The following is a 142,258-nucleotide window of genomic DNA, read 5'->3' as shown; positions in this document are numbered from 1 at the left end:
TATATCCCCCGCCTCTTTCTCCAGGGCTTCCAGAGTGGTGGGCACATGATAGCACATGGATGAAGTTACCCCATTTTATCATCCTCACAAACAGGCCTGTGAAGCAGGCTAGGCTGAGAGGTCACCAGGGTTTGTGGGCCACCAGGATTGTGAACCCTCTCATGGCTTGCTGGGCACCCGGCAGGCAGTCCCTCCTGCTTTTGCAGCACCAGTTACACCAGGGGTTGTCAACCTGGTCCCTACCGCCCACTAGTAGGCGTTTCAGGATTCTAGGTGGGCGGTAGGGGTTTTACGGCACAAGCTGAATCCTCCTTCCATCAAGCGCTGGTGGGCGGTAAGGAAATTTTACTATCAAGAAAGATGCATTAGTGGGCAGTAGGTATAAAAAGGTTGACCACAGCTGAGTTACACAAACAAAAATAAATACAATTACAGTGGTATCTCGGGTTACATACGCTTCAAGTTACATATGCTTCAGGTTACAGACTCCGCTAACCCAGAAATAGTACCTCGGGTTAAGAACTTTGCTTCAGGATGAGAACAGAAATCGTGCTTCGGCAGCGTGGCGGCAGCAGGAGGCCCCATTAGCTAAAGTGGTCCTTCAGGTTAAGAACAGTTTCAGGTTAAGAACGGACCTCCGGAACGGATTACGTTCTTAACCCGAGGTACCACTGTACTATCTGGCCTATACAGAGGTAGGCTAGGCAGAAAGCAGATCAGGATTTATTGGTAATATTCTGGATGATTTTTAGTAGATGGCCAAAATGTGTCACTCCCCCACAGCAAACGGCACTGTTGAAATCAAGAAAAATTATGGGGGGGGGGGGGAGAATGCTAGCTGGGTTCAATTCTGGTCCTCACACACACACAAAAATCCTAGATTTCAGAACTATTTATTGACATTTGCATGCCGGTTGCTGGATCTCATTGGTGAGCACACGACGCATTTAAAGCACACCACAACAAAAAAAGGATCCCGGGAAATGTAGTTTAAGGGTGCTGGGAATTGTAGTTCTATGTAGAGCTAAGCTACAGTTCCCAGCATTCTTGGGGGTCTGGGTGGTTTAAATGCGCGGCTTGTGCGGCAGAGGCCTGAGTTAAGGCTCCCCCTGGTGGCCACACAATGAGCCCGCCGCTGCGTCAGAAGCATTCCCGCAAGGCGGGAAAGCGGGCGCGAGGTAAAAGAAAGCCACAAGCCGAACAGGGAGGGAGGGAGCGAGGAGCCTCGCGAAGAAACTACTGGAAGGAGGTCGCAGCACAGCCAACCGTCTCCCTACGCCACCCCATGCAGAGTACCTCAAGAAAAATAGTCCCCGCACAGCCTCGCCGTCGCACGCCAATCAAAGCCGGCGGCCGCGGCTCCGCCTCGGACCTCGGGGGAGCGCGACTGCGCATGCGTACACCGGGAGGGTTCTCGCAAAGCAAATCTGCACCCGGGAGCCGTGATTCCGTTCTGAAGCAGAGATTGTCTATAGTGCCCATTTGGCCCTTGCTCTCCGCGGGCGTTTATAGGCAAACCGGCCCATAGGAAGCACTCAGGTGCCTGAGTTGAGAACGGGAACGCACACAGCAATAGGCGAGAGCGCCTCTGGGCATGTACAGAGTGCTTTGTCCACAGACACAAGGTGGGAGGGGCGCGGGAAGCGGAGTCAGGGCTTTGGGGCGAAAAGAGTGCGGGGCCCCATTGCCCTGCCTTGGGCTTTCGAACGCAAAGGGCTCTCCTTTGATTACAGGAAATGTGTAGTAATCTGGCTATTAAAAGATCTGGGGGAGGCGGGAGAACTGAATCGGCCCCAGAGCCTCTGCGTTTCCTCCCACAGCTTTCTCTTTCACTTAAGAGGGAAAGATCTTGTGGGTCCCACAATGTCAGCTCCAGCCTGAGAGACGAAGCTGTAGCAGGGCAAGGACGTTCCTCCTCCAGTGTGTGAGGAGAGGAGCGCAACTCACAATCGAGCACATCTCTGTTTTCATTCGTGCATTCCAGCTATTAATTAGCTGCTTTTCAGGGCCAAGGCCCCACATGCAGAGAGAAAATGTAGACACATGGATAGTTATGTACACCTAAGTGCGTATGGTCATTTCACATGACTAGTTTTTAAAAGTTTTCCAGCAGATTTCTATTCTTCCAACTAATCTAATGACACTTGGGTCATTTAAAGCAGTAATCCTGGTAATGTTTCAGTTTGTGTCCTCCAGCATTCAGTTCATCAAGACCTGAAAAGCATTTGAAAGGCCAGTTGAACCTGGTGGATCCTGATCCAAATGGAAAGTACTGTCATAGGTGAAGCATTTACACAGGGCCTTAGCTACGGGGGGGGGGGGTGGGATAGCCAGATTTTTTTGCCCTGGGTTAAGCCTCCAGATAGGCACCATTGAGGCTCCCAGACTTTGTATGTCTGGACGCAATTGTGCACCCCGGGTGTGCCAAACCAGGTCTTTAACCGAGTGAAATAAAGCCTAGTTTCAGCCCTGTTTTGACACTTGATGCTTAAATTGGTTTTTAGCATTTTCTGTGTTTGTAATTGTAACATATTTACATGCATCTGATTTTGAACTGGCTCTCTTCAGCTCTTTGTCCTAGTTTGACAGCATTCCTTTCCACAATTATTATTATTATTATTATTATTATTGAGAGAAGCTCTTCTACAGGAGTCTGAGCACTGAAATAAAAGCTCTTCTACAACTCTCTGAAAGTAGGGTCTTTTATCCTGAAGCCTGTTGGTCACAACATGCTGCAAAGCCAATACCAATTTAATGAAATACTAATTTTGTGTTGTTTACCCTGCCTTTGTGGCAGGTTACAATAAATTAAATACTGTTTCTAAAAACCTGTGCATCCAACCACTAGGCCCGCCAGACTCTTGTGGCACCTTAAAAACTACAAAGATTTCATAGAATGAATGGAATTCACTTTGTCACATTGCCAAACTGAAACCCATTTTCCAGGGATGTGGAACCAGATGTTGTTGAACTACATCTCCCATCACTCCTGGCCATTAGTCATGGTGGCTGGTGCTACTGGGAATTGGAGTTCAACAACAGTTTGAAAGGCTACAGATTCTCCACCTCTTTGGTAGTCTGTGGAAGCTGATCCCACAATAAACGGTCCCTGAGCAACTACCGTTTGTGCTACAACAGATTTAGCTTTTTGAATTAGGGTTAACAAGGTTATAAATCTGGCAGAACTGCAACACTTTCAATGGATCGAGATTAACCAGTTACACACATTACCTTTTATTTTAGCCAAAAAGCCAAGATGGAATCATATAAAAGCTTTTTAGGCAAAAAAATTGCTGGGTATACAGTATTTGGCCTAGAGAAGAGATTAATAGATTAAGGGGAGGAATAATAGTCCTACAATATCTAAAGAGTTGTCACAGAAGGCAAGAGTAGGACCCATGGGCGGGAATTTCAGGGAAGCAATTTCCAGTTAAATACTGGGGTGAGAGCTATGTGACCTGCAAAAAGACTGCCTTGAGAGGCATTGGGCTCTCCTTTGCTGGAGACTGGGCTGCCATCTTTTAAGGCATACCATATTTGCATCCAGCATCGAAGATCCTGCATAGAGATCTACCTGGATAGATCTACCTCCAAGGTAACTTTCACCTCTAATATTCCAGGATTGCAGTGAAAATATAAGTATTTATTTTTATTTTTTAAAAACTGTAACTGGACTATCTTAAAAGAAGCGTTCTTCTTCCTCACATAAGGAATTCCTCTTCTGAAAATGTTGACTGAGGGTACACGCCTCCATCATCACAAAACGAAATATCTGTTTACAGTTTACTTGATTCTGAACTCTACACTTCCCATTCAAATTAATGCACATTTGATGGGTTAACCTGCGAGCTAATCGACGTCTTTAACAGACCGCACTTATCATCTGCACATCGTTCGTTATTCCTAGCCATTCCTTTCGAAACGGCACGGGGAGAAGAAGCGTGACCCGGGAGTCCCTGAGCTTCAGAAGGACCAAGCAAGAAGAAGAGCCGTCGAAGTGCGAAGGGGAGGGAGGAGGCTGTCGGAGCCCATCCGAGCACCAGCCCCTTTAAGGCGGAGGGAGCAAAGGGACGCGAGGCTCCGCACTCAGCCGCACTCAGCCGCTATATAGGTCTGCAAGAGGCGGTCCGCGCTCCTCTCCTGGCTGTGCCGCGATCTCTGTCGTCAAGACCAGGCCGTGCTCCAGGCTTATCTCCCGCCGTCGATCAAAGTAAGCGGGGTGGTGGTGGCCTGAATCCCCCCACCCACCCCATTCCCAAAAGAAGGGCGCCGCGTGAAGCGACGGCGGTGTCCCGAGGGATGCTGCGGGTAGAAGGGCAGAGGAGCGGCGCCGCACCTGCTTCCTCCGGGGGGCCATGTGCCCGCCGCCGCCGCCTCTTCCTCGGCTAGGTCGGGCCCCAGGCCCCGCGAAGGGTTTCCTCAGAGGCGCCGCTGACAGGATCGGCCGCGCAGACACGCGTGGGTGGGGGAGGGGGCCCAGCGCCGCCCGGCTGAGGAGAGGCGCGCGCGCTCGTGGGCCTAGCCAGGCCCGGTGCCCGAGCGCGTCATTCTCAGGGCCCGGAGCCCTGGCGCCTCCCGCAGCCCCTTCCGCCCTCCCTCGAGGCCTTGCGGCTTCTCTTCCCTGCGCTCGGCTCTTCTTCTTACCGGCCTTGGCTGAGCGCAGTTCCTCGCGGGGGAGAAGGTGTGAAAGAGAAGCAAAACCACCCGATCATGGTGGATGGTGGCGGTTGCTGCTGTTGCCGCCGCCCTAATGGCGCTCATCTTCTAACGGCTTAAGTGGCCGGTTCAACAATGGCTCGCCTGGTCTCGGGTATCGCCTTGTGCCGAAAGGGAATCGGTTTAGCCTCGGCTTCCTGAAGCAGCCGGCTTTTATCCCAGATGCAGCTAAGAAAGCAGGAGAAATTAGACGGGAGGGAACTTAGATCTAGGAATTCCCATTGTTTCAACTTAGGTTTAAATCTTGCTTATTGGGTTTTTACAAATGGCGGGCCAGTGAATGAAAACGTCGGGGAAGTTAAGCCTGCTGGCCCCCTGCACTACTGCAAAACATGTGATGCAAGAAGATGCCTGCCGGTGGCCTTGATCTAGTTCAGCCTTGCACTAATCCTGGCAGGAGATAAGTCCTTTTTGTTCGCAGGAGCCGAGGAAGAAAGATAGCGGTATCCCAGGAAATGTTCAGTGAATCTTTCTTTGATTCTAGCAAGCTGAAGTTCAGGACTCCATCATGCAGTGTCAGACTAACAGGGATGGGGAACCTATCAGCCTCCAGATGCTGTAAGGCTCCTGCTCCTGCGAACATGGCCACTAGTCAAGGATGATGGAAGTTGCAGTCCAACAGAAACTGGAAGACCATAGCTTCTCGTTCTTGCTGTGTAGACATAGCATGTGCAGCTGAACTACACATAGTGTCTCTGCGTCACATCTTTGCTCTTGCAAACTTGACTAGCTAGCTTTCAGGAGGTCACTATCGCTGCCCAATGTTTGTAGGAGGACAACAATGTGGGGATATGCCTTTCAAGGTGGTCGTAAGGCTTACTGAGTTAATTTATACTAACCTCACTGAACACAAAGGTTCCAGGGTGGATCACATCAATGTAAAATACAACACTAAAAACAGTTTAAAAAACAAATTAGAATACAACTAGAGTGGGTCCTAGAATATATTTAAGTGTCAACGGCTAGGATAAAGAGATGTGTCTTCAGCATAAGACAAAAACAGGATGGTGTCAGATGCACCACTAGAAAGGGAATTCCACAATTTAAGGCCCACCACACTTGAACTTCTGAGGGTGCCACAGCTACCAAGAGGACCCCCTCTGCTTATCTGAGCACCTAAGAGGATCTGTAGGGCAAGGAGGTGGTCTTTCAGGTAGTTGGGGCCTAGTTTGGGGCTTTTAACAGCAGTGTGAGCTCCATAAATTAAACCTGGAAACAAATTAGCAACTGATGAAGTTGTAAATGTTAGTACTGTATCCCTGTATGACAAAGATATTGACTTCTTGGTTTGTATTCCAGATGCCTGAAGAAATCCAAACCCAGCATGGCGAAGAGGAGGTGGAAACCTTTGCCTTCCAGGCAGAGATTGCCCAGCTTATGTCCCTGATAATCAACACCTTTTACTCCAACAAGGAAATCTTTATGCGGGAGATCATTTCCAACGCCTCTGATGTGAGTATGTTGACCTAGAGTTGGGAGGAAGGAGAAGAGCTGTGTGGAAGAAGGAATAATACTTAAATCTAGAATTTAAATAATTTATTTAGAGTTTCCCATTGGAACGTCATATATTTCCCAAACAGTGGTACACGCTCATTAGTTGAGCTATCCACAAACATTTAATTAAATAGAGCATTTATACTGTCTAGGAGGCTACACTACATGCCAGCCATTTCTTCTAGTTGCAGAACACACCTGTTCTGTCCTGATCCCAAAAACACAAAGTAGAAGACAATCCAAAAACTCCATTGCAGCATGCCTGTGCACTTTTTTTTTTGTTTATTTAGAGACTGTTAAGTGCCCATAGCTTTCTAGAAGCAAGGCTTGGGCAGAGCAAGCTGTTAGGACATCTACTTTTTCTGTTTTCGTATTCATAATGTCAGTTATGGAGTAGGTTGCAGAGTTCAAGAAGTTCAAGAATATGGCGGTCTTCAAAACTACTGATCTGTGGACAAAATGAAGCCTGCTGGGGTCCTGCTTTGCCTTGCAAGGCCCACCTGCCATAACACGGCATAAGGTGTGGGGCATAGAAAGCTACAGAGGAATAATTGGGTGCCTTATACTGTTTTCCTGGTTGTTTCTCTGCAAGTGGGGCTTGCCATGGGTGTCTTTAAAACTTTGCATCGATGGCAGGCCCTGGGCACAATAGTATGGGTCTCCCAGTGATCCACAGAATGGCATTTCCTGGACCAAGAGTCTAGATCCTGGTGCATTTCATCACTTGCTGGAGTCTAGCCCCCAGTATCAAACCTATAACAAGCAGCAGTATAATATGGAATCTATTGCACAGTCCCAAACCGATAGTAACAACATAGTACATAACCTTTTGTGCCATTTGGTAATGATTGATCTTGAAAAATGTATTTTTACAGTGGGTCTTTATTTTTGAAGAAATGCACCCTTTTCCCTCAGTGTATTTGAGTTTTCACATAATTTTATTCAGATTTAATTGTCCTATCTTTTTAGAAAGATAAACTTGGGATTTTTTCTTCTTCAAATCTGATTAAATGATTTCCCCTCATCTTGGCAATACTGAAAAAAAGGCTTGGCAGTAGGGACAAACAGATTTGATCAAGCCAACTGCTGGTATTAACTAGAAGTGAGCACTCACTTTGCATCTTTTTCTAGGTAAAGCTGGTTACCTTAGAAGTTCAGATTGGGACAACCTTCCCAACCTGTTGCCCTTTAGATGTTGTTGGACCCCAGCGCCCATCAGCCCCAGCCAGTGTGGCTAGCGGTCAGAGATGATGGGAGCTGTGGTCTAATAACATTGGAGGACCACAGGTTGGGGAAGCCTACACTATAGCATGCAATCTCTTGAGAGTGTTAGGAAGGTAGACAGTGTGGACAGATTCCTACATTTAAAAACCCTGCTGGAACAAACCAAAGATGCATTTAGTCTGGCATCTTGTTTTTGTCATTGGATAGCCAAATGCTCTGAAGATGCCCAAAAGAAGGGCATGAAGACATGTCGCCATTGTTTGCCGGTTGCTACAGAGCAGCTGTTTGTGGTTATAATGGCTGATTGTATTCCCCTTTTAAATCCTCTAAGCCAGTGGCGATTGCCACACCTTATGACGACAAATTCTATAATTCTGCATTGTGTGCTGAAATACTTACTTGGTCCTAAATCTGCTGCCCAAATTTTGTTGGGTCTAGTATTATATATGAGAGAGAGAGAGAGAGCTCACACACAATTTCCTCTTACCTTTTTTTTAGCATCATGAATAATTTTATAAAGCTCCCTCCTATTCTCCCTTCAGGAGTAGGTTGCCCAGCAGCAATGTTGATTGCCACTTCCTGGGAAGGACAAGGGTGGGTGCAGTGGTAGGAGTGCTGGATTGGTTCTGTTGTGTAGCCCCAACCTCCTCACTGCCTAGCCCCTCTCCTTTCCCATCAACGGCAACCACGGGGGGGCTCTTGCTGTTGGTGTGCCTCACCAGTTGAGCCGCTCCTACCTTCCTTAGTTTATGAATAAGAGAGGGAGGACTTCATACTCTTCCTTCCAGGAGAGCAACAACCCTGTGTCAGGTTTGCTTCTGGGACTTCGTTTAAGCAGAACCTTCTCATGCAGAAGCAGCGTTCTGACATGGATTGATCACATTGGCTCAATTTCTTCCTCTCACCCTCAGAAGCAGCTTTGCAGTAGGCATGTGCTAACAAGTGCTGGGGGAACTGGTTCACCTCTCCGTCATACTGCTCTGAGATTTTACTCATCCCTTTCTGAACGGGCTTTGTTCCTTCTTAAGCCTCCGGCAGAGTTTTGTTTTGACGGTATCGCTGGCTCTAGTGGGCCCCTTTAAAGTCCTACCTGGAAACAATGATTGGAATGGATTTCAGCATGGCTCCAGTTCTAGGGTGTGGGCAAGTGTTGGCATCACATTTCAAAATAGTCTAATAAACAGATGAGAATCCAAAACAAACAAAAAAATGCCTAAGTGAAATACTCATAGTAAAAAAAGGGGGGGTCCAATATGTTCCAGTAGCCTAACAAGTTTTAAAAAGTAGAAATAAGAAATAACTGTTGCAAGTTTGCTTTATGAGAGTGTTAACTTCTGTGTCATGATAAAGTCATATTTGAGCAGAATGAACTTCCTAGGATAAGCGTTATTCCTGAGGTCCAGTGGTTACCCTGTAGTCCTAGGTAATGTTTTTTTAAAAAAACAACAAGGAATGTACTATTTTTTACAGAAACAAAAACGCTCCATTGTTTTTTTAAAGCCGTATAACAACATTAAAATGGAATTGGTGATACAAGTAAAATGCTAACATTTTCTCTGCCCTATTTTGAGAAGTTGTCAAGAATTAAATGGATTTATGTTAGGTTTGGTCTTCAGAAGTTTCTCTTCCTCATTCATTTCAGTAACGACAAATTGGATCCCCAAGCTTTGTAAATTCCATGCAATTTAACAGCAAAGAAAGTGAAAGTTGGGCGGGGGGGGGGCTTAAACATCACAGGACAACTGATTGCCATCATCATTGGATATGTGGAATATAAAGTGACTGAGATTTGTATTTTTATATAACAAATTTCAAACAGCTACTTAGCATCACAACAATGCTGTTAACTTTGACAGTGGTTTGTAGATCTGTAAAATCTGAAAACTGATAGCATGAAACATTTTGTTTGCTTACATGCAGTTCTGTGGAAGTGATACAGATTCTGAAATTGAGATTGTCTGTTCGATCATCCCATCCTTACCTATTTTTTCTTGTCTCATAGGCACTGGACAAAATCCGCTATGAGAGTCTGACAGATCCCTCAAAGCTGGAAAGTGGCAAAGAGCTGAAGATAGATATCATTCCCAATCCCCATGATCGCACCCTCACCTTGGTGGACACCGGTATTGGCATGACAAAGGCAGATCTTATCAACAATCTGGGCACCATTGCGAAGTCTGGCACCAAAGCCTTCATGGAAGCCTTGCAGGTGGGTGGCTGGTGGATGAGATTTTTGGAAAGGATGGAGAGCAACAACTTTAGTTTGTTGACTTAAATAAGTAGAGAGACCATGGATCTGGCATATAGAGGCATGCTTGAATTTCACATTCAAAGAAACTGGGATTCTTTAGCAAGAAAACCTGAATCTCTTACTTAACATCTATATTAGAAATTAAAGTAATTACATGCAAAGTAGGCAAATTGGTGTTTATTTAACAACAGTCTACTGGAGAGGAACAGAGAACTGTACAGAGTATCTAATCCCCTTGATAAGTGGAAAATATTGTCTCATGAGCTCGTCTGAGAATTTCATCAGCCACTATCCATGCACTTTATGGTAGGGAACCTGTGCTCTTCCTGATGCCACCTGATTTAAATTCCTACCATCCCAGGCCATTGGCCGTGTTCTCTGGGGCTGATGAGAGTTGGTTTCCAGTAAATTAGGGCCACAGGTCCCGCTCCCTGATTTTAAGAGGAAGAAGGCTGCTTTTAATACAATCAAAACCGAGGCTTTCAGGATGTTGAATCCTTTGCCTATGAATTTTCATTTTTTTCACAAAATTCAGCACCTCGCTCATAAGCTGCTTCACTGTTTTGTACCATTCCTATTTTTAAAATAAACAAAAAAATCTAAATTCATTATAAAGGTGCATCTAACCTGGGTGTTGCCTTATTTCCTGCCAGCTCTTCATGTCTAGAACATAGCTTTCTGGTCATTTAGAAACTCTGTGTATGCATATGTATAAGTTAGCTTTCCTTTCCAGACATCTAGTCTCTCTTCTTCCATCTACAGGCTGGTGCAGACATCTCCATGATTGGACAGTTCGGTGTGGGCTTTTACTCTGCTTACCTTGTGGCTGAGAAGGTTGTGGTTATCACCAAGCACAACGATGATGAACAGTATGCCTGGGAGTCATCTGCAGGCGGCTCCTTCACTGTCAAAACTGACCATGGTATGTGATGGCAGATGCCCCCAAAAGCAAGTGATCAAGGGGTTCTCAAATGCTTTCTTGAATTAGAAGTAGAAGGGGGAATGTGGCAGTATCATACATGACCCAAAAGTAGGAATCATAGTACAGTGGTACTTGGGTTACAAACACTTTGGGTTACAGACTCCACTAACCCAGAAGTAGTTCCTTGGGTTAAGAACTTTACCTTAGGATGAGAACAGAAATCGCTGAAATTAGCTAAAGTGGTACATCAGGTTAAGAACAGTTCCAGGTTATGAACAGATCTCTGGAACAAATTAAGTACATAACCAGAGGTACCACTATAATTCTTCCTCTTCTTTTCTGCCCTCTGCTGGTGAGGTTGAGAAGTAACCAGCAAAAAAGACTTGTTACCCAGGAGACCTTTCAGTCATTTCCAAAAGAGCACGGAGGTTGGGACATCATTCATGGTGCAGCAGCACATGTTATGTGCTGGGACTTCCTGCATCATTTACAGTTCATTTGGGATCTCTCTTTCTGATTCTGTGAGGCAGATTGAGCGTGAAGTGACATTTTTTTCACTTTTAAATAATATTTTATTAAACAGAATGTATAAATAGCATCTCTTCTCCACCACAGAATTCTCAAAAGCATTCCATAAGGGAATAAAAAAGAAACCATAATTATCTGTTGATGCAAGAGATACGAAATAAATGTATTATCTGCGTCACCTCATGCTTTTCATATTTCTGAGGCAGCTATAAATAGGTGTCCTTGCATATTGTCATTAGGTGCATAGCTTGAGTTTGCAGGGGAGGAAATGGCAACGCTAGTTGTCAATCAAGATGTCGACCCAGTGTGCGACAGCTGTAAAAAAGACAAATTCCATACTAGGATCATTAGGAAATGAATTGAAAATAAAACTGTCAATATCACAAGTGCCAATATCACAAGTGTTGTTATAAAAATCTGGAATGCATCTGAAGCACGGAGGGAAAATTGTGGCATTTAGGACTTTTTAGTTTAGAGAAAAGGCAAGTAAGAGGTGACATAGAAGTTTGAAAAATTAAGCATGGCATGGAGAAAGTGGATAGAGAAATGTTTTTCTCCCTCATAACACTAGAACTCCTGGGCATCTAATGAAACTGAATGTTGGAGGTTTGGGGACAGGAAGAAAGGCATTCATTCAGTAGCACAAAGATAAACTTTGTTTATCTTGTTTATCTTTGCTCCCACCAAAACAGTGATAGCCACCAACTTGGATGGCTTTAAAAGAGGATTAGGGAAGTTTGTGGAGGATAAGGCTCTCAATGGCTGAGGGAGAGCACTCCTGTTTGTGAATTTGACACAGGCATCTGGTTAGCCCCTTATGAACAGGATGCTGGACTAGATAGGCCATTGGCCTGATCCAGCAGGCTCTTACCTTCTTTCTAGTAGCCTCATAAAAGGGACGCAGGTGGCGCTGTGGGTTAAACCACAGAGCCTAGGACTTGCCGATCAGAAGGTCAGCGGTTCGAATCCCCGTGACGGGGTGAGCTCCCATTGCTCAGTCCCTACTCCTGCCAACCTAGCAGTTGGAAAGCACGTCAAAGTGCAAGTAGATAAATAGGTAACGCTCCGGCGGGAAGGTAAATGGTATTACCATGTGCTGCTCTGGTTCGCCAGAAGCGGCTTAGTCGTGCTGGCCACATGACCCGGAAGCTGTACGCCGGCTCCCTTGGCCAATAAAGCGAAATGAGCGCCACAATCCCAGAGTCACAACTGGTCCTAATGGTCAGGGGCTACCTTTAGTAGCCTCGTAGGTTTCCTCTGAACAATCTTAGGCTGCATATGTACACTTAAGAAAGAGTTCTTACCAATTATAAGACCTACGACTTGCTCTTAGAAGAGAAAAACTAAGTTTTTTATATCAGCCTCTCCAAAACAAGGACTACCTCCCCCAGTAATGGCCAGTCTTCCACCTGCTGGAGATGTTGGCTCTGACCAGGAACACTTTCTAAGGAACCGCAGATCTGACATGGCCTTCCAGAGTCTCCCACCAGCCTTCGCCAACCTAGTGCTCCCCAGATGTTTTGGACTGCATCTCCGCAACCCAGGCTTAGTTCCTCTTGTTCTTTGTTTTAGGCGAACCCATTGGCCGTGGTACCAAAGTGATCTTGCACCTGAAGGAAGATCAGACTGAATACCTGGAGGAACGTCGCATCAAGGAAGTGGTGAAGAAGCACTCTCAGTTCATCGGCTACCCTATCACCCTCTATGTACGTATACAAGAGGAGCTGCTCCAGGGGGTCAAGGGAGTTTCATTTCCACAGCCACCTTTAGGGGTGTGGTGGAAACTGTTCCACATTGTGCTGCTGTTGGAGTGCTAAAGTCTCTCCATGAAGGAGAGCCCAGGCATGGTATGTGAAGGAGGGAGAGCTGGACTATTCATATGCTGCCTGTACTTTTAGAGAAATCCTGCAGCTTTTGAAACAGATTTTATAGGAGCATTGTACTGGCTTGTGGCTTAGACGGCTGTTGATGTTATTTATTGAATTTCGTTTCAGACTGGGACCCACCTTCAACACAAAAATAGATTTGGGAATCCGTTTCTTAATTTTTGTTATATATTTCTATTGCAGTTAGTGCTGCTGTTAATGAGCCTTAAATCAGACCATGACCCATGGGTGAAGTCTTGCATGCTTTAAAGTGTTTAGGGTGCTAAAGTGAAGTGGCTCTTGCAATTTCAAGTGCGGCTTCACTTGGGAAGCATTCTCTTGTGTAAAGCAGCTCCATCCTGTGGTGGGCTTTTTAAAAAGTTCTGCCACATCTTGGGTTGTGGCCTGGTCACAGGCCTGAGAAAGCAGTGGCCACACTTTAGATGGTAGTGGTGTTTTGAAACTGCTCCCTTGACTAGCATGAGAAGCAGAAGGGCTAAACTTTCTACCTGGTGGAAGTATAGGTGTGAAGTTGGCAAGACAAAGGGTGCCTCTCTGTGTCTGCATGCTTCATACACGGTACATTAATCCCCCATTCTCTGAATATGTCCCACGCCCAGGTTATCCCTCTTGATAAACCTGCAGTACAGTAACAAGGTTCTCTTCTTGCAGCTGGAGAAGGAGCGTGAGAAGGAAATCAGCGACGATGAGGCGGAGGAGGAAAAAGTGGAGAAGGAGGATGAAGAGGCAGCCCCCAAGGATGAGGAGGAGAAGCCCAAGATTGAAGATGTGGGCTCAGATGAGGAGGAGGAAGGTGGCAAGAGCAAGAAGAAGACCAAGAAGATCAAGGAAAAGTACATCGACCAGGAGGAACTGAACAAGACCAAACCCATCTGGACCCGAAACCCTGATGACATCACTCAGGAGGAGTATGGCGAGTTCTACAAGAGCTTGACTAATGATTGGGAAGACCATCTGGCTGTTAAGGTGAGAGTGGTAGATATCTCTGCTGATATCTACTGTACTTGGTTCTCTGTATTGAGCAAAGGCCCAGAGAAATTAGCAGACAAGATGGCAATACAGGGCAGCAGCGTCTGCTGACTAAAAAACTGAGCCCTTAAATAGGGTTGCCATACGTCTGGAATTTCCTGGGCATACCCAGAATACTGTGGTTGGCAGCAGTGCCCAGGCAGAAATTAGCAAAATGTCTGAAAAAATCCAGATGTATGGCAACCTTTTATGTCCAGATTTTTGAAATATGGCAACCCTAACTGTGAAGAATGTATGCATTATTATGTGAAGGGGATAGAAGAGACCGCTTCATGGAGGAAGAAGCTTGCAGTTCTCCACTGCAATATATTTTCTAAGTGTCGCTAGGTTTCATTAGAGTTGCCTGCACCCATTCATAGCTGCCCAGTGGATAGAAGTATAGCAGTATGTTTTAAAGTATTAACTGAGGTATCATTGAAAAGTTTAAAAAACAAACAACCCCCCCCCCTCAGGCTAGAGGAGAGAAGGATCTCTTGAATGAAATTATTGGAACTAGGTGTATGGCTGCCAGATTCCATGCTGGGGCAAGTTTTTGTCCATTTCCAGCTGTGTTCTGGGTTGCAAATGAACAGGTGCAGCTTCTCTTGTCCATATAGCACTAATGGAATAAGTGGCACCTGTTGAACTCTACTGGGGTGCAAGAAATTCTAGCACGGTGAAGCTTCCTCTGAAGCTTCTGAAGCTTCCTCTTGCCTAGCAAGTTTTGCCAGGAATATCTAACAAGTCCAGTCCACACAGATGTCTTCCTATGGTACTTTTGCTGCCAGTGTGTGTTTTCCCCAAAGGGCTGCTCACTAGCTCATCTGATGTTCCCAAACTTCACAGCACTTCTCTGTGGAGGGGCAGCTGGAATTCCGGGCGCTTCTCTTCATCCCACGCCGGGCCCCGTTTGACCTCTTTGAGAACAAGAAGAAAAAGAACAACATCAAGCTGTATGTGAGGCGCGTCTTCATTATGGACAGCTGTGATGAACTCATCCCAGAGTACCTGAGTAAGCTCCCTCTCTGTGTTCCTGCCTTACCTCACTTAGAATATTGGGCTGTTTTTATCGCCCTTGTTTGACCCATCTCTGCAATGCCAGTATTGAAGTATCATTTCATTCTGGTTTTTCAAACTCCCAGAACCAAGGTGGCATCGCTAGATGCTTATGGACTACAATTCCCATCATCCTTAATCATTGGTCATGCTAGATGGAGCTGATGGGAATTGGAGTGACACATGTTCCCCATCACTGATCTCTAGCAAAGCTGTATCTCCCACCCCAGCCAGCCTGGCTTAGTGTACTCATTTATCTTCCTCTGCTATTTGTAGAACTGTGGCGGGGCGGGCGGGAATTAGTGCAAGGGGTCATGACATAGGTTAGCTCCCTCTGTGCAAGTTCTCTTTGCGCTGTTCCTCCCAAACACCCGAGGCTTGCATTTCCAATTGGGCACTGTTTTGCTTATGAAATGCTTTCGTAGGTTGGGATGAAATACCACCTGGCCTAACCTGCCACCTACCCGTTCATACTAAATAATAGTAATACTGCACAACATTGGTCCAAGGAAGAGAATCAAACCATACAGCAATTCTATGGCAAACCAAACCATATGAAAATTCTCAGGGTGGAGACTCTGAAAATGAGCAAAGCTCTTCTGCTGAGTTCTGCAAAGGGCGCTTTTGGGGAAGGCTGAATTGCCATGTATGTACACACTTTCTTGTCCCTTCTCCCTGGATCACTTATGTAGAACAAAGAAATGGTACTCTCTTACTCAGATTACCTATCAGTTGTCATGGCTCGCTTAGTCTCTGATTTTATTTCTTCCTTTCTTTTGTTAAATCAGACTTCATCCGGGGTGTAGTGGACTCCGAGGATCTGCCCCTGAACATCTCCCGTGAGATGCTGCAACAAAGCAAGATTCTCAAAGTGATTCGCAAGAACATCGTCAAGAAATGCCTGGAGCTTTTTGCAGAGCTGGCGGAGGACAAAGAAAACTACAAGAAGTTCTACGAAGCCTTCTCCAAAAATCTCAAGGTGAGAGCTGACCAGCCCACTGTCTCAGGCTGGATTGAGCACAGTAATTTGGGCAGTAAAACAATCTGCTGCAGTAGAATTTCTTGCTCCTGACTTCTACTACCTTGTTTTGTTTTTAATTATGGGAAGTGTTCTTTAAAAAAAACAGTTCTAGTCCTCATGATTGTGAAAAGGCTGGGAAATCTTCAGGCCGTAAGCTCAGAAAAGGGGAGAGTGAAGCTAAGCAGTAATGTTACATTATCAGATTGACTCTAGCCTGAACACCTGTTGCCCTGCATGTCCATTTATTAGCCTGGCCAGTTGGGTACCTATTTATTTAGAGTCCAGTTCTTCTCTCCCCAACCACCCTGGGTTGGGCTGCCCATCTGTCAATAGTGACATTTTTTTGCCCACACTATTTGGAATCTATAAATACAAATAAATGCATCTAAAACATCTTTTGCCCATAGCTGGGGATCCATGAGGACTCTACCAACAGGAAACGCCTGTCAGAACTGTTGCGGTACCACACTTCCCACTCTGGCGACGAGATGAATTCCCTCTCCGAATATGTGTCCCGTATGAAGGAAAACCAGAAAAGCATCTATTACATCACAGGTAAATAATACCTGCTGTCAGGACAAAGCTGATTAAACCTTTTCTCCTCACAGTGGAATGATGAGTCCTTTGAGCAGAAATCTTTGGTTATAGTGGAACCTGGGAATTTTATTTCCACTGAACTCACCTTGGCTGCTCTGGCATCAATTTCTGAGTTATTTGTGCCTTTGGTCAATTCTCCTTAATAGATTACCTTCCTTGGATCTTCTGGGGGTGGTGGCTCTTTTCTTTAATTGAAGAGAGATTGAAAACCCAACTCTAATTTTCATGATTCCAGAGACATGAGCTAAAAACCTCCAAGTTTTAATTAAACGTTGTGAAACCAGTAAGAGTTAATTCAGAAGGACTTCCAAATATCTGTCAATTCTTTTACACATCTTTGCCCTTTAGAGTTCCAGTCTAATTTCTCAGTGCATGATAAAAAATGGGAAAACACACCTTTCAAGGTCCTAAATTGCACGATCCACATAATGTGTGCTTATTAAATTACGCAAAAGGGAGGCACATTTATAATAGGAACTGAAGCTTAGATTCAGCAAATGTAGACAGAAATACATCTTGATTTGCTGTGTACTAGAATATTGGTCTCTATTAGAAGATAACCTTGGTGCCCTCTGTTTTGAGTGTTGGGTGCAAAAATCTCCTGTTTTGATACCTTCCTAGTCTTGCCAGGTTTGGGGGCCCCATCCACAAGGCTTAGCAAAATGCAAGACCAGCTGAAACATGCTTGTTATGAGAGCATCATTACTCTCTTTAAAAATGGAGCTTTGTTGGAGCCCATGATGTGCAGCCTGATGTTAGCTCCTCTAATCTCTTGTGCTGCAGGTGAGAGCAAGGAGCAGGTGGCTAACTCTGCCTTTGTGGAGCGAGTGAGGAAACGTGGTTTTGAGGTGGTGTACATGACAGAGCCCATTGATGAGTATAGCGTCCAGCAGCTGAAGGAATTTGATGGCAAGACCTTGGTGTCCGTCACCAAAGAAGGGCTGGAGCTGCCAGAGGATGAGGACGAGAAGAAGAAGATGGAGGAGAGCAAAGCCAAGTTTGAGAACCTTTGCAAACTCATGAAGGAAATCCTGGAGAAGAAAGTTGAAAAGGTGAGTGTGCTTTGTCCCATTATCTGCCTGACCACACACATTTGCAAAGAAGGCAGAGGGCCTTCTTGGTAGTGGTGCCCTCCCTTCAGATCTCAAGGGGATAAAGAATTATACAACTTTTAGAAGACATCTGAAGGCAGCCCTGTATCAGGAGGTTTTTAAAGCTTGTTTTTATTATATTTTTAGATGTGCTGTAAGCCACCCAGAGTGGCTGGGGAAACCCAGCCAGATGGGTTAAGAATAATAAACATTTTTTGATGAAGGCTCATGATTTGGCATCTGGTGTCTTATCTAGGTGACGGTCTCAAACAGGCTGGTCTCCTCACCCTGCTGTATTGTCACCAGCACCTATGGCTGGACCGCCAACATGGAACGTATCATGAAGGCCCAGGCCTTGCGAGACAACTCCACCATGGGCTACATGATGGCCAAGAAGCACCTGGAGATCAATCCTGACCACCCCATTGTAGAGACACTGCGTCAGAAGGCGGAGGCAGACAAGAACGACAAGGCCGTCAAGGACCTTGTGGTGCTGCTCTTTGAGACAGCACTGCTTTCCTCTGGCTTCTCCTTGGAGGATCCACAGACTCACTCCAACCGTATCTATAGGATGATCAAGCTGGGGCTCGGTGAGTTGCTGGGAGATGGGGAGCAGCAAAGTCTATTTCTTCTGCTATTGAGGAAATGGAATATGGCAAGTTAAGAGAGGTTTATAGCCTTTTTGTGACCCTGATGCATTCAATCCAGGGCTTGTCAAACAACTTGGGGTTTTTGGCCTCAGGAAGGTCCAATTTACTTGGTTACTCTAGCCACAAATGCACACTCATTCTTCTCTAGCCTCAGGGGAAACTTTGTTGTGGCAGTGGTGGTGGGAACATTAATGTGGGTTAGTCACATAGAATTGTGACGTGAAAAGGCCAGGAGAGGTATAGCAGTGGGGGGAGTGTTTTTATAAGTGAGGCCTGGTGAGCAGAAGGATGTGAAATTGCCTGTAGCTGGTGTGGAAAGCAGACTTGGAACCTAAATGTCAATTAATTTTGGGAGTACCAAGAAAGGATTCCAGCCTGTAACACAAGGTGGTGGATGTGAAGGTATGAGAGCCCAAGCTAAGATTGGACCTTTTCCATGACTTTGCTACTGATGGAAGTGTCTGTTCTCTCAGTACCTCCCCCCAGCATCTACAACATGGAGATAACTTTGCCACACCTTTCCAGGCTGTTGTAAGCATTACTGAGATTGTGATGGATATTGGCAAATGTTCTTTAGTCTGCCAAATTTTTCTAAAAATTGTAGATATATAGGAGCTTCCATGAAGGGCATTCTATAGTACTGCAGTATAAGGCTGACAAGTCTTTGCTTTGTTACTGCTACATGTGTGGCCTTATTAAAGCCCTGTTAGAGCACTGAATCTCCTTGTATGTAAACAAACCTGCAGGGAAAAGCAGCAGGTCATGGCTCTGAGCCCTCCACACGCTTGAGGACAAAGGCCTAAAGTGAGGATCCTTCTCTCTTCATGGAGGCTCCTCACTTCAGGCCCTCATGCTTTTGGAGGGCTCCAAACTGAGTACAACCGATGTGCCACAGGGGGGCATGATGATTGCTTGCAAATGAGAAAGGAATACAAGTCTGGCTCTTAAAGAGACCCTTTCTAGCCTTGAATGGCCTAAAAATGATTTTCTATTGCACACTTACTATTTCAGGGATTGATGAAGATGAGGTTGCTGCTGAAGAGCCTAGTGCCGCTGTCTCTGAAGATATTCCCCCTCTGGAAGGAGACGAGGATGCCTCACGCATGGAGGAAGTGGATTAAAGAGAGGGCGCTGACCTCCCCCTCTGTCTTGCCCCCATCCATTCCCTGCACCATCGCCTTGCTCAGGAATACTGGCTCCGGCAGTGCTCTGGCATGCCTTCGTAAGCAGTCTCTCACTACCTTCCTGTATAATTGGTAGCCAGTGTGACAAGGGGTCTCCACACCTATCTGATCTGTCTTTCTGCTTGTTTAGAAAAAATGCTGCTTTAGGGGAAAGGGACCGGCCCACTGGTTTTAGGTTTTCCCTCCCCCCATGCGGGTTTTATCCTTTTTCTGCTGGGCCACCAAGCATCCATCCTACCATAGCTGAGGTGAACACAGTGAATGTCCTCCCCACTAATAGAGCAGTGAGTTGACTCCTTGCCTCCCTCCCTCACTGCTGCCCTTTGTCCTCAGAGAGCAGGGACTTGTACTCTTGTTGGCTGTTTGTATTTGGTTTTGTTTTACTGGAATTAAAATAACAAAGAATGTGGTTTACAATGAAGTGGTATTCTGATGGATTTCTTTTCTTGTGGAGCACATGGACCTTGTCACAAACTGGTGCAGAGAGCCATACCTGCCCCCCAATCAAGAGTGGAAACTGGTTCCTAGTTCAGGTGTCATGTGCCAGAACACCCTGACCTTCTTGAGTTTGTGTGTACATGTGGAATTCTGAGAAAGTGTTGTGGGCACTCCAGCCTCAAAATGGCTCCTCTTGCATTTGCATGATATTTACATGGAGTATTCCCCTAAACCAATATCAAACGACAGATCTGACATCTAAAAATCCTAGACCCAGCAATTGTCATTACAAACACTGGATTCTCAAAACAAATCCTTACGGTTTTCACAAGGATTCTTCCGCAAATTATAAATAAATTAAAGCCACGTGGCATTGGTTTTTTACACTGGGCAGAAACATGCCATGGAACAAAACTGTAGACCTCAAATGTGATGTTTTTAGGGGATTCCTTGTGGGCAAACCTTAAAAAAACCATGCATATACATGCCAGAGTAAAAATGTTCCTCATGGTGCCCCAAAACCTCCACCCTGGAACCCACATTGCTGCTTCCATTGCCGCATTCATGCTGGTTAGAGGGCATACGGAGATAACTGAGTGTGGAGGAATGGCTCTGGGCAAGAACAAACCTCCAGCAATTCAATCTGTTTCAATGGGTTCAGGTTCTCATGGGTTCCAGGTCTCTCTTGGCCTTGGTGGGTGCATGTGCTTTATGGGCACCATGTTGGGGAATCCCAACTGCAGGTTGTTAGGGGAAGCATCTTTAGGTGCCTCCATATGAAGTGCGTTGAGCAAAATGGTACGGTATCACAGTCGCTTTTGGAAACACACTTGGTCTGTTGGCCATAAGTTACCCATCCCTGCTCCCCGTTGTCATTGTGCAACAAGATGACTTATTTTCAAGTCAGTTCTCTTTTAGAAAAATCCACCTGCTTAGTTTCGTCTCCCGAAGGTGGTAGGACTATTTTGGCATGTTCAGAGACTGTCTCTTAAGTAGTCAAATTTCTTACATGCTTCTCTTTACTGACATCTGCTCTGCAGCAGGGGTTGTCAACTGCTTTGGGCTTGTGGGCAAGGCGTACCCTGCAGCCATGCATAGTTGCATATGCATATAATAAAATCCTGCTGTCAAGCCTGCTTCCAGCAGGGGGTGCTGATGGTTCAGTCTCATGGAGGGAGAGTCCAGAGCATCCCCTTCACTGGCTTTGCTCCAGGCCCTTTGGATGCTTTTTCCTAGCCAGAATATGTTCCTGAACTGTGACTCTTGCTTGCCTGGATGTACATGGGGGTTGTAGAAACATCTCGCAAATTCCTGTACTGCAAGGGGTTGGACTAGATGATCCTCAGGGTCCCTTCCAACTCTTATGATTCTACAAAATATACTTTGGCATAGCTGGAATAGAGCCAAGGGTACAAAACTTAAATTGCTTTGCCCACTTTTGCCTCCAGCCCTGCCCACCACTGGCAGACAGTCTCTGGAAGGTTGCCCATGGCCCTCTGTCCCAGTCCTGCTATAAAGGATAGACTACACAAGGCATCATCTCCTACAAGAGCAGGGATGTAGCAGCCATCTATATAAAGCTGTTATTCTAACATGTACAGTTCCTTGTAGGCTAGAGAAGATTGCTGAACCCATCTTCCTCCCCTGGCCAAACCCAGTACAGTGATACCTCGGGTTACAGATTCCACTAACCCAGAAATAGTACCTCTGGTTAAGAACGTTGTTTCAGGATGAGAACAGAAATCACGCGGCAGCAGCGGGAGGCCCCATTAGCTAAAGTGGTACCTCAGGTTAAGAACAGTTTCATGTTAAGAACTGACCTCCAGAACGAATTAAGTTCTTAACCCGAGGTACCACTGTACAATGATCAACTGATCCATGGGCAGAGTGCCTTCAAAGAGCTCTTCAAAACCAGCTTGCCTTCATTGTAACATCATGCAACACCCACCTAACTGCCCATGGGATAGTGTGTTCCCCACCCCTGCTAATAAACGCTTACAATAGAGCAAGCTTCATTGAACAAAGGGACATGTAAGTAAACATGCATAGGATTACTCAGATTTGAATTCCTGACAGCTAATTAAGGAAGTACCTTGTGCTTCTTGCTGTCAAGATTTTATGCTTTATTACAGGCACCTGCCTGTAAGTGATGTCCAGGACAAACTACAATTTGGAAAGTTACACTGAACCCTGTGATCGGAATCCAACAAGTTTAGGCAGTTCAGATAGGACTTAAATGGGTCGAATTGTGTATACCTTCCCTTTCTACAATTAACAATACAGATCTCTTTTCAGTCTCCATTTATGCAAGTTTATAAACAGTGGATTTCACAGGTTGATCAGCCAAGGGTGGTGATATTTTTAGACTGCAACAACATTGGCAGAACAAGGCTAAGACACCATACACTGAATTTCCTACCCATTGGAATTTTCTCTTAATGTGGAGCATGGCTGTCAAGTGTAACCTTTGACCTGGAACGTCTTCTGTGTCCTAAGCAGCCTTTTAATGCTTTAATCCTCTGCAGTCCACTGCCATAGCGGCAGAGATTTTTAAGTCTTTTGGGGGAGTTAAGTTTTGCTTTGAAGTCAAGTTAAGAATCTAGGCCTCATGGTGCACAAGAGCTACTAAAGCTGAACTTCTGTGTGAAGTTACTACTTCTGTCCACATCCCTTCTTGCCCATCATTACTTCCTCATACCATGCCACTCCTTGAAATAAAATCGGAAAGCCTGGAACATTTTGAATTGTAAATTTACACAACATACTTTGTAGCCAAAGATGAGGATTTTGGTGTCTCATTGGTACCTCTGGCCTTCAATTTACTTATTATGTGCTCATTTGAGGAAATTAACAAATGGGGCTTTTTCAGTCACAAGACATCTCTTCCCCCTTACTTGTATTTATATCAATTTTTTCACATACTTGTCTACCTGTTACCAGAGACTCAATCTGGCCGGTCCATTAAAGCAAATGCAGCACTGCTCCACAATAACTTGTCAGCCCTCACCTAGTATCCACATGCCTGCCTTCTGTCTTATAACCAGTCAGGCTCTGACTCTGCCTGTCATTGGTTCTGGCTGCACCTACTGTTGATCTCTTAGCCTTGAGCCCCAACGGACAACAGTCATCACTGCAGAGATTGAATGGCACTTCAGCTACCTCGTTTTGGCTCTATTTAAAATAACATGGTTTTTTTCCTGCTAGAAACCTCTATCCTCATGCAAAGAGTACTAAAACTAAGCTGACACAGGAATCAACTTTTGGCAGTATTTCTACTTGCGAGAGAAGACTTTTGTGGCAGCAGAGATAGAGAAGGAAAGATAACTAGCTTTGCACAAATAATTGATCTCAAGCCTCCAAAATTGTTCCCCATCTACAAGGTAAAGTATCCAGTTCACCTGGCTCAAAAGGCAAGAGATACAGCAACGTCTTTCTGCTTAATGTAATGGAACTCCCATTTTTGCCACTTAGGTCCATATTTGGCACATCAGATGTAAAGCGACCCACTTGCTAATGTGATTAAACCATACTGGATGAGATTTGAGATGTTTGTTTTCACCCCAACAGCACCTGGAGGGGGGGTGGCCCACAAGGGAGCAGCAACTCCTTTAGATTATCCCTCCTGGACATACTTTAAAGGCTATAAAACATGCCCTGGCCACTTATTTGCAGCATAGTTTAAATTTAATAAAATAAAACAGTTGTGTGTCGAGTACCAAAAATGTTTCCCCTGCCCAATGTCAGCTTGGCAACAAAAGGGTTAATGGGTAAAACTCGAGGCTTTTAGGGCAGAGCCAACAACTCCAGTCCCGCACCCAGTTTTGAGAGCATGTGGAGAAAAGGGTAAAAAGATCCAGCCTCTGGGCACCAAACTATCCTGCACCGTACATCTCAGAATTGTTATCTCCTGGCTCAAAAATGAAAATGGCACAGCGAGCTAGACAATACAGTGCAGTTCAGTGCCCCCCCCCACATCTTGCAGCTTCCAGAACGGCCTACGTGCCACGTAATAAAATGGGAACATGGCACAAAAGACTGCAAGGCCCAAGAGGGTCAGAGCCCAGAGCTCAGCCCTGCTGGAAGCAGCACACGAGCCCAGACTCAGGCTGCTTCCGTATGGCTGGCTCTCAGCTTGAACCATGTCTTTCCCACCAACCTTTGCAAAAATCACTGGGGAGTGGGGGGTGGGGTGGAGAAAAGGACTGGGGTGCACATTCTTTTACTATGAGGATACCCTCTCCCTCACCACCTTGCCTAGAGCAGCAAAGAAACTTGGTTCCAAAGAGAGGTGTTTCAAAAAGGCAATATTTGTGCTTTTCTAAGTTTGCAGCAACAGTACACCCAAAGAAAGCACCCCAAGAGTGGCCTCGAGGGGTTCTGGGACTGTAGTTCATGGCAGTGAGAGGAGAGGATGGTCAAAGAAAAACTAAGCAAAAAGCAAAAACCCAAACGACGCTGGCAAAGGGGGCACCGTCTGAAAGGTCCGACAGTGGGGCAGAAAGCAAAAGGGCTGTGATTTAAGAGAGGCCGTTGCCCAGCAGGGTAAGTTCAAAACCTCCACAGTCGGGACTGGTTTTCTGTCGAAGCTGCCAGCTTTCCATTCCAACCATGAAGTTTTGAGGGTGTGGTTCTCTTTTCTTTCTTTTTAATGGAAACTGTAAAAGTCTTGGCCTTGCTTTTCCCTTATACGCAGCTCCAGGGGTGGTGAGCAGAAGGCAAACCGTAGCAAAACAAAAACAAAAACAAGCTCCAATTTGACTTGATCATAAATTAGCCTTCTCTCCCCCACAAGCTGTCAGTCAGGACAGGCATTAGGGACACCTGTACTTGGAAAGGAGTCTCAAGAGCCCCTTGCAAGTCTCCTTCAGCAGAAAGCCTCAGCAGACTTAAAATACTCAGACATTAGGACAGGAGGAAGCCGCCCCTCGCTTCCTCCAAGCCAATCCCAGCAGTGTTTTAAGAATCAGCTGGGGTGGGAGGTGTAGAGGATGGGAATTGACGTTTCCCAAATTGACCAGCTCTTTGCTGGGTTTGTGAGACAAGAGAGAGATTCAGCAGGTGCTTGGGGGCGGGGAGGAGCTCAGGGTGTGTCGCTTGCCCGGCGGCCCCTAAACCTTCTGCACGGTGCCCTCGACGGGCACTTTCTTTGCCCGCTTCTTCATGCGGCTGCGGGCATAGACGCGGAGAAAGAGCGCCGTGAAGACCACCGCCACTCCCAGCCCGCCCACCACGGTGACCGCGTGGCCGTAGATGAGACACGACAGGAGGATGGCAAAGGCTTGCCGCAAAGTCATGATGATGGTGAAGACGGCAGCTCCAAACTGGTTGATGGTGTAGAAGATGAAGAGCTGCCCGAAGGCCGAGCAGACCGACAGCAGCACGGCGTGGGCGGCAAACTCCGAGTGGCGGGCCATGAAGCGCACCGACTCCAGCAGGGCGCCCTGCTCCAGCAGCGAGCCCACCGTGAAGAGGCACGAGAAGACGTTGACGCCAAACATCATCTGCACCGAGGACATCTTGTAGGTGAAGAGGGCGTCCTGCCAGTTGGACGTGAAGCTGTCAAAGACAATGTAGCCTGCCAGGAGGACCACGCCGGAGAAGGTGGTGACCGTGGAGAGGTGCTTGTCGTGGGAGCTGGAGAGCAGGAACATGCTGACTCCGACCGAGATGAGGGCTGCTGTCAGGTACTCCCAGTACTCGTAGCTCTTGCGGGACACCAGCTTGCCCATCAGCATGACCGGAATCACCTTGGAGGCTTTGGCCAGCACCTGGGTGGGGAAGCTGATGTACTTGAGGGCCTCATACTGGCACCAGCTGCTGAGGATGTTGGAGAGGGAGGCGAAGGAATACTTGTACATGGGAGCGCCGTGACGGGGCTGCTTGATCAGGGCGCAGTAGAGGCCGGCCACGGTGCACGCTAGGATCCGGTTCATGAAGACCAGGAACTGAGAATCCTTGAACTTCTCGCCAGGGTCGGACTCGGTTGCGCCGTACGTCCGGGTCATCACCCTCTCCTGGAGGACGCCCCATGTCAGGTAGGAGATCTGCAAAGGAAGAGGAAGAGAGGGGGGAATGGAGGGCAACTGCCGCAACAAACAGTAAGAGAATCGGGCAAGCAGGAAGCATGATGCTCTTTGGATGCCACTGACCCAAGGAGCTCATAAAGACGCCCACTTTTCCTATACTGTCAACCTACGCAACAGGAAGCTGAGGGCCGGATCTGACTGAGATTCTCTTTCCACTCCCAAGCAGGATCTAACCAGATTGGTATTGCACTTCATCCCTCAGAGACTATTTTCTATGCCGGGCTATGTTAAGACACCACCTACAAAAATTACAGCAATAAAATGCTAGCTGAGCCACAAGATGCAATGTTTGCCTTGGCATTTCCTATCAGCACAAACAATCTGAACACCATCTGGTTTATGTTTTATGAAATGACCATGATGCTATACAGGATTAAATATTTCAGGCACTGGAAAAAGTACATAGCTGGACAGCAGCTGCCACAGAGCACCTGCTTCTGCAGACAGCAGCTTTTAGTGTACCATGCAGAATCAACCGTTTTCCTTCTGTGTTTTCTCAGTTCTTTGTAAATGCAGAAGCAGTAATCCCAACACCCTCACCTCAGTAATACGAAAAGTATCATTACTTATGTCCTGTAAATTTGGAATGATCTGAATCAAAGAGATTTCATGACTTGCCTATGGCCATTCAGCAGGCTTGGTACATAACTAAATCCGCATTAGTTCAGTGCATTAAGAAAATTTCCTTCTCTCTCTCTTTCTTTCAATGTCATTCAAGGACATGCAGCATTTCCTATGTATTTCTTTTATAGGTAGCTATGGGCATAACGCAAGGATGCCAAATAAAGTTCTGCACTTGCTAAACTATGTCACTCTGGGGACTGTAGCTCATCGTTATTTTGGACTTACAGTTGCTCAAAGAGCCGAATTAACTACAAAACGCCTCTTATCTTATTTTATTCTTATCTTATTCCGCAGAATGAGTGAGATAAGACAAACAAAATTCTAATCCACCTGATACTGACTGAGCAGAAGTTTTTATCTTTCTAAAATAACAGAAATCCCCTAACTGAACCCAGTGTTCTTACTCCAGTTCCTGGGTGATATTCTGACCTCATTATTGCATGAAGGGTGCAAACCATGCAATTCTGAAAGCATCATTTAGGTTTTATTTATTATTTTATTAAATTTATATCACACCCTTCCTCCCAAATGAACCCAGGTTCCAATTTAATAACAACCTGCATGCAAGTCTCATGAGAACTGAGACTGTAGCATTGCTTAATGGAAGTTCTAGGTCAGGAAGGCTGCATATGTCCCAGTGCTCATAAAGCCAGTGCAATGGGTGGGATATTTTAACCTTGCTTGGAAACTTTGCTCAGCTGTGAACTAACCTTTGAGCCAATCCTACTCTCGGTGTAATGCTACCTCTAAACGAGAAGCTCCCAGTCACCACCCCAGACAAGCCAAATCAAAGTGGAGTACTCGCTCTCAGTTCTTTACCTGTAGGCCAGTTGCACAAAACAGCAGCTTAAAGAACTGCCGGGCTGTGGAGGACTCGACAGTCTCATTCCGAGCTGCTAGCAAGGTATCGTCCTGGTGTACAGATTTGGCCTCGTTGCCAAAGACACATGATTTGATAACTGGAAAGCAAATACCACGGCCTAAGAGGGAAAGGAGCAAAAACACATTAGCCACAACACTGAATCACACCAGTTGGGGGTATGGGGGAGGGAGGAAGGGAAGCCACACACATTACAGCTGCCAATGTTGTCCCCACAATCACCACCACATAAGAACTAAGAAAAGCCCTACTGGATTAGGCCAAAGGCCTGCCATAGTCCCACATCTTGTTCTCACAGTGGCCGACCAAGTGCCTATGGAAAGAATGGCTGTGAGCAGAACTTGAGAGTAGCAGCATTCTTTTCACTTGCAATTCCCATAAACTGGTTCTTGGAGACATACTGCCTCCAACAGGGCCACCATATGTGGTTTCTTGATGGTACTTCCAAACAGATTTACTTGCCTCTTCTCTAGGCCAGTCCTACTCTACTCTGCTGCCCAGCTAAGAGAAAACAGACTTACTGAGCTGCAGAAAATCAGAGAGATAGTGATGCAGATCTTATACCCACATTGCCATGGCTATTCCTTGCAAATCTCCCAATTTCCTCAACAGGTAATGGCTACAGATTCTGTGCTTACTAGCATGATAACACTGATGGAGTGGATGCAGTGTTTGAAATTCGCCAGGCGTCAGGCACATTTTGCACCTGGCTATTGGCCACTTGCGACCAAGTGAAGATGCCCGGGCACCAGGATGGCACCTGACGTCTCCGCCATCTGGAGGTGCCTGCCTGGGGATCCTTGTATCGTGACTGTTTTCCCACACTAGCAACATACCCCGTAGAATTCTATCCATTATATTTTATCTGCACAACCAGAATGAATTTCAGGAATCAGAAAGTTGCATTGAAGTGTAAATGTAAATAAAAAGAAGGCACCTTTTATCATATGTGGTGGACTTGTAAAGTGGTAAAAGAATTCTAGGAGATTATATATAATGAACTGAAAAAATTCTTTAAAATAACTTTTTATTTAAAAAAAACCCTAAAGCTTTTCTTCTAAGAATTCTAGGCACCGAAATATCAATGGATCAAAAAAGACTATTAATATACGCGACTACTGTTGCTCGGATGTTACTAGCCCAGAGAAGAATGGCAGATTAAGTTGAAGGACTATGCCAAAATGGCAAAAATGACCGGAAGAATCAGGAAGACCAAAACTTTAATAAGGAAAGGGGAAAATATATAATTTACCTTAAAAATCATTATAAACAAAATTATTAGTAGAATTGGAATAATACTTGTAGTTTAATGTTGAATTATGGTTCAAATGGAGATTTAATAGATTTGGATTAGTAGAGAAGATGCAGGAGAAAAAAAGTTAACTAAGGATCCACAAAAGGGAAAAGGGAAGTCCAGGGGAATCTATGGAATTCTCTTTTTATTTGGATTGTTTGACAATTGTTTGTAAATTTCAAAATTTGAAAAACTAAATAAATTTATAAATAAATACACCTTTTGAGCCATCAGGCCCCAAAATGGCAATGAGGCATTCCGTTTTGGCGACTGCAACCCTGCTTTAAGGAGCCATTTGACACCTAGCTTATATATCTGAGTTTCTAACACTGGGTGAACATACTGATTGCGCACTTAGAAGCTGACGGTGATTGCACTCTGGGGCAGTTTCAAGTCCAGGACAGCACAGCTGAGGGGCTGCAGAAGATACGATGGGCTCAGAAAGAGCTATCTCAGCTGCAACATCAGGAAACCACTCTGTGTGCATATTCCTACCACTTACCTGTTTCAAGGTAATTTTTCCTCTTAAAGTATTGTATAAGCAAGAAGCCTGGCACCACAATACTTGCATAGCCTGCGGCATTGACCAAAAAGCGAAACAGCCAGAAGTCTCCCCAGGAGTCCTGGTGGACAGCAGGTACCTCTTCATTCGCAGTCACTATGGGGAGAGCAGCCAGCGCAAGAGCCAGGCAGAACCTGCCAAGAAAAAGAGCAGGCCGTAAGCCAAAGGGAATCCCTGGATCCGGCAAAAAGTTCATACAGGCAACTCTCTCATCACACATGGGAAGCATTCAAGATTCCCCCCCGTCACGTCCTTCCTCTAGCAACAGGCGAAACCAAGAACCCCAGAAACAAAGCAGCTACATCTGTCTTGTACAGGATTCTCACAGCAAATGCTGCAGACGTGCTTGAAGCTTCAAAGCTGAGCGAAGAAATTCTACACATGCAATCCCTATGCCTGTCTGAGGAACTATTGCCTCTCACTTAATCTGGCACGACACCAAGGCAGAGGCCTGTGAGAGCTCCCATTTGTCAGACCTTTGGTCTTTCCAAACACCCTTCCTTGGAGTCAGGGAGAGAGATAAAAGAAATGAAATAAAACAGTAAGGCTGGGATGCAATAGACACAGGCAAACAGAGAACACTCTAAACACCCTCCTTTTGGGATCTCAGACAAGCTGTGCACATTAACATGCACAAAGACAGATCTTGGAACAGGCGGATCCTGGTGTCCCCTGAGCAGCAAAGTCAGAGTGACCTTCCTACAAAGCAAATAAGTGTAGCGACTGAGGGCTCCGTTGGTACTTACCATCCAGACATTCTACGGGGCAGGAGTGTACTTGGAATATGGCAGCATATAACTCCCAGATACGTCACAGAACAAGCCTATTAAAAACTATATTCTTATGCAGCATGGGAAGCAGACAACTGGGCTGCTCACTCAAATCTATTACAGAGGAATCGCACGTATTTTCAGACTTCAGGGCGAGAGCCAATGAGCAGCTGTGTAGTTGCTCACCACATGCAGAAATTCACCACAGACACGTGAGAGAAGGAGCTAATGTCTCCCTGGAGTAGCCACAGTGCAGTTGCGCCACAAAGAGATAACACTCCAAAAGAGGAGGCAGATTAATGACTGTCAAGCGCCTTTTCATCCTGTTAGCGGCAAAGAAACCCACAGGGTCTCAACTGGCCTTTTAGCCAGCGACCCTGAATCTGTCAAACTCAAGCTATGCACATTTGGAGCGAGCATTGTTTTCCGAAACAAGATGGCGAGCTAGAGGTGGGCAGAGAAACTCGGCAGAATAGGTAGACAGATCAAGGGAGAATATCTGTTACAAACAAGAAGCTATGCAGAGAGAGCACCCTTTAACCATCAGAATGCACGAAGAAGACTATCGGTGGCTGCAAGCCATGCTGGCTATTGCTCTGCCTCCATGCAGGCAGGCAGTAATGTTCCTCAGAACTAGTTGCTGGAATCCTCCTCTGCTCGAATCCTGCTTGTTGGTTTCCCACAGGCATCTGGCTGACCATTGTGAGAACAGGAAACTGGACTAGATGGGCCACTGACCTGATCCAGCAGGCTCTTCTTCTGTTCTTATGCAGTCCCCCCCCCCCACTGCCACCGTGATTCCCGAGCCTAAAAGGCACCGCTGACACATTTCTACGTTGTCCCCCTGCAACTGCGAGAGACAGAAGCCCTGTTTGTTAATTAACCTCACATGGTTAGAATCGTGTGAGGGAGAGTGGGGCAAGCACAATAGCTCTGCTGAGTCACCACCCCCACAGCTGAACATTTCTCGGAGGGCAAATGTCTGCAGCGAGGAGCCGGAGCCACCGATGTAGACGTCAAACTTGCACAAAGGCAGCAGGTTCCCTGCTGCAGATGTCTGCGCTCCAACATGTGAAGGGTGACAGGGACCAGCACTGTGATGTGATGCAGCTAGCACATGCATCCCTATTCTTCCCTTCACCGTTCGAGGAGCATACTGCCCGAAGGCTAGTGCTTCCATCTCCAGCTGAAGGCAGAATAGTAAATTCTTCACATGTGCCACATTTTTCTGGACACCATGGAATCACAACTATCATAGATGCATGCTTATTCAGAAGCAAGTCTCAATATGTTGTGCAGAGCTTCCTTCCATAGGATTCCAGCCTAATGAAAAGTTGAGCCGTTACTCAAATATACTAAAGCTTCCAAGGCAGAATTAATACCCTCTTGCTGAAAACTTCAACCCTCTAACTCAAGTTTCTCAAACTGAGGTCCTCAGCTGTTGTTGGACTATAACCCCCATCATCTCTGACCACTGGTTCTGCTAGCTAGGGATGATGGGTATCGTAGTCCAACAACAGCTGAGGAGCCCACTTTGAATAATTCTGTTAACTGTTTCCCCATCCTCTCTCTTTCTACCCACCAACTGCCTTGGACAGGCATGTGCCAGCGCAAGATCTTTTGCAAGATATGAAACCACAGAAAACCGGTTTTGAGTAAGTTCAAAGAGGCTCTGAAACAGCCCTCTGAGGTCAGTTTCAAAGCATTGCCCTCTTACATCGTTTGTTCATGCTGTGGCAAGCACTACCCAAATTACAGAAATAATTGTTAGAAAAATTTCCACACCTCGTTGCATAAAACTGTAGTCCAGGCACCCAGGAATTTCAAATATCTTCCCCCCCCCCCCAAACCATGAATATTTTATACTCTGGTGGTTTCCAGATAAATGTAAAAAACTACAGCCATTTTTGGACAAGGACAGCCTGGCTATGATGATTCATTCATTGGTAACCACAAGACTCAATTATTGCAATGTCCCCTGTCTGAAGGCTCCAGGTGGCACAAAATGTTGCAGTTAGATGGTTGGTGGGGTCATATTACCACCAACACATCACCCCCGTGCTTAATGGTTGCACTAGCTGCCCACTAGGGCACATTCAGGGTTCCTGGACAACTTTTGTCCAGGTTAACTTAAGGACCATTTGACGCCAAACCCGGAGGTCTTCAGGGGAGTCTCTGTCAGTGATCCCTCATGGCTCAGACACATCACCAGAGCCACGCATTCTGTGGATTCCCCTCCCACCCAGCTGAACTCAGACAATACACTTCTTTATTGAACTTCACACACCTGATCACTGAAGAAGAAGAAAATCAGCAGGCCTTTTAAATAATTTTATGGAGAATTTATGACACAGTACTAGCTTTTGAAAATACTATTTCCTTGTGTGGTCAGGACTCTCAGGCCCTAGACTTTTCAGCAAGGAGGCAAGAGATTGCTTATGTTTGATTTGCCTATTTCACTCCCAAGTAAGTCATAATCCCTAAATATATCACTGGTCCTGGTATCCCCAACTGCATGGGCACCTTCCTGTGTGATTAACCCTGTGTGGTTTAAATCGATTTCAGCCTGGCTTAATTCAACTGCTTTGGGCCAGAGCAGGAGTGCTGGTATTACTGGCTCCCAGAGAAAAAGGAATAAACCAGCCAAGCAACAGTTCTCTTTCCTGCTTTGGTTCACAGATCCCTGGCCCGTGAGCAGGGCCAGATTTAGGTTTGATGAGGCCCTAAGCTACTGAAGAGAGCGGGGCCCTTTATATGTCCAGCTGTCCTTTGTCAACAACAAATTGTCGCTGTTTTTTGTGTTGAATATATGCTATATGGTAATTTATGGGCTTAATAGGTATCCAAAGCCATCTGCTTTAGATACAAACAAATACATAACAAAATATGTATTTTATCAAAGTAATTGTTGATCTGAAATACAATTAAGAAGTATATTAATAGTAAAATACTTATTAAGCTCTAACTGTATGTAGGTTTCATTTTATTTGTTTTTTATCTTATATTTTGGAAATGTACATCCAGGGTTTTTTCCCTTTACATTTTCTTGGGGCCCCCAAGAGAGTGGAGCCCCAAGCTATAGCTTGTTTAGCTTATATGTAAATCTGGCACTGCCTGTGAGCCACTTTCACCCTGTGTTTCTCCCTCCCAGCTTCAGACAAGGCAGCTAGTGTTACAGGTGAGCTCTCACTTCTGCCAGGCAAGCAAAACCAGCACCAGTGCTAGGAATGAAAGAAGCTTTCATAGCTTCAAACCCACAAAGAAACCAGGAAGTCGGAGCTCATATATACCTCTACTGTTCCTTTTCACATTGGACAGACGTGCTTTTGACACGCACCCCACCCCCACGGATAGGCGGCTCTCCACTAGGGCAAGAGCGGTCTGAGACAAAGCCCCCTTTGGCAGACCTTTCCATTTCAGTTCCTCCGGCAAGATGGTTCTGAAGCAGGAGTACAAATCCCCATAGAACGCCGTTCTCAATGCTAGTGACAAAAAAGCCACAAGAAAGTGAAGCACAAAAAGATCATGGAAGCAAATGCCCTTCACCCTTCAATTGCATTTCTCCTGCAGCTACAGTTCTGTGGGCCTTAAGAGATTCCTCCCTTCTTTGGATCCACAGTCAGAATTACTTGGCAAGTATTTGCATCTATTAGGCTTCTATGACATACTGTCTCACAATTAGGGTGGCTAGGGGGTGGCAAAGGGGCACATTTACGGCCAACCTATTTAGAGGAAAGGCCATAGCTCAGAGCACCTGCTGCTCTGCATCTCCAGGTAGGACAGGAGAAGCGTGCCATCTGAAACTCTGGAGAGCCACTGCCAGTCAGTGTAGACAATACTGAGCTAGATAGGAAAATGATCCGACTTGGTATAGGGCAGCTTCCAATGTTATTTTGTTTCACACGTATACTGTATTGGCTCGAATATAAGCCACACTTTTTTTTCCAAATTCTGACTGTGAAAAGTTAAAGTGCATCCTATGTTCGGAACCAAGTGCTGTGTGCCCGGCTCCCAGCACTACCGCCCTGAATGGGGGGCAGGGGGGCGGCGGTGGTGGCTTGAGGAGGAAGTGCTGGGAGGCAGGCGGGCATGCTCAGAACCGAGCCCCTGTCCCCTGTTCAGGGCAATAGTGCCAGGAGGCGGGCTGCACCCGCAAATAAGCCTTGAATTTTAAAGGTGCGGCTTATATTCAGACCAATACAGTAAATAAAGTGCATGGATTGAAATTTGTTTTAGTGAGTGCAAGCGTGGAACCAGGGGAATATTGCACATATTGCATTACCCTATTAATCAGCTTTCAAATCAAGCTTGAGGAGGCAGGCATTCACCTCCCTTAACATAACTGCCAGTGCTTGCCTTGGACCCAGGAGCTCCTGATTCCAGGGTGAGGGACATTCACTGTGCATGGTTGTTTTTTTCTCCTGCAGAGGAAACTTTAGGGACCAACTCCCACCCACAGCTTATGTCTCACTTGAGGACTCCCAGTTCTAAGTATTTGGTCTCTGCAGGTGGTATAGTGACGTGAATGCAGACAACACAAAAATATAGGGCAGCATCCCATTCTTGCTCTCACTTCTGCGTTCAAGGGCCAGAAGTAAAGCATCCAGGAGCCTGGTGGTACATGGTGCTGAATCACATTTCTGACACTTATCAGTCAATCCTAGTTACCAGGAGGCAATCACTACTTGACACTCCTGACCTAACAGTTAGAAAATTACAAGTTGGTATTTGTTAGCTCTCTTAACCAGCAAATAATAAAAACAATTTGAAAACCAAAGGAAAGCTAAAGGCAAATCTCAGCCACAGCGACAAGAAAATGTTATGAAAAATAAAGCTCTTCCTATGACTGGCATCTCTAGCCTAAGGGCTTCCCAGAACACAGAAGCAAGAATAGCAGAGGCTGCTGACCAGCTAGTCTTCGGAGTTCACTAGGAGAACAAACAAGTCACATTTGCCTGTCAAGCAATCACTAAAATTGCAGAGCAGCACACTTCTGGGCAGTGTCACCACAAGACACTGAAGCTCGCTTATGAACCATGAACTGGACTTTAACCACATATAAATGCCCCCAAATAGTTTATTATTCTTATTTCATATTATAATGTAAAATGCCCCCAAATAGTAACTGATTTAGATAATAGACACATTTCATTGTTTAAACATATTCTAAATATTTCTACTGGATCCCAAGAAATCCAGAGCTCAGAAAGCACTATTTGCAAGCCTCAGAGAAACTCACAGGGCTACTTGCTATGTAGAGCAGTCAGGGTAAGGATCCTGGTGTAAAAAGATCCACAGGGATTGTTTGGGAAGTTGTCAGCTTAGAACTCTGGGAGCTGAAGGAATGTCATAATTATAGTGAAGGCTGAATTTCTAGGCTTGCCTACAACTAACTAAACTTCTTTAACATATCAAACTGTTAATGATTCACCCACTAAGATGAAATTTACAACAACAACAAAAGGCACCCTAGTTTCAGGGCATTTTAAAGTACTGGCCATGAAGTATTGTTGGACCAGTTAAGCAGAGTGGAAGAAATACAAATTGTTATTGCCCTTTGGTGGCTTTTTCTTTCAATATGACAATATCAGAGAATGGCGATGGGGAGATTTTCATTTGCTACTTGAAGTTTTTTTGTGGGAATCTATTTAATATTCAATGAAACATTGGGATTACCTGCAGATTTGGAGTGTGGTATCATCTCTAAATTGACAACACAGCACTGTCTTTCATTTCTATCTAATCTAATAGCAATGGTCTTAGTGTTTACACCCATGCTTAGAGGCTATTTTGGCATAGATTCACCCATTACAAGGTGAATCCAGACAAGGCAATTATAGCAAGTGGGGATGTGTTTTTGGATGGTGCCTCAATGTCCCTCAAAGAACAAATATTCTGCTTGGGAGTACTCCTGGACCTGGCTTTGCTGATAGATGCACATTTGTGGTCCAGCTCAAAAAGAGGACAGGACACCTGCAACATTACTAGTGTGTAGAAGTGGAAATGTCAGGTGTCAAGCTACTCCTTCTGAGATTCCCTACTCCACAACTATTAAAAGTACAAGAGCTGTGGTCTCTTTTGCACATGGCTGCTCTAAGCTTTGGCCAGATACTTTTTTCATTAATAACCAATATGTGAACTGCATCCCTTCCTGGAAAACAAGGCCCTAGCAACCATCATTCGTGTATTTTTTAAACTCTGAAGTTTGACTACTGCAAATAAACTACGAATGAGGCTGCCTTTTAAGACTGGAAATGTCAGCTTGTATAAAATGCAAAAGTCTGTGATCTAATTGGAGTCAAAGACTGAGAGCATATGCCAGCTGCGTTCTGCAATACTGATTATCAGGTTCTGGGCACAATTCAAACTGAATGTGATAACTGAACAGGTCCTATGTAGCTTGTGTCCTCCACAAGCCTTTTTTTTAAAAAAAAAATTAGGTGTAGCTCTGCTCCATATTCCATAAAACTGTGACTGGGGTTGTTGCTGTTTAGTCGTTTAGTCGTGTCCGACTCTTCGTGACCCCATGGACCAGAGCACAGAGAACTGTGACTGTGGTTAGGAGCAAGATTGTTCTTAGGAAGAACATCTGCTTGAAGTAATTTATCCTAAAAGACACCTGCCTAAGCCTGTGCAGCTCCACTTTTTTTTAAGGAAAAGAGGTACTATTTTTGTTTAGCTGAGCCTTGGCAGATTTTTTTTCCCAACTTCAGTTTTGAACGTTTTTAATTTTTTATTGTATATTTGTACAGCCAACCACCTGATAGCTCCATGTGTTTACAAACTGCAGCAAGAACCCCAGTCAGCAAATTAAGGAAACCGTTAATCTCAGTTTCCAATTCAAGATGCTGATACTGACCTTTAACATCAGTCAGCAACACTGTGCCCACGGGTGCCACGGGTGCCCGCCAATACCTGCTATGGTGCCTGTGAAGGGTCTCAGTATATAAATCCTCATAAATCCAGAATGCAGGAGAGACTGTTTGTTCTTTGTGCTCCATCCTTGTTTACACTGGCTCAGCTTCTTAGTCATTGAACTTGCTCTCTTAAACATGCTCATGTTTCACTAGATACTAGGAGTTGACCCTCCTATCCATTCTGAACAGGAGAGGTACAAAGAGTTTCATTTGTGAATAAGCATGGCAGTGGCTGAAGTAGGCTCCTTTTTCAATTGATGAGACAACTGATTCTGTGGTCTGTCAAATCGCTTTACGAACTGACTGGCCTTCATAAAGTGGCACTCTGTAGAGCAAGGATGGAGAGACTGTGGCCCCTAGGGAATCACTAGACTCCAGCTTCCAGGCAATGGTCATGGATGATGGGAGTTACAGCCCAGAACCACCTTGAAGGCCACAGGTTCCTCATCCCTGCAGTGGATAACTTCATAAGATGTATTATAAGTACTAATGAAATTGTCACCTTTGAGCTTTGAATTTTTTAGTTATTTCAGATGCACTTACCATTTGCACACTCAAGTCAATACAAATGGAGCAAAATACTTCCCTTACACTTTAAATCTGGATTCTTAACTATACTACTGTTCCCACATAAATGATCACATCCTGTCATAATCCTCAAACAGCTCCCACCATAAATTCCTTACACAAAACTGCCACTGCGGATAGAATTCCCATTCTACCTAAGTGTGAATGAAGAAAGCGAAGTGAGGACAAGCATCCTTACCATTTACTGTGATTATAGCAAGGTAAAAAAAAAAAAAAAGCATTAAAGAATTATTGACTTGCATTAAAATTGGATACACGCCATTAAAACATAGAGCCCGTGAGTTACTTCAGATTAATCCATTCAGGTTTTAGCTATGAAATCGCCTGCACAATGATTTTCACTTACTGCATCCTAACCCCGGCTGGTATGAAGCATCAAATTTCCTGGTAAGCAGGGTTGGACTGGAGCCTTAGTTTTAAAAGACACCCAGTTAAATAGGTATAGAATTGAAGCCCAATGCCTCTATGTAATCTACTAGGCTACTAAGGCAACCTTGATACCAATTCGATGTCAACATGAAACCAACTACCTTGCATAAATGATGATTTCAAAGTCAAGTTGCTCAGCGGGTGGAGCTAGCACTGGCCTACCTCGCAGGGTTGACCTGAGGCCGGTCCAGGAAAAAGGATACTTTGCTACTGAGAAGTAAAAAAACCCCACTGATATAAATGGGACTAACTCCCCTAGTAAAAGGGATAAAGACTTCCACCTGGAAACATACCATGCATTTATAACCTCCCACAGCTGCTTCAAACCCAGGATCAGATCGTACTGTATATCGAGTCTCGCTGGATACCCCCCTCCCCCCAGATTTCATTTCTATCCGACTCCTCGGACGAGGCAAGCGAGACAAATCCGCCTTCCCGAGAGCTTGGAAAGGGAAACCGAGCTCTTCCCGAGAGCCAGCCCCATCTTTGATTCCCGTTTCCTCCAGAGGCACCCAAGCCCAACGAGGGGCTCTTCTGCCCGCTCCTCCATGCATCTCTCCCGCCTGACCCACAGCATCCTCCCCGCCCCAGCCCGGAGCCCCCGAAGATGCCGGTAGGCGCCTCCCGCCTCCCCCCCCCCCCCCGCTGGTCGCGGGCCCGCCAGCGCGGGAGGGGACGGCCGCCTCATCCCCGGCGCAGAGAAGCGTCCCCCGTCCCGGAAGCCTCTTCCGCCCCGCGCCCCGGAGTTAGCCCACCTGCGGCCCATGATGCCGGCCGGGCCGGTGCGCTCCGCTCCCCCGCCACTTCGCTGCTCCGAGCCCGGCCGCGCCTCCCTCCCGGCGCCACAGGGCCAGGAACCGGCCGCTCGCCCCAGCCGAGCAGGGACTCCGGGGCTCCCACAGCGCCGCCTGCCGGTCTGGAGGCCCCGTCTCCGCGCGGCAATGGATTCCCTTCCGAAGAAGCGGAGAAGCCTATAAGTTGCCGCCCATGTTTGACTAAGGGGAGGAAGCCGGCGACAGGCGAAGAGGACTCTTAAATCCGTTTGAGAGCTAGGCCGCCGGGCAGCGTTTCTTGGAAGATTGATCGTGAAGTTCGCAAAAAGGTGCAAAGGGCTTCCCCTCCACCCTGAGGAGCCACGTGAGGTGAAAGGAAGAACTTCAATTTCAGGAATTATTCTCTTTTCACTAGCAAATGTACCCTCCTGCGTAGAGCTGTGGACTCCTTTCGTACAGGACAGTGCCCTGTGGGAAAGCAAGTGAACGTGGAAGCCACCCATAAAAAGCCTCATTCACTACGGTTTCAGTCACACGTCTCCAAGCCACAGGATTTGCTCTCTGTATATGGCCGGAAGCACTGCTCTTCAGGCAGTCTGCGTGCTGCATCTCTGGATTAAGAGTCAATGAAGCATGGCATTCTTCCACTCTTAATTCCCGATTTTTTTAAAAGGACACTTCTATGTTTTTCAAATAGTTACTTTTTTCCTCAGGTTTTTCAACCAGAGAAAACTCAGATGCCTTCATACTCTCAGCTGCTACATTTGCCAGTATCAGGGTCCAACAACAAAACTTGGGGTTACAGTTGTGGGTAACCTTCTGAGACTGCGTCATTCCTGTAGATTTGCTATGCTGCCTGAGGCTAGTTGGAGAGTTGAACTACTAGAGAACAAGTTACCCAACTGGCACAAACCCAAAAGTGAAGGAAACAATTTGCTGCTCTTGAGTTCACCTGTCACCTTCCCTGCCAGCTGTGTGGAAAAACAGATACAGTACATATTTGAACCTGGTGATGGCGCTCCCTTGCCCCATATACCCATTCTAGGTAACAAAACTGCCTGCCTTAGGGTGAACTAAGAGTTTCCAAATACCAAAAGTATTTAAAATATCTTGAGGGAAGCTTTTTGCAGTAGCACATTGCACACATACCCTGGCTTACATCAAACTAGGATACCTGTTAGCTCAGCTGCTTAGAGCGTGATGCTGATAATACCAAGGTCATGGGTTGATCCCTGTATGAGTGCATATTCCTGCATTGCAAGGGGTTGGACTAGGTGATCCATGGGGTTCCTTCCAACTCTATGATTCATTTAGGTCATGGGTAGGCAAACTAACACCCGGGGGCTGGATCCGGTCCAATTGCCTTCTAAATCTGGTCCGCGGATGGTCCAGGAATCAGCATGTTTTTACATGAGTAGAATGTGTCCTTTTATTCAAAATGCATCTCTGGGCTATTTGTGGGGCATAGGAATTAGTTTCTTTTTTTCAAAATATAGTCTGACCCCCCACAAGGTCTGAGGGACAGTGGACTGGCCCCCTGCTGAATAAGTTTGCTGACCCCTGCACAAAGCTATCCATCTCAAACAGTGTTTGAGCCCAGTTCTCCAGAACGGAAATTCTCTTTGCTAGACTGGAATGTCTTCTTGCGTAATCTGTGTCCAAAAAGTCTTTTGCAAATGTTCTACCACTTCCTAAGAATGCATTTTCTTTCGTAGCATCTTGCCATTTGTTTTCTAACCACAAACAATAAATAAGAAGCCTGCCCGTATTTTAGACATGTTCAGTTTTATTTGTCTTTTATCCTGTTAACTTGCTTTGCGACTTCTGTATAAAGTGATTTAACAAATGCAAATAACGACAACCAATTAATATTATCCATAAATTTAGTAGACTTGAATTACAAAACTCTTCAAACACTTTATAACTGACGTTATAACTTACGTCCCATATGAAAATGAAAATATTTCCTCCGTGGTTTTATTACTTTTCAATGACTTGTTATATTTATAAAGCATCCTGCTTTATAGGAGCTCAAGGGAGTGTCCGTGTAGGCTTACTCTGTTTTGTTGTACAAAGTTTGTGTTTCTGGTATTATCTTGAGATGGTTAAAGCAAAATTTCATATCAAAGGAAGACTTCAGAGCACAATCCTGCACATGTTTACTTGGAAGCAAGTTCTACCAGGTTCAGTGGAACTTAGTTCTAGAGCAGGGGTAGGCAACCTAAGGCCTGGGGGCCGGATGCGGCCCAATCGCCGTCTCAATCCGGTCCACGGATGGTCCAGGAATCAGCGTGTTTTTACATGAGTGTGCCCTTTTATTTCAAATGCATCTCTGGGTTATCTATGGGGCATAGGAATTTATTTATTTATTTTTTCAAAATATAGTCCGGCCCACCACATGGTCGGAGGGATGGACCAGCCCACAGCTGAAAAAGGTTGCTGACCCCTGGTTTAGGTCCACGAAGAAGAGGATATAGCTATATTGAGCCTTCGGGATCAGACAGCAACTTCTGAAAGCAGAAGCAGGCCTGCTTGTAGGCTTCCAAGGATGCATCAAGCTAACTGCCGTTGGAAATACAATATAGAAAGACAGCTCTAATTTTCCTATTGAATGTTGGAAGCTGTGTCTTCCTCTTTGTGAACTGCTTTCAACACACTCCTCCTCTTCCATGCTAACAGCTGCCAATCGCCAGCAGGGTGCAAATTCCACTAAAGCATCTCAGGAAAGGCAGGAAAACTTTTCTTAAAAAAACAACAAATCAAATTCTTGAAAACATTCCTGCCCTAATAGTTCCCATGTAAGGAGCTACTCTATTTGCTGACACTTCTTTGGTAAGGTTCAGTGGACAGCTTTACATTTACACCAATTGTAATGCTTTGGTACAGAACAAAGTCCCCCTGTCGTCATCCCCCCAGAACTGAAGGCTTCTCCATAGTAGCCAGCCAAAGATTTTCATACCTTGTAAATGGCACAGTAGCTTGATTAGATTTGAAGAGTCAAGAGTCCTCTATTGTCAGAAACCTTAAATACACAACTTTCTATATAAGCCTCCTCTAGCTTTGATTCTGTAATAACCAGAACTGCATGAACTGTTGCATTGGGCCTAAAGCCAGAAGTCAGCCCATGTGATCTTAGCCTTTCTCTGCTTCAGCAGCTGACTGGTGCTTTCCCAAGCAATTTGTTGCTGTGGGTGAAAGGATATCTTCATCCGCTGCTTTTGGTTATCTAGCTGGGGCAGAAAAACAGGCAGATTGGCCGCTCTCACTGCTTAAGCGTGACATGTGTATCTTCTTCCTGCAGCAGATATGTAGACCTGTGAAAATGTGTGGGACGTTATATCTGAAAGAAATGGGTGCACGCTTGGGAGTCACAAGCAAATCTGGGGTGATCTTTTACTAGCACAACAATTCAGAGAATCAGAGAATCCTACTGAGTTGGAAGGGACCCTAAGAGTAATCAAGTCCAACCCCCTACAATGCAGGAATCTCAACTAAAGCATCCAAGACAGATGGCCATCCAACCTCTGCTTTAAAACCTCCAATGAAGGAGAGTCCACAACCTCCCAAGGGAGTTGAACAGCTCTTACTGCCAGAAAGTTCTTCCTGATGGTTTAGTTGGAATCTCCTTTCTTGTAACTTGAATCCATTGGTTCGGGTCCTACTCCTACTCTCTGGAGCAGGAGAAAACAGGCTTTCTCCATTTCCCACATGACAGCCCTTCAGATATTTGAAGGTGGTTGTTGTAGATGGCACTCTCCTCTTTTCTAAGCTAAACATACCCAGCTCCTTCAACCGTTCCTCTTAAGGCTTAATTTCCAGAACCTTGATAATATTGGTCGTTGTCCTCTGCACACGTTCCAGCTTGTCAATGTCCTCCTTAAACTGTGGCACCCAGAATTGGACACAGGCAGTCTAGAGTGGTATCTGAACACTAGACTTCTGTTGATGCAGTCTAGAATAGCATTTTATGTTTTTATTTTTTTTGCTGCTGCATCATGCATCAAGGGAAAATTTGCTCCCACAGTTGTGGACATTTCTGCCACAATGCCTTGACCATTTTAAAATTCACAATCCATTTCACACAAGGGAAATGTTTCTCCCACATAAGTTACAGATGCATTTTCCTCTGTTATATCTGAAAGTAGCTGGTGTAAAACTGAAGATCTACCGGAGGTAATATTGGCATTTTTAAAATGCCATGCACCAACTTTGGAGGTGATCTGCATAACCTCCACTTATTTTGGGAGTTTTACTTTCCCCCTCTACCCCAATAACAACAAGCAGTAGAACTTGACAGAGAATTTTGGGGTTAAGGCTGTCAATGTTATGCTTCAATTGGGCTGCTCTGTCATGCCATTGTAAACTGTGGATTACCATTTGTTCCAGATTCTGACAAATGCTGCCTATTTTTCTAAAACACCAAATAATGGAGTATAATGGACATGTTTCCATACACAAAAACATAGTGGTGCTCTTGGCTTTTGATCAATAAGACTTAACTAGGGGAGTTGCCTAATTCCTAGTATCAGCAAGGGAGTTCCTGTTCCTTGGAGCTGGCTATTCAAAAACTAGTGCTGGCCATCCCCTATGGAAATATCCTATTGCAAAAAGACAGACTACCCTTGTCCTACACAGCTGTTAGTACAGTCTGCAAATTCAGACTTCCTCTAAAGAATCCAAATAAAACAGGCTTTGTCAGAAGGAATATTGATCTGATGTTGCAAGAGTGGATACACCAGCCTGGTTTCCCCCCCCCCCCAAAAAAAAACAACCAAGGTGGCCATGAGGATAGTGTAGAAAATTAGCAGAGACATCATTCTGCTTCTCCACATGGTACATATCAGCTTGCAGCATGGCTTTAAAGGCACCACAAGGAGGAGCTGCTAAGAGCAGCCGCAAGGTAATAGCACATTTTGAGTGTCTTCACATTTGAAACATGATTTTTTAAAGCATTCGCTCTTCTTGCACACTTCCCCTTCGACAGTCTAGCAGCCTGCTGCAGTTCTCATGTTGTGACTCTCCTTGCACTGTGGATGAACTGCTGCTGCACCCCTCTTTGCTAGTCCAGCTGAAAAAACTCTCCCATCCCAGATGTAATGAACAGTGATTTTAACTGGAGAAATGTATTACTATGAAGCAACGCATTATTTGTATGGAGGCAGAGGAACACCATGCAACTTGCAACAGCAGCCGATTAATCCAGTTTTAAAAACTTTATTGTGTTGTTTAGACCAAAAAAAAAAAAAAGTTAATAAAAACACAATGAGGGAGTGCAGGAGGAAGAAGAGCTAAGGTCTCAAGCAAATAAGCCAGATATAAAAATCAAGGAGGACTTTGCTGGAAAATATCGCATAAAAGTTGCTGCTGCTTCTAGGTTGGTCTTCTAAAAAACAGGGAAGAAAACCTCTCCTTAAAACATCCCAGCTGATTGCGCCATCCAGGACTTGCCACGTTACAAACAGCCGCTCCCAGGCAGCAAATAGTGGGAGGGAGGGGACTGGGAATTTCCCCAGTTCAGAGTAAAGTTTGCATGTAAGCAACTCCTATTCCTGCCATTTGATGACCCAAATGCTTCTCTACACTTGCTGCAGCTGGTGAGAGGCAGAGTGTATAACCTCTGGGTGGAACACAACAATCATCAAAGGAGCAAATACCACCACGTTACACATGTTACACATACCCCACAATCCTGAGTCCTATCACTCCGCAGGTCATGATTTCCAAACCCAGCTTCGCAGTCTCCTCATGACAGGCTGCATAGGATCACCAAACTCGCCACTTTGAATGCAGAGAGAAACAAGACAATCTGCCTACCCCACTGGCTAAAACGGACAGATCTGTTCCTAAGCAGGAGTACTGTTCAAATACTAAGAATCAGCATGCAGGAAATGTAGCCATGTGCAGCTTCTTCCAGCAGGGACAACAAAAACACAGTTTCTGGCAACTGTTATAACGCTTATGATGAACAAAAGCAGTATACAATATGGGATTCCACAACACTTTATGAAGGGGGGTAGCCCTTGGAATTTCCTTGTTCTCCCTTGCTCCACAGGCAGAATTTCAAGTTGCCGGCACAGCGAGGGAAGTGTGGTGTTTTTAGGATGGCAGTTTAGAGATAAGGCACTTGCTTGTATGGCAGTATTAGCTAGTAAATCTGAAAGAGAACTGAAACAGAATTAGGCTTCTTTGCTTCGAGTCTGGCCTCAAGAACACCAGTTATCTTGAGGCATGAGAGAAAGTCTCATTTTGTCCCCATAAGCTCAGCCTTCAAGTTCCTTCTGGCACGTCACAGAAGCAGGAGGGAGGAACTAAAGAGTTGTCTGTCCACTCTGCTTGCAAGGGTTATCCCTCCATGGGAGGCAACAGGTGGACTAAAGGGAGAGAATGGAACAATTTGTAGTCCTGGATGTTGCAGAATTAGAAGCCTGAGTCAATCCTCAACTGGCCACTGAAGGAAAAGCAGAAGGCCTGAGCAGCAGTAGCTAGATCAGAAAGTAGCTGGTGTGCGGGAAGGAAGCATTTTAAAAACAGAAGTGACTCTGGCGGACTGGAAAGAGAAAACCCCCTATTATAGTTCCATCACAGACTTGAGGTGAATGGCGGGGGCTGGAGGAAGAAGGAAAAATGAGGGCTGACACACCACCTCTGTTGACTGTGCAGTCTTGGAAAAAATAAGTATCCTCCTAGAACTTCTGGTGTCTCCAGTTTTCAACACAGCAGGCAAAGCAAACATAGAATCTGTCTATCTGGACTCTTGTCACTCAGGTAGGCGGCAACTCCATGACGCCATCAAATTAAATACACAAAGAACGATTTTTTTCTCTTGCACCAGCTCCCAAAGTCCTGCGCACTATTGTAAGTGTCTGAAGAAGCACAAAAGGCTCCAATTCTGCAAGAAGGGGAATGATATACCGGTGACCAGCTCTGCTCCTATCAACCTGCAGCAACGGGATACGTCTCCCAATGATGTATTCGTTCACATTTTGCAATGCTCAACTGGAGCACACAACAGGTTTGCCAGAGATCTTCAGGTCATCAAAAGGCAAGAGTGTAAGAATCTGCCAAGGCAAAAGGAGAGGAAATAGTAACATTAGCATTATAAAAGAAAAATAGGAATCTTATTCCTAGCTGTGAGGAGTCCCAACGTAATGCATTGTATCATGTCCTTCCTTGAAGAAGCTTGGGGCGGACCGTAAGGGTTATCCCATTTTATCCTCAGTGTCATCCTGTGACACGTGTTAGGCTAAGATAAGGAATGTCTTACGTCACCCAACGAGATTCATGGTTGAATGGTAACCGCAATACCTCAAGGACTGCCTCTCCCCATATGAACCAACTTTTGTCATGTATCTTTGGCGCCAGGGAAAAACATTCCTCTTCTTCCAGGCCTTCGGCCAACTAAACAATCTATGCCCTTTGAAACTGTGGGAGGTATTATTTTTGTTACTATGCTATGCATTTTTGTGTTTTATATTGTAAACTGCCCTGTGATCCTTGGATGAAGGGTGGTATAGAAATTTAATAAATAGTAATAAATAACTGAATCCCTCTCTCTTAAGCTTTTGTTTTTATTATGTATTTTCTTTCTTTATATTGTGATTTTATGCTATGAACCGCCCTGAGATCTACATGTACAGGGCGGTATACAAATGTTATACAAATGTATACAAATGTTAATAATGATGATGATGATGATGCAGCACCAATACATGAGAAAAAGAGTTGTTGCCTCATCCTGACCTACATGTAGTTCTGTGCTGGCTTACATCCCTCCCCACCTGAGGGAAGGAGTTGCCAAAATTGCTCCACTGCAATGCAGCTGCTGCAGTTCCTTCCACTGAAGAAGCTTCAACAGTGCAATGGCACTGGAGACATAGGAGGTAGGCTTGCCAGTTCAGCAGCTCCTCCCTGCTATATGGCCTTAAGACGATGATGACACCAGACTAATCTGAATTGGAAATAGTCAAATCACAGGTATGGAAGGAGAGGTGCAACTGACAACGGCCAGTTGCGAAACTCCAAACCCTGTTCATAAAGCACCTTCTACTGATGGGCCAAAGCTTGAGAACTATGCCATACAACCTGCACTCCTGGCCTTGCTTCAAGAGCTTGATGGGACTTGTTCAGCTTATTCCTACAAGCCCCTAATCTAGAACAGCCAGACTCAGAAAGGTTCTCACATCATCGTTTTCATCAGCCAGGTCCTGGGCCGTCTCATCCTCCATATTCCGCAGCAAGGTGTCTGCCCCCGATTGGCAGAGGATGGCAGCAATCGCAGCGTCCTTCCTGCCTACTGCCAGGTGCAGTGGGGTGCAACCGTTGTACATCTGGGCATCCACCTGGGCCCCCATTTCAAGGAGGTGCTTCACAGCCATCTCGTCATGGTTCTCCACTGCCATGTGCAGGGGTGTCTTTCCGCTTGTGCCATCCTGGGACCATGAAAGCAGGGTGTCAGATCAGCCACTTCAGTGAGCCTCTGAAACAGAATCTTAAAGGGATGGAACACCCTCTAAACCAGGGACAACAAACCTATGGCCCTCCAGATACTGTTGGACTCAACTCCCATCAGCCTCAGCCAGCATGGTCAATAGTCTGGGATGATGGGAACTAGAGGGACATCTGTAATGTCACAGGTCAGCCAACCCTGTCCTACACTAGCACATTTCAAAGACTCAGAGAAGTGTAGAGTTGAAAGGGATGATGAGGATCATCTAGTCTAACTCCCTGCATTACAGAAATATGCAGCTATCCAGTACGTGGATCAAACCTGCAACCTTGGGATTATCAGCACTACGCTCTAACCAAATGAGCTATCCTGTGGCCAGGATTAGAAACTGGGCCCCGCAGCATAGAGACACACTGTTCCTAAACCTCCTCACAAATGAACATAGGAACAGGCTCAAAACATAACATGGAGTTTAAAATCTTCCTGGGATTTTAAACATTTGGGGGGATTCCAGGAACCTGCACAGATTCAGATGATCTTGGGTAGGGAATCACAAAGGTATGGAACTTATCACTTCCCCTAATCTGTGTCCTGTTCCTGCAGCTGCAACACTGTCCAATGGTTATTCGCTGTTAAAAATTTGCTCTGAATAAATCCAAATTATGTCCTGATAACAGATTTACTTTGCAACTTGTAACAAGTGGTGCAGATCAAGCAGTTCTGCAAGCCTGCGTTTTTGCAAAGCTGCAGCTTGCTAGCTCCTGTTCAGTCACCTCTGCCCACCTTTTGATACTTCGCTAGGCACTTCCTACACGTTTTCAGTATTAATCTCCCCTGCCACAATGGACAAACTTTTTCGCTTTCTGTATCTAATTGCCAGATCTTCTTGCTCGGCCTGATCGCAAAAGTACAGAGCACGTGTGGCTCTGGTGCAGCTGCCCTTGCCATACCTGAACATCGATGTCGGCTCCACTCTTCACCAACAATGCCATCAGATGCAGGTTCCCTTTCAAGGTGCTGATATGTAGGCAAGTCAAGCCTGGAGAAGAAGACATCCCAGGAAGTTGCAACGAGGCAAGTAGCCGAACACTGGCCCCAGTGTGTCACCAGACACACACACCACCCTGAGCAATCTTTACTACCTCACCTTGCCAGTTCTGGAGGTGCAAATCTTGGCGGCTTTTTCTAGCCTCCAAGGTCTTGTTGGAGATGATCCCCTGCAGGAGCAGCTGCACACACTCCAGACTTTGCTGCTCACAGGCCAAATGCAGTGCTGTGTTCCCATTGCGGTCTTGCAGAGCTGTGTTCACTCCTCTCAGGACTAGTGCTTGCACTACTCTGGACTGTTCCAGGTACACGGAGAGGTGAAGCGGGGTCTGTAAATGGGAAACGGAGAAGGTTATTGCAAGAGAGTGACACAGGGGCTAGAGCAGAAAGGTGCAAGAGGCAGGGGCAAAACCGAGACTGGCTGTATGCTGCAATTGCATCACAAAACACACACACAGGATTTAGGAATGGATGTGTAATTTAATATTTCAGTTGAAATCTCAGCTTTCATGGTGGGGGGGATGACACACATATAGTGATCCTTCAAGGGTAAGCTTCATAGAATTGTTAAAATTCATGGGACATCAGTACCCTTTGTATCTCCTCAACAGGATTGGCAGAAGCCAGAAATAAATCAATTAAAAGCAAACAGCTGTGTGAGTTTACTTCATTTATATAGCATGCAGAATGCAGTCTTATCTAGGCCAGAATTTGGATTACTCTGGTTCTTTAGATTTCTTTATAAAAATCTCAGATAGTATACACAACCTTTGGCAAAAATGAGAGGTAGATGCTAAATTAACTTTAAAGCTCGCATGTTCTTTTCCTCAGAAAAAGTGCTCTTATTCAACTGGGGAAGCAGACTTCTGAGCGCTCTGCCGATGCAGATATACATCTAAGTCCACACCCCAAAGATCATTTAGCCCCCAATAACTAATGGGGTCAAATGACTCATCCAGATGAAGGGATGTATTCCTACTCAGGGCACAAGTTGCTGCATGCAACTCGAATTGGACTGAGGCCATTGACAAGAAGAGTAACTAGAATTAGTATTACTCATTTAATGGATTTCTGTAACATCTTTTAATGTGCATCCCCTTCCAAGGTAGGTTATAACAAAAATCTATCACTGAGAAGCAACTGTCACAAATTCTCAAGGAAAACTTCCAAGATGGTCACAATAGCTTAGCTGGTTAGAGCATGGTGCTGATAATGCCAAGGTTACAGGTTCAATCCCCATATGGGAGAACTGCACATTGCAGGGGGTTGGACTAGATGATCCTCAGGGTCCTGTCCAACTCTACAATTCTATGAGTCTATGAAAAAGAAGCATAACAAATCTGCATATGGCTATCCACCAGATCTAGAAAAATGAGGCAAGCAGTAAGTACAGGGGGGGGCGGGGGAATATTATAGCCAGAGACAAATTGCCACAAGCAAGAAGGAATGACCCAAATTCCCGGTTGTTTTCTTTCTTCTAGCTAGACTGGGAAAAATACTGACCTTTCCCCACAGTCTATCACATACCTGGAATAAGTCATTCTGGATCTCTAAAACCTCCACTGGCAATTGGGCAATGAAGCAGAGTGCTATTGCAGGTACACAGTGAATGACTGCCAGGTGTAGCAACCTGAAAGAGAGAAAAGAGATTTTAGTTTGTGGTGCAGGGCCCAAGTCATACCAACCTAGAATCATGAACAACCCACTCCCCTTTAAGCATGTAAAACATTTGGGAAGTTCCTTGCTTGCTCTTTACACTTAGAACAGAAAACAAGCACATGAGTTTACTGGACAACTGATTCAGTTAGACCTCCATGTATATACAGGAGTGACGACTCTTCCTGAACCACTTTATATGCTTACAACTTTTCACAGGGCAATGCACAGTTTTTCCACAGCAACTTCTTGCAATTTGTCAACCACGTATTTTCCTGGTGAACACCGTCATTTGAAGACGAAACATGTGCCTATTGATGCATGGTGGCTGCAGAACTCATTGTGGATTCCTAGCAAAGGTCCCACCAGTTTAATTCAGATTGTCAGTCGTTGACAAGGCAAATACAAGCCTACCAAGAACCAACCCTAGAATCCAAGACCGTTGAACCCAGGAAGACAATAAACTTTGCTCTTGAACCAGGAAACGAGAGAACCTCCATCTCTGGAAGAAAACAAGCAGCAACGAGATCACATACAATGAGAGGTACCAGGGATACGTGCCAAACTCTCCCAATAATCTTTGCATGGCATCTAATCCCAGCGCAACAAGGACTGGAAAGAAATGGAGATGGCTCAACTGAATTCTTCTTCTAATTATATGAAACAGATGAGCATCAATGAAGACTCAAGCTGCACCCATGTTCTTGAATTAAGGGTCAATTCTAACAACCCTCTAAGCACATGACAGCATTTTTAGAATGCTGATTAACTTCTCAAAAAGTGGCAACTGTGATTGAGTGGAAAAAGATGTGGCAACAATAGTATGTAGCACCAGCATTAACACAATTGGCCCAATGAGAGGCAGGCCATGACTGAAGTCAGCAATCCAAGGACTGAGAACAGACTCATGCAGAGACTCACTCCATCCAAAGCAATTCCCGCCCCCCCCCCCAAGCTTCCATATAGCTAGTTCTGCCTACAGTGCAGAGATCACAGCTCAGATGGCTATATCACAGACAGGTTGCACTCATGGCAGAAGTTTCACACTAGGCCTCATCAACTCCTCTCAAGCCTGAAGAGGAGTCTGATGGAAATTCTCAAAAAAAATTCTCCACGCCAGCAGCTCTTATGCAACTCTACCTGTTGAATGTTTCTACCAGAACATAAATTCATGAATCACCTCACAGATTGAGCAGGCCTTAGAGGGTTGCTGCCACCCTGCACTATCCAACTACTCCTAGCTGTTCAAAGGTACAAAGCAGGCACTCCCACTACCCTGAAACTGAAAGTAGGGTTTTGAATGTGTTTGAAAATAAATACGGGATGCATGCACAAAACCTCATTCCAACAAAACGAAGAAGCAACTATTTCAATTAACAAGGCTACTAAATCTATATCGTAATCACATCATTTATACATCCCTCCTTTTTTTTCTTTCCCCCCCTCTAGCGTATAGAAGCTAGGATGCGAGAGATAAACTAAGTTATATAGATCAAGGACAGAAAAGTAGCTTTCTAGTTTCCACTGTTGTGAAGTAATTGTTAAACCTGATACAGTCGTACATTGGTTCTTGAACAGAATGCAATTGACTCCTGGAACCGTTCAAAAACCAAGGTGTGTCTTCTGATTGGCTGCAGGAGCGTCATGTAGCCAACCGGAAACTGCGGAAGCCGCACCAGATGTTCAGCTTCTGAAAACTGTTCGAAAACCAGAACACTCACTTCTGGGTTTCAATCGTTCAGCAGCCGATTTGTTTGGGAGCCCAAGGTGTTTTGAGATCCAAGGTACGACTGTATATTAAACTTGCACTGGATGCTTTTCTAAAAATGATTTAAAGACCAAATGAGACAGTTTTTTTAAAAATCCAGTGATTTCTCTTTTTAAAAAGTGGGTACTCATGCATTGCCCTGCCCACATTCAGAAATAATTCCAGAACAAATGCAACGCATCAAAGTCTACCAGTTTTTTAAAAAAGGGATACACTTTCAGAAATGTCTTCCAGAGGGATTGTCTGCAGCAGCAAACACAGCAAAGCATCAAATGGTACTTTATTATTGCACAAGCTTTCATGGACTTTACGTCTTCAGAATGCTGCCTCCTCAGCCTTGTGTGTGGAAACTCAGGACAACATCTGATGGACTGTAGTCCAGAAAAGCTTATGCTGGGGTGAGAAACTGCAACCCCTCCAGATGCTGGGGCTGAAGTCCAGATGTTCAGATGATGCATTGCAGGGGGTTGGACTAGATGATCCTCAGGGTCCCTTCCAACTCTACAATTCTATGAAACAAGCATTGACAATGTTCAGGGGTGATGGAAGCTGCAGTCCAACATTTGGAGGGCCACAGGTTCCCCGGCCTAGCTTATGCCGTAATAAAGTTTGTTCATCTGTAAAAGGGGTCACAAGACACTGCTTTTGCATAAGCATGGAACTGATCAGCTTACAATGTATTTCCAGTAAGCCAGCCGACCTATTCAAAGTTACCATGTGCTTTAAAACAAGTCTGCAATTAGAGAATCGTTTTTACTGTATTGTCGTGCAGCCCTTCTCGTTTCCAGAGCGTTTAACAAAGGGGATTTCCATAGAGGCAGAGAGAAGGGATATGGGAGGTGGTAGTGACAAGGTCATAGAGAAATCAGGAAATAAGGAGGGGGGAAAGGAAAGGAATCAGGCGCCCATCCAAGGTACCCAAAAGCCATCACAGCAGCCCTGGCTGGGGCTGCCTAGAGGAAGCTGCCCAAGCACCATTTTACGAGGCTTCCATCTGACAAATGGACTCTTAAGCAGAGAGAACGGACGGTCTTTGCTCCCCAAGCCAAGCAGTATGTGGCTGAGGCACAGGCAAGGCCCCAGGGGAAGCCCAAGGTCACATGGGCATGGGGAATTTCCCTGCCCTGCCGGAGATGTGGCCACCCACAGTTGCCTCAGCAACAAGGGGAGGGGAGAGTTGAAGGAGGCTGTGCACAGCTGCTGTTGCCCATAGAGGGCTGAATACACTGTGGGTCCTTCCGAAGATTTCTCTTTGCATTCAGTTACTTTGGTTTTATAAGGCTGCAATTCAGACACAGCCAGGGGGAGTAAGAAAGGTTGCAGCTACAGTATATAGCTTCTAAGTAAAAGATGTTAGAATTGTTCTACAAGCCACCTCACGATTCTTTATTTCATATGCAAAGTTAAATTTACATCGGTGCCAGTTTATTTCTATTTAGAGCACACCAGTAAAATTGCAGGTGACCTATGCACAGGGAGGTTCTCTGGAAATACAGCAACAGAAGAGGGAAGTTGTGTAGAAAAGGGGTAGCACGCAAAGGCAGATACCTAATATTAGTCATACCTGGAACAGATGCAGTGAGATCTGTGGGCATGCAATTTCCATTTATTTCCATGGGTTCATTTCAAGTATGACTTAGCCGGATATCACTCCAAATTTCCATGGATGTACCTCCTCTATTCTAGGATCTTCCACGTCTTATAACACTGTTTTTCATTAATGTTAGCTAAAGTGGCTGACCAGAGTATGCATAGACCCCAAACATCCCACTCTCTGGGCTGATCCACTGACAAGTCGCACCTTCCATGTGGCTTCCTAAGCAAGGCAAAATCGCCCCAGACCTTACTTAAATCAGCTTTGTAATTATAAGACCACAAAAGCCTTTTAAATGGCCCACCTGCCCACACATGTCCATAGTCACTTGATGGTGTGAAACAAAGGTGGGGTAGAAGGAGTTTCTTAAGTTTTACATAAACTTTCCTGGCTAAAACAAATTGCCCAAAAGCAAAGCATTTAAACAAAAAACAAAAAAAACCCCACACAGCTCAGCATTCCCCGCACAATTTGCAACTGGCCTCCATATTCAGACTTTGCAAGACAGTTGGATCTGAGTTATCTAGTCCCTCAGACTTGGTAAACTCCAAATTACAACCACCTTAAACAGGCACCCAGATTAACAGTTCAATAATTGAAGTGCCCAAACTGTTTATTCTTAAAGCAGGATGATATGAAGCACCATAAATACAATTAGGAATACAGTGTAAAATATATGAATGTTCCTGCATTTATTTTTCTTATGACTAAAATCAATGTAAAATGGAGAGGAGGTGTCTGGGGGTTTGGGGGGATGAGGAAGAGGAAGAGGAAGTGACAAAGGCTGAAGCCAGGCAATAGTTTTTGATAGGGGAATCTGGATTGAAGAGAGGCCTCTCTTTCCATGCCATGCATGCCCCACCCCTACCTCTGGCCAAACAGGTCTGACAGGGTTTTGGAACAGTACAAAAACCTTTCAAAACCTGGCTTACCAAAGACAAAAGTGAGATATACTGAACAAGAGAGTATCATTTTAAAAGTAATTTTTTGAGTCTTAAAGGTAAAGGTAAAGGTAAAGGACAGACTCTAGGGTTGTGCGCCCATCTCACTCAAAGAGGCCAGGGGCCAGCGCTGTCCGAAGACACTTCCGGGTCACGTGGCCAGCGTGACATCGCTGCTCTGGCGAGCCAGAGCCGCACACAGAAACGCCGTTTACCTTCCCGCTAGTAAGCGGTCCCTATTTATCTACTTGCACCCGGGGGTGCTTTCGAACTGCTAGGTTGGCAGGCACTGGGACTGAACAGCGGGAGCGCACCCCGCCGCGGGGATTCGAACCGCCAACCTTTCGATCGGCAAGCCCTAGGCGCTGAGGCTTTTACCCACAGCGCCACCTTAAAAACCCTAAAAGTATTGTAGCAGCATGAATTGTAGCAATGAATTGTAGCATAACCTTGCATGGGTAACAGTGCACTTCAGATGCATCTGATGAAGTGGTCTGTAGTCTGTGAAAGTTTATGCCATACTAGCTAGTCTTTAAGGTTCCACAAGACTGTTTTTGCTGGGGCAGACCACCTCAGCTAGCTTCTGGTTTTGGTTCTACGGTTATTTTTAGAACGAATTCCAAAGGGCTAGCTGAGTTGGTCTCTAGAAGGGGACCCAGACACACAGCCTACCCACCCCCTCCAAAAAGCACCCCACACCTGATAATGATAGTAACCTCTGCTCACATGGTACAGAGAGAACTGGAAGAGGTAAGATCCGAATTTGAAGCAGAAAGAACTAAAGAAAGGTTAAATATTCTACAAATGCAGCATTTCATTTCAGTATTACTTGTACAGAAAATGCTGCTCAGAAGCTTTGAGAGTATTATCAATAAAGAGACAGCAAAAATTAGCAAGAGAAGTTACAGTGATGGTTTGGAATCAGACAGGACCTAAAGTCAACTGCACTAGAATCTTCTCAATCAAGCATCAGCCGAAACACTCTGCTAGATGGTACCTGTGCCTGAGCGATCTCAAACTGGAAACCAGCAAAAGACTCCATTGAAATTTGCTTCCACAAACTATGTCCTGTTTGGTGCCAGATTACGAATGTTTCATTCGCTCTTGTTTCCAAGGATCTATCGTTACGTGTGTGTGTGTGTGTGTGTGTGTGTGTGTGTTTATCCTTGCAGATCTTTTACATTTTGACTTTGTGTGGCTTGAAGTTTATCTTTCTTGCTTCCTAACAAGTATGTAGCAGATAAGAACTCTCAGGAACAGGGACTTTCCAACAAGGCAATCCAGGCTGAACTTTAACCATTGCTGCTTTTATCTGACAGACTGCACAGAATTCTCTGGGGCTATTTTAACCAAGCCACTTTCCCCAAGAATTCCTCACAACAGCCAGCAAGGACAGCCAAATTCCCATTCTAGGGGGAGGCTGGGCTACCATCACAAAATACCAAAGCATCAGTATCTGCTTCAATAACACTAAACTGAAAGATTTATCCAAAAGTTTGCTTTACTGTCTGGATCCAAATGTAATCTGTCCAGAACGGAAGGGCACTTCCACACCATCTGGCCCCAAGTTATTCAAGCAATGTATGAAAACAAAAACCCTTGCCATTGCACCTGTATCAATAGGTCCCCATTTCTTCATACTTTATAGCAGAAGCGGGGGTGGGACCCAAGCACATGGGTATATTATCAATTCCTTTAGTGCAGAAACCTGTCCAGCTTTGCCTCTGTAATTCTACAAGATGCCCATTGGTTTGGACAAAGCAGCAGCTGCTGCTTATCTGCAACAGAGGACATGGAGTCTGTGCTATAGAATGAAGGGGTAGAATGGCATATATCACTTCAGACTACAGACTAACAATAATATTGTTCAGTTAAAAACCTTGCACATAGAAAAATCAATACAACAGGGAGTGAGCTAAGCAAGAATCTCTCACCCCAGTGTGCTAAACTTTATTAGCAAGCAGGTTTGTTTTGCAATACATAATCACTGAAATAGGGTACCCTTTGGCTTGAAATAGCATGGCCCTGTCTACTACCTCATTTTTCTATGAGGGGAGAACAAACCTGAAAGCACGCTTGCGCGCTCTCTCTCTCTCTCTCTCTCTCTCACACACACACACACATTAAATAACAACCTGTCAGCTACAAGCTACTTCAAATACAGTGGTACCTCGGTTTATGAACTTCATCCATTCCGGAAGTCCGTTCTTAAACCAAAACTGTTCTTAAACCAAGGCGCGCTTTCCCTAATGAGGCCTCCCACCACCGGTGCCCTTTCACCATTCAGTTTCCGTTCTTAGACCGAGGTAAAGTTTGTAGCCCGAGGTAAACTTCTGTAACCCGAATTGTTCGTAAACAGGGCTGTTCTTAAACCGAGGTACCTTAGAAGTGAATGGACCACCAATATCAACTTGCAAAACACAAGCAAGTCAACACAGAAAATGGAATAGCGATACACCATGGGAAGCGTCACTTTTTCCAATTTCCTCCTTCAGCTCTATGTACTTTTCAATGTGTATGGGGGAGACATAACCCTTCACTCCACCTTGTGACAAAGCGAGTCATAAGCAGGGGGGCTCAGAGGCTTTGTGGGTCTTCAAGGACACTGTTGCCAACCCAGCCTTAGAGAGGGGCTTCCCTCCTTCACTTTTTTTGTCCTTCTGCAAACCTAGTGGGGGTTCCCCCAAGCCTTCTACTATCTCCCTTATGAGCTCGGTTGGTACTATTTAGGCTGCAGAAGGGTCCATACTGATCTCTGAACTTTGTGACTGGGAGGAATGGTGTTTCTAGTCCCTACTGTCTGCAACAGCTGGCAGAATATCAAAGCTTGTTTGGGAGCAGGGAGGAGGAAATAGGGAGTTTGCAGGATCCCCCATGGTCAGGAATGTGGCTTGAGAATGAGAGCATACACAGCCCTGAGCGTGATTCATGGAAGGACGGTGTCTACCTAGTCACAGTGAGACTAATGTGCACTTACAATAGAGGAGGAGTGGGGATATTTCAGTGTCAATGTGGGAAGTCCCTGATCATGAGGCAAGAAGGGGTGGGGGAGGGGAAGCTTCAGCTGCTGTTTACTTGGCCTGGATTTTATACAGTTCCCTCCCCACCTCACAGAACTATGCTAGGGAATAGCCCTATTTTCAGGCCCAGGCTTTAAAGCTTTAATTATCCTCTCCCAAATGTGCTGCAGTTACTAGAGAAAAGCACACAGAGGAGGAGCCCAGTTCTAATATTGGAGCCTGTTTATTTATTGTGCAAGAGCTACTTGCGCCGTTTCGTCCCTTCTTCCCAACCCCTCAGCTCAGCCTAGCAGTACACAACCCAGCTCTGACAGGGTAAAAAGGCAAATATAAACAAAACACACGAAGCACTTTGGCATTATCACCTCAGTAGCTCTCCTGCATCCTTTCTGTAAACGAGGTGCAATACTACCACTGTAATATTATGGATGGGAAACTGTGGCCCAGAGTACCATCAGCTGAATATATATTATTAGACTGGGACCAGGCCTTCCTGCATAACAAGGTCCATGCATTCCTTTGGGTCCCTACCTGTGCCTTTTAGCAAACCTCTAACACACAACACTCAGCCTGGATAGCTCAGTTGGCTAGAGTGTGCTGCTGACAATGCCGAGGTTGCAAGTTTGATTCCCATATGGAACAGCTGCATATCCCTGCATTGCAGGGGGTTGGACTACATGATCCTCAGGGTCCCTTCCAACTCTACAATTCTATGTCACTATTCACAGCTCAGAGCGACAAAGAAGATGCCTTTAAAACAGCTTCCCTGTGCTTCCCATTGAACCGTGTATGGTACAGCAGAGGACTCTGGGGGCAAAACTGGTCATTCCTTCTCCAAGCCAGTCAGGGGCTGATGGGAGATCAATAGAAGGTCTGGGAATTAAAAGAACTGATTCAGGACCTATGTCCTCACTCTGTTTATAACCCAAGAAGCTACCACTTACCAAATCAGATTATCACAATATTGCATGTCTTCCCCTGGAGTAAGCTTCAGGTTTGTGGGATCTACTTATTTTGTTCGCTTTAGTGTTAAAATAAAAACTTCCAAGAGCCACCAGCTTTGTACAAAAGGCATGCACTTAGGGAATGCTGAGCCCAGGAATTTGCTTTGGGGAGCAGAAGTGAAGAGAACACAGTCTGCTCACACAAAAAACCATTCCTGCTTACCCCAAGTGTTTTTTTATTCCAGCACTATCATTTTAGGGTGCGGAGTCATTTTGTTGCTGCAGTTGAGAATCAGAAATCCTTGCTGATCTACTGCAAATCACCCAGAGATTTGCCTTCTACTTACCCCAAAACACCCCCAGGGTCTCGGGTAGAGGAGTAGCCTTTTCTCATCTTCTGAACTTTCTACGTGGGAATGCCAGGGACCTTCTGCATCCAACCCATATGCTCCACTGCTAAGTGACAGTCCCTCCTCAAATAAGGTCTGCTTTGTTGACTTAAGAGCATACGTTACAAACTTTTATAATAAGCAACAGAAACTGAATACAAGGAATGACACTATTCATCCATTACCACTTCGCTCTGGTGCTCCCCCCCCCTTAGGAAGTAAGATGGGAAATGCATGCAACTGAACCATTTATCCAATAATAGCTATGAAAGGGAAGGAAAAAAGGGGGCTAAGAAACCGAAACAAATATAAACACTGTTGATACCAAGAAGCCAATAGACTCTCCAGGAAAATAAAAGAGGGGAATTCCACACTTGTCCAGTGCATATTTTTTTAACTGTCTTAACTGACCTCTTTTACCAAGAAAAACTGTCCGACAGTAACCTTTTTATAATACTGTGGTATCTATACACATCTCTCTCTCTCTCTCCCCTAATCAACACTTTCCTCCCTGCTATTCCAGTTTCTCAGCCTCCTTGCAGTATTATATACCTGGCTAATTAACTGTGTCTGGTGGCCTGATGTTACCAAGGTGGCAGCTGTAGATTTTAGAGCATGGGTATCCTAAAGGTGAGGAACGGGAGTTGCTCTTGCCCACAGGGACAAAGACCTGTTTTGGAAATATGCACTTTTCCTAAAAATGTACAAACACCAAACTGAGCTATTTCAACCCTCTCTATTTCAAACCTCTTTGGATTTCCATAACTGCTCCCGCCAACCCTTTTCATATTGTGGAATTTTCCCATCAGTTTCAGGAAACAAAAATCACATGAGAGACTCCTGCAGGAAGGACTATAAAGGATAAATACATACAGGGACATTTGTGAAGAGTGCCCTGGGCCTTTCAACACTGACGGGGGAAATCTATGAACAGAAGCCCTTCCTTACAAAGAGGAAGCCAAAGGCAACACCAGGGAAAATATAATGTCACAGACTTCAGAGGCTTTTCAGTATTAAGACTGAAGCCACATCTTGTCTGCTGCTCTTTTTTTAAAGGAAGACCCATCTGGGATCATAGGTGAAAGCCTTCTTGTGCAATAAGCTCACATTGCTATGTAATTTAAGATGCACAGAGGTTAACTGAACTAAAAGTGCACACACCAAATCTACAAAGGCAGCAAATTCAAAATTGAGGAATTTTGTGATAGTGTTGGGTCTCACTCAGTGGAATACATCCTAAAAGCTTCCAGGGGCACTAGCTACTAATCCAAGCTAAACAAAGTATTAGACAGTACAATTTTCCTCATTTAAGGAAAATTGGGATTGGCACCATATAAGCAATAGGGAGTCTTCAGCACACAGGCAGAAGATGTAGTTTTTCCTAAGTCATACTCATTTGTCTATCACCTGTGGTCTTATGATGCGTGTGACAGATAAACCTGAAGGGTGAAACTGAACAGAAATCATTCTTCTTTTCCACCCTCAGGTAGAGCTCAGTGCTTGTCAAATTTGGCGCCTTTATCTGTTGCCCTGCACAACAGAGCCTAATAGTGCACTCCCAATCTTTCCTTTGCAAACAAGTTCCTGCTCTCTCTTTAGGAAATAAAGAAAGCTTTAAGTTCCTGAACAAAGTACAAGATATAAGAAGCTTTTATGTTTAAAATGATAGGATAAAAATGCAACTGATTTTAAAAATAATCATCATGATTTAATCATCTTTCCTTTGCAGATGACTATGGCCAATTGGGCTTCTTCCAATCAATGGCAAGTCCAATCACTGGAAAGGGAATGGCAAATGGGCACATCTGCATATGAGGAAGAGCTAAAGTATTTGGATACAAGTCCTGCCAAGATTCCTCATTCACTCAGGTACCTTTTTCTACACAGGAAACAAGAGTGAAAGATGGTGACTTTCCCCAAGACTGACAAACTGGATCAGTGCCAGAGGTAGTACATAAATCTAGGCTTCCCAAGGTCTATCCAGGTAACTCAAAACTGCTGTGTAGCTAGATAGCTGGAGAATTCACAGAATCCTTAACATTATGCATCCCTACATGTTATTACTTGCCCCAGCATCTTACCTTGCATACATGCCAATTAGACTGGCACATTTTGGCTGGGCAATGTTCCCATGAACTAGTGCCTCACTGGCATCGATTCATTTCCCAGATGCTTGGGAATGCCAGGTTGCTGAATGGTAACAGTTGTTAATGTTTGCTTTCTTCTATAGCAAGCCAAGGAGGTACTTGCAACAGAAGAATGCAAAATTGCTCCACCACAACCTGCTGGTCTAGTGGAAATAATGAAAAGTCATGATAGTTTATTCCACTGGCAGGAGGGCAGGGGGCACTAATAAAACTTTGTCACAGAAGTGACTGGGGGAAGGGAGAGATTGCATGTTCTAGCAAGTGCTGTCTTTGTAATAAAAACATTTCTAGATAGCAGAACAAATTGCCCTTGGTCTCGGCTTATTTTTTAAAATCCCGAACAGTTTAAGCCCTGGACATATTTGAGACCCACACCTAGAACTCCACCTATGAGATGCCAGCACTCAAAATACCTCATGTAATCTGGAATTCCCGTCTACCTGGAGTTAAGCGAGTGATCATTCATTTGCTGTAGCAGATTCTACCATGGAAGCTTGCTCTTCCCAACCCTCCATTACTCTCCATTCCTCCCTTCTCACCATTACAAACTGCTAGAAAATATTTCCTAGGCCTGGTCTACACATTAACAGAATAAGGTGGAAGTAAGATGGTAGAATGGAATGTTTCGCTTCTGGCTGCAAATGGGAACCATAAATTTGAACCCTTCTGTATGGGAAAATCCCATGCAAAATAGAAAATTAACAAATCAGGGAAAGCACCTTCCTCCCTGTGCAAAGATGGTTAAATTGCAAAGTGTCCCGCACCTGTACTGACTGTACCATTACAGGTTTCTACTGCCTGTATAGATCAGGCTTCATTTAAGTGCATTTTAGAGATGTCATGATTAGTTTTCAGTCAGTATCTTCTCTTCCCTTCTAAAATGTGTGCTTTAATATTTTATGGCACTGTTGGAATTACAGTGGTACCTCGGGTTACAGACGCTTCAGGTTACAGACTCCGCTAACCGAGAAACAGTACCTCGGGTTAAGAACTTTGCTCCAGGATGAGAACAGAAATTGTGCGGTGGCAACAGGAAGCTCCATTAGCTAAAGTAGTACCTCAGTTTAAGAACAGTTTCAGGTTAAGAACGGACCTCCAGAATGAATTAAGTTCTTAACCTGAGGTACCACTGTAGTAAGTTATGTTTTGTAAAGCAAACTGAGTATGAGTTGCCAATGGTGCTAAAAAAATAAGACTTGGATGGGCAGTAACATCTGATATCCACAGACGTCAGCTTCTGTGCATTGAGAACTCGGCGCATGCTCCTTCCAGCTCAACTTCTAAAATTCATGGGTGACAGAAATGAAGCATGAATGCCCAATGTAATTTCCATTTAATTTAGTACTGTCAGTTCCAATGTGTACACACCCTGAAGCCAAAAATTGAGTCAACACATTTAAAAATCTAAAAAAGAACAGTCATCATGAAATTCTTCACCTTGTGGTTTTTGAGCCATTTGTGTAAGTGATATCAGCCATGGTACTAGAAGCATCTTTGGAATGAAAGCATAGATTCAGAATCTCCCATTCACAGGACATGCACACTCACTGTGGACTAGAAGATGAGACTCAAGATATCGGAATGAAACATTAGCCCTTGCAAAGTCTTATTAGACTATTCAGTCTGTATTACTGCGATTCTTACACAATGGGAGTTTGGATCCTCTTCTTCTAAAGCATCCAAGAAGATTTCTGGAAGTTTTCATCTTAAGAGAGTCCCTCTGCTTTAACATCTCCTTGCATAAATTAGATATTCATTACAAGTTTCCCCATTCCACTCCCTCCTCCAATCACAGAAGAGCTAGACACTTGCATTAAGAATACTTGCTCAGCCTCCTGCATAGGCAATGAGCTAATTCAACTGTGCAAGAACTTATGGGGGTGGGGGAATTCTTATGTCTCTCCATCCCTTCATGCATTAAAAGCATGTGCAAGGGGGTTGTGCTGCCCACCCTAATCAATACACACGCTTGGCAGTTTCGCTTGTACTTGCACATGGCCTCTTCCGAGATCTGCATAAGGCTCCTCCACACGAGAGCATATCCAGATTGGCCCAAGAGTCTCTTCACACAAAGGCAGCACAGGGGGCATGGCAGGTGGCAGAAGAGCTGGGCTAGCCAGCACAACTCCTTCATGCATGCATTCCATTTGGAAGAGGGAAAATGTAAACTTCCTTTATGTCTCTCATATATGCTAAGCCTCCAGCTGTCACCTGGTCTATGCCAAGTGCCTTCTAACTGCACCTATTACAAAACTCAGCATCTTTTTTTTCCACTGAAAGATTACAAATTCTAAAACAACCCAACATCTGCATGGTAATCATTTCCAGTTGCACCACGTAAGACTAATTTAGGATTATGCTGGAGAAGCATCGAGAATTCTTTGAAGATAATAACAATTCTCTCAAATCTAAACACGTCACAGGGGAGCAAATCTCTTTTCTATATTTTATTATAAAATTTTATTAATTTTATTCCATATTACATCACAATGCAAATATACCAAAGCCTTTACCACATCACCCCATCCCCACATATATTTATCATTTAAATCCTCAATCAAACATAATATCCTTTTGTCCCTCCCCCCGCTTCCCTCCGCCCCCACTCGATCTCCTCTACATTCTGAGATTACATTTATCTTTGCATTCTACAGACTTCTCAATTTATCTATGTATTCTTATTGTCCTTCCTTACTAACTTACATTCACTCAAATACTTTACATTTCTAATCTAGGCATATTAGCATATCTTTTTTTGAGCAATATTTTTCCATATCTTCATCAAAACATTTCCACTCCTTTTTAAATTTTTGATTCAATTGAATTCTTGTAATAGCTGTTAGGTTTTGCCAAAGCCAAGTATTCATTTAATTTACAAATCCAATCCTCCCTTGAAGGTAGAGTTTGTGATTTCCATTTAGCAGCAATCACTACTCTAGCTGCTGTGCTTGCATATAAGAAGATTCTACCCCCCCCCCCGTACCTCTTCCCCTATCAATCCAAGGAGATGTATCTCTGTTTTTTTAATTATTGATATTTTCAGCATCTTCTTTAATTCTTCATGTATTACTGTCCAGAATTTCTTAATTTCCTCACACCTCCACCACATATGTATTGTTGTTCCTATTTCTTTACCACATCTCCAACAAAGGTTAGATTTCAATTTATATATCTTTGCCAACTTAGCTGGTATTGGATACCACCTGTGGAAAATCTTAACAAAATTTTCTTTATGTCTGAGGCGGTAAATCAAATATCTTCTTGCCAGAGTTTTGGGGAGCAGGTCTCTTAACTGATGCTTCAGCAGTGCTACCGGTAGCTTGTTATCGGTTGATTAGGCCTGCCTTGGTTCTTATTTATTTATTTATACTTCATAAAGTTTATATGCTGCTTGAGTGTAGGAAAACCTCAGAGCAGTTTACAAAAGATAAAACAGTAAAAAAATAAATCCCAGAAAAAATCCCAACCATACTTTAAAACATACAAAAGTTAAAATACTAAAACAAACTAAAATCACCACATCTTTCCACGCTTGTCTAAACCAGAATGTTTTTTTGCAGGTGCCGAAACAGTTAAGACCAATTACCATAAGATCCTTCTTTTTGAGGATGCACATATATGGGATAGCTCAGCTGGTACTGCATGAGACTCTTAATCTCAGGGTTGTTGGTTTGAGCCCCACATTGGACAAAAGATTGCTGCATTGCAGAGGGTTGGACTAGATGAACCTTGGGGTCCCTTCCAACTCTATGATTCTGTTGCAGCAGGCACCTCTTAGAAGAGGAATTTCCTCCTGTGTGAAAGTGGAGGGCATGCATGCTATCTGCAAGATTTTTGTAAGTACTCATACTAAAAACAACGTAATTTTAAAAATAAAGTGCATTGCACAAATTATTCTGAGATGCCTCTTTGGTTGATTAACACAGCAGCTTTGATTAAGCCAATCTAGATCAGTAAAAGGCTACAGTTCTACTGCACAAAGCTATTGTCCTCCTTTGTTCAAGGCTAAATTTGAGCATCCCACAAGAGCCACATGTACCAGGCCAGGCAGGAAAGCCTAAGCAGTTTTTTAAACTATCGCTTACCTACAGGCACCACCACATGAAGAGCAAACATCCCCAACCCAACCCCTATCAGGACAAGCTTTAAATATACTCAATGACCTTCCAAGTCTCTGTTCTACAAACCTCAGTCTAGAAGTCACCAACACGTGATTTCCCAACAGTCAGTAGAGAGTATGGTACTTAACCACATGCCACAGTTAGGCTTCCCTGCCGTCGCCTACTCCCACTAGAGACCACATGCATATTCGGTCCTACCAAAATAGATACAACTGTTTCCATACAGTAAAAAAAAAGATAGTTGTCATCTCATTGCCACTCAGGTTGGGGAATCCTGTGCCTCACTAGACCAAGCAGCTACAAGGCAAAACAAAATGGCAGCCACACACAAATGAAATTGGTCAGTATTCCACTGCCAGATTAGAAGACTTCCTCACAGTGGAATTTCATTCCCTATCAGTGGGGACTAGAGGTCACCATTATCTTTTTCACAGCAGTCTTTCTTCTCACACTGTGTAACTAAGCATCCTCTAGCAATAGGGAGTGGGGAACCTTAGGCACTCCAGACTCTGTTAAGAATACAATTCTCATCATCTTTGACCATGGGTCATGCTGGCTTTGGCTGACAGGAGTTGTAACCCAACAACTTGTGGGAGGGCCGCAGGTTTCCCATCCTGGTCTCGTGGACGTCTCACCTTGAATCATGAGGATCTTCACTGCCTTGCACTTGCAAACAGAACTCTCCATGTATTAAGAGTCCTATCCAACACAAAAAGGGTTCTGTGCTGAACAAAAAAGAATGGAACCATTATCCTGCTTCAAGAATGTCTGGAGTAAGATTTTGAAGGTCTCAAGTTTTAGCCACTTAAAAGGAGTTTTAACTAGCTTTAGTAAACCACCAACATCCACTGGGATGGCCTGGACTACAGCAGGAATATATGTAAACCGCTTCAAGACTGATTCAATAGTTTCATTTCTAGGAAATGTGGATGAAATGGGCCCAGAAAACCCTCCAAGAATTCTGGATTCAGGAAAAAGAATAAGGTTGCCATATGTCCAGAATTTTCCGGACATACCTGGAATACTCCAGTCAGAAGCAGTGTTTGGGTGGAAATCGTCAAAATGACTTGGAAAATCCGGACGTGTGGCAACCCATGTCAGCAGTGTCAACAACTTTGTGTCCGGATTTTCACTTGTTGAAATATGGCAACCCTATACAAAGATCCATTTAAGTCCCCTTTGCGGGTCCTACTGTGGAATGTACTACAATTGCAGAATTCAGAACACCTAAACAAAGAGGGATCGAGGAGAGAAGAAGAAAGAATGGGTGTGTGACTGGAGAGCAAACGTGTAGAAAAACTTGGAGAACAGCATGAAGACCTGGTTAAAATAAAGTAGCATAGGAGGGAAGGGGGGAGGAATTAACAAACAAAAAACGCAAGAGAGTAGCTACGTGTTGAATTTGAAGCTGAACAAATGCACATACTCCACTGAAAAGTGCTGTACAGGAGGAATAGGAAAATTCTATTCCATGATGGACAATTCACACATAGAAGACATCACTTGATGTCCCTGTGTAAACCAACACTGAGCATGTTATTTTTGGTACAACAGACCAACATAGCTCCAACAAACACACATGCAATTTGGAATGATTAAAAAACACCAATCCAATTTAGAACCATCTCCATTCTCACTATGGCAGCTGTTAAAAAACAACAACAGGAAGCAGAAATCTGAAGCCACAAACTTCTGTTCTTTCATCACTAGAACTGTTATAAGGAAGTGATATTGTTCAGTGGAGATTGCTGAGAAATTGTGAATAAAGTAATTCCCACTCTGCCACTTAGGATGCTCTCAGCCAAAGGGAACATTGTTGGCCAGCTATTGCCCAGAGTGGCTGGGCAACCCAGTCAGATAGGAGGGGGGAATAAATAATAAAATTACTACTGTTGTTCTTCTTTTGAGTAAAACAAAGCAACAAGTTCAAATAGATCATTCCATATGGCATCAGGTGTTGGCACTGCCTTGACTCCTGGAGGGGACACCTCTCACTGCTTCTACCCAAGCCTCCAAACTAGGAGAGGCATGGAAGCACTTGCAAAATAAGATGCATCTTCTTGTTTCCCCATCCCCACTACAAACAATTGATTAGGTTAGAGCCTTTTCCCACCATCTAATTTCAAACTTAGCATTTCCCCCCTCCATAGCTATAGACTTATCTAGGAGGTAGGAGAACCAATCAACAATAACCAGGCAAGATGGCAGGAGGCCTATGTTTGAAAACTGCAGGTTCCTGACAAACGCAGAGCTGGAGGCGGAAGTGATTTAATGGTGTGGAGGAGAGCGGAAAGGTGGAGTTGAACTCTTCCCCCATGCCCAGACTTTCTCCCTGGTAGGGCATACTTTTCATGTCACGTCCAAAGGCAAAAGCAACACAGGGAGGTAGAAAGGTGACTTGAGAGAAAAAGGATGCATGGATGAGGGTTCAGCAGCTACTGCGCCACCGCAGCCACTGATTCTACACCAAGCTGTCCCCCATGCTGCCATTTTAATGTGTTCAGCACACAGGTCACACTGCCATAGTGTCTATAGTTAGCCCAGCCATGCCGGAGTGGAAACTGGAAACATCCAGAAGGCTGGAAAAAGCAGAAACGGCTCATCTCATCAGAGACGCAGGATCAGGAGGAAGTTAGGAGGCCACAGACGGTGTATTAGTTATGGTAAACCAACAGCAGAGAGCCAAGCTTATTACTTCCTGCTTGATATGAAACCCCCACTCTCCAAATGTACAGGATTACATTTTACCCGCACAAAGCCCCCAAGAGCGAACCTAAAAGCTCTGGAAAAGCATGCCTCAGATCAGAGCCCCAAGAGAAACTAGCACTACTACATCACAGAAGTCATGTGGGCTTGAGATGTTTGCCTTTCACACTACTAAGTCATCAAACTTGCCTCTACTCTACAAAGGCGGCTATAAAAAGCATAAATGGCTTAGAGGTCATGGAAAACTTAATGGGTGCCCCAATTTCACCACTTCTTTTTTTAAAGGCAAGAACAACTTGCTTAGAAGCAGACTCCCAGCAAGCAACCCCATGCTAGGTTGGTTGTGCAATTGGAAATGTGAACTATTACTTCCCAAAACTCCATGGATCTTTCAGCCAGAGAACCAAGGTGATATGAGGGGGCTGGATTTGGAATCAACACCTTTTAGAGTGCCTTGGCAACTCATTCTGAGCTCATCCTGCTCTTTCCACATGCCTACTCCACAGGTTTGTTGTGCAGATGAAGCCATAAAAGATAGGGGATCATCGCACCAATGATCACAGCAGAGTTTGTATGTTCAATCTATTTTCCAATGAATGAATAAGGAACGGAGCAACTCCCATAGAAAAATAAAACTGATACTAAAACTGCTGCCAAACAGGTTTGCAGAAGTTTGTGAGGGAAGGAACAGAAAGAGGTGCCAAAATAACCCCCCTCCTCCCAACATCCATTCAACCCCAACTATGTCCCACATTACATTTAAGGAATTTCAGAGAAACCTTTGCCAACTGCCTGCATCATATACTTATTGACAAAACATGCTTTTTGACATTTTTTGAAGCCATACAGCTGCGTGTGAAGGGCTACCCCATATCTGCAGACAAGAAGGTCCCATATAAACAATGGGCTGCTTTTATTTCAGATGGCACTTTTTAGGCTGCGTCTAGACAGAGGCCGAATACTGCAAACTGGACGTTTACACCACGATTTTGTCCAGAAACGGAATGTATTGGCAGGTGAGAAGGATGAGAGAAATATGGTACATTATTTTGATTGCATAAACCCTACATGTAAGCTGCAAAAAAAACCCCAAACCAAACTTGTATGCATGAAGATCAGCGATACCACAACACCCTTGTGTCGGGAAGCACCCTTAAGGTGTTCCTTGAGTTTGGAAATGTTGACTGATCTAGTAACGTCACCCCTCCACCCACACGCGACTCCCTCTAGTAGTTTCCCCGTATTCCCCAGAGTGCAGAAAGCACGCGCGCAGGTGTCTTGCCTCCGTGTGCACGCGCTCGTTCGCACTTTGTTTGATGTTCAGCAGACGCCCCCACTCGCCCAACCTGCCCCACCCGCGCGCCGACTTTCAAGTCTCCTGTCTCCCACGGACTGAAACAAGCACGTGAGAACGAGCTGGGGCCACTCACGTGTCTCCGTCCTCCGAGACGAAAGCGAACGTCTCCAGCAGCAGCTGCTGCCGGACCCTTTCGGCCTCTTCCTCCTCTTCCTCTTCGCCAGGGTGCCGAGGGGTCTCTCCCAGCCCCGCCAAAGACTCGACGAGCGAGGAAGAGCCGTAGCTGGAATCGAGCCGCTCGTCCGGCTCCGACGCCGAGCTCTCCTTGCCTGCGGCCGCGTCCGGGAAATCGGCAGCCTTGTCCGAGCGGACCCCTCGGGCTGCCGGCGACCGGGGCTCGCCTTCGGGCAGCTGGCCCTGCAGGGAGCGGATGGAGCCGAGGCCGGAGTCGCACTGCCCTTCTTCCAGGTAGACGCCGCCTTCCACCTGCACGTCCTTCTTGCCATCGCAGCAGCTCCGGGTTTCCGACATGGTGGCGGCGGCGGCGGCGGCGCAGGCAGCAGGAGGGGCGTCGAGGCGCGAGGCAAAGCGGAGCTCGGGGCCCTGGCGGCGCCTAAAGGCTGGAGCAGAGCCGCGTCCCAGGAAACCCCGGCGGGAGGAAGCGCGGAGGGCGCATAGCCGAGCAGGAGAGGGCGATGCGGCGCGCGTGAAAGAGCCGCGGGGCCAGCAGCCCCAACGCTTAACCAGCCTGACTCCGCCCACCTCCGCCGGAGCCAAGCCCGCCTCCCAGGGAACGGGCGCCGCCTAGCGGCAAGACGGCGAACATGAATACACCCTCCACACGCCCCGACGTGCACACAGCCAAGCGACGCACACGTGTCCGCGCATGTACGTGTGAAAGGAGCCCTGGGTAGACTTTGCATCGCCCGCATACGAAAGCAACGCCGAAGCCCCTATTCGGGATTTTGAACCCACGGACACTAGAAACGTGGAAGGAATAAGAGATCGCGCAAGCTAGGGTCGCACATTGTCCCACTCCTGTTTGCCGGGTTTTCTGTATCAGTTTGAAGGAGGGGGCTATGCAAATGAATGGGACCTTATTATGCGGGAAGAATCAGGGTATCTAGATGCGAAAGAGGACTAACTTCTTGCACCTTTAGTAGCTTGGATTGAGTCAGACCAACGGTCTATCTAGCTGAGTATTGTTTCTACATTTGACTGGCGGCGGCTGTCTAAGGTCTCAGGCAAGGGGCTCCCCAGCCCTACTTGGTGATGCTGGGGATTGAACTCAGGACGTTCTGCGTGCAAAGGAGATGCTCTAGTCTAGCGCTGAGCTTAGGCCTTCTGTTGCTACAGCAGGTGCAGTGTGCTATGCTAAACTCACCTTTTCTGCACAACTATCAGAGCTGCAGGAGCCCCGTCCCGTTTTGTACCTGATCACCTTAGAAAGGAGAGGATTAATTGGGGTTTCCACCTTCAATGGAGGGATGCGGGTGGCGCTGTGGTCTAAACCACAGAGCCTAGGACTTGCCGATCAGAAGGTCGGTGGTTCGAATCCCCACGACGGGCTCCCTTGGCCAATAAAGCTAGATGAGCACCACAACCCCAGATTCGGTCATGACTGGACCTAATGGTCAGGGGTCCCTTTACCCTTTGCCTCTATCTACCTTCAATGGAGTGAGACAGCCATTGGTGGGGTGGGGTTGCTTGACCCCTTCCTTGGAATCCTAAATAAATCCTATTTATTTTGAAGCACACAGGCACACTCACAGCCAGCTAGTCTCAAATTGAGGCGGACTTCCAGACTCCAACTTTGCCTTTTTCTCAAGGAGAGCCTTCCTGGGCCAGCAGACAGCTCAGCTGGACTCTGCTGGTTCTGATCAAATGCTGCTGCTTCTGTACAAGATGCAAGAATAGGAAACCCTGGAAATGCAATGATAATATAAACAAAGGAGTTGTGTTCCCTTTTTGTGTTTAGGTGAGGAGCCTGGGGGTGCTGCTATATCCAGATCTGCTTTTTTGACGGGCAGGTAGTGAGGGTGGCCAAGAATAGAAACCAAAAGTGCCGGCAGGGTTCTCTGGAAATGAAAACCCAGTTCTTGGAAATCAGAGGAAGAGAGTGGTATTCAACTAAGTTTTGCTGAAAGTAGACACATTGAAATGGATTAACATGGCTAAGGTAGTCCCATTAATTTCCGTGGGTTGGCTCTGAGTAAAACTTAGTTGAATACCACCCTTTGTGCTACTGTTTCGATCAGTTAAAGGTTGGCATAAAGGCAGAAGGATTTTCTTAATGAGGTTGCTAGGAAGAGAAAGCAAATAATCTTAAGAGTTCCACTGTAGAGTTGGAAGAGAATGCAAGGGTCATCTAGTCCAACTCCCTGCAATGCAAGAATCACAGCTAAAGAATCCCAGGCAGACTGAATCCCTCTTCAAAAACCTCTAATGAACCATCTTCTGAGGTAGTCTGTTCCACTGTTGAACAGTTCTTAACCATCAGAGAGTTCTTCCTAATATTTAGTTGGAAGCTCCTAAAGACCTACCCCAAGGAGAAAATTATAAAATAAGTTATTTACCGTTTTGGTCAAGCTCAAGGACTTTTTGTGGAAAGAATGGTCCACTTTGTATTATATTTTCCTTTATGTTGTAGACAGACAAGCATTCACAAAAAAAGTCTGACTGGTTTCAGATTCCTGCATTGCAGAGGTTTGGACTAAATGACTCTTGAGATCCCTTCCAACTCTATGATTCTATGAGGATCCTGGAAGACAGAGCTGGCGTAGCAAACTCAGTTGCCCTTCCTGATCTGTAAAAATGCAAATAAGGGCCTGCCTACTACACGTTTCCCTTTCTATTTTTAAGAATGAAAATGTTGCAACGAGCTTTAGACTAGAGAAGACTGCTGTGAACCAGCAGATGGCGCCTCATCCTAGAGCAAGAGACAAATTCACCCATAGCCACATGTGTCGAAAACTGCTTGGTCTGTGTAAGTGGCTGCTTGTTTGGCAGTAACTAGAACACAGGGTATTAGTACCATAGTGAACGCTTATTGTGAATGTTTCAAACAACACAGCTGTTAAGATATTGCAATGCGGGGCAGTATGACCAAATCACCAAATGTGCTCATCATATACCATTGTAAGGAAAGATATAATGGGCGTTGTTTTTTGTGCAAGGAGAATGACTTCTATTTGTGCAACAGGACTTCATCTCCCCACTCTCCTCCTTCCATGCACACTCTGTGCCATGCTCAAATCTGCTCTAAAGGGTTGGGGGAACCCTAGAACAAATTTAGGGGGGCTTCAAGGAGGGAAAAGAGAGGAGTAACATTCCATTATGCAAGGAAAAATCCTTGTGCTGATGGAGGTTCGCATTAGTTCTGTATGGATGGAATGCAAATAATATAAACCACAAAATACCACCAACATTATACTGCCAAGGTATCAGCTTCTGTTTAGCTGCACCTGTTGTATGCTGAGAGTAGTAATCTTACTGAGAGTAGGTAATCTTTCTGGGAGAGAGGGGGGAAACAAACTCTCTGAGGTAGATTAATGTTCCACTAATCCATGTCTAGGTTTTTCCCCTTTTACTGTTCCTTCTGGGAACTGATGTGAGTTATTCAAGTGGGAAGGAAGTTATCTCCAGGATGTGCCTTAAGCAACCTGGAACCAGCATTTTACCTTTCGCTTACACCCAATGTCTTTGAACTACTTCATGCCACACTGTTGTGTGATCATCACTCTTCAGGATTATATAGCTGACAGAAGTGAGAACAATGTGTCACCCAACTGTTGTGTCCCCAAACCCTCGGTTCTGCTATGGGGGCTGTTGGGGTGCAACTCTCAGCTTGCATGCCACACACTATGAAATGCAGGCATCCTTTGGACATCACAGAACACTGGTGCACAAGTTCAGCAACATCTGTAGCAGTACTACCTGGGCTGCAAGTACACCTTGCCTGTGATGTCAGAAGGATGTCAGGAGATACTGACATTGGATTCTACACTGTTTCCTTGGCACCAGCCAGCAAGGGCCTTGGATCTCTGCTGTTGCAAGGGATCCTGGAGTGCGTCTTATGGCCCGTGTGACATGCTCAGCCTCTTATCAGCAAAATGTTCTGCAAAGCAAAAATCCCATGAAAGAACCAGCCATGTCCCATGTTTACCCATGGGTGGGTTTATATTTAGTAGCTGTGTCCCCTCTTTACCTACCAAGCCCAGATATCTCATATGGTTGGTTCTTCTCTAAAACCCATGCAAAGTTCTTAATATTTAGGTCTTCGTAAAGGGTCAAGAAATATAAGGGAAGCAGGGGTACCAATCTCTGGAATGCAGAGACTGCTTTAGTAAAGAAAGGTAGACACATCTGTTTCTTGAAAGAATAAACCAGATGAAAATAAATGAGAAGCCGTGGATATAGCAGGCAGCTATCCCTGGAGGTAAAGGACTTGGCTAGGCCAAATCGCACCACGTCTCCATGAATAAATGATGTGCTGTGCTGGGTTACCCAGGTAACCAGCTGTTTCTGGCGCTAATGCCATTTAGAGGCCTTTCAGCATTGGTGTCTTTTCTCCAACATGTTTATTTTCTGCTAACCACATTTACTGCAGTGGTCCCATAGGGGGGGTGGAAAGAGGCTATGGGTAGATCCCATAGGCCAGATCTGCCTTTAGAGAACACCGGATATTGATTTAATATGCTTTGCAGCTCAGCAATGGGGATTCAAGAACATTATATTCTAGCTGGCCTAGCTAGTATGTTCGTTGATCACTCATTTAAGATCCATAGAGGTAGTGTTAACAAGTTGGGACCCAGGTCCCTTAAGGACTTCCCACTCCCATATGAGCTTGCCCCATAAATTTAAGAATCACGAAGGATCCTTTTCCAGGTCCCAATTGCTGTCAGAGGTGAAGCAAGCGGTGGACTGATATGGGGCCTTTTTTGGTTGTGGCACCTCAGCTTTGGAAATCTCTCTCTAGGAAGGATTAGACTAGGCATTGAATTTGATTTCATGATGCTTGCCATACTTCTCTGATCAGGCAGAAGTTCCAGTGTGAAAGTAGCTACCCAACAACAGCCAAGGTCCCTTGCTCTCACATCAGATCTTCAGGGTGACAGTGAGGACTCTAAGATACAGAGCCTAAACTTAGCTGAACTAGATGGGTCATTGCATGAATCACTCTAGGCTCTTATGTTCATAGCTGTGGTGATGTAGCAGGGTGGGGAGAGGCACATCTGGAAAGTAGCAGTCCCTTTGATGTTGGTGTTTATGTTTGTGGGTAATTCTTTGTTACCACCACAACCACCTAGCCTTCTGTTGTTTTCTTGCTAGGCTCAAAAGCTAGTTTCAACCAGTAGCATCTGCTAATGGTGTTATTTCCCCATAGTTTTGATTGTATAGAGATGATGTATAGAGATTTGATTGTATACGCTGCTTAGGAACTGGTAGAAATTCCTATACAGTAGGTGTGCCCTTAATCTGTAACACAAGGATCTGATTAGCTATTATAAGATTATTGCTACCAACAAAGAGCCCCATCTACAAAGCTCAGGGTCCAATTAGGTTTTGCATTTCTGTTTGCATAACAAATGGCCTCAAAGCTGGCAAGTATAGCTTGACAAGGAGTGAGATGCATCTATTAAAGCAAGTGCCAGAGCATATCGTCATGCAATTCGGCAAGAACATGTGAGAGTGTTACTAGGGAAACGATTGGAACATATGAAACAGTATAAAACCTGTTTCATATTACAGCACATAAGACACAGATATTCAGGGCAGTTAACTGCTTTTTCTTTCTATATCAGTAAGGGGTCTGTGGAATGAGGGGGTGGAATCATCATAAAGTCCTGTTCCTTCAGCATGGGCTCATATTTAGGATTGTGCTAACCATTCAAAGAGGGACGCAGGTGGCACTGTGGGTTAAACCACAGAGCCCAGGACTTGCTGATCAGAAGGTCGGCAGTTCGAATCCCCACAACGGGGTGAGCTCCCGTTGCTCAGTCCCTGCTCCTGCCAACCTAGCAGTTTGAAAGCACGTCAAAGTGCAAGTAGATAAATAGGTACCACTCCGGCAGGAAGGTAAACGGTGTTTCCGTGTGCTGCTCTGGTTCACCAGAAGTGGCTTAGTCATGCTGGCCACATGACCCGGAAGCTGTATGCCGGCTCCCTCAGCCAATAAAGCGAGATGAGCGCCGCAACCCCAGAGTCGGCCACGACTGGACCTAATGGTCAGGGGTCCCTTTACCTTTACCTAACCATTCAAAGTGCATTCAAGTGACCAGATTATGGTCCCCAGGCTAACTTTACACAGGATATTTGTCAGGGAGACACCAGTATGGCAGCTGGTTCCCATTGGGGCTGGTGAGGTAGAATGCAAGGTAGGCAACAGTAGGTGTAGGTGGAGCTAGAGCCAATGGCAGGCAGAGTCAATTAATTCTAGCTTTGTCCCCACCCACCATGTATTTAAAGCTCTTGGCTTCTCCCAAAGAACTGTAGTTTAAACCTCATAGAGCTAACAAACACAGAGCTGTTCCGATGTTGTTGGACTACAGTTCAAATCATCCCTGATCAACGCCCATGCTGTTTGGGGCTGATGGGAGTTGGAGTTCAACAGCTTTTGGAGGATCACAGGTTCCCCACTTGTGGAGGGCACCTGTGAATGACAGGGACAGTGGCAAGGAGCAGGAAATTCGATATAAGGAGGGACAATGCCATCAAAGCGCTTCAGAAATGTTAGTGCGATGGGTAATTGCAAGGGCATTTCCACTTTCGCTGTGTTTTCAGACACAAAGCATGTTTCCCCAAGCCACCGAAACTGAAACAGTACAATATTTCAATAACAAATCCATTTTTAAAAAATGCACACAAACAAATGTGAATTATTTAAAATATGGAGATTCTAGGGAAGCATCTCATGCAGGCAGCTTAGCAAATGAACCCTGCCCAGCTGTCCTCATTTCTCAGTCTCAGTTTGTGCGCAAGTGATTTCATCTCAGGGTGCTTAAGGACAAAGCCTGGCCCTCTTTCTTGCAGAGGATCCAGGCTGCGTCTGCCTAGGTGAAGCAGAGCAGCTTTGTGGCAGGCTGTGAAATTCAGAATATGCTCCTCCAGCTTGCTACTGTTCCCATGGAAACGCTGGGAAGGCAGAGATGAAGTCAAGCCCCTCCTTCCTTATAATGCTGAGATTGCCTGTGAAGGGAACAAAATGCAGGAGGTTATATTGGTTGATTTGAAGAAGAAATCCTTACAGGGACATTGTCATTACACTTTTAGTAAGAATTTTTTTTTTTAAAAAAAGATCCCAGTGAGTTAGCTTCTGAGTTTCACAGGACTCTATTCCTCAGGCTTCCTGTTTAAAAAAAAAAAAGTAACACAAGAGGGATGGAGAGAAAAAGATATTGCTGGTGTAGGGCATGGCAGAAACCCTGCCTACCATCTGCAATAATCCTGAAATGATACTTCTGGAAGCTCTTTGCTGCATTTTGTTAGCTTGCAATCAGTGGAAAAGATCTTAGGTTGCTGTGGAGGAAGGAGAGAAGGAAAAAACTCCTCCCTGTTGCTGGGTAACTGGGTTGACACTCCCTCACATCGGGATTCACACCCATTTAAAAAGAATGCTATGCAGAGGAAGTATTTACATCCAAATGTGCCCTGGTCTCCCCCCCCCCCCGCCCTGCCCCTGCCGTCTCCTTCCCAGTCCTCTTGCAATGAGCTTCCCTTTTAACCAAAAGAGACCCCTGACAGTTAGGTCCAGTCGTGGCCGACTCTGGGGTTGCAGTGCTCGTCTCGCTTTACTGGCAGAGGGAACCGGCATACAGCTTCCGGGTCATGTGGCCAGCATGACTAAGCTGCTTCTGGTGAACCAGAGCAGAGCACGGAAACGCTGTTTACCTTCCCACCGGAGTGGTACCTATTTATCTACTTGCACTGCATGCTTTTGAACTGCTAGGTTGGCAGGAGCAGGGACCGAGCAATGGGAGCTCACCCTGTCACGGGGAGTCAAACTGCCGACCTTCTGATCGGCAAGCCCTAGGCTCTGTGGTTTAACCCACAGCGCCACCCATGTCCCTTAGTGGCACCTTAGAGGCCAGCTAAGTTTGTTCTGGGTATAAGCTTTTGTGTGTATGCACACTTCTTCAGATACACTGAAACAGAAGTCACCAAACCCTTATATATAGTGGGAGGATGGGGTTTTTCTCAGGAGGATAGTAGGAGATGGGTGATTGATTCAGTGGGTATGGTAAACCTGTTGACGATTGTTAATGACCGCAATTAGTCCTACAGGAAAAAGTAAGGGATAGTATGCAGAGGATTAGCATATGTAATGAGACAGGAAGAAGAGCCCTGCCGCTGCTGCAACAACCAACCAGATGCATACATGGGGAATTGCAAAATAGGGTGAGACTGGTTTCATTGGGGGTGGGGGTGAGGGATGTTCATGAAACAGAAACCAGCACTACTCCAGTTATGGCACAGTACATCTTAAGTAACACTAGAGCAACTTCAGACATTACATGAGACCAGTGGTGCCATCATGGCAGAACTTGGGGCACAAGACCAGTTCTGCACTAGAGGGAATAAGCTGGCGGTCCCCAAATACAGAGGTGGAATCTGTCTTAACCCATTTTGGAGTAAGACTCATTCACCTTTAAAATGGGGAGACCCTTAAGACCGTTCCAAGCCTAAAATTGCCTAACTGCTTGATACACGGGAACATAATATGCAAGGAACCCACTCTTCCTATTGCTTATCCGCATCCTGCCAACTTGGGAGATGTGCAAGCTGGACAGGAAGTGCAGGGAATCTGCTTATCCGCTTCCTCAATGCCGAGCTTACATTCTAAGCCACCGTAATCAAATTTCACGCTGGTGTGCTTATGTCAAAGTAGCACTGGTTGAGTGGTGGCTATTGGGGCTGGCAGGGCAGAAGACAGGGAGCCCAACAGTAGGTGGAGCCAGAGCCAAGGACAGGCAGATCCAACTAATTCTAGTTTTCTCCCCATCCTCTTCCCTGCTGAGGGCTACAAGGGCAATGTTGAAGCTAAGGAGGAGGAAGCTGACAGCTGGTGCCACCCTGGACAGATGGTAGGTAAGAAGGCAGGCTGGTGGGAGCTGGCTGAAGGCAGGTGGTGGTGGGTGGACTAGCCCCCGCTGCAGAGTAGTTGCTACAGCTCTACCACACATTAATGAGTAATATCCAAATAAAAAGGATCCCAGGGCATACTCAGCCCATAGAGGAAACTAAGCTTGTACTCTACCTTTGAGAGAAAACTGCTGCCCGTAGTTTTGGAGAAAATGCACAAAAGCATTTTAGAAGCTCATGGAGGGAGATGGGATTCCTTACATTCCAGGGGAGAACCTTTTGATGTCTACCAGCTGCTCAGGACACACACACTCCAGTATATATATACTGGGGAAGAAGAAGGGGAAGGAAAGACATGGCAGACATAAAAAATGAAAGTAATATTACAGTCTTAATAATTCAATATGCTATTACTATGCTGTTCAGTATACAATAAAGCACAGCATTGTGGAGATAGGCTGCAAATTTTAAATTTGGCAGCAGAAAACAAACCTGAACTAGCCCTGGGCAGAAAAATACAATGAACTCAAGCAAAAGTAAAGCTGATATGATGTCTATGCCTGGGGTTTCCAGCATAGTGCAAATGGGTGCAGTCGTGCCCACAATGACTTACTTGGTAACTGCAAAGTGCCTGAGCGCCACTCCTGCCCCCTGCTCCCTTCTTGACTTCATCATGAAAACTGCATAGAACTGAAGGAGGGATTTTGAACACTGCCAAACATGGGTGTAGCCAAGGGGGGCAGGGAGGGGCAGCTGCCCCCCAATCAATAAAAACACACAGCAAACAGATTCTGCCCCAACCCCAATGAAAGGTCTGCTTTCCCCCAACAAAAATCCTGGCTACGTCCATGCTGCTAAGTGCAACTTCCATTCAAACAAGCAACCAGGAGCACACACTTAGCTATGCATTCACCATTGTTCCTTTGCAGCAGGGCTTGGATATGGTGCTGCTGAAATTTGGCTTTCAGCAGGGATCAGCTCCACTCAGGAGAACCCAAGTGGAGCTGATCCAAGTGGGGCTTGGATTTAAATTCAGCGCCAAATGCATTTGGCAGAGATGGGCTCTACCCTGTGAACTCCCAAGTGGAACCAGTCCCAACAGAGCTTGTATTGGGTGCCGGATTTAAAAGGTGCCAAATGCATAGTGCAAATAGGTGCAAATGTGCTCACAGGGACTTACTTGGTAACTGCTGGTTGAAAAGGGACAATCAGGAATGCACTCGAGTCCCAAATTGCTCCTTTGCAGCTGCAGATTTACCTCTTACACCATATGACATCAGGTGTGGGACAGTGGGCATGGCTAGGAAAGATGGTCTCATGAGCCATTTGAGGAATTCTGGTGGTTTGGCTCATGGATTGGGGGTTCCTCATGTCGTGCCTTTTGGCTCCACCCGAAGAAGACAACATCCCTGCTTTCTGCCAGACATGAAAGGTGCCTCTGTATGTACAGCTGTATGCATATAGAGCTTCCATATGTCTAGTAACCCTGTGTGATATAGAGGCATCACCAGCATGCCATTCCTTAGCTGGTGTATGCTGGGAATATTGCCCTGTGGATGCTGGAGAGTGGCTGTCAGAATTGTTACATTCTCTGTAGTTAGTAGTGCTGTCATTTTACACTCAACTTTTCTGCTGGGGGTACATAGTCTGCTGACATTATGTTTAGTTGGACCATTGGACTGATTGGCTATTAGGTTACTTAGAAACCTGCCAGGTTTGATAGATGGAAAGGGGACTATTTTGCGCTAAGGGCTCATGTGGCAGCGTAGTTACCTAGGTTCCTTCAAAGGAAATGAAAATGATATGATGGGGAGAATTTATTGATCTCACACAGGGTTATAAAAGGTTCTGGTTGAAAAGGCAAGTGCTGAGATTTTAGGTACAGCTTCCCAAATTCTTGCTCCTTCAGTCTGTTACTGCAAATTCCTGCTCTTTCAGTATCTTACTTATGGACTGTGCTAAGCCCCATAGGACTTCTACATAAGTGCAACCTGGGGCAAGTTGTCCCTAATTGTCCTCAACACTTTCTCGGTAGATCTACTACTTGTTGGACTGTGTTGGCCCAATGTGATCAAGTCCCAATGCGATCAAGGGGATTTAGTTCTTAGTGCATAGGATTGCAAAAACAATCAAACCCTTGGTTTTTTGTTTGTTTGGTTTTTTGTTTGTTTTGTTTTGTTTTTGCATATCAGGCTGCTGCTAAACTCATAGGAACAGAACCAGTAAAAAGAAAGCTGGCAGTTCAGCTGCTGTCATGAAGTCTAGAAAGGTGCCTTAGGTTGTACATTTGCTGGGACAATAAGGTAAATGAGCATAAGCCAGGTCCTTACTTCAGCTTGGGAAAACTGGAACTCCTAGTGCTGATTTTAATTGGATTTACTTTCTCTTTCCTACCTCCTAACAAGCCGAAACTCAAACTGTTCCAAACAAGTTAATCAAAAATGCCATATGTTTTTCTTTCCCCCTCCTAAAACAACCCTGTGATTTAGGTTAGACTGAGAGATAGCAGTTTGCAGAAGGTCACCAGCGAGCTTCATGGTTGTAGAAACTGGAACATGAGTCCTTGGAGTCCTGACTCAGAAAAGGAACAGGAACCTGTGGTCCTCCATATGTTATCGGACTACAACTCCCATAATTCCTGACCACTGGCCATGCTGTCTGGAGAGCTGCAGGTTCCCCATTCCTGAAGTCTTAGGACACGTCCTTTTCTTTCAGCACTTTCCACCAACACGTTTTTGAACATATCTCTGCAAATGTGACAACTACAAACTTTCTCTTTATTTCGAATAGAATATGAGGTTTTCTAATAAGCTACAACAATAGTGGTTATACATGACCCACACATTATTCTTTCATGTTTTACATGGGCAATGTACAGGACAAGTTAAATTGATCGCTTCCAGCATACAAATTGACCATTCTAGATCAAAGGAAAGTTTTTATAGCAGGATGCCTGCCCGGCCCCGGACCACTTTCATAGCCACATATCTGAGAGGGAGACTTTGAAATGCTCTAGAGAAGGATGCCCAGCCACGAGCTTCTGATATCTGTGAAAAACATTTCCAAGTGCAGAAGCCCTAGTAACACGGAACAATTCGTTCCAAGTTTTCCTTCTTAGATATACTTTCTCCAGAACTTCTTCGACGTCCTCCTGTGGGGGGAGTTATTTATCCCTCCCCCCGGCCATCATTCCGCACTAGTCCCATCTTGTCCCTATTTACATCTGGGCACGATGATGGCTATTCATCTTGGCCACTAATGGAGCCTTCGAGACTCATCCTCTCATCCCGTTGACAGGCACGTTAATTGTCTGCCGCGAGCCGGAGACATTGATTTAGCATGTGAGCTAATTCTGCGGGACGAGACATGCTTCTGGCCTGCGTGGCTCGGCTGCCTCGCGCTTAGGACTTCTTCTTCGGAAAGTCTAACCTGAATATTTGACAGGTGCAGCAGGGGGGGGGGGCGGCCGAGTTGCGCGCAGAAATAAAGGACCGCCACGTTTGGAGCTCTCCCTTTATTGTCGCAGAAACAAGGCCCCGCTTCCCTCGCCTTCTCCCTTCCCAGGAGGCTTTGTGGTTTCGGAGGAGAAGCCTGGATCTTTCCCGCGCTGCTGCGGGAGTGAAGAGCACGTCTCTTTCTTTCTCGCGCGCCTGGAAGGGGGCTCCACTTTCCCGGTGGATCTGAATGCGGAGAGGGGGAGGCGGCGGCAGGAGGAGGAGGAGGGCGCAGAGAGGAAGGGAGCGCGAGGGACTGGCTGCTGCCGCTTCTCCTCCTCCTCCTCGCCTACCGCGCACAGAGCCGGGCAGACAAAGGGGGGCGCGAGAGGGAGAGCTAGGGAGCTCCGCAGCCTCAAGGTCACTCGCTCCGCTCCCTGGCACAGCAGAGGGAAAAGAGGCGCGCGCGGGAACGAAGCTGCCCTCCTCCTCCTACGCCGCCGAGCCCCCCATTCCCAGTGCTGCCCTCTCCTCCTCCTCCCCACACCCGGCGCCCCTCGCCTTGCCAGCCTTCTCGGCTTCCCGCCCCTTTCCCCACCCTGCCCGTTCCCGCTCGCTGCGTGCGCGCCCGGCGGGCTGCGTGAGGTTTGCCGGGAGCCCTTCAGGCGCGAAGCCACCACCAGCTCTTGAGCCCGCCGTCGCCGGCACTTGGGCGGCAGCGGCAGCCCGCCGTGGAGGGTCCCCTGGCGGCGCTGCTCGGCTCTTTCCTCGCCCGCCCGCCAATCCCCTTTCCTCAGCCGGGGTGCTCCGGGCTTTTGGGGGACACCATGCCGGGGGCGCCGACGGCTCCCGGGTCCCCGCCGCCGCCCGGCCACCGCCAGCCCCGGCGCGACTGCGCGGGGGGCGCTCGTCGGCTCTCGGTGGCGGGATAATGTGCCGTCTTCGCCGCCGCGCCTGCTGGTCGCCCACCCGAGAGGCCCCGAGTCGCCGCCATGTCCCCCCCAGCCTCGGCGGCCGCGGCCAGCAGCAGCGAGAGAGGCAGCAGCGCCTCGGTGCCTCCGGAGGAGGCGGAGGGGGCCCGAGAGGAGGTGAGGACAGAGCCGAGCTACCTGCCCTCGCCGGGCGGCCCTTTGCAAAACACGTTGTAACCGTCTGCATGTGACCGGCTTTGCATGGCACGCTCATTGCATCGCGATGAGGCTCCCTCCGCTCCGGCACGGGGCTTGGCTTGCACCCCGGCTCTAAGCGGGCCAGGGCGCTTTGCATACACAGGTACGCAATCTTTCGCTCGCACCGTCGCCCTCCCTCTCCGCCGCCGCCGCGCTCGGGGGTCCCTGGGAGCAGAGCAGGATGGCCCCCGTCGCCTTCCTTGCAAAACCCTAACGCCTGGGAGCGGGTGGGGTGGGGGGATGTGGGGCGGGCGGGTGTCTGGGTCGTACTTCTCGCCTTGGCTCATTTGACTGTTTAGGATTAACTCATTTGGAACACTGTGCCCTTTCGGTCCTGCGCTGCCAGTTGCTAACAGTTCAGAATAAACACTTTGTATGTTCCTTCCAACCTTTAGGAATCTCTGGGCGCAGATTTATATATTGCTTTTTGACACACTTTGGCCGCTGAAAGGGTGCATTTGTGCCACCTTTTCATGCAAATGAGGGATTTGGGGTTTTTCATCCCCTAGTTGAGTCTTGAACCAATCAGAGGATGGTAACTGATGGTCTAGATACTGTTGAATTAACCTGGGATGATTTGTGTGTGAGTCTGCAAACGGCGAATTTATCTGCAAAAGGATAACTGAAGTGTGTGAAGAAGGGACTAAACCTATCTGCAGTAGGCAACCCTTACTCGCTGTGAGGTGGTGATTGGGCTTCTTCTTGGTGAGAATTGCAGGACTGAGTTATCTAGGACTCTGGCTGCAAAGGGGTATAGAAGGAGGCATGGATGCTCAGAATGTGGGATGTTGCATGTGGTATTTGGTCACTTCCTTGCACTGTTCATGTAGAAATGTTAGTGATCTCCCACCCCCAGTGAATGCCTATTGCAGTGGTCCAGTCCTCCCATATCTGTAAGCATGCTGGTGTGCTTTTAATATATATATATGCAACAGGTTAATGGAAATGCATAACAGAAACTGGGAACAGAGCCAGTTCAGGTGAAGCCAAACGGATGCTGTAGAAATGGAGAGCTAGGAAGTAAGGGGTGTGGCTTTCCACATAAGTGTTTCAGGCAAATATTACACTGACTTTCTCATCACATCATCTGTTACTGGATCTTTTTTTTTTAATTGGAGATGGCAAGGATTGGACCTGGGACATTCTGCATACAAGGCATAGGTTCTACCACTGAACAGACGTTTCTCTCCCTAACTGTTCCTATGAACTTCATGTTAAGATAGGTAGCAGGTATACCACAGTGTCAGAGGCAGTGGGTGGTTTTCTATCATCCCTTGTACTATGGAGTCTATGCGTGGGAACAGCTGTCAATGGTGTATCTTGTCAGCATTCCTGCTTTCACTGGAACGAGGAGGAAAACCACACGTCTCCTTTGACCTCCTTTTCTTACATCTTTGCATGCATCACAGATAGTTGGCGGCAGCGCTTGTATGTGTAGATGTAGCTAATTAGTGCTATGGTTTCTATCCCCACAGAGAAAAAAACTTAAGTATCAACAGCTCACCGACTTTCAGGATTTCTGAATCATTCGCATTATCACTTAGCAGTCTTAGTTATGATGTTCTAATTGCTTTGCCCTTCAAGACAGTTAAATGGATTCTTTCCTCCACTTTTTTAAAATAGGAAAGGTATCTTTACTGAGGGATGGTAGTTCTCATCTGCTTTAAGGATCATCGGAACACCCCAGGATGATTAATCTATAATAATGATGATGATGAAAAGGTTTGATATAAGAATGCCAGGATTTTTGCCTGGGAATGAAGTCCCCAGGAAAGATGCGTGTGTCTGAAGCAGTGCAGTGAATATTGCTTTCCTACTGTAGTAGGAAGTATGTGTAAGGCCATAGCAGTTCTATGGACAGAGCTAGTAGCTGATGTTCCTAGTGAATTGACTCTACCTAATATTTATAGTGAAGGTTTGATGTATTTGAGGAAATGTCTGTGACTGAGTTACTTTTTCTATCTAGTAGCTCTATTAATACACCTCTATACAAACTTCCTGTGTTGATGTAGACCTGTCCTTCATCATTCCCCATCACTCTTTAAATGTGTATTATCAGTTGGTGTTGGACTTCACACAAGCAGTTCTCTTTCAGTGCACACATACACCTGTTTGCTATTTCATGCCTAGCACTGTCAGCCCCCTTCTCACCTAGCTCTGCCATTTGGATCCAGAATTGACCAGCATCTTCCCTCCAGTGCTGTTCCACCAGAGATTTTCTAGTAAGGCTTTGGACACATCTCCCAATTCTGACCAGGGTCAGTGGTGATGGGAGTCCCAACAACACCTGGAAGGCCCAATTCCCCCCCCCCCAACTCTGGCATAGCAAGACATATGGGAGAGTTGGCGGTTTGTTAAAGAGAGCAGAAGACTTTTGCACAGCCAACTGTGGTAGAATTGGAGAAGTGAAGGTGACTGGCAAAGATGTAATGGCAGATAAGAGCAGAAAGATCAGGAGGGACAGAGTCATTGTGAGCTTTCTATGTAAGGCAAGGCAAATGTACTGGATGCCCAAGGGGGCAGGAACCAGAGTAAGGATTAGAACATGGGCAGGCAAACTAAGGCCTGGGGGCCGGATCCGGCTCAATCACCTTCTAAATCTGGCCCGCGGACGGTCCAGGAATCAGCATGTTTTTACATGAGTAGAATGTGTCCTTTTATTTAAAATACATCTGGGTTATTTGTGGGGCATAGGAATTCGTTCTTTTCTTTTTTCTTTTTCAAAATATAGTCCGCCGTCCGCCCCCCCAAGCTCTGAGGGACAGTGGACCAACCCTCTGCTGAAAAAGTTTGCTGACCCCTGAATTAGAAGGAATGTCACACAGATTGAACAGTGGGAGAGATGAGTGATTTTGGCATTTTGGACAAAGATAAGAGGACGCAAGGTTTGAGTAGGGTAGAATTAGAGGAGTGAAGGGAAGGTGGCTGGTAAAAATATAATGGAAAATGAGGGTGGTTAAGGTCAGAGATGATCACTTGATAGTTAAACACTACTACTCAGCCTTGAGCCGTTCTACTCTTAACAGTGTGGTCAGAGTTAGGCATTCCTTAGCCCATTGAAATCTATTTTGCTTTGCCTAGTTTGAGTTGTAAGTCTTTCGCCTCTCCTGAAAAGGAACTGCTTTCCCCCCAGCTAAATTGTGACATCATTTTGTAATGTAGGCTAATGCTTACTCTGGGACTGAGGCAAGAACTTGACCTCCTTTGACCTGAGCAGTATATGACACTGTAGGTCTGCAAAAGACAAAGTCACTCAGTGTGACTGCCTTAGGAGAAAGAAAGGAAAAAGATTTCTGGCTGAATTGTATTTACTATTCAGTTCTATTTTCAGATAAATGCAGTGGCTGGTGAAAAGGCTTTGGATTGAAAGCCAGCCTGTGGTTACTGAATAGGGACATGGTGCGCCAACTTTGCAGTTCTCTGTTAATGTGTTTTACAGTGCAGTCATACACACGACTACTCGGAAGTAAGTCCCATTGAGTTCAGTGAGACTTATTCCCAGGTATGTTTAATAGGATTGCAGTCTTTGATGGACTTTCTCAACATAGTCCAGCATTTTATTTTATTTTGCTGTGCTGGGATGGAGTTGAATTCAGGTCATGCAAAGGAGAGAGAGGAGGGCTTCTCAAAGGCATCACTGTCAGTTTTCTTAAGAAAAATGGAAAGAGCATGAAGCTGCTCAGATGTAACACAAAACAAGGAAAGATGGCTTAGGTGCTGGCTGGAGTTCCATGGTCCTTGAGACGTGAACTTGAGGAAGGTGCTTAAAATACTGGCCTGGAGTGGTTAGGAGGAGATTGGGGCTTTACTACTGAAAACTGTTCGGGAGTTCTGCCATTCCATTTGAGAAACATGGAGGTTCAGAACAGTCCTTTGCTGGCATTAAATAATCATGCAGATATTCAAATCTGCTTTGCAGGGCATAAATCCCATTAACTTCAACACAAGATGCAAGATGCGCAGTATTGCTACCTAAATGTTATGAATAGTGAAGAAAACTCCCCCAAGTTGAGAAGTCCTTCCAGTGTTGCCTCTGTACAAGACAGTTCTGAGATCGAATGTTCCTCAGCACTCTCATTTCCTTTGGGCTTTGCAGGGAAAGCTGCTTGACTCAGTGCTTTAGTAACTAGGGCTGGAGTCCCTCATGGTCAAAGCCTACAGGGAGGCACTGAAAAATAACATTAGGAAGTTGGAAAATAGGAAAATGAAGCCGAGAGGGAGCTGCTGTGATGTCCTAGGAGGCACCTTGCATTTTCAACATCACCTAGCAAGACACTGGTTTTCATGAACTTTTTAAACAGTCTTCAGTGGGATGTCTAAGCCATTGCATTGCCAAGCAAGATGTGATTCCAATGCATAGTTCACTTTTCCTTTTCACTGGCTAACTACGTGACACAGATACATAAGTGCTGATTCTGCACTTCAGTGCTCCTTTACTTAGGCTATTGACGAGAAGCTTAGATTTCTTCTCTTCCCCACACCCCGAAACTCATTCTGCTGTTCCTGATAACAACCAGGACCAGATACTGGGAATGAGCTGTGGGTTTTCAAAACAGAAACATAGGAACTGCCTTTTACAGAGTTAGACCATCGGTCCATCTATCCCTGCATTGTCTAATCGATTGGTAGCAACTCTCTGTAGTCTCAGACAGGAGATCTTCCCCAGCCTTATGTGTGGACAGAAGCTGGAGCTTTTTGCCTGCAAAGTTTGTGCTCTGAGCAACAGCCTTTCCCTTAAAAATCACATTAACATAAAATCCTTTTTGCACCGTTAATGCAAAAGTGCTTTGCTTGTCCTCACAATAACCATGTGAAGTAGACCACCATTATTCCCATTTTACAGATGGGGAACTGAGGTCAATGCCAAAGGCCACAAGGAAATTTACATCTAATTTGAATCCAGTTCCAATTGCTACGTCCAACACAACAGTCAATGAACCCCCTGCTTTGCATGCTGCCCCTTGGTTGTACTTTTATTTTCTTCTGTGCAAGGTGAGCCATGGATGGAACAAACAGTATCTGAGTTAGAGACATAATACCACATCCCCAGCAAAAGCACAGCAGGTCATGCTTTATTTTCCTCCTGCACTTAGAAGCACCACTTTGCAATGAAGTAGGCGTTACCTTTGGGGACCATTGATGTAATGCGATTTTCTTAGACAGAGCCCGGCGCTCACAACAGTTCCAGTGTTTACAAGCCTGCTGAAAGTGCAGAAATTTTCTAGAGGTGATTTAAGGAAAAGGTGAAGCTGTTGTGTGCCTAGTCTGACATTTCATTACTGAAGGGGAAGAACATGCCAGATTATGTCTTCCCCTTCACCAAATGAATTTGAAAATAGAAGGACTGTAGTTTAGTGGAAGGTCCCACGGTTCAATTCCTAACAACTCTGGGCTCAGAAAGATTCTTGGCTAAAACCAATTAGTGTGAACCAGTGGCTCCCAACTGGTGGTTCGTGGACCCCAGGGGGTCCATGGCTTGGCCTTTGAAAAACAGGGGGTCTGCTAATTGGGAACCACTGGTGTAGACAGTTCTCATCTCAGAGGGACCAGTGATCTGACTTGGTAAAAGGCAGCCCTCTGTGTAAATCAGAACCCTAGAAAGCACCAGTTGGTGCCTCTGAATCCAGTGCTTTGCTGGGAAGGACAAGCCCCTCTTAAGATGTGAATGCTCTGCAATGCCTCCATCTAGGTGCAGGTTGTATATATATGTAAATAAGGCATATATCAGGGACACGGGTGGCGCTGTGGGTTAAACCACAGAACCTAGGACTTGCCGATCAGAAGGTCAGCAGTTCGAATCCCCGTGACGGGGTTAGCTCCCGTTGCTCGGTCCCTGCTCCTGCCAACCTAGCAGTTCGAAAGCATGAAGTGCAGGTAGATAAATAGGTACCACTCCGGTGGGAAGGTAAACGGTGTTTCCGTGCGCTGCTCTGGTTCGCCAGAAGCGGCTTAGTCATGCTGGCCACATGATCCAGAAGCTGTACGCCGGCTCCCTCAGCCAATAAAGCGAGATGAGCGCCGCAACCCCAGAGTCGGCCACGACTGGACCTAATGGTCAAGGGTCCCTTTACCTTTACCTAAGGCATATATCAAGGGATGTGGGTGGCGCTGTGGATTAAACCACTGAGCTTCTTGGGCTTGCCAATCAGAAGGTCGGTGGTTCGAATCCCCGTGACGGGGTGAGCTCCCGTTGCTTGGTCCCTGCTCCTGCCAACCTAGCAGTTCGAAGCACATCAAAGTGCAAGTAGATAAATAGGTACCGCTCTGGCGGGAAGGTAAATGGCGTTTCTGTGCACGGCTCTGGTTCGCCAGAAGCAGCTTAGTCATGCTAGCCACATGACCCGGAAGCTGTCTGTGGACAAACGCCGGCTCCCTCGATCAATAAAGCGAGATGAGCGCCGCAACCCCAGAGTCGGTCACGACTGGACCTAATGATCAGGGGTCCCTTTACCTTTTTAAGGCATATATCATAAAGACATCATAGTCACTGATGTACCTCAAAAGCGAACACAGACCCTGGTAAGCACTCCTGACACCCTCGGAATCTTGCACTGCTCATGCAGATTGAGGTGGCGTGTCGCAATATTATACTAACTACCCACAGCTCTCCAGTGTTTAAGAGTCTTTCCCAGCCCTGCCTAGCGACACTAGGGATTGAAACGGGGGTCTTCTACATGCAGATATATGCTGTACCACTGAGCTGTGGTCCCTCCTACTTACCTACTTCATTTGTTAATCTCTCTGCTGGAGGTTTTAACTTTACCATGCCTGTGCTTATTATGTCACGGGTGGGTTGTTGCATTGATCTGTTTCTGTACTAAGAAAATCAGGTGCAATTCTGAGCCAGGCAGACAAGGGTATCGGGGAATTTGTATTGTGGATCAGACCATTCTTTTTGTTATTATTACTTATTTATTACATTTATTTATATACCACCTTTATCTTCAAGGATTTCAAAGTGGGGGTGCATGGTTCTCCTTCCCAGTTTATCCTCACAACAACCCTGTGAGGCAGGTTAAACTAAGAGATTGTGACTGGCCCAAGGTCACCCAGTGAGCTTCATGGCTGAGTGGGGATTCAAACCCTGCTCTCTCTCAGGTTCTAGTCCAACATTCTAACCACTACGCCACACTGACTCTTTCAACAACAACTTGCAACAAGGCTCTGAAAAAACGTGAAGCTTCCAGCAAGAATGTACCAGCAGCTGTAGTCTCCCAGTTGTGCTTCTCCCGGAATACAGATGGGAAACCCCAAACTGGAGAGTGGTCACTGCCCTCATAAACACAGGAGCAGGGCAGTAGAATCAGGAAAGCCCAAGGAAGACGGTAGCGCTTTTGCTTGGCATCCAGTTGTGATTGAGAGGAATAGCCAAACCTAGCTGTGTTTACTGTTCTAAATCGGTAGGCGAGATTTGGTGCTGTAGATGGCCTGAGCCAGCCAGGAATGCTCAGCACAGATCTGCTCAGCCACTCGAACGAAGTGCTCTTTCGCCTTTTCCATCTGCTTCGTTCTCTCGGTGCTCTTTCTGGTGTGAAGAAAGTCCCCATCTGACACAGAGCCAACCACTTGCTTTCTGGGAGCGGGATGTTGCCTGGAGACATAATTAACTCAGCCCAAGAGGCTGATCTTATTTTGTGTTGATATGGAGGGTTAATGATGGTCTCAACACCTGGCAATCCGGCTTGCTAAGAAGCACTAGATACTTTCCATTCTTAACAAACAAAAAATAAAAAAACACAACTGAACAAAACTAGAAATTTGGAGACCCAGGGAAACAGAGTGTTTATATTCTTATTCTTATTCTTATGTCTACTATCTTTCTGTTGGATAGAAGCATCACTTAAAATAATATTCCCAAACATCAGATCTCCAGAGAGAGGCTCTTTCCTTGAACTTGCAGAGCACGGAAACTCATTTCTCTGTCTCACTTGAAAGCTGTTATGTGTCCTTCCATTGTTATCTAGATTACATCACTCTAAGGTACTGGGGAAGAAGACCTGCTTTTGCTCCATTCAAAAAGACTTAAAGAAAGTCCAGCTGTCAAGAGCAAACTGCCTAATAAAAGGAACTAATATGAAACATTTACACTCAAATCTTGCCCCACCAACCCTCTCAGGTCTAGCCCCCAGTCTTACAACAGTAGAACAGGTGTTCTCAGCATTGATCACATCCCTCCAGCCACCTTACAGAGGCCCTTCTTGCTTAAGAAAAATGATATAACCAAAGTACAAAATACATTGCAGTAAAAGGTACCTCCCCGCCCTTTGGTTTCGCAATCATTTTTGGATTCACAGTACATATGGAAAAATTAAAAGAAAATGCTAGGCATTTCTGAGTCCAAGAGATGAAACGTACCGTCATGTTCTGTTTTGTGATGTTCTCAGGTTTTTGTTCTACTTCTGGGCAGATTTATAGTGCTTCAGGGAGGTCCTGCAACTAGTTTCTCATAAGATGTCCCCATCCTTCAATCTCGCCCATCAGACTTCCCATACTTTTCTCTGTTGTGAAGCCACATCTCTTGGACTTTCACTCTTTAGAGGTACAGTTGATGCCAACACTCCATTCTTTTCAGTGCCAGCTTAAAACTCATTTATTTGTTTGCTGTGGCTTTTGTTGGTTTCTGTTTAGGTAACTCTAGCCAGCCTTGTGCATGAATTTCCCGGCCTTGTTCTGTGGGTGTAGAAATTGGTGTCTTAACTATTTTATTGGGATTGTTTGTATATTTTCATGACATTATGCTTTTAGGGATGTACTCTGCCCTGAGACCATTTGATGGAGGTCAGTCTAAAAATGCTTTAAATGAACAAAAATGTCAAATACCATGGTGTGGACCTAATTTCAAAAGCCCCTTACAAGCAAGCTGTCCAGACCTCTGAGAAGAGCTATTTGTCCCTCTCTCAGCAGCCAGCTAGGTGGGGAGGGAGAGATGGCGTGTGAGAAAGTGTATGAGAGAAACAGGGTGGTCCCCTCCACTTCTGTGCCACTTACCTACTGCCCCCCACACACATAGATTAGCCCCAGAGGAATGCAGACGTCCACAGAAAAAAGGGTGGTCAGAGTCAGGGGTGTTCATTTGAATGACTCAGTTTAAAATACTACAGTGAAAAATACATGGATACATGCTTTTTGATGTCTGTCTCTCCCCTCCCACAGGAAATCAAGGGTATAAAAGCAGATTTATATATTGTGTTTTGGAATGTTTCATCCTTTAATATAAATATGAACAGCTCCTTCTAGAGAAATCTGGCTAATAACCCTGAAGATGACAACCATGCCAATGAGAAGGCTGCTTCTTGCATCCTGTTAACATGGAAGATTTATACATCAGGGCTGGCTAGTTTAGAGTCACTCTCAGAAAATGTGAGATATACAAAAATAGAACAAGCAGCTTTGAAGCAGGAGAGAAACTGCGGTTTGTAAATGCATTTCCATTTCAGTCACCTGCAATTCTATAAGCAGCGCATGGATGGTGCTGAAAACAAATCAGTTTTATTTTATTTGTAACCACATCTTTACTGTTTCACCCATCCAGGATTGAAGATGTGGTAGAAATGCAAGTGCAGGAATTTGACCTGTAGCGTCAGGAATTATTTATACCACTGGAACATTGTGAGTTTAAAGGGCATGATTTGCACCCATCTAAGGTACAAAGGTTGGGAGCTCTTTTGAGGGGACAGTACTCACCAGTATAAAGTACCATCACCTCTTTTTGATGCCCATGGTGGCCATTTTGTGCTGTTGCCCAAAGCACTTTTATCAAGATAGGAGTACCAGCATCTCATTTTTCTTCAAAAAAAAGTACTGGAGATGTAATCCAAATGTTTTGGATTGCAACTCCCATCTTCCCTGACCATTGGCCATGCTGGCTGGGGCTCATGGGAAGTATAGTCCAAATTTTCTGGAGGGTAACTCATTAGCTGTATCTGGAGAGAGTCTTCAGTTCATCTCTTCAGATATCCCCAGTACTAGAAAATAACATGGGGTTGTACTGGGCAGAAAAAAGGGCATGGATATAAACATTCTCAGCCTTCTTTTGCTTTCCAGCAACAGTGTAAACAGAGTTCCTGAAGCATTTGATTACAGGTCTCTCATCTCCTAGTGCATAGGGCATGCACCTCCTGCATTTGTGCATACAGAACATCCCTCTATACTTAGCAGGGGTTCCCAGTACCCTGAGTAGGCCAAAGGGGAGCTTCCCTCCCTGTCTCTGTACAGGCAGCTAGGACCAGGAACATCAGGCACTGGAGAATGGTGAAACATTGCAAGCTATTATTTTCTCTTAGTGTGAGATTCCAGTGCCTTTATTGTGTGCATGATCAAGTGGATGAATGCATAAAGAAATGCTTTCAAAATGAATCCTAGACTGGAGGTATGTGTGAGCCCAAAGAGCTTGGTTATTTCCAGGTTGGCTATGTTGATTTTGCCTCTCTTGTAGGTGATACAGAAATATGTGTGCTTAATACTCACCTGACTGCCTTCCTCTCATAGAAGGGCAAGGAGCCATAACTAGGTCTGTCAGGTTGAACGTAATGGATCCCATCAGCATTAATTTTTGTTACTGACTCGTGAGTAGATATCACTGGACAAGGAGGTAGCTGGTTGGCCAGCAGTTGCAGCGAGGAGTGGCAGTGGATTGCAAGCAGCATTCCCATGTTTTAAGAAAGACTTCAAATGATGGAAAATGTCTGAAGGGAGAGAGGGAGAAGAATGGGGCAATCTTTCCCATCCTGTGTTGTAGTATGAGTTAAATAATGGAACAGTCATCCAGCTGCTCCATTCAGATTCGAAGAGAATCGTAGCTTCCAGACCAGGTTGACATGCCCCAAGGCCACATTTCATGAGCACTTTTGAGGGGAATGTGCAGTGGCAGCCCAAGGATGGCAAGAAGTGGGTACAGGTTTCTTATTACAACAACTGGAGGACATACTATATGGGTCCTAGCAAAAGATGACACATGAGGCAGGCCTCCTTCTCTCGCCTGCCAAATGAGAGGAGTAGCCTTTAAGTGAGATTTCATGCCTCTGGGGATGCCCATCTGTGACTTCTTCTCTAGCTGGTTAGTTGCCAATGCTAATCAAGGCGCCGGTGCAGCTCTGTGGCAATTCTTTCCCTTCACTGTATAGTAATTTCTCTTTCTGTTCTCTCTTTCCCCCGCCCTGGAAAAGCAACGGCCTGTGAAGCAGTCGCTCAGCAAGTCGCTCTGTAGGGAGTCACACTGGAAGTGCCTGGTGCTCTCCCTCCTCATGTACGGCTGCATGGGAGCCATGACCTGGTGCCATGTGACGAAGGTGACCCGGCTGACCTTTGACAGCGCCTACAAGGGAAAGTCCATGATGTACCATGACAGCCCCTGCTCCAATGGCTACATCTACATCCCCTTGGCCTTCCTGGTGATGCTCTACGTGGTCTACTTGGTGGAATGCTGGCACTGCTACACCCGCAATGAGCTCCAGTACAAGGTGGACGTGGAGAGTGTTCACGAGCGCGTCCAGAGGATGCAGCAGGCCACCCCCTGCATCTGGTGGAAAGCCATCAGCTACCACTACGTCAGGAGGACTCGCCAAGTCACCCGCTACCGCAACGGGGACGCGTATACCACCACCCAAGTGTACCATGAAAGGGTCAACACCCACGTGGCAGAAGCAGAGTTTGACTACTCCAATTGCGGGGTGAAGGACATCTCAAAGGACCTGATTGATCTGGAGAACTTCCCGGCCACCCGGCTCCGCTTCACCAAGTGCTTCAGCTTTGCCAACGTGGAATCTGAGAACTCCTATCTGACCCAGAGGGCCCGCTTCTTCACAGAGAACGAGGGACTGGATGACTATATGGAGGCAAGGGAAGGCATGCATCTTAAGAATGTGGACTTCAAAGAGTACATGGTGGCCTTCTCAGACCCAGACAACCTACCTTGGTACGTCTCCCACTATGTCTTCTGGGTTGCTGCTCTCTTGACTTTGTCTTGGCCCTTGCGGGTCTTGAATGAGTTCCGCACTTCCTACGTCCATTACCACGTAGAGAAACTCTTTGGGTTTGATTATGTGGCAGTAACACCGGCTGAAGAGCGCCCTTTCTGCCGGAGGATGCCCCGGGTCAACACGGTGGACAGCACTGAGCTGGAGTGGCATATCAGGTCCAACCAGCAGCTGGTGCCCAGCTACTCTGAGGCTGTCCTCATGGACTTGGTGGGACTGTCTAGCTGCACTACCTACTCCTCCTGCCGCTATGGGAGCTACAGACAGAACTGTGAGCAGTGCCACAGGACTATAAGCAGTTCTTCCATCTTCTCCCGCAGCGCCCTCAGCATCTGCAACGGCAGCCCCAGAATCCCCTTCAGCAGCAGCCGCTTCTCACTGAGCCGTCTCTATGGCTCACGGCGCAGCTGCCTTTGGCAGAGCCGGAGTGGGAGCCTGAACGAGCAGAGCTGCCCAACTGAACAGACCCGCCTGTCCAGCCAAGTCACGGTGGAGGAGGAAGACCCTCCTCCTTACCAGGACGCCCTCTACTTCCCCATCCTCATCGTGCACCGAAACGAGGGCTGCCTCAACCACGACCACCGCCATCTCCATCGGAATGGGTCCTGCGTGGAGACCTCGCTGTGAGGGCATGAAAAGTACCTACAGGAGAAGTGCCATGTGCCCAGATGTGGGGAGGTGTTCTTTTTTTGGGGGGGAGCAGATAAAAAGAGAGGTCCCAACACATCCCATGTGAATCAGAGAGAATGGCTCCCTCTTATCATCCCACAAAGGACTCAACAGCTCCTGAGCTCCGTTCTGGCTCTGTAATGGCTTTGATGTGAGGTGGGCAGCTAACACCACCATCAAAACTACTGCACAGAACCAAACACTGACAGCCACATGCAAAAAACAAAAAAAATCTGAAGGGAAGGGCAGTAACAGCCCAAGTATTGGGCGTGTGTGTCTTTCTTCCTAGCCTCTAGCTAACCAGGCCACCTTGACAATATCTGTCTAGCAGGAGCAGTCCCTGCCCCATAATTATGATTATTATTGTGGGGAGGGGACGTCATCCAATCTTTGTAGAGTCACACACTTTGGCAGTTGAATTCATGGCAGTGTAGCATGTTTCCTTCAGAAGCGAGGCAATTAACTGCACTGGTTTCCCAGGCAAAAGGAGCTGAGAAATAACTGAGAAGCAACTACAAGCCAGGCCGCCTTCCTTTTTCTAAACCATGCTCCGACTGTTACGCTGTTCTCAGCTGCTGGGGACGTGAGATCTTAGGATGTCTCCTTGGAAAGCCTTGATGTTTCACGTCTGAGAATCAGCATCCCATAGGTAAAGCTCAAAGCATTCAAAGTACTTACTTCATTGTGGTAGCAGAAAGCAGAAATGAACAGGGAATTTGCAAAGGAAACCCCACACTTTTAATAGAATGCAGTCTTCTTTCCCAACCCAGAAGAAGGGCCAGTACACAAAGGAAAGCAGTTGCATTTGCTAGGCATCTGCTGGTGTTGGGAGAGATGTCATGGGGAGGTGAGGATGAACTGGGAAGCTGGGAGCTCTGAAGTGAATGAAAATGTGTTGTAATGAACGCAGGCAGGGAGGAAGTCTGGTATCAAGGGAGGTTCTGAGAGGTTCAGCTGCAGTTTATCTATTCATACAGGAGAAGGTTGGTGTGTAAGGCAGAGGGGTGGTGTGCTTGTGCAAGGCTGAATTTTACTTAAAGACAAGCCTGTCTGCTTGATGGTGTTTTCTGGAATGTGAAAGGAGGCAGTTATACAGAGCATAAAAGAGAAATTGTGTTTGAGAAAGCGTGTATATGTGAGAGTGAGAGAGATTATTGAAACCTGCTTTCTTTCTGGTAGAAGAATGAGGCAATAGCAAGAGAGGTAACTTGTTATAATTCATATCCCTTAAGACAGGAGGCTCCAAGGAGTTTTGAGCTCCTTTGTAATGGGAAGACACTTTCGTTACTGAGTGTCCCACCCTCCTAAATTAATGGACAGTATAAGGGACCACTAAATAGTTTTCTGAGGTTCCTGGAACCATCCAAACCCTTGACAATACAAACAACACAATCCTATGCACAGTACCTGGGACTAAGCCTCATTACATTCAATGAGACTTCCTTCTGGGTAGACACATACAGGATTGCAGTGTTAGTCAAAGAACAGAAACATGCAAATGGATCCTTTTGCATTCCAGTGAGATTAAGTCCTGTCTATAGTAGGGCATTAGCAGGCAGATCAATTCCTTCTTCACTGGAGGAGAACAACTGTTCCTTTCATTTTCTACTCTGACATTATTTAGCATAAGAAAGATAGGCACTGATCTCAGAACTCTATCATGCTGAACTTGCTTTTAAAAATAGAGTTTTGCTCACATTCCGGCTTATTTGCATTTTGTGTTACATTACTTCATCTAGCAAATAATGCCTCTGCACTTTTGAGTAATTTTGGTATAATATTGAAACACGTCACCCCAATTTCCACAAGCGGTGCAAGATTCAAGGGATAGCAGACGTGCTTACTAGGGTCTGTGTTTCCTTTTGGACAAGGAGGTAGAGCGGAGACTGTAGTGCCCGTAATATAGGATTAATTTGCACAAAACTTGAGTTTTCCGGAACTGTTATTCAAGCTGGATATTCAGTAAAATAGGAAAGGGAAGTGTGAGAGAAAACCGGCTGTTTTGAGCACAGTTGCTTGCAGGGAAGTACACCTGTGTATCAAGCCTGGTGTCAGATGCAGGTCAACATGAAGAAGCAGAATCAGTTGTCAGTGAAGTTAACTCTTTATTCAAGGAAATGGCATACAATTCAGCAACACTTCCCTGTAGGTCTTGCCCCCATAGAGCAGATGCCAGGACACTGAAGGTCCCTGCATTCTACCCTTTCTAAGACTTCTCCTCTCCCGTATGTTTCCCAAGCAGTCTCAAACTGTGCCTACCTACCTCTGGCCTCTTGGAGACCAGCATGGAGAGGAGCTTGTCACAGCAGGAGAGGGAGATTCCTGGGATTCTTCAGCAGCCTCTTGCCCCCTCTCCTCTGTTTCAGCCTCGGAGTCTGAACTGCTCTGTCATTGGCTTTTCCTGCTCACTAAACCCTGTTGCCCCTTCGGCATCCAGCCCCTCCTTCCAATCGTCTCCCTCTGACCTCGCCACCACCAATCCCCAGGCTCTGAGCCATCCTCCTCTGGAACTTCCCTTGGGGGTTCCTTGGCGGGTGCCTCCCACTACGCCTCATCGTCCAGCCAGTCCTTGACACTGATGGCATTTAGGATCAGGATGCTAAAATACATGAAGGTGGGATTTGAGGCTCAGCATGAAGACAACCTGTATCGAAGTCTACTGTTTGCATAAAGCAGCAGTTGTTATGTCTCTTGTGTGACCGTAAACATTATTTTTGAAGAGTGTAGCATCTGGAATTGCCAGCCTCGCATTCATTCCACTTTAGAGTATTGTCTGATCTCCAGGTTATTTACGCCTGAGATGACAATTTATTTGGCAACAGGTTTGATGGCCTGATCTGCTCTTATAGTGACAGCCTGTTCCCTCATATGTAACCTGAGTTCTCTCAGCTGCGTCTTAATCTCATTATTTCTCATTCATTGACCAAATAGCACAATTGACCCTGCTCCTCTGTTCGGCTTCTGGGTCTGGCAGTGCATAACTTTTCCTTGTTTTTCCACACTCCCCCCCACCCCCCCACCATACTGTGTTGGACCATCCTGATCTAGAGGGTTACCAGCATTGGGAAGCTATTTAGAGGGGTCAGCAAACTTTTTCATCAGAAGGCCAGTCCACTGTCCCTCAGACCTTTTGCTGGGCCGGACTATATTTTGAAAAAAAATATGAACAAATTCCTATGCCCCACGAATAACCCAGAGATGCATTTTAAATAAAAGCACATATTCTATTCATGTAAAAACACCAGGCAGGCCCCACAAATAACTGTCGGGTAGCCGATGTGGTGCTCTCCAGATGCGGTTGGACTACAACTCCCATCAGCCCAATTCCGCATGACCAGCGGTGAGGGATGATGGATGTTGTAGTCCAGCAACATCTAGTGGACATTTTGTTGACTGCCCCTCAGTGTAGTTGTCACGAGCACCACCCACCAATCTGGAAAAAAATGGACATTCAGAAGTTTGAATGTAGTCTTAGTTTTGTTGTTTAAAGAGGTGTGCGTGCAGGCACGTGTAAGAGAGAAGTATATTCTTTTAATTATTTGTTTTTCCTGAGCTGACTGCCTTGAATAATTTGTTGTTAGGGCACTGAATTATCTATTGAAATTGTACAACTTGTGAGATAATAACCTCCACTATTGCCACAAAAATGTGGCTTTTTCACAATGATGCAACTTTTTCAGTGTTCTTCACCTGATATCTTCACAGCACCTGCTACTGCGTTGCTTCATGTTGTAGATCTTTGAAAAGCTTGCAGGACTGTCCTGAGTTCATGTTACCATGCCTAGTCCTAAATGCTGGTGCAGAATGCATATTTGCTCATTTTTCACATGTGTTGAAAGTGATCTTTCATTGCAAGAAAGAAATGTGCTGCTAACATGGTTTTGTGACACAAAGAAAAACCCCTGTGAAACCAGGCCAGTTTTGTAATACTTTATTACAAAGGCACATACTATAGTATAAAAAGTGCAGAGTAGTGCCATGCAGCAAGCTTTTAATTGGTTACCATGTGTTTCCTGATGGTCTGTATCCTCTCCTTTAGCCTGATCCTATGTATGCTTACTCAGAAGTAAGTACCACTGTGTTCAGTGGTGCCTACTCACAAGTAAGTGGACTTAGGGTTGCACCATTATTTATTTGTTTATTTCATAAAATTTATATACTGCTTGATTGTAGGGGGGAGGACTTCCCAAGTGGTTTACAGAAAAGAATAGTTGCAAAAAGCAATAATATACGTTGGAGATGCAATAATCTAATTCATCATTCTGTTCTGTTTTTCCTTCTCCCACAATGGAGTCTGTGACCACACTATATGAAGAAAGGAGGTGTGCTGTGCCCATGAATTTAATCTTCCCAGTGCCATCAGAAAGAATACAGTTCTGAAGGTTTGAGCCATCTCTTAAAGATAGGTCTTCCTAGCCAAGATGTGGCTTTGCCACAATCCAAGATCTGAAACAAGTCGCTGTTTCTCATAGCTTTCTCTTCTCTTCCTCTGCTCACATTGCCTGTGGAGTTGCATCATTAAGGAGTCCCGCAGGAGGGAGGGGGGAGAATCTGCAATCAGTAACAGTTTCTTCTGACTAAATAAGATTTAGCCACCTATACAACACTTCCAGGAACTGCTGAGGATCTGTGATCCCATGTTGCTTTTCGGTGGGTGCCACTTTTATCAAGCACATTTCTGTTGTAAGCACAACGTTCACATTTTTGCTTTGCCTGAAAAAGTTGTGTTTTTTTTTAATGTCCACCCTAAGCATACGAGTAGAAATGCTCTTTCTGAATCAAATCTTTCTGAATCAAATCACACATTCTTGGGACTCTGGTAATTTTGTGGATCACCCACTGTGATTTTATTTTTGTATACTGGTTTGTAAAATGAAGGGGAGGGGGAGGGAACCTACACGTACACTTGGAAAGTCATTTTTCATCAGTGCAAGATGTTTCTACCACAGTCATAGCTGCTCACTTAAGGGGGGGGGGTGGAGAATATAGGTAGAATGTGTCCAGATGATTTAGTATCCATATCACTTACACGATTCAAATAATCCCTAGCGGCACTGTCAGCTGATGGCTAATGAGGCCTGATGTTGGACAGCATCCCATTAATCAATCAAGGTAAAAAATGCTTATTTATTTATTTTAAAAAGCTGGCCTAGACGCACAAATGAGTCTCCAGAGACAAGAGAAGCATATTCATAGGACCAGGTGATAAAAGGTGCATTCTGTCCCCTTTCAAAATAATACGAGATGATTTAGTGTTTTGCTTTTCTCTCTTGCTAAGCAACAATATTTCCCTGGTGCTGTGGGGGGGGGGAATGCACAACGAGGTGCATGTGAATTATATAAAAGCTTTTCCACATCAGCCTTTCATGGTTCCACAACCAAAAGAATTAGGCAGATTGAAAAAGCTGCAACAAAGCCCTCATAAAATATTTTAAGTTTAATGGAAAACGGCATTTGGAATGTTTTGTCCAGCTCCACTGAATTTGCAAGGTGTCAACAAAGCATAGCAATTTAAATTTGTTGTCTTGGAGGCATTTCATATGGATGTTGCAATGCAAAGTAGACATGCATGGCTGGCATTTATTTTAGGAATTTGCAGAGGATAGAATGTCCTCAGACACACTGGATTAAAAAAACAAAACAAAACATATTCTGCCTTGGTGCGAGTTCTGAGCCACCTATTTCTTTTACTGCATCTATTCGTTCCTGTGAACGGAAATGCTGCCTGTTGTTTTTGCTAAAGGTGCTGTGAGATCATTACGGTTTGCACAAACAGAGGACGTTCTGCTGTTTTACATTCGCCACAAACTGGGACAGTGCCATAACCGTGAAGATAAAATATGTTTTATATGTTAGAGATCTGTAATGCTCTGGAGTCTAAAATGGGAGAATAGTGTTTAACCTTCGCCAGAATCCAATACCAAAGCTTCCTTGCCGGATAAAATAACATGCTCACTTATAGAAATTCAGTTTCTGGGTCACCATTCTAGAACAGCAACACAAATCATCAACCTTGTAGTAGAGGTCCAAACTAAAGAACTAGCTGCTACTCTGGTTTATTTGTTCTGATAATAGAACTTGGGTTTGTTTGTGCATTTGATGCAGGCTGCATACAGTTCTGATCATAACTACTCTTTCTGATTTAAGTTGGCATCTCTATTGATTTCGTGTTTTATATCTCCATTACAGTGGTACCTTGGGTTAAGTACTTAATTCATTCCGGAGGTCCGTTCTTAACCAGAAACTGTTCTTAACCTGAAGCACCATTTTAGCTAATGGGGCCTCCTGCTGCCACCATGCTGCCAGAGCACGATTTCTGTTCTTATCCTGAAGCAAAGTTCTTAACCTGAAGCACTATTTCTGGGTTAGCAAAGTCTGTAACGTGAAGCGTGTGTAACCTGAAGCGTATGTAACCCGAGGTACCACTGTAATTGTGTGTGTGTGTGTGTGTGTGTATCTCACATTTATATCCTGGTCTTTCTTCAAAGAGCCCAAGGTAGCAAAATTCAGCATACCCAATTTTGTCCTCACAACAACCCTGTTGCAACCCTGAATGCAAAAATCTTTCTCTCTCAAAGAAATAACTCCTTTTCTTCCACATCACCTTAATGGCATTTCATTCATTTTCTAATTCATTTAAATGCCGAAGCAGCTTCTCCTCACTTAAACTTGTTGCCATGGAAATGACTGGCAGGTCTTTGCTGTCTGTAGGTGAACAGACAAACATAACAGGACACTTGTCTTCCTCGCCTCCCTATGACTGCTATCCTGTGTTACCTCCCTCCCTAGCAGGTAAGGCGTACAGAAAGGTGGGTCAATGCACACATATTTCAGCAGCAAAAATGTGTCACACACAAGCACACACACACAGAGAGAGAGGGAGGTTGCAAGAAGCACCAGGACAGAATTGGAGGCCTCCCTTTATAATAAACAGAGTAGAGCAGCTGAGAGGAATAATAATTATGTGCAGAGCTTCTTAATGAAACCTCTCAGGCAAACTAACAGGTAGGATTGGATTAAAGTTGCTTAATGCGCCTGGACTGGTGCTCATACAATATTTTATCCCTTGGTCACTGTATCTTAAACTACCTGTTGTTACTTGGAATATACCAGCTGTTAAATAATATGGGGACAAGAAAATGAGCCTAACATACAACTAGTCTACAGTTGGGAAATGGCCATTAAAATGTAATGCATCCAGAAACCCATTTAACATCACTAACTTTGCACCTCCCAAATCAGTGTCATTGCACTTAGAGAAAAAGCTAAGAGATAGAGCCATTGCATGGGAAATGGCCCTTCTGTCATATGCATTCAGTTCAGAAAAGCAGAAGCTGAGTTTGCAATTTTATATGGAAACTACGTACATTTCAGACCACCTGAGTCATATGAAGACTTGCATTTTCTGCCCCAACTTCAGAGTTCAAAAGTCTGAAAAGGCTAACAAACAACTTTGTTAAGCTACACCTTGGAGAGGAAGGGTGACAGGTTGATAGCTCACCTTACCTTTGTTACTTTGCTATACAGCACAGGTGGGCAATCCCCTGAAGCCCCTAAACCTTACTTTCTGTTGCTTCCAGTACTTCTTGAAGCTGCCCTGTTCTGATTTGGAGTATCTTTCTCCCTCTTTTTGTGTAGTTGCAGAACAATTGGAAGGAGTCATATCTGATAAAAATTGAAGTTGGGCAGTTTTTGTTTCACTTTTTCATGGCTTGATGAGAGGAATCCACCCTGGCTGCCTGAGAAATCGATTTCTGCCATGTGTGTGCAGTACACTAAAATCAGAAAGGAATTACTCTTGTCCTCTAGAAGAGCTGTTGGGTGTTCTGGGTTAAAAAAATATAAATCCTCCACATACTTATTTGAGAATAACCCTGTCAGCCCCAAAGGCACACAGGGAGTTTAGTCCAATGTAGCTGTGATGAAAATTGAAGCAGAAGAGTATTTTGGATTGGTTAATTCAGAACTTTTTTGTCTCTGGCTCCACCCAGTACTAGCATGTCACTCCAACAGATTACCTCCAAGGAGATGCCGTCTCCAACAGTAACAAGATAACCCACCCCTGTTGTACACCATAAAATCAGTCTTGGCCAACTGGTGCCCTCCAGATGTTTTGAACTACAACTCGTGCTAGCTGTGGCTAGTGGGAGTTGTAGTCCAAAACATCAGGAGAGCACCTGGTTGGCAAAGTCTGCCATGAACCATACATAGAGAAAAGCTAAGTATTGGGAAGAAAAGGAAGAATACCCATTCTAGTTAGCAGGTGACAATTAACTGATTTGTAATGACCACCTGGCTAGTTGGCCTACGTTTTCAGCATTTCTTGAGCCTGGGGGGGTGGGATATGCATGTGTCAGCCATTTTGTTTTTCTCTGTTTGTTATAGAGCAGCCATTTATAGATAATGCTGAATAAGCTGGGAACAACTCGTAGGGCAGCAGCTTACAGATGTTACAATACTGGCCTGTGACACCCCATCAGTGTTGAGCTAGAGATTCACCAGAGCATAAAGCTTAAGAAGGTTTTGGAGGTGTTTTAAGGTTTATCTGTTTCAGTTGGCTCTCAGGAGTTAGCACAAAGATGAGAGCCTTTAGCAGTATTTACTGAATGTCATATTGAATTATATTGTGGGTTTTTAAAATTCTCTTTTAAAATTCTGTATGCTTTTAAATTGGTACTCAACCTGAGGCCTTCAAGGCTATAAATCTAAAGTATTCACAGCAGCACTGTAAAGTAATTTTTTATTATTCCCATTTTTCAGATAGAGAAGCTCGGGCAGATAATTATTTCATTTATGTCTGCTAATGACTCTGTAGCTGAATAGCCTGAGAAGTCTCAAGACCACCCTCCAGTCACAGGACAAGTTTGTTGGAGGGAATTTAGGGAATTCTTTTGGTTAGTTATGTTTAAGCACCCATATGGAGCACTAACCCATTCAGCCATGTGACCTTATCTAGCTCAGATCATCACCAGGACAATTCAACAAGCACTGCTTTTATTTGACATTTGTTACATGTTTTAGAGCAGGCACCCCCAAACTCAGCCCTCCAGATGTTTTGGGACTACAATTCCCATCCTCCCTGACCACTAGTCCTGTTAGCTAGGGAAGATGGGAGTTGTAGTCCCAAAACATCTGGAGGGCCGAGTTTGGGGGTGCCCGTTTTAGAGTCACAATTAAGAGTCAATTTTACTTTATCTTTTCTGCACTCTGTGGAGGCAGGCTGCTTTGCAGACATCATACGCATTCATTCTCAGATTAAAAACAACCCCAAAGAAACTGATCTCCAATAGATTGCAAGAAGCTGTGCTTGCCATGATTGACTGATTTGGGATCTTGGGCCTTTTCCTGAGTGACTAAAAAGATCTCTTAATTCAAGTGTGCAATTTAAGTAATAAATTACTTTGTAACTTCAACAAGCCAGCCTGCCTCAAGTCAAGAACTAGGTGGTCAGTGGCGAATATCTGATGTTCTAGGTATGTCTCAGGGGGATATTTTATAGTTGCTGCCATGGGCATATTTCTCATGCTGCTGCAACTCCCTGTGGTTTAAACCACTGGAGCAATCCACTCATGGATTAGGAAGGGGGGAAACACAAGCTTGTAAAGACTATGGGGTGGTGTTGTTGACACCTCTAACACAGCTGCTGCTGCTGCTGCCACCCAAGATAACCTCACACAAGTATCCTTTCTGATCTATTACGGCCAAAACATCAAGCAGCTAAAGCCCCTTTGGCCGAGGGGCACTGCAGGCAGCAGAGCCATGGATGGTGGACGTTTGTATCCATTGCCCACAATGAGCAACAGCAGAGATAAATCCAGTTCCGACAAAACTTTTCTGTGAGCACTGAGAACAGTTTTTACTTTTCAATATGTCCGTACGATCTAGTTCTGTTTGTCTCTCTCTATGTAAAACCGTATATCACAATGTTGCCTTTTTGTTGGAAATATCAAAAGTACAAAGATTGTAAACCAAATCGGTGTAATAAAAGTTCCAGATGATTCACGATGTCTGATGTGTGCCTGGCTGACTTTCTTCATAGAGTTTGCAGAGACCCATCAAAAGAGAAGCCACTGTCTTCTGAAAGCCCACCCACCACATTCTGGTTACATATACTTAATCCTCTGCAGGGTTGATCTTGAGGGAGTCGATTGTGAACTGCATTGCGCAGCACGGATTAGCTAATACTGGTGACATCACACCCACTCTCTCCCTCCCCAGAACAGTTTAATTTTAAACGTAAGCAGTTTTTTTTAAACAAGGCAAGATTGAATACATGGGAGAATTTTAGAAAAGGAAGGCATCGAGCACATTCCAGTGACATCAGTGAAAAGGCCCACCTATGTGCCAGCAAAAACCCAATAATAATTAGGTCATGACAAGATTAATTAGGCTGCATTTGTTGGTTGATCTTAATGTGCTCACCAGCAATGATGGGGAAGTTGGTCTTTCAGGTAACCTGACCCAGAGTTTAGGGTTTTATATGTAAATAATGATCTTAAAACTTCTTCATGTTAAGCCATGTTTTGGATTAGTGTTGCATGTGAATAAGTGATAGTTCAGTTCTTCATATATAGAACAATTAAAAATGTGACACCATTGTCATTATGACTGGGCTTCTGGGTTAGTTAACAGGGCAAGGAGATTTCAAAGGCAACTTTTGCAAGTTTAGCATTACCTAGTAAGTGCGTTTAGAAAGTCACACAGGCCAATGGAACATACACAGGATTGTGCCTAACGTCTTGAATTTTAGCTATGCAAACAGCATTTCTGAGTTTATGAAGAGCAACTGTGTTATGTAAAGCAACCCTAAAGAAGTGAGGAAAGACAAGATGTGTAGCAAGGAAAACCATTCTGATGGCAATTGTTACTTGTTACTAGGGAAATACTGAGACATAGCAAGAACCTCAGATTATATAAGCAATAAAGCACCTAGTGGAATTTTAAGTGACTTCACTGCTGTGTGCTAACCTGGGGCAATAGCTAGAGAAAGCCTTTCTGATCCTGTCTTCAGAGAGAAGCTTGAAAAAGCAGGAGACTTTGGAGGTCAGATCAGGGATGTACCCTTTGATGCTAAAAATGAGAGTCTTCCCATTGCACATGACTGTGACTTTGGAGGGTGTTGCCTGCCCTCCCCCTAGCAATCATCACTTGACCCTATTACTGAGAATCTCCTCAGGAGAAGGAAAATAAGATAACAACTGCAAGAGACATAACTGGGTCTTAGAAAGTTTGGATGGCTAAATCCAAAAGCAAATTGCACCCAGGAAGCCATTTAAGTCACAGCAGATTCTGTCACTGGCCTCACATCAACCCACACTTTAGCAACACCTAGCAACAGTAAGGCAGATTTACAGTCACAAGATTTAGATGAGTTGCCCATTGGCTTAGGATGATGTGTTAACAAGTCACAAATATTTATACTACGTAATTGAACAGATGGAAAAAATACTCTGCCCCTCCCCAGCATCTAAGCCGGAACAAAACCCCAGAGGAACAATTACTGGTACACCTTGAGCATGGCTGCTTTGTGATATATCCACAATGCACACACACCCTTTTGAAGTTTAGACCAAATGGGGAGGGGGACACTGATAATGTAGGCTGGTGTGTGCCCTGGGGTATTAAACCAGAGGTTTGCAGGATGTGATCCTGCAATATGTTTTGGGGCTTCTGTCAGGATTCAGCACCATCAGTTGCAGGGCCAAATGGACAGCTCCCTGCTTTTTCCATGTTAATACCACGGCTTGGCCAGGCTGAGAGCACCACTAGACAGTGATGGCAGCAGAAGGCTGAACCTTAGTCATTTTTTGTCTGCTTGCTGTTTCTGCTATTGAGAGGACTTTTGCTTTGGGATCACAAGGGGGAAAGAGGGTTGGTGGGGTAGCAAAGAGAGGAAGAAGAAGAAGAGGAGTTTGGATTTGATATCCCGCTTTATCACCCGAAGGAGTCTCAAAGCGGCTAACATTCTCCTTTCCCTTCCTCCCCCACAACAAACACTCTGTGAGGTGAGTGGGGCTGAGAGACTTCAAATAAGTGTGACTAGCCCAAGGTCACCCAGCAGCTGCATGTGGAGGAGCGGAGACTCCGGTTCCCCAGATTACGAGTCTACCGCTCTTAACCACTACACCAAACTGGTTTCATTCAAAGATATACAAAAAAATTCAGTGAATTATTAAACAAGAATCTTGTACCTGAAGGATTTTGTTAGATCTAGCTCACTTTCAACATACTCTGCCTTGCTTAACCTGTTTTTACAGTATCGTTCAGTTCCCATAATGGCCTGTCAAAAATGATTTTAAAGATTTAATCAATGATTAATAATCACCATAATCTAGCTCCATCAGGGTGTACTTTACAGTGCAGAAGAAGTCCCTGCCTTTAGCAGTTTCCAATCTAAAATCTGACAAAGAGGAACAACAGAGCAAGGGGAGGAAGGGGTAAACAGGGAAGCCACATGCTTTTTGTTGCCCCTGCTAGGGTTAGGCCCAGGCTCAGGTGCAATATGACATGGGATCAAGGGACTTGTGCCACAGGAAGGTGAAGAGAAAGGCAGGAGGAAAGGAAGCTATGGCCAGCCAAGATCAATCACAGCTAAGAAGGAACTTCTGAGCACAATGCTTAGCAGAAATAAAATAGGCATTTAATCTAACATGGTGGAGACAAAAACACAGGAAATGTTAGCCTTGTTCGGGGTGTTTTTCTTCAACCGTATGTGGGGCAGGTGCAGAGGGTGGGTGCTGCAGGCTTTTGAATCGGGCTAGTTCCTGGTTGGTCTTTATGGCCTGGTTAATGAGGTATTCACTCTCTTGGCCCACCTCTGCCAGCCTCAGGTCAAATTCTACCACTGTCTTGTTATCAGTCATGCCTTCCAGCAGCTGCTTCCCTCCATCCTGGAATCAATAAAAAGACTAGGCTGAAGGTCAAAAACACACATGCACACAAGCAACCCTTGGGTTTAAACCACATTGCCCCAAGGCACCTAGGCTGGTTTGCAACTAAGACCTAAAAATGCCTCGAGGAAGGGGCAAACATGCTTCCTGACATGCTATTTTTTATTTACAAAAAGAAAAGACAATGAAATCTCATGGCGCCCTTAGACAAACAAAGTTATTATAGCATAAGTTTTCATGGGCTGAAGCCTACTTCATCAAACGTGTAAAGTGAACTCTTAGTTGACAGGTATATAAAGGTATATTTAGAGGATGTCACTACTGTGATTATAATGCAGTAGTGGTGGATTAAGACTGGGCATCCACACATCATTCAACTTCAGTAGTTCTTCTGAAATGCTTCCCCAATATTGTCACCTTATCACCATCCAGAGCGGCAAAAAACTCACCTGAACATTTGTGGTAGGAAAAGTTATCAGATTTTAGCAGGAAGCTATGGGATGTTTTTTTGCTTATGTTTCAATTTCATTGTTCTGCATGGGACAATGACAATAAAGATATATTGTATCGTAAATAAGCAGGGGAAATATTTTTCTTCCCCCCCTCAAGAATGCCCATGGATATGATATGTACCTTGATAACTATTGTGACCTATAAGCTGTATGACCTATAAACTGGGTGTAAATGTTCATACCAGAGTTCTTGTTTTTGATGGAATTGCTTCCTTGGGGTTGTTGTTTTATTGTTTAAAATTTTAATAAAATTTCCATGGAGGGGGTGGGAAAGAGTCCATCTTTTGAGCACTGAGTTACTGGAGCAGTCCCTACTCTAAAATAGGGAATGCTTGTAGAAATATATTTTTTAAAAATAAAAAAATTGTCCAGTAGCACCTTAGAGACCAACTAAGTTTGTTCTTGGTATGAGCTTTCGTGTGCATGTACACTTCTTCAGATAGAGAGTGCTTGTGCAGTTAAACTAGAACTTGCAGTTTGACACACACACACACACACAGAGAGAGAGAGAGAGAGAGAGAGAGAAGGAGAGAGAGAGAGAGAGAGAGAGAGAGAGAGAGAGAGAGACTGGTGTTTCCAACATGCTCCTTCAATAACTACCAGTCTGAGTTCATCATGCATAGGCAGGAGAAAGAGATGGCTGGCAGGAGGACAAACAGGGACAATGGCCCTGGGGATAGCAGGAGCTTATGCATGGGAACAGATCACAGTGTGTGTGTGTGTGTGTGTGTGTGTGTGTTAGAAGAGTCCAAGCATAAGGACGGGGATGAGTTCCTTGTGTGGAGGTTGCCTCTGAAATCCTGCTGTGCTGAGATTCCGAGGTGCTTAGAATGCTTAGAATGTGTTGCACCCTCCTTCCCAGTTCCAGGCACTTGTCCCTTTAGCCCGAAACTGTGCCTCTTGGAGTAGAGAGGGATGCTCACCAAAGCAAGCAGATTTGTCAACCTCTCCTGTCACCTATTCATCAAGCTACTGCTGCTTATTGCCAAATGCTCACAGAATGGATGGTGTGTCACGCTCCCCGTTATGAAAGTGTCATTATAACAGTGACATCTTCCTACCTCCTCATTACCATGTCAAGAGATGATAAAGTGTTTGCTTAGGCAATTCGGTAAGATTTTGGCATCCTGGGGGAAAGAGACAAGAAGTCATTAACTCCCTCAACCTCTGAGGCATCTAAAAAAGCATGTGACAGATCCAGAGGGAACAGTATTGGCATGAGAGGAACTAAAAGCAGGTGATAGCATCGTGATACATGCACCAGACAGATCTTAAAAGCATGTGATGAAAAGTAGAGATTTCTGAGCTGTGACATGGGCTGACCTGTCTCTGGAGTGGCGTTCTGTTCTGTATCTTCTTGCTTCTCAACCCCTTCTGCCCTGCCCTGTCCCAGTCTGGATTTTAAGAAAAAGTCATCACTCAATTAGATGAAGGACCCTACACTTGCAGACACCCAGAATTTAGAATAATTTCTGGGGAAATCAATCACACCATCTTCAGAAATCGGAATATTGCCATATTGTTTAAGCCCATTAGCTACCTGGAATCTGGTGGCCATGTTACTGCAGAAGATTGGAAAAGATACAGCAGACCAAGCAAAATCTGCCAATGAACATGCAAAAGCTGCTGGAGTTTTCAGAGCTTTTGCTTCCATTGGATCACAACTCTGAATATTAAGAGTTTGCACACTTTTATCCACATGAACTGATCCAGTAGAATGTTTTGCTTCGTGAAAGATGGGACAAGAAAATCTAAAGCATGCTTGGGTAAACATAAAGCAAGTAACAAAGACTAATATATGTAGCTCTACCATGTAGAGAGTTGCCAACTTCTCAAAAGACAGCCACTGAGGGTAGGATTCAAACCTCTGCCCTTTGGTAAAATACGGGATTTCAGACAGTCCTGGGGCAAGTTACCCACTCTCTGCCTTTGTTGCAAGCACAAACTAGGAAAAGATGGCAAAGCAGCTGGTATGCTATTTTCTGCGGCAACATTATATAGAAATGAACAGAAATACATTCCTAACAGGTTGCATCAATCACCTGTTGCCACATTATCAATTTAAGAAAAGATGTGTAAAATGTAGTCACACATAATACTGCAATGTAGAGTTCCTGATCACAATTTGAAACAGCCCATTCTGCAGCAGCTTTCTCTGCCGCTAAGCAGAGAAATAAGAACATTCATCCTTCAGTGTAAGCCAGATATATATTCTGGGTCTATTGCTAGCAAACCACAGAAAGTATTTTAGGGGCCCCACAAGACATTATTGTACATTCATCACGATTTGTGCTCATCATACTATCAGGGTGGTTATATATGCAATCACACTTTCAATACCATTTGCACCATTTGCACCTGCAAAAGTTATAAGGGCAGTTATACTGCTTTGGCTGCAGTCAGTGTGAATCCTATAGCTTTCCTGCTAAAATCCCATAATTTTTTATACTACAAATGTTCCTACACATACACACACACACACTTTCAATTTGCTATAGTACAAAATCACATGGACTGTGCTACTTTGGTTTTGAGTTAAACACAAAACAAAAACCTGCAAATTAAAAACCAGCACAAGGAGGAGTGGATTAAGCTAGAAGCACCCTGTGATGTGACCCTCTTCTGCTAGCAGGGAGTTTAATATTTCCAACCCCCACCCCATTCTCCTACACATGTAGGCCAGTCCAAGTCTATCCCAGCCAAAAATTCACTGTGAGATGACAAGCCACTATCTCCCAGCTTCAAAAGAAACATCGTCTGACCTACTTTACAGGGTTGTAAGGATTACTTAAGATAATGCATGTAAAGTGCTTTGAACATTCTATACAAGTGCTATGTGCCCATCCCCCTTGTAGGAAAAGAGATTGCGTACTAGCCCAATGTGGTTGCAGGAGAGGTTGATGTGAGTCAGAGCCGTGTTCTGAGCAAGGACCTGAGAGAAAAGGGTGGCCGTTGGCTCCGACAACTCATTGCCACCCAAGTGAAGATTTGTCAGAGTCTCGTTAGCCAAGAGGGCGTGGCAAATGGCTTGGCCTCCCTCATCCTCAATGCAGTTGAGACGCAGATTGAGGGACGTCAGAATGGAATTCTTGGACAAGGCGTGAGCAATCGCCTGGGCTCCTTGAGCACGGATCCTGTTATCACAAAGGTTAAGGGTTACTATCTTGCTGCGGTTGATCAGTTTGCCAACAGCTCGTGCTCCCCGGTCTGCTATCAGATTGTGAGATAAGTTTAGTTCTGTTAGCGAAGGGTGGTCTAATAGTTCATGGATCAGCACACGAGATTTTTCGTCATCCACTTTGCTTCGGGACAGTTTGAAGACCTGCAGCAGAAGAATAAGGTTACATGTTTTGATAAATAAAAATATTTCAGACAATTTTTATTTTATTTGTGCCTTGAACCACTCAGTTTTCACTGAAAGGCAAGGGATTTGGACAGTTCATCGCCTAAGCTGTTTTTTGAAAAAGTTCACATATCAGAAGCAATAAGCATAACCTGCATTTCTGGTAAAAGGCTTTTAAACTGCTCTAACAATCTGGAACCACAAGGAGTTGTCTGAAAGGCTCCGTAGTTCAAACAGTAAGTCTGTGGTTAATTTTGCCTAATCTTCTCAGAAATATTGGAATTTAGAATCAAAGATTTCTCCATTGCCCCTAAGCAGGCTCAAGCCTTTACGTGATCTAAGCTGGCAGGCAGAGGGGTGGTTCAGTCATCAAGAGTGAGATACAACACAAGTCTTTCAAGTGTTATAAGCCAATGGATAGCTTTTGTACACTACTGAGGGTGGCTTGAGGGTGCAGAGTTGAAAGGTCATTCCACCCATCCTCTTATTTTTTTAGAGGAACTGTAGGTCTCTAGCAACCAGTAGAGGCTATCGCTTACCTTGCTTCCTCATTTAACCCTCTTATGCAGATGTCTACATTATAAATATATTGGGGAGGAGCAGTTTGAAAAAGAACCTTAAAGCTGTTGTTTTAATGCAAGCCACATTAGGACCAAACTCAACAAGATGTGGGAGACCCACAATTCAATCTCTCTTCATTTGTTTTTTTTCTCTTAAAGAGTTGCTGAAGAGGGCCACCCATGTTGGATTAGGCCTGTACTGCAGGAGGAGGAAGACCTAACTCTTTCCCCCAAATGATTTTCCTGATCTAGACTGCCACTTGAGGGAGAGATTTTGATCAGAGCAAGACGCTGAAATATGGGGTTAAATGCCCCTCTCCTGGCACTGTAGCTTCAGTCTGGAGGCTCTGTGGCTGCTTTTAAGTAAAATGGAAATGTCAAGGGGATCTCCCAAACCTTGCCTTATTTGGCCTTTTTTTTGGGGGGGGGGGGGGTTCAATTTAAATCCATGGGACTTGAAGTTGAGATTTAAGAGCTTATTTACCAAGGCTTCATCTCACTGCTTTAATGTTTAAAGCTCTAGTACCATATCATACCGTCCAACTTTTTAATTTCAAAGAACAGTTTACACGTCTTCCGGGCCACGCTCCGGGGCAAGTCGTATGACCCACACCACAATTCCACCCCCCAAGAGCGCTGCCGCCCAAATGGCCACCGTGATCTTGTACAAAAAAGGGATGTCCCTTTTTTCCAGGACACTTGACAGGTGTGCCATGTAAGCAGGGTCAATCACATAGGTCCTTTGCACATCAACCTTGCACAGCTGGGATCAGGTGGGAAGAATCCATGTAGTTGACCCCATCTACACCAGCTGAAGCTAAGGAAGAGTAGCTCTCATCACTCAGTTGTAATGGCATCTAACTTCAAGATAAGAGTGTTTGAGATTAGTATACAAGTATGGTGCAAAGGGGGCTCTCTGCGGCCATGGAAGTACAGTAAGCCTGCACCTTATGTACATTTGTGTGCATTCAGCTTTCTGTGCTTAGCAAAAAAAAAAAAAAAGGTTTAAAAAATTTAAAAATGAGTGGAAAGAGGGCAGGCGTCTGGGGAAAAAAGACTTTGGCAATCCCACCCGCCATTGAACCTAATGTGCTTTGACTAAATGCAATTTTGGCTTTAGGCACGATCCCCGGAATGTAACCTAAGTTGTGGGCCTACTGTACTGATGTCAGGTAATGATTTGGACAAAATTATTCACTAAAGGTTTAAAATTGTCCTCTGACCCTTGGGAACCATCATTCTAGGTTCAGAGTTTCTAAAAATTATAGAAATGTATATGGCAAGTTACTTTTAAAGTTGGACACTTCTTGACAGCGTTGGCCAGGGAGCAGCAGTCCCGGTAGGTGAACTCAAAAAGATTCCACTCAAAATTCATGCCACAATCTTTAACGCCATAAGATAAGTGCAGCTCCTCTAGGTGACAGAGCGCTGGAGTGAGCATACTCATATCAAAATGGTCCATGGAAGGTTCATCCATTCCAGAATCACTTTCTGTATCAGAGGCTTCTTCGTCTTCCTTCTTCTGATCTATTTTCACAGGTGGAAGGAACTGGTCGATATCTAGCTTCTTCACATATTCCTTGCAGAGTGGGATGACATCCAGGACCTGGTTGGGGTTAGTGGTGTCTGGAATGTAGAACTTCAAGATGTTCTCCAAGTGACGTTCAAAAAACATCCGCTTCCAGCTGTTTCCATAGCGGGACACGTCACAAACTGCCCATCTCGCAATGCAACATCGTTTCCAATAACCTTCATCACTAATCAGGTTGGCAGTCACAGTAAGGGGCAGACTTGTGGAGACCTTGTCCAGCACCTTCCTTTGGTGATCCGGAAGGAGGCTATTCAAAATAGGATTGCCTGGTTGGAAAGAAGAGAAGTGAACCTTTCGGAATGTGGTGTCTGTCTGCTGCTTTTTATAGCACCATGAAGATCTATTTGCTAGGTATAGATAGATTATTTGTTTGTTTGTTTGATTTTTAAATTATCCTCCCCAAAGCAAGTTACAGTAACCAATAAAACAACAGAACACGCATCTCAATTATTACAAAAGAATAAAAAAACCAGCAACACTAAAAAACTCAAATAACAGCAGTAAATAAAACATGCAGATAACATTTTAGCATTAGAATAGCACCAGCAGATTAAACAATTATTCAGACATAGCATCATATGTTGAAAGCAACACGCATTTGAGTTTGTACAAGTTTAGCAGCGCTTCCACTAAATAATCTTGAGAGGAGTAATTTGCTGCTAAGAATTCCATTAGGAAGACCAAGCCCTACTCCCAGAACAATAGTTTCCAGGATTCCCTAGGAACAAATGAAAGTTTTGCGTTATACTGTAGACTACAATGCTTCAAAACAAGGCAAAAATAAAGGTATTGACTGGTTATCAAGCAGCAGCAGCAGCAGGAATGACTTGGTCTAGAGCAGCAGCAGCCAAAGTGGTACCCTCCAAAGTTGTTAGGACTACAGTTCCCATCAACTACATGGTCACGAAGGAAGGGAGTTGTGGTGGAGGGCACCACATTAGCTACCCTTGGTCTATGGAATAATTCCCTTGCATTTTTAAAGAGCCATTCCACTTAGTTTCGTTTTTAAAAACTCAGTCCTCAATTGCATGTATAATTGCAACCTGTGATCTAAAGGTTCATTCTCAGCAAGAGAAACCAGAGGAGGAGAAATGACTTACTTTCAAAGTTGTTGATTATGTGCTGTATGCAGAGCTCTGTGAGCTGTGGCACTATAGCTAGACTCCACTCAGGATCCTCAGCTATAATCCGCCGCATTCGCCGAGGGTTAGCTGCTGGGTTTCTGGTACGGCTTGGGGGAGGGACTGCATTGGGGTCTGCAGCAACTGGCTCCTGCATCTTGAAGTGCTGGGGTAAAACCTCTCCCTCTCTCTCTCCTCTCTCTCTCCTCTCTTTCTCTCTCTTAGAATGGTTTGAAAGTTCTGCGCAAACTGGAACACTAAAGTTCAGCAGCCATTCTTCCTAGAAAAATCCAGAAATCAGTACCACTCACTGATACTAATAAAATATTTGATTTGGTGCATTATACTACAAGTGTAGGGAGGAAGAAGTCCCTTACAACTGCATTCTTTAAATCGTTGATGTAGTCCAATCAATTATTAGCTCCACCAATGCACATAACAAAACAAGGAAGGTAGACAGACTGTTTCACTGGACCAAGTTCTGAGAATATAAGAACATTTAATAACTGGAAGTTGTTTACATCAGAAGTTTGTTTCACCTTTTCCTGAGCTATTAAATGTCTCCTAAGATGAAGCAATTATATGAAGTGAGTCATACGCAAATTGGATTTATAAGCACACTGAAGTGGTGGTTTCACATCAAAATGCAGCAGGGTGTCAGTGCAGGGGGCTCACATGATGTAAAAATATATTTATACATTAAAAAAAACCATCCAAGCACAGAAGAGAATCTGGCAGTCTCATTCTCCTTTCTCTGAACTAGTCTAATTTCACACGCCAATCGCACCTGCAGTACCCATATTTCTTAAGGATCATGCAGACAACATATTTGCAGTTGAAGTCCATTCCACATCCTAGGAGTTGAAGTGCCAAAACAGAGGCACAACACAATAGCAAAGTATAGTCTGCACATTTTGACTGGAGGGGATAGCTCTGAAGCAAGGGGATAACTGTAACTTGCTCCCCCAACTCTCTTTTAAAAAATAAGACTAGAAATGCATGCCATCACAGAACAGAGCTCAGGGCCTCCAAAGAACTAGATCAGTGTTGGGGAACCTGTGGCCATCCAGATGTTGTTGGATTACAACTTGCCCCTGATCACCAGCTGTGCTAGCTGAGGCAGGTGGGAATTTTAGTCCAGAAACATTTGGAAGTCCAAATGTTCCCCCCTGCTGGGCTAAATAAGGTTACAATTATATTTTAACATGGAAACCATTATAGAAGTGGGCAATCCTGAAGGTCCTTACTGAGATTTTTCATTAAAATGCTAGGTGAATACTGTGGCATAATGGGGGAATGCTCAGCCTCTTAATCTCTTCAAGGTTTAAAAGTTGAGCGTTCTCTCATTTTACCAAAGTGCTCATCTAGGCTTTTAAAGAAAACATGTTTAAAAAAGGCTGGAACTAAAAAAACCCCATACAATAAGCAGTAACAGTGCATCTCTACCCAGGAATAAATCCCATTAAGCTCAATGAGGCTTGCTTTAGACAGCACAGCAGTTGGATACGGTGTGGGAATTGAGAGTGGAAAACGTTCACGTGCACAAGACGTCCTCGTAACCTTCTACAAAGACACCTGCAGTTGTGCGGAAACTAGTGCCCCAATCCGGCACACTTCTGCTGAAAAGTGCTTTGATCTTATACACTACCTTCCCGTTACAAAGAGAGAAGCCAGTGCCACGGCAGAGATCAAGCTCATTATTTCCTTCCTTTTTCATGAAGCTGCTCCATTTTGCTTTCAAACACACATAAGAAGCAGCCTTTGGTGTGCGAAAGCCCTGGTGCCTTTGAAACCTTTGCAATGGGCAATTTTTCAACCCCCAAACTGTCTGGGGTAGTGCTGATAAAAACAACCTGCTAAATCACAAGAGCAGACCTCTACAAACCCTTTGAAGAATGCAAGGGGGCAAAGCCAAGTTATTCATGTTGTGTTACTGATAATGTGTCTGCAAAGGCTTCTCAGATGGTAGCAGCAAGCAGCAGGTGCCAGAGCAAAGCAAAGAACACTGGAATGAAGGGCAGGGAGAGGCCAGGTCAAATGGATACTTAGGTGTCTACAGAAATTGTGAGACAATGCTGCCCGAGGGCCAAATGACATGGAATAATATCCACTGGAGACCAGCTAATCCTAGTGGGGGTGGAAAATCAGCTATTGTGGAGCAATCACTGTACACTTGCAGGCAACTAAGATTCTTAACCCCAAAAGCCACACAGAAAACCAGGAGAATGCAACAGCCCTCATAACTGTGGTTTCTGCTCTCTGTGATTCTCCCTTCCTGGGTGAAGCCAGCCCAGCACTGCTCCTCAGTCAGAGATCCGTAGGGCTTCTGCAGATCTGACTGCTGTGACCAGAACCATCTTGTCACTCCAATCTTCATCAATCCCAGAATATGGAAGGGAGAAAACAGTTGGCAAATGCAAGAACAGCCCCCTGGGGTCATGAAGCACGAAAACTCAAAAGCTTTCTGCACTTCCCAAATAGTCCAAATATTACCGGACAATAGTAAAAGAACCACTGTGCAACTGTAGCTTCTTCCAAGAGGCAGGCATGGAAATGAGTTTATTTCTGTAAAGCACCATGAACAGGATAACAGCACAAACGATTAATAATTAGCAGGATTCTAAAAATTTTATTGGGAACAACTGTGAATTTAATTGTCAAAATATGCACATTCAAAATTGTATTTAAAAAATAAAACATCTCATGATTAAATATTCCATAAAGCAAGACAGCAGCTGTAGGTGAATTGCAACTAAATCTCTACTGACTTTTTAAAAAGGAGCCTGCAAGTGCAGAACAGTTCATTAAAACCTCAATTCCAGTTGTAGCTCATAAAGCCTATGGCTTGAATCCAAAGAGCCACTTTATGCAGGAAAAGCATTTCCACACATGGTCAGGGAAGTATCATTTCTATTTCCGACTGTTCTAAGGAGTACTTCTGAAATTCCCCCGAGTTTTAGGAACAGCTTAAGGGCAGCATGGAGGGTTGCTTTTAAAAAGAGAGGCTCCATCCAAAAGAAGTTCTGCTCTGTAGGCAGTTTACCACACATCCCTTTAGTTCACACGTCCTGAAACTCTTCTAAACTCTGCAATTTTGTGATTATCTGCTGCGAAGCTTTGTTGCAAAATTCCCACACAGTCTTATTGCTGGTGACCAAATGGCAAGCTTTAGGATCCAGCAATCATTGTCAGATGTGATGGCGTCCAGATTTCTTCCCTTTTGTACACACAATTCCACTATTCTAGGGCTATCCAAAAACCACCAGTACCCTTGGGTTTAGCCAAAATAAAGCCTGGGTTTAAGATTATTTACAATTCAAATCTCAATTAGAAGTGTGACACCACACCATGTTCTTACAATCCACATGATAGGCATGGCACATACACTTGTCCTAACCTACCGACAGTGGCACCACATCTCCTTACGGAAAAAGGGAGCCGTTCAATTTCCTCCTCATACAAATCAAATGGCATCAATTTAGCATCCAACTGTTTAGCATCAACCTGTGCTAGAAAACTGATTTGGTTGCAACAATTTCCAGTAGGGGAGCCATGTGGCACCTTAAAAACCCACAGATTTATTACGGCATGAGCTTTTGTGGACTACACTGAGTTGTGATTCTGCAGTTTCAACTGAGGCCTGCCTTTGAAAGGGCTGGGAGACTGAAATGTGAAACCACCAAATTACCATTAATCATATGTGGATTGAATACACTGCAAACTGAAAAAGGCAAGTGTCCATAGCTTTGGCAGAAAGCAGGGCTCTTCCCATCCTACATACAGTAGTGCAAGCTCATTTGGTAGTCAGGATTAATAATGTTTTATACGTTGGGGGCTTGTTTTTATTTAGGGGTTTTTTTTTGGGAAAATTTTAATTGAATAATGCTGTTTGCAATTTCATTGTTTTATGTAAACCACTTAGAGATGTTTACTTTATTAAGTAGTATATCTGGTTTTATAGACACATAAATAAAATAGACTGCTTATAGTTCTAGTAAATAAATAAAACTTTTCTGACTCTACCTATTGCCAGTAATTTCTCCACTAGAAGCTGTTTTCTATTGTACTCATGAGCTGTGTATGCTGTATTATGAAGGGATTGCAATGTTCTAGGAAAATGAGGCAGAAACCTCAACACAGTGTTCAAACTTACTTTTTGCTTTTACAAAGCATGTGTGTTTCACTCACTCCACATTCAGTGTCATTACAAATATAGCAGAGCACGGTTGCTATGATGTGGTGAAGATTCCACAAGGTGTCTGAATTAACTCTGTGATCAAATGCCTGGGGAGTTGTAAGGTGCTAGGTCTTGCAGTGAGTCATTTATCACACTGAATCAATTTACAGGATCTCCTGATACAGCAATCACATATCACCATGGCTGTTCTATACTTCATTTTCTTATTTTGTCAGTACAAACATAAATTCCCCTGTACTGCTTTGGGTTCACATTCATATATTCATGGATGATTAGATAACTTTCTACCAAGTTACCACATGTATGTGACCACTTAGTAAACAGCTTATATTGCCTTGCCAAAGTACAGGTACTTTATGCCCCCTCCTCCAGTTTTTTCAGCTTTCCACTTCCAGTATGGAAATGTATAAAGTTCTCATTTTTTCACAGGACAATATAGATTACTAGCATACCAAGTGGTTATACGCTCACTGTGATATGCTATTATTTGATAAATAGCCTTTCTTGTTCACTCATCATCTCAGATTCAATGAACATTGGCTGAAAACGTAACTGCTCCCATAAACGGCACACTGGCATATAATATATGTAGTCTCCTTTCTTTGCATTTTGCATTAAACAGCATGTTAAGATGCAGTTAATTAGAAGATAGCATATAAATGTATATGTAACTTTCCACCCACGTTGTGCCTAAATCAAGTGCATTACAAAAGTACTGCTAAAAGAGAAGAAACAAAATGCCAAAATGTAGTCAATTTCCAATCTACACAATTTGCACAAGGATGTATAAGCCATAGATTTAATCACAGAAGAAAAAACATCACTGACTTTCTTCCATGTCCTTAAGTACTTCATTCAATTTCTTTATTTTAAGCTGCTTTTTAATAGTCAAGCCCTTTCAATTCAACTTTCTTTTAATTTAAGAAATAAAACCTGCTTACTGGGAAAGATTTTCTGCTTTTAGATGCAACACGAAGTCCACTGAAATTAACATTATATAAACCCTACCTTCTAATAGTGCAGTACTGAGTAGATGCAACACCCACTCAGCAATTGCAGGGGGTTGGGCTAGATGACCCTCGTGGTCGCTTCCAACTCTACAATTCTACGGTTCTACACAAGCCATGCTCCAATTACAGGAGAAGGTGCTCTATTTTTCATGATGTTTTTAGAAACCTGGGAGGGGCTTATCTTGTCTAAATTGGGGGGTAGTCCATGGGAGGTGTCTTGTCATTAAAAGCTCCCCATCTCTCTTTCCCCATAATTCAAGCACTAAATACAAATATTGTGAAAGAGAAAGGGATTAAAATCCACTAATCAATAGCTTTGCACCATTTGCTATTCTCCAAAAGCTCTCAGTATTTCTTCACATGTACACAGTCACTTTAGCCATATTTTAAATGTTTACTGAAAAGGCTCCCCCCACCCCTTTTGCATTCCCAATATGAATTCTAGTTTGCAGTCCTTAGAAACAACAGATCACTTGGAAATACTTTTAGTTACCCCTAAACCACCCCAAACTTCAAGGATGGCAAAAGGGTGAGCTTTCTCCGGGTCTCTCAGTGTGCCCCTGTGGAATGGATAAAGTGAGTGTTCCAAATTCACTGTAACTGTACAAAAAGGGAACCACCAGCCTTTGGCACCTAACCCAGAGTAATTAGAAGGCCAAGATCTCACATTTATGACAGCAGAACTGCCTGCCTCTTACTTTAAAGGAACCCTGTTCTTTCCTCAGTATTATAGCCTGTGAAAATACACACAGAGAGAGAGAGAGAATCATAGAATTATATAGTTGGAATATATATCAAAAGAGAGGTGGCAGCAGGAGTGCTGGGGAAAGGACTTAGGGGTTGCCTTCATCCTCCTTCTTCCAATTGCTTTGTGGGGTCCCCTACCTGCTGAGCTAGTGTGGCGTAGCCTGACTAGGACCTACGAGACCAGAGTTCAAATCCCCACTTAGGCAAGAAGCTCACTGGGTGACCTTGGGCCATTCACAGCCTCTCAGCCTATAAGCTACCTCGCAGAGCTGTTGTGGGGATTCAGTGAGGAGGGGGAGCCATAGCAGCTTAGAATTGTAGAGCTGGAAGGGGGGCCCCCAAGGGTCATTTAGCTATGCAGGGAGATACATGCACACCACCTTGAGCTCCTTGGAGGGAAAAGGTGGTGCACAGATGCGATAAATCAATAAACAAACCAATAAATCTTCGACCTGTTCTTCCCCTTTCACCCCTCTGCACCCCGAGTGCTACCTTCACATTTTGCTAACCCGGAAGTCTCGAGGGTCCCTCTTCTCCCCTTTCCCGACTGGTCCCAGCACACGCCCGTCTCTCGGGCCGCGCTATCCCACTTGCCTGCTTAGTCCTCGGGGGTGGGGGGTGGGGCGGTTGCTAGGGAAACGAAGCGTTGCCAAGGGCCGGCGCTAGAGATGCAAGCTCAGCCCCGCCCCGCCAGGGGCTTTTAGCGCAGCCTCCAATCAGCATGCGGGAGCCGCCCATTCCCGCTTCAGAGGGGTGGGCGCGAAGAAACGCCCAGGGGCGGGGCTTAGGACTGCGTTGTCCCCTTTGCGTTTGAAACAAAAATCGTCAGGGCGACGTCCCTCCCCGCCCAAATAATTGGTACCTCCCGCCTTCAGAACTGGAGGCTGCGCTAAGGGGAGTGAGAGGCGCTGGTAAAAACAGCGCGCGCGGTTTTCGTGTGAAGAAGAAGACGGGGCTCCTGCACCTTTAATAGCTGTGCCACTTGCAAGGTGCAGGAGCCCTTGGTCTCGCGTCTACCTGGCCACCTTTTGAGAACCACCCATTCTTCGCCCAGGTGGCATGGGCGTAGCCAGGGGGATGCAGGAGGAGCAGCTGCCCCCCCACCAAGTAAATAAAAATACTTAACTAACTAATTGCATCACAGATAACTCGGTTCTGCCCTCCTCCCCCCACCCCAACACGAAGCCTGCCGCCCTAAAAAATAATTCCTGCCTACGCCCAGGTGATTGTCGGTTTTAGATTAAAACATAACCATGTGCCTGACAGGCGTCCATTCATTGCGGACCACTATGACAAACCTAGACAGCATCTTAAAAAGCAGAGACATCACCTTGCCAACAAAGGTCCGTATAGTTAAAACTATGGTTTTCCCAGTAGTGATGTATGGAAGTGAGAGCTGGACCATAAAGAAGGCTGATCGCCGAAGAATTTATGCTTTTGAATTATGGTGCTGGAGGAGACTCTTGAGAGTCCCATGGACTGCAAGAAGATCAAACCGATCCATTCTGAAGGAAATCAGCCCTGAGTGCTCACTGGAAGGACAGATCGTGAAGCTGAGGCTCCAGTACTTTGGCTACCTCATGAGAAGAGAAGACTCCCTGGAAAAGACCCTGATGTTGGGAAAGATGGAGGGCACAAGGAGAAGGGGACGACAGAGGACGAGATGATTGGATAGTGTCTTCGAAGCTACCAGCATGAGTTTGACCAAACTGCGGGAGGCAGTGGAAGACAGGAGTGCCTGGTGTGCTCTGGTCCATGGGGTCACGAAGAGTCGGACACAACTAAACAACAACAAATAGGAGCACTCCAGCGTTTTTGTGGAAGCAAACGCTAAAGCACCTACTGGGTGGTAGGTCCCCAGTGGGGCAGGCTTTGCAGTAAACTTGCATAGGGTTGGCCTGGAGGAGGGTGCGCCACCGTAAAAGGTGCTTTTGTCATCCTGGCGGCAGGCTCTGGCATGCCTTTGCCACAGTAAGTATGGGATGGGTGCCACCTTCCGAACAGGGGTACAACAGTACCACAGGGAGCTTTGCTGTGCACCCAGTCTGGAGAATACAGCCCTATGTGGTAGGAAACAGTCCTGGTGATGAACCAGGCTCATCTACAACGGACATGCTTTGGTGATCATTGTAGGAAGCCCATTGCAAATGATAGGGAAGACATCGTGCAGAATTGTGAGCCTCATTCCCCTGGAGCGCTGGGAAGTCTCATGGCCAGGCAATCCTCTACCGGGTCGGTTATGAAGAGAATATACCGGAGGGTTCTGCAGTCCCTATGATGCAAATATGCGTGGGGAGCAGTGAGAACGCACTTGGCCAGCGCTGATCTGGAAAGTAGCAGCGAGAAGCTTTCCCTTCTCCCCGGAAAGCCCATTCATTAGCAGCCAATGAAAGGCTGCTTTTACCAGCCTGCTGCAAAACTTAGACTTATTTATTTAAGTTTGTATACCGCCCTTCATCCAGAGATCTCAGGGCGGGTTCACAAACTTGTTTCTCTTCTGACACTGGCTACATCCAGAATTGCCAAAGTCCCCCCCCCCCCCGCAAAGGTGGCATATATAACCCAGTAGCCCAGCTATTATCATGCTTGTTAAGTCATAGAATCATAGAATCATAGAATCATAGAGTTGGAAGAGACCACAAGGGTCATCGAGTCCAACCCCCTGCCAAGCAGGAAACACCATCAGAGCACTCCTGACATATGGTTGTCAAGCCTCTGCTTAAAGACCTCCAAAGAAGGAGACTCCACCACACTCCTTGGCAGCAAATTCCACTGTCGAACAGCTCTTACTGTCAGGAAGTTCTTCCTAATGTTTAGGTGGAATCTTCTTTCTTGTAGTTTGTATCCATTGCTCCGTGTCCGCTTCTCTGGAGCAGCAGAAAACAACCTTTCTCCCTCCTCTATGTGACATCCTTTTATATATTTGAACATGGCTATCATATCACCCCTTAACCTCCTCTTCTCCAGGCTAAACATGCCCAGCTCCCTTAGCCGATCCTCATAAGGCATTGTTTCCAGGCCTTTGACCATTTTGGTTGCCCTCCTCTGTACACGTTCTAGTTTGTCAGTGTCCTTCTTGAACTGTGGTGCCCAGAACTGGACACAGTACTCCAGGTGAGGTCTGACCAGAGCAGAATACAGTGGCACTATAACTTCCCTTGATCTAGATGCTATACTCCTATTGATGCAGCCCAGAATTGCATTGGCTTTTTTAGCTGCCGCGTCACACTGTTGGCTCATGTTAAGTTTGTGGTCAACCAAGACTCCTAGATCCTTTTCACATGTACTGCTCTCAAGCCAGGTGTCACCCATCTTGTATTTGTGCCTCTCATTTTTTTTGCCCAAGTGCAATACTTTACATTTCTCCCTGTTAAAATTCATCTTGTTTGTTTTGGCCCAGTTCTCTAATCTGTCAAGGTCGTTTTGAAGTGTGATCCTGTCTTCTGGGGTGTTAGCCACCCCTCCCAGTTTGGTGTCATCTGCAAATTTGATCAGGATGCCCTTGAGTCCATCATCCAAGTCGTTGATAAAGATGTTGAATAAGACCGGGCCCAAGACAGAACCCTGTGGCACCCCACTAGTCACTCTTCTCCAGGATGAAGAGGAACCATTGATGAGCACCCTTTGGGTCCGGTCAGTCAGCCAGTTACAAATCCACTGAGTGGTAGCATAGTCAAGACCGCATTTTACCAGCTTCTTTACAAGAATATCATGGGGCACCTTGTCAAATGCCTTGCTGAAATCAAGGTAGACTACATCCACTGCGTTCCCTTCATCTACCAGGCTTGTAATTCTGTCAAAAAATGAGATCAGGTTAGTCTGACATGACTTATTTTTCAGAAATCCATGCTGACTATTGGTGATCACAGCATTCCTTTCTAGGTGCTCACAGATTGTTTGCTTAATGATCTGCTCCAGAATCTTCCCTGGTATTGATGTTAGACTGACTGGGCGGTAATTATTTGGGTCCTCTCTTTTCCCCTTTTTGAAAATAGGGACAACATTTGCCTTCCTCCAGTCTGCCGGGACTTCGCCTGTTCTCCAGGAATTCTCAAAGATGACTGCCAGTGGTTCTGAGATCACATCTGCCAGTTCTTTTAATACTCTTGGATGCAGTTCATCTGGCCCTGGAGACTTGAATACATCTAAACTAGCCAAGTATTCTTGTACTATCTCCTTAGTTATTCTGGGCTGTGTTTCCTCTGCTGAATCATTTCCTCCAAATTCTTCAGGTCGGGCATTGTTTTCTTTATCGGAGAAGACTGAGGCAAAGAAGGCATTGAGGAGTTCTGCCCTTTCTGTGTCCCCTGTTTGCATTTCACCATCTTCTCCTCTGAGTGACCCCACTGTTTCTTTGTTCCTCCTTTTGCTACGAACATACCCATAGAAGCCTTTTTTGTTGCTTTTAACCTCTCTAGCAAGCCTGAGTTCATTCTGTGCTTTAGCTTTTCTGACTTTGTGTCTACACGTGCTGGCTATTTGTTTGAATTCCTCTTTGGTGGTTTCCCCCCTTTTCCATTTTTTGTACACATCCTTTTTTAATCTTAACTCAGTTAAAAGTTCTTTAGATAGCCACCCTGGCTTCTTTAGGCACCTTCCATGTTTCCGTCTCATTGGTATTGCCTGAAGTTGTGCTTTTACTATCTCCCTCTTAACAAACTCCCAGCCATCATGAACTCCCTTTCCTTTTAGTATTACTGTCCATGGGATCTCACCCAGCACTTCCCTAAGTTTTATGAAGTCGGCTTTCTTAAAGTCAAGAAATTGAGTCCTAGTATGCTTGGCTGCTCCTTTCCGTTGTATAGTAAACTTCAGAAGAGCATGATCACTTGCGCCTAATGATCCTTCCACTTCTACCCCATTGACCAGGTCATCGACATTGGTTAGGACCAGATCTAAAATGGCTGTTCCTCTTGTTGCTTCTCCCACTTTCTGGACAATGAAGTTGTCTGCAAGGCCAGTGAGGAATCTGTTTGACCTTATGCTCTTGGCTGAGTTTGACATCCAACAAATATCTGGGTAATTGAAGTCCCCCATTACTACTATCTCCCTTCCTTTTGCATGCTTGGCCATCTGTTCCAGGAAGGCATCATCTATGTCCTCCGTTTGGCTTGGGGATCTATAGTAAACTCCCACAATGAGGTCACTATTATTCTTCTCTCCCTTAATTTTGACCCAAATGCTCTCACTTTGGCTTTGAGGTTCCCAAATGCTCTCACTTTGGCTTTGAGTAAACATTTGCCTGTTAAGCAAACTACACATTCCTGACTAGAAAGCCATTTAGCATATCCAAAAAGGCACTTGTCACATGGCAAGTGAAATTACAGGGTAACAAGAAGAAAGCCTTTTTGGTAGTGGTACCCACCTTATGGAACACCCTCCTGTCAGATGTCAAAGAGAAACAATTATATGACTTATTCGGAAGCTTTCAATGTCTGATGTTTTGTTCTGTTGGAAGCTGCCCAGTGGCTGGGGCAACGCAGTCAGACGAACGGACTCAAAGAAATAGATATATTAATAAATTAACAAATTATTATTATTAATATTTTCTCTCTCAAATAATCTTAATTTATACCAGTCAAATAACCAGGATGCTGAAAACAGCAAGATACCCAGCAACATAGCAGTGGACTGTAGTGACCGAGACTGACCATCTACAAAAATCATGCTACCTAAAGGCAATTTTGCCAAAACGAGCAGCTAGGCGCTTTTAATTACTTGGTTGTACAGTGAAAAAGAACTTCTAAGCAAGAGAGACGCAAATGCCACAAGACATTCCTGAGCAAAAGAGAGCAATTGGAAGGTACGGAGGGTCATATTTCTGGCCTAATCCCTTTGACAAGCTCTCCTTTAAGCAAAAAGGCAGCATAAGTAACAGTCAGAAATGCAGCTTGAATAAGGAGACAGAACAACCTGATGTAATGTCATCTTGGGGAAACATCTGCATCATTTTGCTTGCATTCGTGTCCTCCATATGGCCTTCCCACAGGCATGTACTGTAGTTGGGTGACTATGCAAACAGGATGCTGGACTAGATGGGCCTTTGGTCTGATCCAGCAGGGTTCTCTCTAAGTTCTTATCTATTGCTGCTGCTCCTGTGCTAAAGACAACAAGAAAGGGCCATGAAATAGTTAATATCTCATAGGGTTGGTGCAATGGCCTAGGGCTATGGAGGCTGCATCACAATGTAGTCGGTGCAGGACTACATATAGGCCAATGTTCTGACACGGAACAAGGCAGCTTCCTACATAACTTAAAGCTACTATGTGTGCTCCAGCATGGTGTTAAAAGCAAAAATTGATGTCGCTTTTCTTCCCAGGGTTTCTTCCCTGCCAGCGTATGGGAGGCGCCTGGCCAGCTGATGCAGCCCTTGGTGGGTGGAGAGGAGCAGTGGGCCAAGCCACCCCTGGCTTTACTTCCTTTCGGAGTCTTGCTTTGGAGCAATAAATAAATAAATGTTGCAGGGAAGGAAGACTAGGGGTGCAGTGTTAAAACACTTCCTAGGAAGCAAGCCCCACTGAACGCAATAGATTTATTTCTGCATAAATAATAAAGGCAGCTTTATGCTGCAGATAGAACAATAGAACAAAATCACAGTGGTACCTCGGGTTACAAACGCCTCGGGTTACAAACACACTTTGGGTTACAAACTCTGCTAACCCGGAAGTAGTACTGAGAACTTTGCCCCAGGATGAGAACGGAAATCGCGCGGCGGCAGCGGGAGGCCCCATTAGCAAAAGTGCGCCTCAGGTTAAGAACGGTTTCGGGTTAAGAATGGATCTCTGGAACGAATTAAGTCCGTAACCTGAGGTACCACTGTATTATAATAAGTGAGTCTGAATCAAATCTAAACCCTTGTTGTTGGGCTCCTCTTGGTCAGAAAAATAAGGATCAGTGATCTTGTAGACATATTTTTGAAACGGTCCCTTTCCACTAGCTCGGTTCTCTATTGACAAGAGTGGGACTGATGGGAAAGTGAGATTTGGTGCCAGGAAGCTCTCATACACGGAGCAGCTCTTGTAGGAGAAGGATGGGAAGGATACAGCTATTCATGCTTCCTGGATCATGCCATTTGTGTTTACTTCTGAAATACCTTTTTTTTTTTTTAATAGCAGAGCAGGTATGAAATATTTTGCCATTAACACTCCTGTTGTAGCCATGTTTACTTGGAAGTAACATAGCCTCCGTGACTCCAATGAACTTGCTTGCTAGCTTAATGAGGCTATTTATATCCTACCCTCCTGTTTCAACAACATGGCTCAGGATGGCTCATTGCATATTAGGAAAAAAAACATCAAGTACATCATATTAATGCAACTTGAAGGCTGCAACCATTTACCTAGAAGTAAGCCTTGTCAAACTCAATGGGACTTGCTTTTAAATTGACATGCACAGGATTGTGCTGTAAAAACAGACAGACAAAGGCAGGGGTCGGCAAGGTTTATCTTGCCTGGGCCGGATCGGTTCCGCGGAGATAACTCCGTGGGCGTGAGTGTGCCCGCCAGCGATTTTCATCATCTGTGCGTGCACACCCGTGATATTTGGCATCTGTGCGTGATTTCTGGCGCCGTGGAAGCGAGTCCCTGCGCCGCATTGCGCCAGTTTAGCGCAGTGCTCGAGCAGGTGGCTCAGTTAGGGGGTGGCTCATGGGCTGGTCAAATGAACTCCATGAGCCGTTTCCGACCCATGGCCTTAGGTAGCTGACTCCTGGACAAGGGGCTCCTCAATAACTCTTCTCAACCCGGCAGGCCAAATGCCTGCTGAAAAAGCTAAGCAACAGGGGGAAACTCCAGGAGACCTGGTCAAATAATCTGAGAGACAGAACTCCATAACATCAGTGGGGCCACTGAGAAGATCCTCTTCTGCATCCCAGTTGGTCTTACCTCTACCCACTGGTTGGTAGGACAAAAAGAGCCTCTTGTAAGATCTTAACAAGAGGACAGGCCCACATATGGGGGGAGACAGTCCTTTACTTTCTTCCATGTAAACCTAGACTCAGAGAGTTGGAAGGGACTTTAAAGCTCATCTAGTTCAGCACCCTGCCAATGTAGGAAACTCACCACTACAGCATCCCTGATAGGTTTTTAGACCATAGCTGTCAAGCGTCCCTTATTTGGCGGGACAGTCCCTTATCCCAGCGCCATGTCCCGCTGCTGTCTCTTATTGATGATGTCCCTTAAATAAGCTGCTGAAGGTAATGGGGCCCTTTCTATGTCCAGCTGTCCTTTGTCAACAACAAATTGTTGCTGTTTTTTGTGTTGAATATATGATATATGGTAATTTATGGACCTAATAGGTATCTAAAGCCATCTGCATGCAACAAAATATGTATTTTATCAAAGTAATTGTTGATCCCTTATTTTGGCTGCTGATCCCTTATTTTCGAGGCTGCTGGTCCCTTATTTTCAAATCTGTAAGTTGACAGCTATGTTTTAGACAAGAGAGTGGATGGTCACCTAACATGAAGGAGAGTCCACCATCTTCCAAGGCAGTCTCTTCCACCATCAAACAGCTTGTACTGTCATCAAGCACTTCCTAATGTTTAGTGTAAATCCTGTTTCTTGTATTTTGAGCCCGCATGGCTTCAAGTCCCGCCCCCTGGAGCTACAGAAAACAAATGCACTCCATCATCCATGTTACCATCATGGTACTCATGGGTGCAATTAAATCCTTGAGGTTTTCCCTGGGTGCCGAAGAAGCCTCTGAGGCTTCCGACTCACAGCTTTCTTGGTTATGAGATGGTAAAGTTATGTTTTTCACCCTTGAAAAGCATGTAGAGCTGAAAGAGGAAGTGAGAAGAATGACACTCTTTCCTACTTCCTCTTTCAGCTATGTGTGCTTTTCAAGACTCGTGAGTTCTATTGGATCCGAAATCCCTTGGAAAAGCAAAGTATGTGCATGTGGGCTTCCTCTCTTCCCATCTCCCTGTGTTGAGGGGACTGATCCAGGAGGGATAGAAGTGACCAGAGGGGACAGCACTCCCTGAAAAATCCAAATCATGCCTACAGAGCTGAAAAGGCTAGCAGCATTTCTGCACGATGGCTCTCCAAATATGGGATCGCAGCCTGAATTTCATGTACTTAACTTTACAGTTAAGGGATGCGGGTGGCGCTGTGGGTTAAAGCCTCAGCGCCTAGGGCTTGCCGATCGAAAGGTCGGCGGTTTGAATTCCCGCGGCGGGGTGCGCTCCCGTTCTTCGGTCCCAGTGCCTGCCAACCTAGCAGTTTGAAAGCACTCTCGGGTGCAAGTAGATAAATAGGGACCGCTTACTAGCGGGAAGGTAAACAGCGTTTCCGTGTGCGGCTCTGGCTCGCCAGAGCAGCGATGTCACGCTGGCCACGTGACCCGGAAGTGTCTTCAGACAGCGCTGGCCCTTGGCCTCTTTGAGTGAGATGGGCGCACAACCCTAGAGTCTGGCAAGACTGGCCCGTACAGGCAGGGGTACCTTTACCTTTACCTTTTTTAACTTTACAGTTCATTATGAACTAATTATGAACTGTACTTGGGGTGGCATAAAACGTATGCTTAAAATATATAAAGATGTGTTTGTTTGGTCTTATTCCCATTTTTAAAGTGGCATGAAATTATTCAATTAAAAAAAAATGAGCTTAACATCCAGAAAATGTTCTTTACACACAACTCTGATGAATGCAGAACAGTTTGTCTCTAGAGAATGGGGAGAGCCCTATCACTTGGCATACTGGAAACTAGACAGGACATAGTCCTGGGAAAGACCGCAGGCAGGGCAGCATGTATAATGAGATCATGCAGCCACATAAATTGTCACAGAATGGCCTTTCTCATTGAATTTGCTGATTTACTGAGCAGCCGTTGAGCTCTGCTTTTTAAAAAATATTGTCCCTTTGGGTTGCAAAATAACTTTTTGAACATAACACTGATGGGAAATGATACCATCTTGTCTGTGTGTGTGTGTGTGTGTGCCTATGCCACTTAGACAACCTGAGGCCATCTTTGCTTGGGCACAAGGCTGGACTGACCTGCTGCCAGCCAACTTGAATCTTATTTCTGAAACCCTCACATTTCACAGCACTGTGACTGCTGCCAACTTTGGAATGACTTTGCTAGATTTCCCATCCTGTAAATGAGAGGATGTGAAATCCAGCAAAAAGTTGAGGCTTATGATCCCCTCTTTTTGAAAGGGGAAGCGATGGTGACTCCTCCCAGGAACAAATAACACACAACGCACCTCTCAGCCTATTCTTCCCCAAAAGAAAGGTGGGGTTTTGCAGGCTGCAATGCTTTGATTCCCTGAAACTCTTAAATCCTTATAGGAATTTGTATTCTTCTGCTACTACCCCACATGATCCTATGAGACAATACCTGTTTGCATCGAACAATCTGGGAGTGAGCATCTCTTAAAAGGCCATAAAATCCTTTCTTTCTTTTTTCTTTGCATCTTGAAAGAAGAAAACAAAATCACCTGCACAAGTGCTGGGCTTGTGCCGGTACCAGCTGCAAGTTTCATCAGATGCAGGCATAGCTAGTGCTTTCCACTTTGCCTGGTTCCCAGCAGGTTCTGTGTGCCTGCTGATGACTATTAATAGATGGGAGGGAAAGTAGGGTTCTGTCTCCTACAGTCATCTCTGGGATGAATGGTAATTACCCTTTAATTAGATTGGATTTGGTTCCTCCTCCCTGCTTTTTAGCAAAGGAAGAGATGCTAGCGCAGGAATCATTCCATCTGCTCCTCCTAATTGTTCTGCACAGAATGGTGCTTAGCAGCCCAGGAAGAGGCTTATCTCATGGGGGCTCTCTTGCTGGCACTTGCCTGTGGCTTCTCATCGCACCAGGGGAGGTGGGGTTTATTTACCAGCAGGCAAAGTGGCCTTTTATAAAGTATAGCAGCAACAGGAGATGTGATGCACGCCAGCAAACAAGAATATGCTTTGGAAGCAGAGGCTTCAAGGTCAATTCATTCACCCGTCAACATCTTAAACAGTTGCCCCAGGAGACTTCTCAATCGCTACTGGGCGAGTGGAGCCTGCAACAAAATGTTGCAGTGCAGTTGGAAAGCCCTTGCTTAGGTGCTCCATTCTATTTCCACCCCCATTTTCTGCCTCCTGCTGCTGCTGCTGAACATGCTCATTCCACATTGGGCAGTTCCCTCACCCCAAAGATGTGTTTGTACTTCTGCAAATCTCGCGTTCCCAATATTTACCTCTTGTGTGTAGTTTTGGCTACATGTGCAAGAGGCACCACAGCCCGAATATTGAAAATTGTGGCGTGTTGGTGGTGGCAGTTTGATGCTGGAGAGGCTCATATGACCAAAAGTGTAGACTTTGCAATGCTGAGCCCACAATTTTAAGTAAATCCCACTGAAATCTGTGGAAATTGCATACGAACAACTATGGTTAAAAGGGTGTATTACTGGGAGGGGGTGGGGGAATCCATGCTGCAATTTTTTGCAGAGTGATCCTGCATGTGCTGACTCGGAGGCAAGGCCCACTTGAGTTCAATGGGACTTCCTCTCAAATAAGCACATATAGAATTGCAAGTGTAAGGTGATAAGAGCATATCTGCCCATTGGTTTAAGAATTCAGTTAGTAATAATTTCCTATCGCTTTAGAGGTCAGACCCTTATTAGCAGCTTGCCTGAAGGAAGGAGCATGTTCTGTTTTATCGAAACAGCAATTAAAAAATGAAAGGAACATTTAAACGCACATTTATCCATTTGCACTGAAAATCCCAAAGAGATGGTGGGGAAATGGCTTCAAGCTGGCTTGGTGATTAACGTCTGGAGCAAATTTCAAGTCTAGAGTATGGGAGCGGGTGGGGTTAGGGAACACTTAAAAGAAACATAATAGGATCATTAGAGGTAACGAGCAGGCCTAATATCAATAGTGTTGTCAGGAAGAAGAGGCAACATGGAAATGGATTGCAATTTAATTAATCGTTGCACTAAATGGCTGCCTTCCATTTTTATCCCCACCCCACTCCATCGTGCTTCAGGCCTTTTCTCCAAGAACGTGAAGGACAGAGAGAAATGTAAGGCTTTGGTATGAGGCTCAGGATGAACCAACTGGTGCCAAAGTTTCTCTTCTTGTCTTAGCTCTCAACAGAGGCACAAGGGACCATCATGGCAGGTGTTTGTTTCAACAATGTTGGGCACAGAGATCCTGGAGCATCAAGGTCCCTCAACATGGGCAGCTGAGCAGACAAAGTAAGTCACTCTGCTGCCCTTTTATGTTTTGCATGCTGGTTGCAGCATCTGGGCTTGATGAGACATGTGACCCTAACCTGCTCCAAGCCTACTCCATCTGAGGAATCACAGCCCTCCTCCCAGAGCTAGCGAGACCCACCTGGCCAGCTAGGGAGCTGGGCTGTGGGCCCTTGCCTGTCTCAGCCTCCTGGAGCGCCACTCCCACTGCTCCCTACGTCTCAGAGCACCCAAGGCAAGAAGTTATAGCTTGAACTGGGAAAGGAAGTAGACACCTTCTGCTGAAGCAACAGGTAAGTAGGTGGCTTTGCTGCAGCATTGCTTCTTATACCTCTAACTTGCTCCCATGGCCAGAGTGAGGGGCTTCCCCATCAGTAATGATTCTACTTGAGAACTAGATATCAAGTTAAGCTCTGCCTGCTTCCTCCTTGCTGCTGCTAATAAGGGGACCAGCGTCGCCAGAGGCTCCACAGCTGCTTCTGTTTGCTTCAGGTGAGAAACCCTCATTCAGCAGGAAGCTCTTGCAGCCCTGAGTGGTCAGATAAAGCGTCTCACCGCATCCAGCCTGGCATGGACGGTGCCAGTTAGGTTGGAGTGATGTGGGCTGATGGGATACGACAGCCTGGGAGCTACCAGGGCTGCTGAGTTGACACTGTCCTTTGATGCTCTCTCCCTTGTATCCTCAGCCCCTTCCAATGGTAGCCACGAACGATGGCGGGCCCTTGAAGCCCGCAAGCTACACATCACTGTCCTGGCGAAGTGATTCCCTGTGACAGATCCGTCTCCTGCCGTTGCTTTAACCAGCTCTCTTATTATTCTCTCCGGGTCCCCCACGGAGCTAACAGGCAGTGCACAGCACGGCTGCAAGGGACTAAGATCTGGTAGGAACCCATCTTCCTTCTTGAGGATGGGAAGAATGGGAGAGAAAGCCCAAAGACAGAACTAGGAGTGCTGCAGAGTCTCTGCTTCTTGACAGCAACTGGGTAGAAAACTCAGTTGCATCTGCATCTCAGGCCTTCTTTGCCACTTTCGGAACCGCAAGGAGACAATGCCAACCAGGTACTGTAATTTTCAAGATTAAGAAGTCCACCTAGCTACGCTCAGAGGCTGGATTGTTAAAGTACAGTTCCTGATTCAGGACAGAAATATGATGGCTTATGCCAGTGGTTCCCAAACTCTGCCCCTCCATGGAGCACTTGAAAATGGCTGAGGCTCTTGGTGGGCCACTTACTTATTTTTCTGCCTATTGTAGCAATCCCACTGCACTCTGCTAGATGCTGAATGGTTTCTAACCAGTGCCAGATTACCAAATAGGCAGAGTAGACATGGCCTAGGGACCCCATGTCTATTAGGGGTCCTGTGACAACGGGTCAAAATAATATTTATTTGATCTTGAAAGAAAACTACAGCCAAGCTTTCTTAGTTCAATGTTATCCCACTAGAGTGTATCCACAAGACAGAGGGAGGAGTTATTTTGACTGTCTGGGGCCTCCACAGGGCTTAATCCAGCACCATTTCTAATTGCAATTTTTAATTGGGTGGGTGGGCAGCGGCAACAGCAGGAGAGGAGGTGATAGGCAAGTGAGTGGTGGGCCGGGGTATGGACCAGTTTGCTGAACCCCTGCCTAAGACCGTTACCTCACCTTGCCTCATGATCAAGCTGGCCCTGCTGAACTAAGCCACAGGGAATCCTCAATATATTCTGTTACCGTAGGGATCTTGAGACAGGTTGAACTTTTTACCTAGTCATCCCTAACTCAGGAGAAGGTGAGCTAAGGAGGCTGCTTTTGCTTTCCAATAAGGTGAAATGTGACTCCTTGGTTTGTTCCGGGCTGGTGATTCTGACATTCCTAACAAGGCAGAGGGAGGAAATTAAGCGCATAACTAACCAGAAGAGGCAGTTTGAAATAGGGAAATGTCAGGGGCCGAGAAGAGAGGTGCACATGCAGTCAGCCTCTCAATTATTGATAGTGCTTATAAATAAATGCAGGGGCAGAGAGGAGAAGGTTACAGAGCAGGGAGGGAGGCAGAGCATCTCCCAGCCAAGGAAGGGAACCCGAGCGCTTAGTTGTTCTAAAGGTCAGGCGGTTCTGCCTCTCCCCTCCCCTCATCTCTGTAAAACTCAGTGATATTTGAGTTGATGGATAGGCTTCCTTGTGTACCTGCCAGAATCCCGGGGGATTGGGCAGAGAGAAGTGAATTGGGGGTGGGGAATGCCTTTGGAAATGTGGGACAATGGACAATTGAGGAGACAACAAAATTAGTGGAGCAGCAAATTCCAAGCCGAGTGGAAATAATTCCCCTGCATGTGAAAATAAGATAGATGTGCCTTTAGCATCCCAGCACTGGAAATTGAGCAAAGTGGGAGGCTTAAACACTACAGGCAGGCTGGCGGAGTCCAAAGAACTTCACTTGGTCGTTTATGATTGCATCCACATCCACACATTTAAAGCAGCCCCAAAGAATCCTGGGAATTATAGTTTACCCCTTGTGGAGCTACAGTTCCAAGCACCTTTAACAAACCACAGAACCCTGGATTATTTGGGGGAGAGCCATATTCTTTAAATGGGGCAATGGGATGGAAAAGCCACAATGTTCGAATGTTGCTGATTGCATGAGTAACACAACACAGGTGCTCTGTTGCTTGATGATGGATGATGGAATGTGAGGGACAAAATTCTGCACACCACAGCCCATTTCTAAGAGCCCTCTCTCTGTCTCACACACACAGTTGGAATGAGTGGCAGTCACTATCTTCTGGTCCATCAGAGCATAGGTAGGTAAATAGGATATGCAGCTTTTGGAGATGTGAAGATGGCTGACCCCCACCCCAAGAGAAGATGGCTATTGCTGGTGTAAATTGCCACTGTGATTTCACAAACTTCCTGCCAGATAAAAGCTTTCCCTGGACTTGAGCATTCAGGAGCTGGTGAGCTTACATGCAGGCACCACTCAAGAAAAAGGGAGGAGTGGGAAAACAGGCCTTTGCCATTATTTTTTCAGAAGAGAAGGCCATAGCTCAGTAGCAGAGCACCTGCTTTGTATATAGACGATTCAGTCCCCAGCGTCTCCATGAATGGCTGGAATTGACTCTTGTCCTGGAGAGCTTCTGCCAGTCATTGCAAACAATACTGAGCTAGATGGGCCAGTGGTTTGAATCAGTATGGCAGATTTTTAGCAGCAACCTCACTATTTGAGCATGGGTAAATTCCAGACTAATTTCAGTGTCTTGCTTTGAACATTGGTCTTCTCTGTCTTTTTAACTTTGGGCGGGGGCGGGGCAGGGGACAGCAACCTGGTGTGCCCTTAGAATTAATGGCCAACATCCTATACCTACACCACACCCACACTTCTTTTCTCGGCTGTTGCTGAGCCCGCAGTGCCAGCCCGCCAGCTTGTTAGAAGAGGAGCCAGGACTCTGCGCTGGGTAGGTGAGTGGGAGAGCAGTCCATCTGTTTGACATGGCAACATAACCAGAGAAGGCCATTGGAAATTCAGATGCTGAGAGAAACCTGCATCTTGGGAATAGGCAAGAGCAGAGAGAGGCTTTTCCAGATGTAGTAGGAATTGAGAGGACACATTTTCTCCTCTTGACAGCACAGCAAGTTTGGAGTTTGGAGCTGCGGCAGAGGGGATAGAGCTTCGGGTTGAAGATGGGGCTTCCTGCATTCAGCTGCCTGAGTGGTTACTCAGATCGCTATTCTAGAGCCAGAAACTAAGACCAGCCCAATATACCTTGTAGCATGTTCCCTCCGGTTCCTTCAGCAAGTCAAGGTAGTATGTAGTCTGCACACCTGACCAAGTTATTTTGACACCTGAGGCAGAACATCCCACTGTACAGTGGTACCTCAGGTTACAGACGTTTCAGGTTACAGACACTTCAGGTTACAGACTCCGCTAACCCAGAATAGCACCTTGGGTTAAGAACTTTGCTTCAGGATTAGAACAGAAATTGTGCTCTGGCGGCGCAGTGGCAGTGGGAGGCCCCATTAGCTAAAGTGGTACCTCAGGTTAAGAACAGTTTCAGGTTAAGAACAGACCTCCAGAATGAATTAAGTTCTTAACCCGAGGTACCACTGTAATAATAACAATTTGCTACTCTGCTACCAAAAGCAACTGCCTGAGGATGCTACCTCACTCTGCCTAATGGTAGGGCCGCCTCTGTCAGGAAATATGAATAGTTGCTAGGGCATGCACAACAACCTGACTTCTTCCAGGCCAGGACTATATTTTGGGGCTTGCTCCACTCTCTTTGCACATTGATTATGTGTATATCCCCTCATAACTGCCCAAAGAAGTATTTTAAGAACTGAAGGCTCTAATACAGGGGCAGGATTGACAATTTGAGAACCTGTATGCAGGAACCTGCCCCACCTATTCGTGTTTGGCATCATTTGTGAAAGAGCCTATGTGTACACAAACTGTACTTGTGCAGTTGATGAATGTGACTGAGCACCCCGCTTTGGATCACAAAGCTAGGTCCTACCTGAACAGAGTTTTATATGCATGTGGGCTGTTCTAAAAGTCATGGCAAATGCACAGAGGAAAAAACTCGGTGACTGACCGAGTCAGCATTGACTGACTATTTGCACACAGAATATTCTGGCCCTATGTCACATATAAAAAATTGTATATGCTTCCGGTAAGAATAAGAAATCAAGATAACAAACTTTTTATAAAAGAATGGAAATGGTTTATTGAACATTTACTGATAAATTGTAAACAGATAAGAACACTGGCAGGATTATTGTAATAACTTGCTGCTTGATAAGAGTATATATTTAAAGTAGATGAATAAATGAGCAAATTAAGTTAATTTGGACATGCAGAAGGTATTAAAAATAAATTTAAGGAACCGCGGAAAGAGGGGGAAGGAAGTCAAGTTTTTGAAATGTTAAAATGATTGTTAAATTAGTGAAATGTATAAACCTGAAAAACATAAATAATGTTTTTAAATAATTTTTTTATATGCGTTGCCACCAGTGAAATAATTGGGGAAGTAGCTGTGTAGAACAGGGGTGAAATGGGGAGCTACGGGCCCAGGGACTGAATGTGGCCCTCCAGAACTCCTTACCTGGCCCTCAGAATTCTCCCTAGGCCACACCCTTCACTGGCCCTGCTTTGCAATCGGATTGTCTTTGGCCAGTTGGAATGCAGCTTTGAATGTCAGCCTAACCTATCTCACATTTGTTATGAGGATAAAATGGGAAGAACTATGTATGCCACCTTGAGATCCTTGGAGGAAAGGTAGGCCATAATGGTACCAAACAAACAAACAAACAAACAAAAGCACTGAAGCACTGATTACTGAAATTATTCTTAACAGATAATACCAGACATGGTATAACAACACAAGCGGTATTAGACGTACATGATATTCAGGTAAAGGTAAAGGGAGCCCTGACCATTAGGTCCAATCGTGGCTGACTCTGGGGTTGTGGCGCTCATCTCGCTTTATTGGCCTAGGGAGCCAGCGTACAAGCTTCCGTGTCATGTGGCCAGCATGACTAAGGCACTTCTGGCGAACCAGAGCAGCGCATGGAAACACCGTTTATCTTCCCGCCGGAGTGATACCTTTTTATCTACTTGCACTTTGACATGCTTTCAAACTGCTAGGTTGGTAGGAGCAGGAACCGAGCAAGGGAGCTCACCCCATCACAGGGATTCGAACTGCCAACCTTCTGATCAGCAAGTCCTAGGCTCTGTGGTTTAACCCACAGCGCCACCCACGTCTCATGTACATTATATTACTTACTTCCATTGGAGACACAACATTCTCCTACAAACGTCAGTACTGATAACTATTGTAATACCATTCTGAGTTGTGTTTGTATCTACTTTTGTGGAGAGCAGGGAACGGCACTTGTTTTGCATGTGGCGTTTCTCAACCAAACTGCAACTGTACTTTCTACAGCCGAAGGAAATACGTACTGGTATTTCCTTCTGCCGTAACTTTGTTAGATACCACCTGTGTGGGATTCTACAGGAAATTAATTGACGTCCTAGGAATTTTGAGTGTGAATATTTTACTCTGGAAACTCCCAGAAGAAGATCCAGGATAGGTTAGAACTGATGCCAGTTCCTTCCTTTCACTTTGTTGTATTTAATACCCAGGACTCTTTTGAACAAGTTTTGTCTGTAATAGGGCTTGGCAGAAAGCTCACTGATCAAATGCATCTGGGCTGGTTTTGGGAACAAAGGCAGAAAGAAGCCTGTCTTCTGTGTGAAACTGCTGGATCCTGTTTTACCTATTAAACTAGAACTCTTCCATGTTATCTGCCTTGGCTAAAAGCCAATCATCAATGCTGATTTGCATTCTTCAGTTTTCTATGTCTAATTCTAATTTCCGTGTCCTTGTATAAATATTCATTGCTTGCTTTAAGTCCCCCTCTTATTTTGCCTGTGGTTGTAAATGTGCTCTGTGTCTCTTCTAAGCTTTGAAATACTGCTGGTCTTTATAAATTTTATGAGCGTTCTCAAGGATGCTCTCAGGGCTCAAGGACGACAGATAGAAACACATAAGAGTAACCACGGTTGCTTGCAGCTTCAGCTTGTGTCTCCCTGTTTGGCTTAAAACTAAATATCCTTAGGATTAGGACTTCATTCAGATCTGTTTTAATATAAGAGGAAAGAGAGGTTTCCCCAGTCTCATCAAAGGGAGACTTATACTTTCTCCATTTAACCATTTAACTAATGGCTTGGCTTCAAGTTATGGGGCAACACAGTATGATTGGCACTCCTGAGCTGCCATCTCCTATAGTAAAAGCCCGGAAAATTATCTCCCAGAGGGTAAGTAATTTCTTTGGATGGCTTCCTTTAAAGATCTCTACTAGTTCTTATTGAATATCTCCTTGTTCTTAACAGGAATAAAAATGTGTTTTTTTGTTCTCTAAATAAAAAAGTGACATTTAAAAGGGTGTGTGTGGAATCAGTGGGGCAATGTGATTACTTATGTCCCTCCTCAGGAAGAGTCCTCTAGGTCAGAAAGCAGCTGGGGGGATGCATTTCATTTGCTTACTCGACTTACTGAACCCTTGTGTATGGGTTTGATACTGCCTTCATTGCATCCTAGTTTTACTAAATACAAAGTTTTAAAAGAATGATTAACATTCAGCTGTTGTTTGAATTGCTGTAGAATGCTATGTTCAGGGGACTGGGGAAGGTGAGAGAAAAAACATCAATTAAAACCCAACACTAATTAGGAGTTGGACCCTTAAAGTCCTCCCACATGCATCTTCCTGTCCACTTAGATCAGGTGGGGGGGGGGGAGCCCTTTCCCACTTTCCCCAGAGGTTTATCTGATGGTGACACAGGAAACGGGTCTTCTCTGTGCTAGTGCCCCAGAATCACCTACCTCATTGGCAGTGCTTACAGGCTGACCAGACCATTTCAGTTTTAACAGGTGATCTGTGATCTGGCAGCCCGGCATTTAAACGTGGCATGACCCTCCATTTTCTGTTGGTCTTGGATTTGTATAACTGCACTGTTGCTTTCCTTGTTACACTTTTTGTAGGGTTTTTTGTGTGTGTGTATGTGTGTTTTTAACATTATTGATTTGGGCTCCCCTGGGAGGATATAAAGTTAATGATGATGATGATAAGAAATAAACTAGGTAGATTTTGAAAATTGTCTCTGTAAGCCGCTTTGGTTATCTCATGTAGAAGTGGAAATCTGGATATAAATCTTTTAAGTCATCATTATAATCTATGAGACACTGGTATTCCGGTTGAGTATTTGGAAAAGTTGTATTACCGAGTCAGGGAAAAACATGCTCAGATTGATAGTTTAATAAAAGTAGTGAGCTATCAATGGTACATTTTGTATTCACTGATGGGTACTGTAAGAGAAAACCAATGACTGAAGATTCAAGGCTGTCACCTACTGGTAAGTTTCAGAACTGATTACACCTAAGTATTGATTATGATAAATAGGGAGGCTTTTCTTGATAATGAGTTCACCTATAGCTGGTGTAAATTTTGTTGTTTCACCCTTTTCCTTTTTCAGACCCACATGGCTAGGAAATGTTCTGTCCATGCAAAATGCATGGAAAAAATACTGCCTTCTGTGGGCAAAGTATTTGGCGTGCTTTTTCTTCCCCTTTCCTGTCTTCTTCCTCCTCTGCTCTCACAGCTTTAAGGGGGGGGGGCGAGTAGGAGTTTCTAAATTTATTTTCCAGTTGATACTTTGTACAAGCTTGTTAGATATACTTGAATTGTCTCCACAATGGGGAACATCATAGAAAATCTTAAAGATGCCCATTTAAAAACAAGTGCCATGGTAACACATGGTAACCATGTACACCTGCATGATTTTTGGTAGCGGGATTACTTTAAGGTGGGGTGGGGAATCTCAGGCCCAGGAACTGAATGTTGGCCTCAGGACTCTCCCAAAGCCACATCCTCTGTCCCCAGGACACACCTCTCAACATCCCTGCTCTGCGCTCTTGAGAGCATCTGCCTGGCTAGAATGTGCCAGTAAACTGACGATGCCCCTAGCTTGTGTCCAAGTTCATATGTGGCTTTTGCGTGGCTGGAGTGCTCCTTCCAGTTTTGCCTCTGGTTCCAGCTCCAACCAACCACCGCCACCCAACCACAGCAAGGCTGGCCTTGAGAAAGTACAACCCCAGAGCTGGAAAGGAAGCTTCCCATACTGATCAGATAACACTGCCCGTTAGCAGCTTTTAAGCATTTTAACAAACCTAGACAGCATCTTAAA

At 45.1% G+C, this 142,258-nt stretch overlaps 5 protein-coding genes across 16 annotated transcripts; 2 read left to right on the top strand and 3 right to left on the bottom strand.

Annotated features, from left to right (window-relative positions):
• The first annotated feature begins 3,911 nt into the window (after positions 1 to 3,911).
• HSP90AB1 (heat shock protein 90 alpha family class B member 1) lies at positions 3,912 to 20,049 on the top strand. Its single transcript, XM_083434633.1, has 12 exons — positions 3,912 to 4,210; positions 6,016 to 6,168; positions 9,437 to 9,643; positions 10,448 to 10,607; positions 12,708 to 12,841; positions 13,673 to 13,987; positions 14,876 to 15,041; positions 15,874 to 16,064; positions 16,514 to 16,661; positions 17,487 to 17,755; positions 18,051 to 18,384; positions 19,456 to 20,049. Exons 2-12 carry the CDS (start codon positions 6,016 to 6,018, stop codon positions 19,563 to 19,565), a joined length of 2,187 nt encoding a protein of 728 aa, XP_083290759.1. The 5' UTR covers positions 3,912 to 4,210; the 3' UTR covers positions 19,566 to 20,049.
• A 3,679-nt stretch (positions 20,050 to 23,728) lies between these two features.
• On the bottom strand, positions 23,729 to 40,051 carry SLC35B2 (solute carrier family 35 member B2). 4 transcript variants are annotated; one of them, XM_083434638.1, is made up of 4 exons: positions 38,972 to 40,051; positions 29,453 to 29,646; positions 27,596 to 27,756; positions 23,729 to 26,110 (listed from the first exon to the last, which is right to left on the bottom strand). In XM_083434638.1, the coding sequence occupies exons 1-4, from the start codon at positions 39,502 to 39,504 to the stop codon at positions 25,175 to 25,177; spliced, it is 1,824 nt and encodes a 607-aa protein (XP_083290764.1). In that variant the 5' UTR covers positions 39,505 to 40,051; the 3' UTR covers positions 23,729 to 25,174. The 4 variants fall into 4 exon arrangements, with proteins under 4 accessions (XP_083290764.1, XP_083290766.1, XP_083290765.1 ...); XM_083434640.1 differs by lacking the exon at positions 38,972 to 40,051 and adding an exon at positions 37,198 to 37,814; XM_083434639.1 differs by lacking the exon at positions 38,972 to 40,051 and adding an exon at positions 31,167 to 32,795.
• Positions 40,052 to 44,187: 4,136 nt separating this feature from the next.
• On the bottom strand, positions 44,188 to 71,247 carry NFKBIE (NFKB inhibitor epsilon). The gene is made up of 7 exons (XM_083434656.1): positions 70,733 to 71,247; positions 69,199 to 70,539; positions 50,010 to 50,112; positions 48,583 to 48,811; positions 48,386 to 48,474; positions 47,170 to 47,418; positions 44,188 to 46,047 (listed from the first exon to the last, which is right to left on the bottom strand). The coding sequence occupies exons 2-7, from the start codon at positions 69,594 to 69,596 to the stop codon at positions 45,982 to 45,984; spliced, it is 1,134 nt and encodes a 377-aa protein (XP_083290782.1). The 5' UTR covers positions 69,597 to 70,539; positions 70,733 to 71,247; the 3' UTR covers positions 44,188 to 45,981.
• Positions 71,248 to 77,986: 6,739 nt separating this feature from the next.
• On the top strand, positions 77,987 to 101,707 carry TMEM151B (transmembrane protein 151B). 4 transcript variants are annotated; one of them, XR_014509813.1, is made up of 3 exons: positions 80,905 to 82,668; positions 93,915 to 96,042; positions 99,687 to 101,707. XR_014509813.1 is itself a non-coding variant. In XM_083434644.1 (2 exons), exons 1-2 carry the CDS (start codon positions 78,146 to 78,148, stop codon positions 95,349 to 95,351), a joined length of 1,440 nt encoding a protein of 479 aa, XP_083290770.1. In that variant the 5' UTR covers positions 77,987 to 78,145; the 3' UTR covers positions 95,352 to 98,609. The 4 variants fall into 4 exon arrangements, 3 of the variants coding, with proteins under 3 accessions (XP_083290770.1, XP_083290768.1, XP_083290769.1); XM_083434644.1 differs by lacking the exons at positions 80,905 to 82,668; positions 99,687 to 101,707 and adding an exon at positions 77,987 to 78,148 and having other exon boundaries at positions 93,915 to 98,609; XM_083434642.1 differs by lacking the exon at positions 99,687 to 101,707 and having other exon boundaries at positions 93,915 to 98,609.
• Positions 101,708 to 108,011: 6,304 nt separating this feature from the next.
• DRC5 (dynein regulatory complex subunit 5) lies at positions 108,012 to 122,038 on the bottom strand. 6 transcript variants are annotated; one of them, XM_083433651.1, is made up of 6 exons: positions 121,858 to 121,981; positions 115,390 to 115,690; positions 113,987 to 114,555; positions 111,668 to 112,117; positions 109,857 to 109,922; positions 108,012 to 108,283 (listed from the first exon to the last, which is right to left on the bottom strand). In XM_083433651.1, exons 2-5 carry the CDS (start codon positions 115,565 to 115,567, stop codon positions 109,872 to 109,874), a joined length of 1,248 nt encoding a protein of 415 aa, XP_083289777.1. In that variant the 5' UTR covers positions 115,568 to 115,690; positions 121,858 to 121,981; the 3' UTR covers positions 108,012 to 108,283; positions 109,857 to 109,871. The 6 variants fall into 6 exon arrangements, with proteins under 6 accessions (XP_083289777.1, XP_083289776.1, XP_083289774.1 ...); XM_083433650.1 differs by lacking the exon at positions 109,857 to 109,922 and having other exon boundaries at positions 115,390 to 115,686; positions 121,956 to 122,038; XM_083433648.1 differs by lacking the exon at positions 109,857 to 109,922 and having other exon boundaries at positions 121,875 to 121,990.
• Positions 122,039 to 142,258: the final 20,220 nt, after the last annotated feature.

This window comes from Podarcis tiliguerta (assembly GCF_965153285.1).
Source record: "Podarcis tiliguerta genome assembly, chromosome: 3".
NCBI classification, from domain to species: domain Eukaryota; kingdom Metazoa; phylum Chordata; class Lepidosauria; order Squamata; family Lacertidae; genus Podarcis; species Podarcis tiliguerta.
This window is presented reverse-complemented; position numbering and strand designations above follow the sequence as displayed.

Bases quoted from the DNA above. Each gene is read 5' to 3' on its own strand.
- HSP90AB1 (XM_083434633.1), top strand. From the start codon at position 6,016: ATGCCTGAAGAAATCCAAACCCAGCATGGCGAAGAGGAGGTGGAAACC. The intron at 6,169-9,436 runs GTGAGTATGTTG...CTTGTCTCATAG, and splicing joins TCATTTCCAACGCCTCTGAT to GCACTGGACAAAATCCGCTA. The intron at 10,608-12,707 runs GTATGTGATGGC...TCTTTGTTTTAG, and splicing joins CACTGTCAAAACTGACCATG to GCGAACCCATTGGCCGTGGT.
- SLC35B2 (XM_083434638.1), bottom strand. From the start codon at position 39,504: ATGAGGCTTTTTATGGGTGGCTTCCACGTTCACTTGCTTTCCCACAGG. The intron at 27,757-29,452 runs GTAAGTGGTAGG...TTTCCCTCTTAG, and splicing joins GAAAAATTACCTTGAAACAG to GCCGTGGTATTTGCTTTCCA. The intron at 26,111-27,595 runs GTAAAGAACTGA...CTTCCTTTGCAG, and splicing joins TTTGTGCAACTGGCCTACAG to ATCTCCTACCTGACATGGGG.
- NFKBIE (XM_083434656.1), bottom strand. From the start codon at position 69,596: ATGTCGGAAACCCGGAGCTGCTGCGATGGCAAGAAGGACGTGCAGGTG. The intron at 47,419-48,385 runs GTATGGCAAGGG...TCATGGTCCCAG, and splicing joins GAGCCGACATCGATGTTCAG to GATGGCACAAGCGGAAAGAC. The intron at 46,048-47,169 runs GTGAGAACCTTT...TTGCCTTGGCAG, and splicing joins TGGCTGATGAAAACGATGAT to ATTCTTACACTCTTGCCTTT.
- TMEM151B (XM_083434642.1), top strand. From the start codon at position 82,573: ATGTCCCCCCCAGCCTCGGCGGCCGCGGCCAGCAGCAGCGAGAGAGGC. The intron at 82,669-93,914 runs GTGAGGACAGAG...GCCCTGGAAAAG, and splicing joins CGGAGGGGGCCCGAGAGGAG to CAACGGCCTGTGAAGCAGTC.
- DRC5 (XM_083433650.1), bottom strand. From the start codon at position 115,567: ATGCAGGAGCCAGTTGCTGCAGACCCCAATGCAGTCCCTCCCCCAAGC. The intron at 112,118-113,986 runs GTAACTTGCCAT...CTTCTGCTGCAG, and splicing joins AGAAGTGTCCAACTTTAAAA to GTCTTCAAACTGTCCCGAAG. The intron at 108,284-111,667 runs GTACGCAATCTC...TATTGATTCCAG, and splicing joins CCTGCAACCACATTGGGCTA to GATGGAGGGAAGCAGCTGCT.